Source organism: Phyllobates terribilis, unplaced genomic scaffold, assembly GCF_046119375.1.
Source record: "Phyllobates terribilis strain yellow unplaced genomic scaffold, ASM4611937v1 Scaffold_62__1_contigs__length_8034531, whole genome shotgun sequence".
Taxonomy (NCBI): Eukaryota; Metazoa; Chordata; class Amphibia; order Anura; family Dendrobatidae; genus Phyllobates; species Phyllobates terribilis.
Window position 1 is genome coordinate 4,417,228 of NW_027362822.1, and position 144,179 is coordinate 4,561,406.

Below are 144,179 nucleotides of genomic sequence, written 5' to 3' on the forward strand. Positions count from 1 at the left end.
AGTGTATCTAATCCTATCCTGTGTGATACTATCTGCTGAGCCGTGTATCTAATCCCGCCCTGTGCGATACTGTCTGCTGAGCCGTGTATCTAATCCTCTCCTGTGTGATACTGTCTGCTGAGCTGTGCATCTAATCCTATCCTGTGTGATACTATCTGCTGAGCAGTGTATCTAATCCTATCCTGTGTGATACTGTCTGCTGAGCCGTGTATCTAATCCCGCCCTGTGCGATACTGTCTGCTGAGCCGTGTATCTAATCCTCGCCTGTGTGATAATGTCTGCTGAGCCGTGTATCTAATCCTCTCCTGTGTGATACTGTCTGCTGAGCTGTGTATCTAATCCTGTCCTGTGTGATACAGTCCGCTGAGCTATGTATCTAATCCTCTCCTGTGCGATATTCTCTGCTGAGCCGTGTATCTAATCCTCTCCTGTGTGATACTGTCTGCTGAGCCGTGTATCTAGTCCTCTCCTGTGTGATACTGTCTGCTGAGCTGTGCATCTAATCCTATCCTGTGTGATACTATCTGCTGAGCAGTGTATCTAATCCACTCCTGTGTGATACTGTCTGATGAACTGTGTATCTAATCCTATCCTGTGTGATACTGTCTGCTGAGCCGTGTATCTAATCCCGCCCTGTGCGATACTGTCTGCTGAGCCGTGTATCTAATCCACTCCTGTGTGATACTATCTGCTGAGCTTTGTATCTAATCCTGTGCTGTGTGATACTGTCAGCTGAGTTGTGTATCTAATCCTATCCTGTGTGATACCATCTGCTGAGCTGTGTATCTAATCCTTTCCTGTGTGATACTGTCTGCTGACCTGTGTATCTAATCCTCTCCTGTGTGATACTGTCTGCTGAGCTATGCATCTAATCCTCTCCTGTGTGATACTGTCTGCTGAGCAATGTATCTAATCCTCTCCTGTGTGATACTGTCTGCTGAGCTGTGTATCTAATCCTTTCCTGTGTGATACTGCCTGCTGAGCTGTGTATCTAAGCCTATCCTGTGTGATACTGTCTGCTGAGCCATGTATATAATCCTCTACTGTGTGATACTGTCAGGTGAGCTGTGTATCTAATACTCTCCTGTGTGATACCATCTGCTGAGCCGTGTATCTAAGCCTATCCTGTGTGATACTGTCTGCTGAGCCATGTATTTAATCCTATCCTGTGTGATATTGTCAGCTGAGCTGTGTATCTAATACTCTCCTGTGTGATACCATCTGCTGAGCCGTGTATCTAATCCTATCCTGTGCGATACTGTCTGCTGAGCTGTGTATCAAATCCTCTCCTGTGTGATACTGTCTGCTGTGCTGTGTATCTAATCCTATGCTGTGTGATACTGTCTGCTGAGCTGTGTATCTAATCCTATGCTGTGTGATACTGTCTGCTGAGCTGTATCTCTAATCCTACCCTGTGTGATACTGTCTGCTCAACCGTGTATCTAATCCTCTCCTGTGTGATACCGTCTGCTGAGCAGTGTATCTAATCCTCTCCTGTGTGATACCGGCTGCTGAGCTGTGTATCTAATCCTCTCCTGTGCGATACTGTCTGCTGAGCTGTGTATCTAATCCTCTCCTGTGCGATACTGTCTGCTGAGCCGTGTATCTAATCCTCTCCTGTGTGATACCGTCTGCTGAGCTGTGTATCTAATCCTCTCCTGTGTGATACTGTCAGCTGAGCTGTGTATCTAATCCTCTCCTGTGTGATACTGTCTGCTGAGCTGTGTATCTAATCCTGTCCTGTGTGATACTGTCTGATGAGCTATGTATCTAATCCTCTCCTGTGCGATACTGTCTGCTGAGCTGTGTATCTAATCCTCTCCTGTGTGATACTGTCAGCTGAGCTGTGTATCTAATCCTCTCCTGTGTGATACTGTCTGCTGAGCCGTGTATCTAATCCTGTCCTGTGTGATACTGTCTGATGAGCTATGTATCTAATCCTCTCCTGTGTGATACTGTCTGCTGAGCTGTGTATCTAATCCTGTCCTGTGTGATACTGTCTGATGAGCTATGTATCTAATCCTCTCCTGTGCGATACTGTCTGATGAGCCATGTATCTAATCCTCTCCTGTGTGATACTGTCTGCTGAGCTGTGCATCTAATCCTCTCCTGTGTGATACTATCTGCTGAGCTGTGTATCAAATCCTCTCCTGTGTGATACTGTCTGCTGAGCCGTGTATCTAATCCTACCCTGTGTGATACTGTCTTCTGAACCGTGTATCTAATCCTGCCCTGTGTGATACTGTCTGCTGAGCTGTGTATCTAATCCTATCCTGTGTGATACCATCTGCTGAGCCGTGTAACTAATCCTCTCCTGTGTGATACTGTCTGCTGAGCTGTGTATCTAATCCTATCCTTTGTGATACTGTCTGCTGAGCTGTGTATCTAATCCTCTCCTGTGTGATACTATCTGCTGAGCAGTGTATCTAATCCTCTCCTGTGTGATACTGTCTGCTGAGCCGTGTATCTAATCCTCTACTGTGTGATACTATCTGCTGAGCAGTGTATCTAATCCTATCTTGTGTGATACCATCTGCTGAGCTGTGTATCTAATCCTCTCCTGTGTGATACTGTCTGCTGAGCAGTGTATCTAATCCTATCCTGTGTGATACTGTCTGCTGAGCCGTGTATCTAATCCCGCCCTGTGCGATACTGTCTGCTGAGCCGTGGATCTAATCCACTCCTGTGTGATACTGTCTGCTGAGCTGTGTATCTAATCCCGCCCTGTGCGATACTGTCTGCTGAGCCGTGTATCTAATCCACTCCTGTGTGATACTGTCAGCTGAGTTGTGTATCTAATCCTATCCTGTGTGATACCATCTGCTGAGCTGTGTATCTAATCCTCTCCTGTGTGATACTGTCTGCTGAGCCGTGTATCTAATCCTCTCCTGTGTGATACTGTTTGCTGAGCTCTGTATCTAATCCTTTCCTGTGTGATACTGCCTGCTGAGCTGTGTATCTAAGCCTATCCTGTGTGATACTGTCTGCTGAGCTGTGTATCTAATCCTATCCTGTGTGATACTGTCTGCTGAGCAGTGTATCTAATTCCATCCTGTTTGATACCATCTGCTGATCCGTGTATCTAATCCTCTCCTGTGTGATACCGGCTGCTGAGCTGTGTATCTAATCCTATGCTGTATGATACTGTGTGCTGAGCTGTGTATCTAATCCTACCCTGTGTGATACTGTCTGCTCAACCGTGTATCTAATCCTCTCCTGTGTGACACCGGCTGCTGAGCTGTGTATCCAATCCTCTCCTGTGCGATACTCTCTGCTGAGCTGTGTATCTAATCCTTTCCTGTGTGATACTGTGTGCTGAGCTGTGTATGTGATCCTCTGTGTGATACTGTCTGATGAGCTGTGTATCTAATCCTCTCCTGTGTGATACTGTCTGCTGAGCTGTGTATCTAATCCTCTCCTGTGTGATACTGTCTGATGAACTGTGTATCTAATCCTATCCTGTGTGATACTGTCTGCTGAGCCGTGTATCTAATCCCGCCCTGTGTAATACTGTCTGCTGAGCCGTGTATCTAATCCACCCGTGTGATACCGTCTGCTGAGCTGTGTATCTAATCCTATGCTGTGTGATACTGTCTGCTGAGCTGTGTATCTAATCCTCTCCTGTGTGATACTGTCTGCTGAGCTGTGTATCTAATCCTCTCCTGTGTGATACTGTCAGCTGAGCTGTGTATCTAATCCTCTCCTGTGTGATACTGTCTGCTGAGCTGTGTATCTAATCCTCTCCTGTGTGATACTGTCTGCTGAGCTGTGTATCTAATCCTCTCCTGTGTAATACTATCTGCAGAGCAGTGTATCTAATCCTATCCGGTGTGATACTGTCTGCTGAGCTGTGTATCTAATCCTCTCCTGTGTGATACTGTCTGATGACCTGTGTATCTAATCCACTCCTGTGTGACTCTGTCTGCTGAGCCGTGTATCTAATCCTCTCCTGTGTGATACTGTCTGATGAACTGTGTATCTAATCCTATCTTGTGTGATACCATCTGCTGAGTCGTGTATCTAATCCCGCCATGTGCGATACTGTCTGCTGAGCCGTGTATCTTATCCTATCCTGTGTGATACTGTCTGATGAACTGTGTATCTAATCCTATCTTGTGTGATACCATCTGCTGAGTCGTGTATCTAATCCCGCCATGTGCGATACTGTCTGCTGAGCCGTGTATCTAATCCACTCCTGTGTGATACTGTCTGATGAACTGTGTATCTAATCCTCTCCTGTGTGATACTGTCTGCTGAGCTGTTTATCTAATCCTCTCCTTTGTGATACTGTCTGCTGAGCTGTGTATCTAATCTTGTCCTGTGTGATACCGTCTGCTGAGCTATGCATCTAATCCTGTCCTGTGTGATACCGTCTGCTGAGCAGTGTATCTAATCTTATCCTGTGATACTCTCTGCTGAGCTGTGTATCTAATCCCCTCCTGTGTGATTCTGTCTGCTGAGAAGTGTATCTAATCCTATGCTATGTGATACTGTCTGCTGAGCTGTGTATCTAATCCTATGCTGTGTATCTAATCATCTCCTGTGTGATAATGTCTGCTGAGCCGTGTATCTAATCCTATCCTGTGTGATACTGTCAGCTGAGCTGTGTATCTAATCCTATCCTGTGTAATACCATCTGCTGAGCAGTGTATCTAATCCTATCCTGTGTGATACTGTCTGATGAACTGTGTATCTAATCCTGTCCTATGTGATACTGTCAGCTGAGCTGTGTATCTAATCCTCTCCTGTGTGATACTGTCTGCTGAGCTGTGCATCTAATCCTGTCCTGTGTGATACCGTCTGCTGAGCTATGTATCTAATCCTTTCCTGTGTGATACTGTCTGCTGAGCTGTGTATCTAATCCTATCCGGTGTGATACTGTCTGCTGAGCTGTGTATCTAATCCTCTCCTGTGTGATACTGTCTGCTGAGCGGTGTATCTAATCCTCTCCTGTGTGATACTGTCTGCTGTGTCATATATCTAATCCCGCCCTGTGCGATACTGTCTGCTGAGCCGTGTATCTAATCCACTCCTGTGTGATACTGTCTGATGAACTGTGTATCTAATCCTGTCCTATGTGATACTGTCAGCTGAGCTGTGTATCTAATCCTCTCCTGTGTGATACTGTCTGCTGAGCTGTGCATCTAATCCTGTCCTGTGTGATACCGTCTGCTGAGCTATGTATCTAATCCTTTCCTGTGTGATACTGTCTGCTGAGCTGTGTATCTAATCCTCTCCTGTGCGATACTGTCTGCTGAGCCGTGTATCTAATCCTCTCCTGTGCGATACCGTCTGCTGAGCAGTGTGTCTAATCCTTTCCTGTGCGATACTGTCTGCTGAGCTGTGTATCTAATCCTCTTCTGTGTGATACTGTCTGCTGAGCAGTGTATCTAATCTTATACTGTGTGATACTGTCTCCTGAGCTGTGTATCTAATCCCCTCCTGTGTGATACTGTCTGCTGAGCTGTGTGTCTAATCCTATCCTGTGTGATACTGTCTGCTGAGCCGTGTATCTAATCATCTCCTGTGTGATACTGTCTGCTAAGCCGTGTATCTAATCCTATGCTGTGTGATAGTCTGCTGACTAGTGTATCTAATCTTATACTGTGTGATACTGTCTGCTGAGCTGTGTATCTAATCCCCTCCTGTGTGATACTGTCTGCTGAGCTGTGTATCTCATCCTCTCCTGTGTGATACTGTCTGCTGAGCAGTGTATCTAATCTTATACTGTGTGGTACTGTCTGCTGAGCTGTGTATCTAATCCCCTACTGTGTGATACTGTCTGCTGAGCTGTATATCTAAACCTGTCCTGTGTGATACCGTCTGCTGAGCTGTGTATCTAATCCTATCCTGTGTGATACTGTCTGCTGAGCCGTGTATCTAATCCTCTCCTGTGTGATACTGTCTGCTAAGCCGTGTATCTAATCCTATCCTGTGTGATACTATCTGCAGAGCAGTGTATCTAATCCTATCCTGTGTGATACTGTCTGCTGAGCTGTGTATCTAATCCTCTCCTGTGTGATACTGTCTGCTGAGCCGTGTATCTAATCCTCTCCTGTGTGATACTGTGTGCTGAGCTGTGTATCTAATCCTCTCCTGTGCGTTACTGTCTGCTGAGCTGTGTATCTAATCCTCTCCTGTGTGATACTGTCTGCTGAGCCGTGTATCTAATCCCATCCTGTGTGATACTGTCTGCTGAGCTGTGTATCTAATCATGTAATGTGTGATACTGTCTGCTGAGCCGTGTATCTAATCCACTCCTGTGTGATACTGTCTGATGAACTGTGTATCTAATCCTGTCCTATGTGATACTGTAAGCTGAGCTGTGTATCTAATCCTTTCCTGTGTGATACCATCTGCTGAGCTATGTATCTAATCCTTTCCTGTGTGATACCATCTGCTGAGCTGTGTATCTAATCCTCTCCTGTGTGATACTGTCTGTGGAGCCGTGTATCTAATCCTCTCCTGTGCGATACCGTCTGCTGAGCTGTGTATCTAATCCTCTCCTGTGCGATACTGTCTGCTGAGCTGTGTATCTAATCCTCTCCTGTGTGATACTGTCTGCTGAGCAGTGTATCTAATCTTATACTGTGTGATACTGTCTGCTGAGCTGTGTATCTAATCCTCTCCTGTGTGATACTGTCTGCTGAGCTGTGTATCTAATCCTCTCCTGTGTGATACTGTCTGCTGAGCCGTGTATCTAATCCTATGCTGTGATAATCTGCTGAGCAGTGTATCTAATCTTATACTGTGTGATACTGTCTTCTGAGCTGTGTATCTAATCCCCTCCTGTTTGATACTGTCTGCTGAGCTGTGTATCTAATCCTCTCCTGTGTGATACTGTCTGCTGAGCAGTGTATCTAATCTTATACTGTGTGGTACTGTCTGCTGAGCTGTGTATCTAATCCCCTCCTGTGTGATACTGTCTGCTGAGCCGTGTATCTAATCCTCTCCTGTGTGATACCGTCTGCTGAGCTATGTATCTAATCCTGTCCTGTGTGATACTGTCTGCTGAGCTGTGTATGTATCTAATCCCCTCCTGTGTGATAATGTCTGCTGAGCTGTGTATCTAATCCTCTCCTGTGTGATAATGTCTGCTGAGCTGTGTATCTAATCCTGTCCTGTGTGATACTGTCTGCTGAGCTGTGTATCTAATCTTATCCTGTGTGATACTATCTGCTGAGCCGTGTATCTAATCCTCTCCTGTGTGATACTGTCTGCTGAGTTGTGTATCTAATCCTACCCTGTATGATACTGTCTGCTGAGCCGTGTATCTAATCCTCTCCTGTGTCATACTGTCTGCTGAGCCGTGTATCTAATCCTCTCCTGTGTGATACTGTCTGCTGAGCTATGTATCTAATCCTCTCCTGTGTGATACTGTCTGCTGAGCCGTGTATCTAATCCTCTCCTTTGTCATACTGTCTGCTGAGCCGTGTATCTAATCCTCTTCTGTGTGATACTGTCTGCTGAGCTATGTATCTAATCCTCTCCTGTGTGATACCATCTGCTGAGCCGTGTATCTAATCCTCTCCTGTGTGATACTGTCTGCTGAGCCGTGTATCTAATCCTCTCCTGTGTGATACTGTCTACTGAGCATTGTATCTAATCCTCTCCTGTGTGATACTGTCTGCTGAGCAGTGTTTCTAATCCTCTCCTGTGTGATACGGTGTGCTGAGCCGTGTATCTAATCCTCTCCTGTGTGATACTGTCTGCTGAGCTGTGTATCTAATCTTCTCCTGTGTGATACTGTCTGCTGAGCTGTGTATCTAATCTTCTCCTGTGTGATACTGTCTGCTGAGCTGTGTATCTAATCTTATTCGGTGTGATACTGTCTGCTGAGCTGTGTATCTAATCCTATTCGGTGTGATACTGTCTGCTGAGCTGTGTATCTAATCCTATCCGGTGTGATACTGTCTGCTGAGCTGTGTATCTAATCCTATCCGGTGTGATACTATCTGCTGAGCCGTGTATCTAATCCACTCCTGTGTGATACTGTCTGCTGAGCTGTGTATCTAATCCTACCCTGTATGATACTGTCTGCTGAGCCGTGCATCTAATCCTCTCCTGTGTCATACTGTCTGCTGAACTGTGTATCTAATCCTCTCCTGTGTGATACTGTCTGCTGAGCCGTGTATCTAATCTTCTCCTGTGTGATACTGTCCGCTGAGCTGTGTATCTAATCCTATTCGGTGTGATACTGTCTGGTGAGCTGTGTATCTAATCCTATTCGGTGTGATACTGTCTGCTGAGCTGTGTATCTAATCCTCTCCTGTGTGATACTGTCTGCTGAGCTGTGTATCTAATCCTATCCTGTGTGATACTGTCTGCTGAGCTGTGTATCTAATCCTCTCCTGTGTGATACTGTCTGCTGAGCCGTGTATCTAATCCTATGCTGTGATAATCTGCTGAGCAGTGTATCTAATCTTATACTGTTTGATACTGTCTGCTGAGCTGTGTATCTAATCCTCTCCTGTGTGATACTGTCTGCTGAGGAGTGTATCTAATCTTATACTGTGTGGTACTGTCTGCTGAGCTGTGTATCTAATCCCCTCCTGTGTGATACTGTCTGCTGAGCCGTGTATCTAATCCTCTCCTGTGTGATACCGTCTGCTGAGCTATGTATCTAATCCTGTCCTGTGTGATACTGTCTGCTGAGCTGTGTATGTATCTAATCCCCTCCTGTGTGATAATGTCTGCTGAGCTGTGTATCTAATCCTGTCCTGTGTGATACTGTCTGCTGAGCTGTGTATCTAATCCTCTCCTGTGTGATACTGTCTGCTGAGCTGTGTATCTAATCCTCTCCTGTGTGATACTGTCTGCTGAGCCGTGTATCTAATCTTCTCCTGTGTGATACTGTCTGCTGAGCTGTGTATCTAATCCTATCCAGTGTGATACTGTCTGCTGAGCTGTGTATCTAATCCTATCCGGTGTGATACTGTCTGCTGAGCTGTGTATCTAATTCTACCCTGTATGATACTGTCTGCTGAGCCGTGTATCTAATCCTCTCCTGTGTCATACTGTCTGCTGAGCCGTGTATCTAATCCTCTCCTGTGTGATACTGTCTGCTGAGCTGTGTATCTAATCCTCTCCTGTGTGATACTGTCTGCTGAGCCGTGTATCTAATCCTCTCCTGTGTGATACTGTCTGCTGAGCTGTGTATCTAATCCTCTCCTGTGTGATACTGTCTGCTGAGCCGTGTATCTAATCCTCTCCTGTGTCATACTGTCTGCTGAGCCGTGTATCTAATCCTCTCCTGTGTGATACTCTCTGCTGAGCTATGTATCTAATCCTCTCCTGTGTGATACTGTCTGCTGAGCCGTGTATCTAATCCTCTCCTGTGTCATACTGTCTGCTGAGCCGTGTATCTAATCCTCTCCTGTGTGATACTGTCTGCTGAGCTGTATCTCTAATCCTCTCCTGTGTGATACCATCTGCTGAGCCGTGTATCTAATCCTCTCCTGTGTGATACTGTCTGCTGAGCCGTGTATCTAATCCTCTCCTGTGTGATACTGTCTGCTGAGCCGTGTATCTAATCCTCTCCTGTGTGATACTGTCTACTGAGCATTGTATCTAATCCTATGCTGTGTGATACTGTCTGCTGAGCAGTGTTTCTAATCCTCTCCTGTGTGATACTGTGTGCTGAGCCGTGTATCTAATCCTCTCCTGTGTGATACTGTCTGCTGAGCTGTGTATCTAATCTTCTCCTGTGTGATACTGTCTGCTGAGCTGTGTATCTAATCTTCTCCTGTGTGATACTGTCTGCTGAGCTGTGTATCTAATCCTATTCGGTGTGATACTGTCTGCTGAGCTGTGTATCTAATCCTATTCGGTGTGATACTGTCTGCTGAGCTGTGTATCTAATCCTATCCGGTGTGATACTGTCTGCTGAGCTGTGTATCTAATCCTATCCGGTGTGATACTATCTCCTGAGCCGTGTATCTAATCCACTCCTGTGTGATACTGTCTGCTGAGCTGTGTATCTAATCCTACCCTGTATGATACTGTCTGCTGAGCCGTGTATCTAATCCTCTCCTGTGTCATACTGTCTGCTGAGCCGTGTATCTAATCCTCTCCTGTGTGATACTGTCTGCTGAGCTGTGTATCTAATCCTCTCCTGTGTGATACTGTCTGCTGAGCCGTGTATCTAATCTTCTCCTGTGTGATACTGTCTGCTGAGCTGTGTATCTAATCCTATTCGGTGTGATACTGTCTGCTGAGCTGTGTATCTAATCCTATTCGGTGTGATACTGTCTGCTGAGCTGTGTATCTAATCCTATCCAGTGTGATACTGTCTGCTGAGCTGTGTATCTAATCCTCTCCTGTGTGATACTGTCTGCTGACCTGTGTATCTAATCCTATCTGGTGTGATACTGTCTGCTGAGCTGTGTATCTAATTCTACCCTGTATGATACTGTCTGCTGAGCCGTGTATCTAATCCTCTCCTGTGTCATACTGTCTGCTGAGCCGTGTATCTAATCCTCTCCTGTGTGATACTGTCTGCTGAGCTGTGTATCTAATCCTCTCCTGTGTGATACTGTCTGCTGAGCCGTGTATCTAATCCTCTCCTGTGTGATACTGTCTGCTGAGCTGTGTATCTAATCCTCTCCTGTGTGATACTGTCTGCTGAGCCGTGTATCTAATCCTCTCCTGTGTCATACTGTCTGCTGAGCCGTGTATCTAATCCTCTCCTGTGTGATACTATCTGCTGAGCTGTATCTCTAATCCTCTCCTGTGTGATACCATCTGCTGAGCCGTGTATCTAATCCTCTCCTGTGTGATACTGTCTGCTGAGCCGTGTATCTAATCCTCTCCTGTGTGATACCATCTGCTGAGCCTTGTAACTAATCCTCTCCTGTGTGATACTGTCTGCTGAGCTGTGTATCTAATCTTCTCCTGTGTGATACTGTCTGCTGAGCTGTGTATCTAATCCTATTCGGTGTGATACTGTCTGCTGAGCTGTGTATCTAATCCTATTCGGAGTGATACTGTCTGCTGAGCTGTGTATCTAATCCTATCCGGTGTGATACTGTCTGCTGAGCTGTGTATCTAATCCTATCCGGTGTGATACTGTCTGCTGAGCTGTGTATCTAATCCTATCCGGTGTGATACTGTCTGCTGAGCTGTGTATCTAATCCTATCCTGTGTGATACTGTCTGCTGAGCTGTGTATCTAATCCTCTCCTGTGTGATACTGTCTGCTGAGCAGTGTATCTAATCTTATACTGTGTGATACTGTCTCCTGAGCTGTGTATCTAATCCCCTCCTGTGTGATACTGTCTGCTGAGCTGTGTATCTAATCCTCTCCTGTGTGATACTGTCTGCTGAGCCGTGTATCTAATCCTATGCTGTGTGATAGTCTGCTGAGCAGTGTATCTAATCTTATACTGTGTGATACTGTCTGTTGAGCTGTGTATCTAATCCCCTCCTGTGTGATACTGTCTGCTGAGCTGTGTATCTAATCCTCTCCTGTGTGATACTGTCTGCTGAGCAGTGTATCTAATCTTATACTGTGTGGTACTGTCTGCTGAGCTGTGTATCTAATCCCCTACTGTGTGATACTGTCTGCTGAGCTGTATATCTAATCCTCTCCTGTGTGATACCGTCTGATGAGCTATGTATCTAATCCTCTCCTGTGTGATACTGTCTGCTGAGCTGTGTGTCTAATCCTATCCTGTGTGATACTGTCTGCTGAGCCGTGTATCTAATCCTCTCCTGTGTGATACTGTCTGCTAAGCCGTGTATCTAATCCTATCCTGTGTGATACTATCTGCAGAGCAGTGTATCTAATCCTATCCTGTGTCATACAGTCTGCTGAGCTGTGTATCTAATCCTCTCCTGTGTGATACTGTCTGCTGAGCCGTGTATCTAATCCTCTCCTGTGTGATACTGTGTGCTGAGCTGTGTATCTAATCCTCTCCTGTGCGTTACTGTCTGCTGAGCTGTGTATCTAATCCTCTCCTGTGTGATACTGTCTGCTGAGCCGTGTATCTAATCCCATCCTGTGTGATACTGTCTGCTGAGCTGTGTATCTAATCATGTAATGTGTGATACTGTCTGCTTAGCTGTGTATCTAATCGTCTCCTGTGTGATACTGTCTGATGAACTGTGTATCTAATCCTATCTTTCGTGATACTGTCTGCTGAGCCGTGTATCTAATCCTGTCCTATGTGATACTGTAAGCTGAGCTGTGTATCTAATCCTCTCCTGTGTGATACTGTCTGCTGAGCTGTGCATCTAATCCTATCCTGTGTGATACTGTCTGCTGAGACGTGTATCTAATCCTTTCCTGTGTGATACCATCTGCTGAGCTGTGTATCTAATCCTCTCCTGTGTGATACTGTCTGTGGAGCCGTGTATCTAATCCTTTCCTGTGTGATACCATCTGCTGAGCTATGTATCTAATCCTTTCCTGTGTGATACCGTCTGCTGAGCTGTGTATCTAATTCTCTCCTCTGCGATACTGTCTGCTGAGCTGTGTATCTAATCCTCTCCTGTGTGATACTGTCTGCTGAGCTGTGTATCTAATCCTCTCCTGTGTGATACTGTCTGCTGAGCCGTGTATCTAATCCTATGCTGTGATAATCTGCTGAGCAGTGTATCTAATCTTATACTGTGTGATACTGTCTTCTGAGCTGTGTATCTAATCCCCTCCTGTTTGATACTGTCTGCTGAGCTGTGTATCTAATCCTCTCCTGTGTGATACTGTCTGCTGAGCAGTGTATCTAATCTTATACTGTGTGGTACTGTCTGCTGAGCTGTGTATCTAATCCCCTCCTGTGTGATACTGTCTGCTGAGCCGTGTATCTAATCCTCTCCTGTGTGATACCGTCTGCTGAGCTATGTATCTAATCCTGTCCTGTGTGATACTGTCTGCTGAGCTGTGTATGTATCTAATCCCCTCCTGTGTGATACTGTCTGCTGAGCTGTGTATCTAATCCTCTCCTGTGTGATAATGTCTGCTGAGCTGTGTATCTAATCCTGTCCTGTGTGATACTGTCTGCTGAGCTGTGTATGTATCTAATCCCCTCCTGTGTGATAATGTCTGCTGAGCTGTGTATCTAATCCTCTCCTGTGTGATAATGTCTGCTGAGCTGTGTATCTAATCCTGTCCTGTGTGATACTGTCTGCTGAGCTGTGTATCTAATCCTATCCTGTGTGATACTATCTGCTGAGCCGTGTATCTAATCCTCTCCTGTGTGATACTGTCTGCTGAGTTGTGTATCTAATCCTACCCTGTATGATACTGTCTGCTGAGCCGTGTATCTAATCCTCTCCTGTGTCATACTGTCTGCTGAGCTGTGTATCTAATCCTATGCTGTGTGATACTGTCTGCTGAGCTATGTATCTAATCCTCTCCTGTGTGATACTGTCTGCTGAGCCGTGTATCTAATCCTCTCCTGTGTCATACTGTCTGCTGAGCCGTGTATCTAATCCTCTCCTGTGTCATACTGTCTGCTGAGCTGTATCTCTAATCCTCTCCTGTGTGATACCATCTGCTGAGCCGTGTATCTAATCCTCTCCTGTGTGATACTGTCTGCTGAGCCGTGTATCTAATCCTCTCCTGTGTGATACTGTCTGCTGAGCCGTGTATCTAATCCTCTTCTGTGTGATACTGTCTACTGAGCATTGTATCTAATCCTCTCCTGTGTGATACTGTCTGCTGAGCAGTGTTTCTAATCCTCTCCTGTGTGATACTGTGTGCTGAGCCGTGTATCTAATCCTCTCCTGTGTGATACTGTCTGCTGAGCTGTGTATCTAATCTTCTCCTGTGTGATACTGTCTGCTGAGCTGTGTATCTAATCTTCTCCTGTGTGATTCTGTCTGCTGAGCTGTGTATCTAATCCTATTCGGTGTGATACTGTCTGCTGAGCTGTGTATCTAATCCTATTCGGTGTGATACTGTCTGCTGAGCTGTGTATCTAATCCTATCCGGTGTGATACTGTCTGCTGAGCTGTGTATCTAATCCTATCCGGTGTGATACTATCTGCTGAGCCGTGTATCTAATCCACTCCTGTGTGATACTGTCTGCTGAGCTGTGTATCTAATCCTACCCTGTATGATACTGTCTGCTGAGCCGTGTATCTAATCCTCTCCTGTGTCATACTGTCTGCTGAGCCGTGTATCTAATCCTCTCCTGTGTGATACTGTCTGCTGAGCTGTGTATCTAATCCTCTCCTGTGTGATACTGTCTGCTGAGCCGTGTATCTAATCTTCTCCTGTGTGATACTGTCTGCTGAGCTGTGTATCTAATCCTATTCGGTGTGATACTGTCTGCTGAGCTGTGTATCTAATCCTATTCGGTGTGATAGTGTCTGCTGAGCTGTGTATCTAATCCTATCCAGTGTGATACTGTCTGCTGAGCTGTGTATCTAATCCTATCCGGTGTGATACTGTCTGCTGAGCTGTGTATCTAATCCTACCCTGTATGATACTGTCTGCTGAGCCGTGTATCTAATCCTCTCCTGTGTCATACTGTCTGCTGAGCCGTGTATCTAATCCTCTCCTGTGTGATACTGTCTGCTGAGCTGTGTATCTAATCCTCTCCTGTGTGATACTGTCTGCTGAGCCGTGTATCTAATCCTCTCCTGTGTCATACTGTCTGCTGAGCCGTGTATCTAATCCTCTCCTGTGTGATACTGTCTGCTGAGCTGTATCTCTAATCCTCTCCTGTGTGATACCATCTGCTGAGCCGTGTATCTAATCCTCTCCTGTGTGATACTGTCTGCTGAGCCGTGTATCTAATCCTCTCCTGTGTGATACCATCTGCTGAGCCTTGTAACTAATCCTCTCCTGTGTGATACTGTCTGCTGAGCTGTGTATCTAATCTTCTCCTGTGTGATACTGTCTGCTGAGCTGTGTATCTAATCCTATTCGGTGTGATACTGTCTGCTGAGCTGTGTATCTAATCCTATTCGGTGTGATACTGTCTGCTGAGCTGTGTATCTAATACTATCCGGTGTGATACTGTCTGCTGAGCTGTGTATCTAATCCTATCCGGTGTGATACTGTCTGCTGAGCTGTGTATCTAATCCTATCCGGTGTGATACTGTCTGCTGAGCTGTGTATCTAATCCTATCCTGTGTGATACTGTCTGCTGAGCTGTGTATCTAATCCTCTCCTGTGTGATACTGTCTGCTGAGCAGTGTATCTAATCTTATACTGTGTGATACTGTCTCCTGAGCTGTGTATCTAATCCCCTCCTGTGTGATACTGTCTGCTGAGCTGTGTATCTAATCCTCTCCTGTGTGATACTGTCTGCTGAGCCGTGTATCTAATCCTATGCTGTGTGATAGTCTGCTGAGCAGTGTATCTAATCTTATACTGTGTGATACTGTCTGTTGAGCTGTGTATCTAATCCCCTCCTGTGTGATACTGTCTGCTGAGCTGTGTATCTAATCCTCTCCTGTGTGATACTGTCTGCTGAGCAGTGTATCTAATCTTATACTGTGTGGTACTGTCTGCTGAGCTGTGTATCTAATCCCCTACTGTGTGATACTGTCTGCTGAGCTGTATATCTAAACCTGTCCTGTGTGATACCGTCTGCTGAGCTATGTATCTAATCCTCTCCTGTGTGATACTGTCTGCTGAGCTGTGTGTCTAATCCTATCCTGTGTGATACTGTCTGCTGAGCCGTGTATCTAATCCTCTCCTGTGTGATACTGTCTGCTAAGCCGTGTATCTAATCCTATCCTGTGTGATACTATCTGCAGAGCAGTGTATCTAATCCTATCCTGTGTGATACTGTCTGCTGAGCTGTGTATCTAATCCTCTCCTGTGTGATACTGTCTGCTGAGCCGTGTATCTAATCCTCTCCTGTGTGATACTGTGTGCTGAGCTGTGTATCTAATCCTCTCCTGTGCGTTACTGTCTGCTGAGCTGTGTATCTAATCCTCTCCTGTGTGATACTGTCTGCTGAGCCGTGTATCTAATCCCATCCTGTGTGATACTGTCTGCTGAGCTGTGTATCTAATCATGTAATGTGTGATACTGTCTGCTGAGCTGTGTATCTAATCGTCTCCTGCGTGATACTGTCTGATGAACTGTGTATCTAATCCTATCTTTCGTGATACTGTCTGCTGAGCCGTGTATCTAATCCACTCCTGTGTGATACTGTCTGATGAACTGTGTATCTAATCCTGTCCTATGTGATACTGTAAGCTGAGCTGTGTATCTAATCCTCTCCTGTGTGATACTGTCTGCTGAGCTGTGCATCTAATCCTATCCTGTGTGATACTGTCTGCTGAGACGTGTATCTAATCCTTTCCTGTGTGATACCATCTGCTGAGCTGTGTATCTAATCCTCTCCTGTGTGATACTGTCTGTGGAGCCGTGTATCTAATCCTTTCCTGTGTGATACCATCTGCTGAGCTATGTATCTAATCCTTTCCTGTGTGATACCGTCTGCTGAGCTGTGTATCTAATCCTCTCCTCTGCGATACTGTCTGCTGAGCTGTGTATCTAATCCTCTCCTGTGTGATACTGTCTGCTGACCAGTGTATCTAATCTTATAATGTGTGATACTGTCTGCTGAGCTGTGTATCTAATCCTCTCCTGTGTGATACTGTCTGCTGAGCTGTGTATCTAATCCTCTCCTGTGTGATACTGTCTGCTGAGCCGTGTATCTAATCCTATGCTGTGATAATCTGCTGAGCAGTGTATCTAATCTTATACTGTGTGATACTGTCTTCTGAGCTGTGTATCTAATCCCCTCCTGTTTGATACTGTCTGCTGAGCTGTGTATCTAATCCTCTCCTGTGTGATACTGTCTGCTGAGCTGTGTATCTAATCCTCTCCTGTGTGATACTGTCTGCTGAGCAGTGTATCTAATCTTATACTGTGTGGTACTGTCTGCTGAGCTGTGTATCTAATCCCCTCCTGTGTGATACCGTCTGCTGAGCTATGTATCTAATCCTGTCCTGTGTGATACTGTCTGCTGAGCTGTGTATGTATCTAATCCCCTCCTGTGTGATAATGTCTGCTGAGCTGTGTATCTAATCCTCTCCTGTGTGATAATGTCTGCTGAGCTGTGTATCTAATCCTGTCCTGTGTGATACTGTCTGCTGAGCTGTGTATCTAATCCTATCCTGTGTGATACTATCTGCTGAGCCGTGTATCTAATCCTCTCCTGTGTGATACTGTCTGCTGAGTTGTGTATCTAATCCTACCCTGTATGATACTGTCTGCTGAGCCGTGTATCTAATCCTCTCCTGTGTCATACTGTCTGCTGAGCTGTGTATCTAATCCTATGCTGTGTGATACTGTCTGCTGAGCTATGTATCTAATCCTCTCCTGTGTGATACTGTCTGCTGAGCCGTGTATCTAATCCTCTCCTGTGTCATACTGTCTGCTGAGCCGTGTATCTAATCCTCTCCTGTGTGATACTGTCTACTGAGCATTGTATCTAATCCTCTCCTGTGTGATACTGTCTGCTGAGCAGTGTTTCTAATCCTCTCCTGTGTGATACTGTGTGCTGAGCCGTGTATCTAATCCTCTCCTGTGTGATACTGTCTGCTGAGCTGTGTATCTAATCTTCTCCTGTGTGATACTGTCTGCTGAGCTGTGTATCTAATCTTCTCCTGTTTGATTCTGTCTGCTGAGCTGTGTATCTAATCCTATTCGGTGTGATACCGTCTGCTGAGCTGTGTATCTAATCCTATTCGGTGTGATACTGTCTACTGAGCTGTGTATCTAATCCTATCCGGTGTGATACTGTCTGCTGAGCTGTGTATCTAATCCTATCCGGTGTGATACTATCTGCTGAGCCGTGTATCTAATCCTCTCCTGTGTGATACTGTCTGCTGAGCCGTGTATCTAATCTTCTCCTGTGTGATACTGTCTGCTGAGCTGTGTATCTAATCCTATTCGGTGTGATACTGTCTGCTGAGCTGTGTATCTAATCCTATTCGGTGTGATACTGTCTGCTGAGCTGTGTATCTAATCCTATCCAGTGTGATACTGTCTGCTGAGCTGTGTATCTAATCCTATCCGGTGTGATACTGTCTGCTGAGCTGTGTATCTAATCCTACCCTGTATGATACTGTCTGCTGAGCCGTGTATCTAATCCTCTCCTGTGTCATACTGTCTGCTGAGCCGTGTATCTAATCCTCTCCTGTGTGATACTGTCTGCTGAGCTGTGTATCTAATCCTCTCCTGTGTGATACTGTCTGCTGAGCCGTGTATCTAATCCTCTCCTGTGTCATACTGTCTGCTGAGCCGTGTATCTAATCCTCTCCTGTGTGATACTGTCTGCTGAGCTGTATCTCTAATCCTCTCCTGTGTGATACCATCTGCTGAGCCGTGTATCTAATCCTCTCCTGTGTGATACTGTCTGCTGAGCCGTGTATCTAATCCTCTCCTGTGTGATACTGTCTGCTGAGCATTGTTTCTAATCCTCTCCTGTGTGATACTGTCTGCTGAGCTGTGTATCTAATCTTCTCCTGTGTGATACTGTCTGCTGAGCTGTGTATCTAATCCTATTCGGTGTGATACTGTCTGCTGAGCTGTGTATCTAATCCTATTCGGTGTGATACTGTCTGCTGAGCTGTGTATCTAATCCTATCCGGTGTGATACTGTCTGCTGAGCTGTGTATCTAATCCTATCCGGTGTGATACTGTCTGCTGAGCTGTGCATCTAATCCTATCCGGTGTGATACTGTCTGCTGAGCTGTGTATCTAATCCTACCCTGTGTGATACTGTCTGCTGAGCTGTGTATCTAATCCTATCCGGTGTGATACTGTCTGCTGAGCTGTGTATCTAATCCTATCCTGTGTGATACTGTCTGCTGAGCTGTGTATCTAATCCTATCCTGTGTGATACTGTCTGCTGAGCTGTGTATCTAATCCTATCCGGTGTGATACTGTCTGCTGAGCTGTGTATCTAATCCTCTCCTGTGTGATACTGTCTGCTGAGCAGTGTATCTAATCTTCTCCTGTGTGATACTGTCTGCTGAGCTGTGTATCTAATCTTCTCCTGTGTGATACTGTCTGCTGAGCTGTGTATCTAATCTTCTCCTGTGTGATACTGTCTGCTGAGCTGTGTATCTAATCCTGTCCTGTGTGATACTGTCTGCTGAGCCGTGTATCTATTCCTATCCTGTGTGATACTATCTGCTGAGCCGTGTATCTAATCCTCTCCTGTGTGATACTGTCTGCTGAGCTGTGTATCTAATCCTATCCTGTGTGATACTGTCTGCTGAGCTGTGTATCTAATCCTATCCGGTGTGATACTGTCTGCTGAGCTGTGTATCTAATCCTCTCCTGTGTGATACTGTCTGCTGAGCAGTGTATCTAATCTTCTCCTGTGTGATACTGTCTGCTGAGCTGTGTATCTAATCTTCTCCTGTGTGATAATGTCTGCTGAGCTGTGTATCTAATCCTCTCCTGTGTGATAATGTCTGCTGAGCTGTGTATCTAATCCTGTCCTGTGTGATACTGTCTGCTGAGCTGTGTATCTAATCCTATCCTGTGTGATACTATCTGCTGAGCCGTGTATCTAATCCTCTCCTGTGTGATACTGTCTGCTGAGTTGTGTATCTAATCCTACCCTGTATGATACTGTCTGCTGAGCCGTGTATCTAATCCTCTCCTGTGTCATACTGTCTGCTGAGCTGTGTATCTAATCCTATGCTGTGTGATACTGTCTGCTGAGCTATGTATCTAATCCTCTCCTGTGTGATACTGTCTGCTGAGCCGTGTATCTAATCCTCTCCTGTGTCATACTGTCTGCTGAGCCGTGTATCTAATCCTCTCCTGTGTCATACTGTCTGCTGAGCTGTATCTCTAATCCTCTCCTGTGTGATACCATCTGCTGAGCCGTGTATCTAATCCTCTCCTGTGTGATACTGTCTGCTGAGCCGTGTATCTAATCCTCTCCTGTGTGATACTGTCTGCTGAGCCGTGTATCTAATCCTCTCCTGTGTGATACTGTCTACTGAGCATTGTATCTAATCCTCTCCTGTGTGATACTGTCTGCTGAGCAGTGTTTCTAATCCTCTCCTGTGTGATACTGTGTGCTGAGCCGTGTATCTAATCCTCTCCTGTGTGATACTGTCTGCTGAGCTGTGTATCTAATCTTCTCCTGTGTGATACTGTCTGCTGAGCTGTGTATCTAATCTTCTCCTGTGTGATTTTGTCTGCTGAGCTGTGTATCTAATCCTATTCGGTGTGATACTGTCTGCTGAGCTGTGTATCTAATCCTATTCGGTGTGATACTGTCTGCTGAGCTGTGTATCTAATCCTATCCGGTGTGATACTGTCTGCTGAGCTGTGTATCTAATCCTATCCGGTGTGATACTATCTGCTGAGCCGTGTATCTAATCCACTCCTGTGTGATACTGTCTGCTGAGCTGTGTATCTAATACTCTCCTGTGTCATACTGTCTGCTGAGCCGTGTATCTAATCCTCTCCTGTATGATACTGTCTGCTGAGCCGTGTATCTAATCCTCTCCTGTGTCATACTGTCTGCTGAGCCGTGTATCTAATCCTCTCCTGTGTGATACTGTCGGCTGAGCTGTGTATCTAATCCTCTCCTGTGTGATACTGTCTGCTGAGCCGTGTATCTAATCTTCTCCTGTGTGATACTGTCTGCTGAGCTGTGTATCTAATCCTATTCGGTGTGATACTGTCTGCTGAGCTGTGTATCTAATCCTATTCGGTGTGATACTGTCTGCTGAGCTGTGTATCTAATCCTATCCAGTGTGATACTGTCTGCTGAGCTGTGTATCTAATCCTATCCGGTGTGATACTGTCTGCTGAGCTGTGTATCTAATCCTACCCTGTATGATACTGTCTGCTGAGCCGTGTATCTAATCCTCTCCTGTGTCATACTGTCTGCTGAGCCGTGTATCTAATCCTCTCCTGTGTGATACTGTCTGCTGAGCTGTGTATCTAATCCTCTCCTGTGTGATACTGTCTGCTGAGCCGTGTATCTAATCCTCTCCTGTGTGATACTGTCTGCTGAGCTGTATCTCTAATCCTCTCCTGTGTGATACCATCTGCTGAGCCGTGTATCTAATCCTCTCCTGTGTGATACTGTCTGCTGAGTCGTGTATCTAATCCTCTCCTGTGTGATACCATCTGCTGAGCCTTGTAACTAATCCTCTCCTGTGTGATACTGTCTGCTGAGCTGTGTATCTAATCTTCTCCTGTGTGATACTGTCTGCTGAGCTGTGTATCTAATCCTATTCGGTGTGATACTGTCTGCTGAGCTGTGTATCTAATACTATCCGGTGTGATACTGTCTGCTGAGCTGTGTATCTAATCCTATCCGGTGTGATACTGTCTGCTGAGCTGTGTATCTAATCCTATCCGGTGTGATACTGTCTGCTGAGCTGTGTATCTAATCCTATCCTGTGTGATACTGTCTGCTGAGCTGTGTATCTAATCCTCTCCTGTGTGATACTGTCTGCTGAGCAGTGTATCTAATCTTATACTGTGTGATACTGTCTCCTGAGCTGTGTATCTAATCCCCTCCTGTGTGATACTGTCTGCTGAGCTGTGTATCTAATCCTCTCCTGTGTGATACTGTCTGCTGAGCCGTGTATCTAATCCTATGCTGTGTGATAGTCTGCTGAGCAGTGTATCTAATCTTATACTGTGTGATACTGTCTGTTGAGCTGTGTATCTAATCCCCTCCTGTGTGATACTGTCTGCTGAGCTGTGTATCTAATCCTCTCCTGTGTGATACTGTCTGCTGAGCAGTGTATCTAATCTTATACTGTGTGGTACTGTCTGCTGAGCTGTGTATCTAATCCCCTACTGTGTGATACTGTCTGCTGAGCTGTATATCTAAACCTGTCCTGTGTGATACCGTCTGCTGAGCTATGTATCTAATCCTCTCCTGTGTGATACTGTCTGCTGAGCTGTGTGTCTAATCCTATCCTGTGTGATACTGTCTGCTGAGCCGTGTATCTAATCCTCTCCTGTGTGATACTGTCTGCTAAGCCGTGTATCTAATCCTATCCTGTGTGATACTATCTGCAGAGCAGTGTATCTAATCCTATCCTGTGTGATACTGTCTGCTGAGCTGTGTATCTAATCCTCTCCTGTGTGATACTGTCTGCTGAGCCGTGTATCTAATCCTCTCCTGTGTGATACTGTGTGCTGAGCTGTGTATCTAATCCTCTCCTGTGCGTTACTGTCTGCTGAGCTGTGTATCTAATCCTCTCCTGTGTGATACTGTCTGCTGAGCCGTGTATCTAATCCCATCCTGTGTGATACTGTCTGCTGAGCTGTGTATCTAATCATGTAATGTGTGATACTGTCTGCTGAGCTGTGTATCTAATCGTCTCCTGTGTGATACTGTCTGATGAACTGTGTATCTAATCCTATCTTTCGTGATACTGTCTGCTGAGCCGTGTATCTAATCCACTCCTGTGTGATACTGTCTGATGAACTGTGTATCTAATCCTGTCCTATGTGATACTGTAAGCTGAGCTGTGTATCTAATCCTCTCCTGTGTGATACTGTCTGCTGAGCTGTGCATCTAATCCTATCCTGTGTGATACTGTCTGCTGAGACGTGTATCTAATCCTTTCCTGTGTGATACCATCTGCTGAGCTGTGTATCTAATCGTCTCCTGTGTGATACTGTCTGTGGAGCCGTGTATCTAATCCTTTCCTGTGTGATACCATCTGCTGAGCTATGTATCTAATCCTTTCCTGTGTGATACCGTCTGCTGAGCTGTGTATCTAATCCTCTCCTCTGCGATACTGTCTGCTGAGCTGTGTATCTAATCCTCTCCTGTGTGATACTGTCTGCTGACCAGTGTATCTAATCTTATAATGTGTGATACTGTCTGCTGAGCTGTGTATCTAATCCTCTCCTGTGTGATACTGTCTGCTGAGCTGTGTATCTAATCCTCTCCTGTGTGATACTGTCTGCTGAGCCGTGTATCTAATCCTATGCTGTGATAATCTGCTGAGCAGTGTATCTAATCTTATACTGTGTGATACTGTCTTCTGAGCTGTGTATCTAATCCCCTCCTGTTTGATACTGTCTGCTGAGCTGTGTATCTAATCCTCTCCTGTGTGATACTGTCTGCTGAGCAGTGTATCTAATCTTATACTGTGTGGTACTGTCTGCTGAGCTGTGTATCTAATCCCCTCCTGTGTGATACCGTCTGCTGAGCTATGTATCTAATCCTGTCCTGTGTGATACTGTCTGCTGAGCTGTGTATGTATCTAATCCCCTCCTGTGTGATAATGTCTGCTGAGCTGTGTATCTAATCCTCTCCTGTGTGATAATGTCTGCTGAGCTGTGTATCTAATCCTGTCCTGTGTGATACTGTCTGCTGAGCTGTGTATCTAATCCTATCCTGTGTGATACTATCTGCTGAGCCGTGTATCTAATCATCTCCTGTGTGATACTGTCTGCTGAGTTGTGTATCTAATCCTACCCTGTATGATACTGTCTGCTGAGCCGTGTATCTAATCCTCTCCTGTGTCATACTGTCTGCTGAGCTGTGTATCTAATCCTATGCTGTGTGATACTGTCTGCTGAGCTATGTATCTAATCCTCTCCTGTGTGATACTGTCTGCTGAGCCGTGTATCTAATCCTCTCCTGTGTCATACTGTCTGCTGAGCCGTGTATCTAATCCTCTCCTGTGTCATACTGTCTGCTGAGCTGTATCTCTAATCCTCTCCTGTGTGATACCATCTGCTGAGCCGTGTATCTAATCCTCTCCTGTGTGATACTGTCTGCTGAGCCGTGTATCTAATCCTCTCCTGTGTGATACTGTCTGCTGAGCCGTGTATCTAATCCTCTCCTGTGTGATACTGTCTACTGAGCATTGTATCTAATCCTCTCCTGTGTGATACTGTCTGCTGAGCAGTGTTTCTAATCCTCTCCTGTGTGATACTGTGTGCTGAGCCGTGTATCTAATCCTCTCCTGTGTGATACTGTCTGCTGAGCTGTGTATCTAATCTTCTCCTGTGTGATACTGTCTGCTGAGCTGTGTATCTAATCTTCTCCTGTGTGATTCTGTCTGCTGAGCTGTGTATCTAATCCTATTCGGTGTGATACTGTCTGCTGAGCTGTGTATCTAATCCTATTCGGTGTGATACTGTCTACTGAGCTGTGTATCTAATCCTATCCGGTGTGATACTGTCTGCTGAGCTGTGTATCTAATCCTATCCGGTGTGATACTATCTGCTGAGCCGTGTATCTAATCCACTCCTGTGTGATACTGTCTGCTGAGCTGTGTATCTAATCCTACCCTGTATGATACTGTCTGCTGAGCCGTGTATCTAATCCTCTCCTGTGTCATACTGTCTGCTGAGCTGTGTATCTAATCCTCTCCTGTGTGATACTGTCTGCTGAGCCGTGTATCTAATCTTCTCCTGTGTGATACTGTCTGCTGAGCTGTGTATCTAATCCTATTCGGTGTGATACTGTCTGCTGAGCTGTGTATCTAATCCTATTCGGTGTGATACTGTCTGCTGAGCTGTGTATCTAATCCTATCCAGTGTGATACTGTCTGCTGAGCTGTGTATCTAATCCTATCCGGTGTGATACTGTCTGCTGAGCTGTGTATCTAATCCTACCCTGTATGAAACTGTCTGCTGAGCCGTGTATCTAATCCTCTCCTGTGTCATACTGTCTGCTGAGCCGTGTATCTAATCCTCTCCTGTGTGATACTGTCTGCTGAGCTGTGTATCTAATCCTCTCCTGTGTGATACTGTCTGCTGAGCCGTGTATCTAATCCTCTCCTGTGTCATACTGTCTGCTGAGCCGTGTATCTAATCCTCTCCTGTGTGATACTGTCTGCTGAGCTGTATCTCTAATCCTCTCCTGTGTGATACCATCTGCTGAGCCGTGTATCTAATCCTCTCCTGTGTGATACTGTCTGCTGAGCCGTGTATCTAATCCTCTCCTGTGTGATACCATCTGCTGAGCCTTGTAACTAATCCTCTCCTGTGTGATACTGTCTGCTGAGCTGTGTATCTAATCTTCTCCTGTGTGATACTGTCTGCTGAGCTGTGTATCTAATCCTATTCGGTGTGATACTGTCTGCTGAGCTGTGTATCTAATCCTATTCGGTGTGATACTGTCTGCTGAGCTGTGTATCTAATACTATCCGGTGTGATACTGTCTGCTGAGCTGTGTATCTAATCCTATCCGGTGTGATACTGTCTGCTGAGCTGTGTATCTAATCCTATCCGGTGTGATACTGTCTGCTGAGCTGTGTATCTAATCCTATCCGGTGTGATACTGTCTGCTGAGCTGTGTATCTAATCCTATCCTGTGTGATACTGTCTGCTGAGCTGTGTATCTAATCCTCTCCTGTGTGATACTGTCTGCTGAGCAGTGTATCTAATCTTATACTGTGTGATACTGTCTCCTGAGCTGTGTATCTAATCCCCTCCTGTGTGATACTGTCTGCTGAGCTGTGTATCTAATCCTCTCCTGTGTGATACTGTCTGCTGAGCCGTGTATCTAATCCTATGCTGTGTGATAGTCTGCTGAGCAGTGTATCTAATCTTATACTGTGTGATACTGTCTGTTGAGCTGTGTATCTAATCCCCTCCTGTGTGATACTGTCTGCTGAGCTGTGTATCTAATCCTCTCCTGTGTGATACTGTCTGCTGAGCAGTGTATCTAATCTTATACTGTGTGGTACTGTCTGCTGAGCTGTGTATCTAATCCCCTACTGTGTGATACTGTCTGCTGAGCTGTATATCTAAACCTGTCCTGTGTGATACCGTCTGCTGAGCTATGTATCTAATCCTCTCCTGTGTGATACTGTCTGCTGAGCTGTGTGTCTAATCCTATCCTGTGTGATACTGTCTGCTGAGCCGTGTATCTAATCCTCTCCTGTGTGATACTGTCTGCTAAGCCGTGTATCTAATCCTATCCTGTGTGATACTATCTGCAGAGCAGTGTATCTAATCCTATCCTGTGTGATACTGTCTGCTGAGCTGTGTATCTAATCCTCTCCTGTGTGATACTGTCTGCTGAGCCGTGTATCTAATCCTCTCCTGTGTGATACTGTGTGCTGAGCTGTGTATCTAATCCTCTCCTGTGCGTTACTGTCTGCTGAGCTGTGTATCTAATCCTCTCCTGTGTGATACTGTCTGCTGAGCCGTGTATCTAATCCCATCCTGTGTGATACTGTCTGCGGAGCTGTGTATCTAATCATGTAATGTGTGATACTGTCTGCTGAGCTGTGTATCTAATCGTCTCCTGTGTGATACTGTCTGATGAACTGTGTATCTAATCCTATCTTTCGTGATACTGTCTGCTGAGCCGTGTATCTAATCCACTCCTGTGTGATACTGTCTGATGAACTGTGTATCTAATCCTGTCCTATGTGATACTGTAAGCTGAGCTGTGTATCTAATCCTCTCCTGTGTGATACTGTCTGCTGAGCTGTGCATCTAATCCTATCCTGTGTGATACTGTCTGCTGAGACGTGTATCTAATCCTTTCCTGTGTGATACCATCTGCTGAGCTGTGTATCTAATCCTCTCCTGTGTGATACTGTCTGTGGAGCCGTGTATCTAATCCTTTCCTGTGTGATACCATCTGCTGAGCTATGTATCTAATCCTTTCCTGTGTGATACCGTCTGCTGAGCTGTGTATCTAATCCTCTCCTCTGCGATACTGTCTGCTGAGCTGTGTATCTAATCCTCTCCTGTGTGATACTGTCTGCTGACCAGTGTATCTAATCTTATAATGTGTGATACTGTCTGCTGAGCTGTGTATCTAATCCTCTCCTGTGTGATACTGTCTGCTGAGCTGTGTATCTAATCCTCTCCTGTGTGATACTGTCTGCTGAGCCGTGTATCTAATCCTATGCTGTGATAATCTGCTGAGCAGTGTATCTAATCTTATACTGTGTGATACTGTCTTCTGAGCTGTGTATCTAATCCCCTCCTGTTTGATACTGTCTGCTGAGCTGTGTATCTAATCCTCTCCTGTGTGATACTGTCTGCTGAGCTGTGTATCTAATCCTCTCCTGTGTGATACTGTCTGCTGAGCAGTGTATCTAATCTTATACTGTGTGGTACTGTCTGCTGAGCTGTGTATCTAATCCCCTCCTGTGTGATACCGTCTGCTGAGCTATGTATCTAATCCTGTCCTGTGTGATACTGTCTGCTGAGCTATGTATGTATCTAATCCCCTCCTGTGTGATAATGTCTGCTGAGCTGTGTATCTAATCCTCTCCTGTGTGATAATGTCTGCTGAGCTGTGTATCTAATCCTGTCCTGTGTGATACTGTCTGCTGAGCTGTGTATCTAATCCTATCCTGTGTGATACTATCTGCTGAGCCGTGTATCTAATCCTCTCCTGTGTGATACTGTCTGCTGAGTTGTGTATCTAATCCTACCCTGTATGATACTGTCTGCTGAGCCGTGTATCTAATCCTCTCCTGTGTCATACTGTCTGCTGAGCTGTGTATCTAATCCTATGCTGTGTGATACTGTCTGCTGAGCTATGTATCTAATCCTCTCCTGTGTGATACTGTCTGCTGAGCCGTGTATCTAATCCTCTCCTGTGTCATACTGTCTGCTGAGCCGTGTATCTAATCCTCTCCTGTGTGATACTGTCTACTGAGCATTGTATCTAATCCTCTCCTGTGTGATACTGTCTGCTGAGCAGTGTTTCTAATCCTCTCCTGTGTGATACTGTGTGCTGAGCCGTGTATCTAATCCTCTCCTGTGTGATACTGTCTGCTGAGCTGTGTATCTAATCTTCTCCTGTGTGATACTGTCTGCTGAGCTGTGTATCTAATCTTCTCCTGTTTGATTCTGTCTGCTGAGCTGTGTATCTAATCCTATTCGGTGTGATACTGTCTGCTGAGCTGTGTATCTAATCCTATTCGGTGTGATACTGTCTACTGAGCTGTGTATCTAATCCTATCCGGTGTGATACTGTCTGCTGAGCTGTGTATCTAATCCTATCCGGTGTGATACTATCTGCTGAGCCGTGTATCTAATCCTCTCCTGTGTGATACTGTCTGCTGAGCTGTGTATCTAATCCTCTCCTGTGTGATACTGTCTGCTGAGCCGTGTATCTAATCTTCTCCTGTGTGATACTGTCTGCTGAGCTGTGTATCTAATCCTATTCGGTGTGATACTGTCTGCTGAGCTGTGTATCTAATCCTATCCGGTGTGATACTGTCTGCTGAGCTGTGTATCTAATCCACTCCTGTATGATACTGTCTGCTGAGCCGTGTATCTAATCCTCTCCTGTGTCATACTGTCTGCTGAGCCGTGTATCTAATCCTCTCCTGTGTGATACTGTCTGCTGAGCTGTGTATCTAATCCTCTCCTGTGTGATACTGTCTGCTGAGCCGTGTATCTAATCCTCTCCTGTGTCATACTGTCTGCTGAGCCGTGTATCTAATCCTCTCCTGTGTGATACTGTCTGCTGAGCTGTATCTCTAATCCTCTCCTGTGTGATACCATCTGCTGAGCCGTGTATCTAATCCTCTCCTGTGTGATACTGTCTGCTGAGCCGTGTATCTAATCCTCTCCTGTGTGATACTGTCTGCTGAGCATTGTTTCTAATCCTCTCCTGTGTGATACTGTCTGCTGAGCTGTGTATCTAATCTTCTCCTGTGTGATACTGTCTGCTGAGCTGTGTATCTAATCCTATTCGGTGTGATACTGTCTGCTGAGCTGTGTATCTAATCCTATCCGGTGTGATACTGTCTGCTGAGCTGTGTATCTAATCCTATCCGGTGTGATACTGTCTGCTGAGCTGTGCATCTAATCCTATCCGGTGTGATACTGTCTGCTGAGCTGTGTATCTAATCCTACCCTGTGTGATACTGTCTGCTGAGCTGTGTATCTAATCCTATCCGGTGTGATACTGTCTGCTGAGCTGTGTATCTAATCCTATCCTGTGTGATACTGTCTGCTGAGCTGTGTATCTAATCCTATCCTGTGTGATACTGTCTGCTGAGCTGTGTATCTAATCCTATCCGGTGTGATACTGTCTGCTGAGCTGTGTATCTAATCCTCTCCTGTGTGATACTGTCTGCTGAGCAGTGTATCTAATCTTCTCCTGTGTGATACTGTCTGCTGAGCTGTGTATCTAATCTTCTCCTGTGTGATACTGTCTGCTGAGCTGTGTATCTAATCTTCTCCTGTGTGATACTGTCTGCTGAGCTGTGTATCTAATCCTGTCCTGTGTGATACTGTCTGCTGAGCCGTGTATCTATTCCTATCCTGTGTGATACTATCTGCTGAGCCGTGTATCTAATCCTCTCCTGTGTGATACTGTCTGCTGAGCTGTGTATCTAATCCTATCCTGTGTGATACTGTCTGCTGAGCTGTGTATCTAATCCTATCCGGTGTGATACTGTCTGCTGAGCTGTGTATCTAATCCTCTCCTGTGTGATACTGTCTGCTGAGCAGTGTATCTAATCTTCTCCTGTGTGATACTGTCTGCTGAGCTGTGTATCTAATCTTCTCCTGTGTGATAATGTCTGCTGAGCTGTGTATCTAATCCTCTCCTGTGTGATAATGTCTGCTGAGCTGTGTATCTAATCCTGTCCTGTGTGATACTGTCTGCTGAGCTGTGTATCTAATCCTATCCTGTGTGATACTATCTGCTGAGCCGTGTATCTAATCCTCTCCTGTGTGATACTGTCTGCTGAGTTGTGTATCTAATCCTACCCTGTATGATACTGTCTGCTGAGCCGTGTATCTAATCCTCTCCTGTGTCATACTGTCTGCTGAGCTGTGTATCTAATCCTATGCTGTGTGATACTGTCTGCTGAGCTATGTATCTAATCCTCTCCTGTGTGATACTGTCTGCTGAGCCGTGTATCTAATCCTCTCCTGTGTCATACTGTCTGCTGAGCCGTGTATCTAATCCTCTCCTGTGTCATACTGTCTGCTGAGCTGTATCTCTAATCCTCTCCTGTGTGATACCATCTGCTGAGCCGTGTATCTAATCCTCTCCTGTGTGATACTGTCTGCTGAGCCGTGTATCTAATCCTCTCCTGTGTGATACTGTCTGCTGAGCCGTGTATCTAATCCTCTCCTGTGTGATACTGTCTACTGAGCATTGTATCTAATCCTCTCCTGTGTGATACTGTCTGCTGAGCAGTGTTTCTAATCCTCTCCTGTGTGATACTGTGTGCTGAGCCGTGTATCTAATCCTCTCCTGTGTGATACTGTCTGCTGAGCTGTGTATCTAATCTTCTCCTGTGTGATACTGTCTGCTGAGCTGTGTATCTAATCCTACCCTGTGTGATACTGTCTGCTGAGCCGTGTATCTAATCCTCTCCTGTGTGATACTGTCTACTGAGCATTGTATCTAATCCTCTCCTGTGTGATACTGTCTGCTGAGCTGTGTATCTAATCCTCTCCTGTGTGATACTGTCTGCTGAGCCGTGTATCTAATCCTCTCCTGTGTGATACTGTCTACTGAGCATTGTATCTAATCCTCTCCTGTGTGATACTGTCTGCTGAGCAGTGTTTCTAATCCTCTCCTGTGTGATACTGTGTGCTGAGCCGTGTATCTAATCCTCTCCTGTGTGATACTGTCTGCTGAGCTGTGTATCTAATCTTCTCCTGTGTGATTCTGTCTGCTGAGCTGTGTATCTAATCCTATTCGGTGTGATACTGTCTGCTGAGCTGTGTATCTAATCCTATTCGGTGTGATACTGTCTGCTGAGCTGTGTATCTAATCCTATCCGGTGTGATACTGTCTGCTGAGCTGTGTACCTAATCCTATCCGGTGTGATACTATCTGCTGAGCCGTGTATCTAATCCACTCCTGTGTGATACTGTCTGCTGAGCTGTGTATCTAATCCTATCCTGTGTCATACTGTCTGCTGAGCCGTGTATCTAATCCTCTCCTGTATGATACTGTCTGCTGAGCCGTGTATCTAATCCTCTCCTGTGTCATACTGTCTGCTGAGCCGTGTATCTAATCCTCTCCTGTGTGATACTGTCTGCTGAGCTGTGTATCTAATCCTCTCCTGTGTGATACTGTCTGCTGAGCCGTGCATCTAATCCTCTCCTGTGTCATACTGTCTGCTGAGCCGTGTATCTAATCCTCTCCTGTGTGATACTGTCTGCTGAGCTGTATCTCTAATCCTCTCCTGTGTGATACCATCTGCTGAGCCGTGTATCTAATCCTCTCCTGTGTGATACTGTCTGCTGAGCCGTGTATCTAATCCTCTCCTGTGTGATACCATCTGCTGAGCCTTGTAACTAATCCTCTCCTGTGTGATACTGTCTGCTGAGCTGTGTATCTAATCTTCTCCTGTGTGATACTGTCTGCTGAGCTGTGTATCTAATCCTATTCGGTGTGATACTGTCTGCTGAGCTGTGTATCTAATCCTATTCGGTGTGATACTGTCTGCTGAGCTGTGTATCTAATACTATCCGGTGTGATACTGTCTGCTGAGCTGTGTATCTAATCCTATCCGGTGTGATACTGTCTGCTGAGCTGTGTATCTAATCCTATCCGGTGTGATACTGTCTGCTGAGCTGTGTATCTAATCCTATCCGGTGTGATACTGTCTGCTGAGCTGTGTATCTAATCCTATCCTGTGTGATACTGTCTGCTGAGCTGTGTATCTAATCCTCTCCTGTGTGATACTGTCTGCTGAGCAGTGTATCTAATCTTATACTGTGTGATACTGTCTCCTGAGCTGTGTATCTAATCCCCTCCTGTGTGATACTGTCTGCTGAGCTGTGTATCTAATCCTCTCCTGTGTGATACTGTCTGCTGAGCCGTGTATCTAATCCTATGCTGTGTGATAGTCTGCTGAGCAGTGTATCTAATCTTATACTGTGTGATACTGTCTGTTGAGCTGTGTATCTAATCCTCTCCTGTGTGATACTGTCTGCTGAGCAGTGTATCTAATCTTATACTGTGTGGTACTGTCTGCTGAGCTGTGTATCTAATCCCCTACTGTGTGATACTGTCTGCTGAGCTGTATATCTAAACCTGTCCTGTGTGATACCGTCTGCTGAGCTGTGTATCTAATCCTATCCGGTGTGATACTGTCTGCTGAGCTGTGTATCTAATCCTATCCTGTGTGATACTGTCTGCTGAGCTGTGTATCTAATCCTCTCCTGTGTGATACTGTCTGCTGAGCAGTGTATCTAATCTTATACTGTGTGATACTGTCTCCTGAGCTGTGTATCTAATCCCCTCCTGTGTGATACTGTCTGCTGAGCTGTGTATCTAATCCTCTCCTGTGTGATACTGTCTGCTGAGCCGTGTATCTAATCCTATGCTGTGTGATAGTCTGCTGAGCAGTGTATCTAATCTTATACTGTGTGATACTGTCTGTTGAGCTGTGTATCTAATCCTCTCCTGTGTGATACTGTCTGCTGAGCAGTGTATCTAATCTTATACTGTGTGGTACTGTCTGCTGAGCTGTGTATCTAATCCCCTACTGTGTGATACTGTCTGCTGAGCTGTGTGTCTAATCCTATCCTGTGTGATACTGTCTGCTGAGCCGTGTATCTAATCCTCTCCTGTGTGATACTGTCTGCTAAGCCGTGTATCTAATCCTATCCTGTGTGATACTATCTGCAGAGCAGTGTATCTAATCCTATCCTGTGTGATACTGTCTGCTGAGCTGTGTATCTAATCCTCTCCTGTGTGATACTGTCTGCTGAGCCGTGTATCTAATCCTCTCCTGTGTGATACTGTGTGTTGAGCTGTGTATCTAATCCTCTCCTGTGCGTTACTGTCTGCTGAGCTGTGTATCTAATCCTCTCCTGTGTGATACTGTCTGCTGAGCCGTGTATCTAATCCCATCCTGTGTGATACTGTCTGCTGAGCTGTGTATCTAATCATGTAATGTGTGATACTGTCTGCTGAGCTGTGTATCTAATCGTCTCCTGTGTGATACTGTCTGATGAACTGTGTATCTAATCCTATCTTTCGTGATACTGTCTGCTGAGCCGTGTATCTAATCCACTCCTGTGTGATACTGTCTGATGAACTGTGTATCTAATCCTGTCCTATGTGATACTGTAAGCTGAGCTGTGTATCTAATCCTCTCCTGTGTGATACTGTCTGCTGAGCTGTGCATCTAATCCTATCCTGTGTGATACTGTCTGCTGAGACGTGTATCTAATCCTTTCCTGTGTGATACCATCTGCTGAGCTGTGTATCTAATCCTCTCCTGTGTGATACTGTCTGTGGAGCCGTGTATCTAATCCTTTCCTGTGTGATACCATCTGCTGAGCTATGTATCTAATCCTTTCCTGTGTGATACCGTCTGCTGAGCTGTGTATCTAATCCTCTCCTCTGCGATACTGTCTGCTGAGCTGTGTATCTAATCTTCTCCTGTGTGATACTGTCTGCTGACCAGTGTATCTAATCTTATAATGTGTGATACTGTCTGCTGAGCTGTGTATCTAATCCTCTCCTGTGTGATACTGTCTGCTGAGCTGTGTATCTAATCCTCTCCTGTGTGATACTGTCTGCTGAGCCGTGTATCTAATCCTATGCTGTGATAATCTGCTGAGCAGTGTATCTAATCTTATACTGTGTGATACTGTCTTCTGAGCTGTGTATCTAATCCCCTCCTGTTTGATACTGTCTGCTGAGCTGTGTATCTAATCCTCTCCTGTGTGATACTGTCTGCTGAGCAGTGTATCTAATCTTATACTGTGTGGTACTGTCTGCTGAGCTGTGTATCTAATCCCCTCCTGTGTGATACCGTCTGCTGAGCTATGTATCTAATCCTGTCCTGTGTGATACTGTCTGCTGAGCTGTGTATGTATCTAATCCCCTCCTGTGTGATAATGTCTGCTGAGCTGTGTATCTAATCCTCTCCTGTGTGATAATGTCTGCTGAGCTGTGTATCTAATCCTGTCCTGTGTGATACTGTCTGCTGAGCTGTGTATCTAATCCTATCCTGTGTGATACTATCTGCTGAGCCGTGTATCTAATCATCTCCTGTGTGATACTGTCTGCTGAGTTGTGTATCTAATCCTACCCTGTATGATACTGTCTGCTGAGCCGTGTATCTAATCCTCTCCTGTGTGATACTGTCTGCTGAGCCGTGTATCTAATCCTCTCCTGTGTCATACTGTCTGCTGAGCTGTGTATCTAATCCTATGCTGTGTGATACTGTCTGCTGAGCTATGTATCTAATCCTCTCCTGTGTGATACTGTCTGCTGAGCCGTGTATCTAATCCTCTCCTGTGTCATACTGTCTGCTGAGCCGTGTATCTAATCCTCTCCTGTGTCATACTGTCTGCTGAGCTGTATCTCTAATCCTCTCCTGTGTGATACCATCTGCTGAGCCGTGTATCTAATCCTCTCCTGTGTGATACTGTCTGCTGAGCCGTGTATCTAATCCTCTCCTGTGTGATACTGTCTGCTGAGCCGTGTATCTAATCCTCTCCTGTGTGATACTGTCTACTGAGCATTGTATCTAATCCTCTCCTGTGTGATACTGTCTGCTGAGCAGTGTTTCTAATCCTCTCCTGTGTGATACTGTGTGCTGAGCCGTGTATCTAATCCTCTCCTGTGTGATACTGTCTGCTGAGCTGTGTATCTAATCTTCTCCTGTGTGATACTGTCTGCTGAGCTGTGTATCTAATCTTCTCCTGTGTGATTCTGTCTGCTGAGCTGTGTATCTAATCCTATTCGGTGTGATACTGTCTGCTGAGCTGTGTATCTAATCCTATTCGGTGTGATACTGTCTACTGAGCTGTGTATCTAATCCTATCCGGTGTGATACTGTCTGCTGAGCTGTGTATCTAATCCTATCCGGTGTGATACTATCTGCTGAGCCGTGTATCTAATCCACTCCTGTGTGATACTGTCTGCTGAGCTGTGTATCTAATCCTACCCTGTATGATACTGTCTGCTGAGCCGTGTATCTAATCCTCTCCTGTGTCATACTGTCTGCTGAGCCGTGTATCTAATCCTCTCCTGTGTGATACTGTCTGCTGAGCTGTGTATCTAATCCTCTCCTGTGTGATACTGTCTGCTGAGCCGTGTATCTAATCTTCTCCTGTGTGATACTGTCTGCTGAGCTGTGTATCTAATCCTATTCGGTGTGATACTGTCTGCTGAGCTGTGTATCTAATCTTCTCCTGTGTGATACTGTCTGCTGAGCTGTGTATCTAATCTTCTCCTGTGTGATACTGTCTGCTGAGCTGTGTATCTAATCCACTCCTGTGTGATACCGGCTGCTGAGCTGTGTATCTAATCCTCTCCTGTGCGATACTGTCTGCTGAGCCATGTATCTAATCCTATCCTGTGTGATACTGTCTGCTGAGCTGTGTATCTAATCCTATCCTGTGTGATACTGTCTGCTGAGCTGTGTATCTAATCCTATCCGGTGTGATACTGTCTGCTGAGCTATGTATCTAATCCCCTCCTGTGTGATACTGTCTGCTGAGCTGTGTATCTAATCTTCTCCTGTGTGATACTGTCTGCTGAGCTGTGTATCTAATCCTCTCCTGTGTGATACTGTCTGCTGAGCTGTGTATCTAATCCTATCCGGTGTGATACTGTCTGCTGAGCTGTGTATCTAATCTTTTCCTGTGTGATACTGTCTGCTGAGCCGTGTATCTAATCCTCTCCTGTGTGATACTGTCTGCTGAGCTGTGCATCTAATCCTCTCCTGTGTGATACTGTCTGCTGAGCCGTGTATCTAATCTTCTCCTCTGTGATACTGTCTGCTGAGCTGTGTATCTAATCCTCTCCTGTGTGATACTGTCTGCTGAGCTGTGTATCTAATCTTCTCCTGTGTGATACTGTCTGCTGAGCTGTGTATCTAATCCTCTCCTGTGTGATACCGTCTGCTGAGCTGTGTATCTAATCTTCTCCTGTGTGATACTGTCTGCTGAGCTGTGTATCTAATCTTCTCCTGTGTGATACTGTCTGCTGAGCTGTGTATCTAATCCTCTCCTGTGTGATTCTGTCTGCTGAGCTGTGTATCTAATCTTCTCCTGTGTGATACTGTCTGCTGAGCTGTGTATCTAATCCTCTCCTGTGTGATACTGTCTGCTGAGCCGTGTATCTAATCCTCTCCTGTGTGATACTGTCTGCTGAGCTGTGTATCTAATCCTATCCGGTGTGATACTGTCTGCTGAGCAGTGTATCTAATCCTCTCTCATGTTATGTCTTCATCTTTTAATATTTCTAACGGCACCAGGCAGGGATGCCCGCTTTCCCCTCTCCTTTTTATTCTTACACTAGAACCTTTACTACAAAAGCTCAGAGAGGAGGGGAGGATCGTTGGCATCAAATCAGCTGGTACTGAACATAAAATCGCAGCATACGCAGACGATCTACTGATCATGACCTCTAACCCGAGAATATCTGTCCCAGTTATCCTGACATTACTCAAGGAATACGGTGCACTATCAAATTTTAAGGTGAATCTTAGCAAATCTCAAGTCTTAAATATAAATATCCCAGAACCACAAAAACCACAAATGGCAATCGGGTCCCACTTTACCTGGTCCCCCCCATCAATACGTTTCTTGGGAGTTGAGATTTCTCCAAACCTACAAGAACTTTATAAGTTAAACTTCCCACCGCTATTGCAGAAAATCCAGAAACTTACCCCCAACTGGAATATCTCATACATCTCCTGGTTGGGTAGGAAAAATCTCCTTAAATGTATGATATGGCCAAAAATAACTTATCTAGTGCAAGCCCTTCCAATCCACCTACCTAATTCTTTTTTCATTGACATACGAAAACTCCTCAGCCGTTTTCTGTGGCACAACCAAAAACCCAGACTTCCCTTACAAATATTATCCCTCCCACACTCTGAAGGAGGTATAGATCTGCCAGATCTAAAGATACTTCAACAAGCCACTCATCTCCAAAGAGTCGTGGATGGATCAGGCTCCCACCACAGAAGCAATGGATTAAAGTAGAAGAAACAATCCTTAAATTCCCCCTTAGACAGCTCATCCTCACGCCCTCAAGTAGTACTAGGTATACATCAATTAAAAACCCTTTCACCGCCACTACTTTTAAAATCTGGTCCAATCCCCATATAAGACAAATATGCTCCCCGTTTCCCTCCCCTCTCCTACAAGTTACAGACCTAGTTCTCTCCTTTCTCCAGCCCATAATGCCACAATACACAACTCAATTCGCAACTTGATAACACCACTCCAAAAAATTACAGATAATGGGGTCATGCCCTGCTTGGCAGAACTCAATCAAATGCTAGATACTATCTCTTTTCACCCCTTTATGTACCAGAAATTTATGTCTAACTTAAAACTAGTCTTTAAAACTCCAAATTATATTAGGGAAATGACTGATTTTGAAAAACTTATAGCTGCAAAAAAAAACCAAAAAAGAACGTTATCAGCTCTACAAAAACAATTATGCCTAGCCAGAACCCCTAAGAAACTGCCATATGTAATGAAGTGGGAACAGGATCTGAATAGGCCTTTTACCCCATCTGAAATTAAAAGATGACTACTAGCACCTAAAGTCTCCTCTAGATGTGTTAGAGTACAAGAGAATGGCTATAAAGTTCTCTCCAGGTGGTATATGACTCCATCAAAACTTCAGAAATGTTACAAAGGACTTGATCCTAACTGCTGGAGATGCTCTTCTGATGTGGGCACTATGCTCCACATGTGGTGGAACTGTACATTGATTAAGCCCTTCTGGACAAAAATAATTCAAACTATTAATACAATTTTAAACTTGCAACTCTTGACCTCGCCGGAGATCTGCCTTCTGTTTCTGTTCCTAGATAACTTCCCTAAAATAAAATTAACCCTTCTTAGACAGCTCCTGGCCTCGGCTAAGTTACTTGTGACATCCTTATGGAAATCTGCGAAGACCCCAAATATCTCACTCTGGGAAATGAAGGTTGAACAAGTATACAGGCTAGAAGAATTGGCTAGTTGGGATGAAAAAAGGCATAAACAATTCTCGTTGATATGGCGTCCCTGGCACAAATATATTACAGACCGCACAATACTAACCTAAAATACTTAGATCGCTAGCCCATTCTAATCCCAACTTCCCCCCCCCTCCCATCATCTATATCTTTGTACCCCCCCCCCCCTCCATCTCATCTCCCCATTCATCCCACTTCCCTTTCAACCTTCCCCCCTTCTCCAGGTTTTTTTTTCTTTTTCTCTTCTGAAGTTTTTATTTCCAGGATATCACAATAAACCTTCTTGAATATGATAACATGTTATTTGACCACAATTTTATACTACGACATGTTCAAAAGAATTGAACCTCTCTCTTATATTTTTTCTCTCTTCCGAAACGTGTCAATGTTTGGCTGAAATTTATGCAGTCTGGTCAATTTCTGCTCTTATAATCTATGTGATATCGTTATCTTTGATTTGTTTCATTAACAATGTGACTTTTTTTTGTTCAATTGTTAACCTTCTTTAAAAAAAACCTTAATAAAAAGATGTTTAAAAGAAAAGAATAAGCAGGACAAATAAAGGGTTTATCCAACATGTAAAACTAATTTGGAAGCTACAGTTAGGCTTTTAATAGGACTCTTTCAGCATGACTGTGCAAACCAAGCACAGGAGCTCACTGCCAATCATTTAACTACTGTTTTTCCACTATATGATTAGATATTAAGTGCAAATTGCTTGTTTCTTGGTAATGGCCGCATGCTTTTGCAAAAACTGTGCAGCCATTAACAATAAGTGAACCATTTGTAATTAATTTCTACCAGTACAGCTGAAAAAAGCTGTGATCTTTATGAAATGGGTTGTTAGCAGATGTACCTTGGTCGCACACATGCTATACTCATCAGGTGCTACATGAAACTCAAGCCTAAGGATGGCCGCGACACTCATGGGCCGCTGCATTGTGCTTGCCCCCCAGGCTAAAATTTGCCAGCCAATAATATGTGACTGGTATATCAAATACTGTGATACAGACATCAGATGTTTTACAGTAGATACACTGTCATATATATGACTACCAACATAAGGAGCATGAGTAATCCAAGACTTTATCACTACAGGCAACACCAAAACTATAGATACCACCAAAATGAAACAATAGGCGCTTATTGCCGCTAAAATAAATCTCTATTAAATATTGCAAAAATTAAGACAATCGTACAGAGTATAGCAATGGAGGATCACAAACACATGAGTATCACATTTATAGAGACATAGTAGTCACATATATATATATATATACAGTACAGACCAAAAGTTTGGACACACCTTCTCATTTAAAGCTTTTTCTGTATCTTCATAACTATGAATATTGTACATTCACACTGAAGGCATCAAAACTATGAATTAACCCATGTGGAATTATATACTTAACAAAAAAGTGTGAAACAACTGAAAATATGTCTTATATTCTAGGTTCTTCAAAGTAGCCACCTTTGGCTTTGATGACTGCTTTGCACACTCTTGGCATTCTCTTGATGAGCTTCAAGAGGTAGTCACCGGAAATGGTTTTCACTTCACAGGTGTTTCCTGTCAGGTTTAGTAAGTGGGATTTCTTACCTTATAAATGGGGTTGGGACCATCAGTTGTGTTGTGCAGAAATCAGCTGGATACACAGCTGATAGTCCTACTGAATAGACTGTTAGCTGCTTTTTTCTTACCATAATACAAATTCTAAGTAAAGAAAAACGAGTGGCCATCATTACTTTAAGAAATGAAGGTCTGTCAGTCCGAAAAATTGGGAAAACTTTGAATGTATCCCCAAGTGCAGTTGCAAAACCCATCAAGAAAACAAAGAAACTGGCTCACATGAAGACCGCCCCAGGAAAGGAAGACCAAGAGTCACCTCTGCTTCTGAGGATAAGTTTATCCGAGTCACCAGCCTCAGAAATCGCAGGTTAACAGCAGCTCAGATTAGAGACCAGGTCAATGCCACACAGAGTTCTAGCAGCAGACACATCTCTACAACAACTGTTAAGAGGAGACTTTGTGCAGCAGGCCTTCATGGTAAAATAGCTGCTAGGAAACCACTGCTAAGGACAGACAACAAGCAGAAGAGACTTGTTTGGGATAAGGAACACAAGGAATGGACATTAGACCAGTGGAAATCTGTGCTTTGGTCTGATAAGTCCAAATTTGAGATCTTTGGTTCCAACCACTGTGTTTTTGTGCGACGCAGAAAAGGTGAACGCATGGACTCTACATGCCTGGTTCCCATCGTGAAGCATGGAGGAGGAGGTGTGATGGTGTGGGGGTGCTTTGCTGGTGACACTGTTGGGGATTTATTCTAAATTTAAGGCATACTGAACCAGCATGGCTACCACAACATCTTGCAGCGGCATGCTATTCCATCCGGTTTGCGTTTAGTTGGACCATCATTTATTTTTCAACAGGACAATGACCCCAAACACACCTCCAGGCTGTGTAAGGGCTATTTGACCAAGAAGGAGAGTGATGGGGGGCTACGCCAGATGACCTGGCCTCCACAGTCACCAGACCTGAACCCAATCGAGATGGTTTGGGGTGAGCTGGACCGCAGAGTGAAGGCAAAAGGGCCAACAAGTGCTAAGCATCTCTGGGAACTCCTTCAAGATTGTTGGAAGACCATTTCCGGTGACTCCCTCTTGAAGCTCATCAAGAGAATGCCAAGAGTGTGCAAAGCAGTCATCAAAGCAAAAGGTGGCTACTTTGAAGAACCTAGAATATAAGACATATTTTCAGTTGTTTCACACTTTTTTGTTAAGTATATAATTCCACATGTGTTAATTCATACTTTTGATGCCTTCAGTGTGAATGTACAATTTTCAGAGTCATGAAAATACAGAAAAATCTTTAAATAAACTTTTGGTCTGTACTGTATATATAATATAACACTACAAGCCTCCCTCTGTCTGAAGCCTTTAAAGACTTGGCAAGTGCTACATGTCTGCGCAGTCTGGCTCTAGACAGAAGAACCCATTACGTTACAGGTAAGAGGAGTGTGTATGGCGCCGGAGATTGCGGTATGCGTAGACACTGAACACATACCGCGATCTCCGGCGCCATACTTACCTGACCGGGAGGAGCGTTGCAGCGGTGCTTCTCTTCTCGCCGGAGACCAAGGCAGGAGTGAAGGCGTTGGAATCGGCACATATGCATAGCTCTATCCGGCGCCATTTTACTGAAGACATATTTGCAGTTGTGACACCCCAGGGGTCTGGTTGCCACAGTGATAGAGATATTACGTCTGAGAGCAGGTGGGAGGTCCTTTGGTCAGGGATCCTGTGCATGCCACACCTCCTGCCCAGTCTTGGGAGGGGAAGGACTTCCCCTATATAAACCCGGGGCTGAGGCAGGGTTAGGGAGAAAGAAGACAGAACAAGAGTAGAGAAGAGAAGCAGCATAGCAAGAAACATCAGGAGCTCTGTGGGGAGCAGTGTTACAACGAGTCAGGGGCTGGCAGCTGCAGAGCTCGCCCTGACTGAGAAGATTTCTAACCGGACCCGGAGTCCGAGGCTGTGGGGACTAACTCCTACCCAGCAGCAGAAACCGTCCGGCAGAGGATTTCAGGTCCTCTGGCCCAGAAGCCCGAAGGCACGGTCACACGCGTGGGACCAGCACCGCCATCGTGGAGCGGAAGCCATTAGAAGGCCCCGAGTCACCGGCCATACGGGTGAGCACCACACGGTACACTCAGGGACGTGGGCTACTTATTCCCGCCTCTAGCAAGGTAGCCAGAAGAGTACAGTTAGTTGGGAAGGCCTACAACTCCGCCTGGCCAGGGGAAATCCCATCTGCTCAAGGACTGACCAGGCCCCTATCACTAGCAAGTACTCCGGGAGGGTCTTTCTTTGTCACCAGTAAAGACCCTGAACTACACCGCACCGTCTCTGAGTGGTTCCTGCTACCCCCATCATCCACGTCGGCTGCCCTGAGGCCATACCCCTCCCGTTGGGGGTTATACCATCCACGCTGCACCATCCTTCCACCGGCCTCAGCGGTCTGCCCTGCAGCGGCAGCTCCATAGCTGCATTCAACGGGTGGCGTAGTCACCAACCATCTACTGCTAGTACATCGCCGCTCAGTTTGACTCCCTGGGCACGGACCGGGTCGCCGCCACGAGACTACAACCCTCAAGAGATCCGGCTCCGGGTAAGCTCACGCGTGCGCATCGCAGCGCGACACAGGCCCAGGGGCGCGTCAACTTTGGCGTAGTCGGCAGGATCTCGTGCCCGCAACCACCGGGTACTGCGTGCCTGAAAAGCAAAGACTGTTCAAACTTACCAGTGGTGAAGATTCCCGCTATCCGTGGAGGTTTCCCGCCATCCGGCGCCATCTTCTACCTTCTTCCCGCCATCCGCGAAGTTTTCCCGCCATCCGGCGCCATCTTCGACCTTCTTCCCGCCATCCGTGGAGTTTTCCCGCCATTGGACGCCATCTTGAGGACGCCGCGCGGGAAGAAGAGGGGCGTGGACTCCGAAAGCGCGCGAGAACTGAAGCCCCGCCTCACGTACGGACGTTGCGTAAGGTCCTGGAAGGAGCCCAGTAGACGCCGACGTCACCGGAGCGCGACGGAAGGTCCTCAACCCTGACGATCCACTGCGGAGCCGCGGCCTACGGAACAGGATCATCGCAAGGTAGGCCACGGTCCACTAGGGGGGAGGAAGATGTCGGATACGGAGGAGAGCTTCACTGCCTCAACCCCCGCCAGCGCCACCGCTGCTGCAGTTATGCCCTTCACCATGCCCTATATCCCGGGAGCAGCTTGGCTACCCCAGTACTCAGGGGAGTCACATACCCTGCATGACTTTAGAGAAAAGCTGGATAGCCTCTTCCAGGTGTACCCCCTCACAGAAGAGCAAAAGGTGAGCATCCTGGTGGCCCAACTAACTGGGGCAGCCAAAAGGGAAGTAAAATCCTGGCCACCTGGGAGGAAGACTGTCGCAGGGATACTAACCCGGCTGAAGGACACCTTTGATACCCGCACCTCAGCCGAGATTAAGCTTAGATTCTACGGGTGCAAGCAGCGAGCGCATGAGAGTATAAGGGACTATGCACTAAACCTACAAGAGGCCCTGAGGGCCATAAAGCAGACCGACCCTGATGGGGTGGGAAACGAGGACAGGCTGTTGACTGAACAATTTATAGAGGGTTTATATTGCAATGCCCACCGAACCCAGTTGCGGGCAATGGCCTTACAGGATCCCCATCTAGACTTTGCACAGTTCGAGGACAGAGCCATCCGGGTGCTCCGAGAACCGGCACCGGGTGGCGTTGTGACCCACAGGCGCCCAGCTATCACTTACCACCAGGAGGCGGCGCCCTTGTCGGCAGGGCCTGTGGGAGCTGATGCGCAGGCTTTGGACAATGACCCGGCTCCAGACCTACGCCATCAGGTCCAAGAGCTAGCTAAGAGCGTTGCTGCGCTAACCCGAACTGTGCAGTCTTTACAGGTTTCCACCCCAGGGAAGATCCAGCTGGCATCCGGACCGGAGGACATCCCGTGGCGTCGACCAAGGAGGACCCCACCGGCCAGAGGAAGACCCAGTGACCGATACAGTGAGGACGGACGACCCATCTGCCGCCGCTGCAATCAACCCGGACATATGGAAAGGTACTGTTCTTTAAACGGGCACAACCTGGGGTAGAGGGCCAACCCCCAGGAAAAAGATCACCAGGCCCATCGAACTGGCGCGACAGATATGTGGGAGGACGTCCAGTCTTGCCTGTGGTACTGGATGGCATTCCCATGAGTGCCCTACTGGACACCGGGTCACAGGTCACCACCATCCCGTACATGCTCTTTAAGCAGTACTGGAATGACTCGGATATTACCCGCTACCCTGACGACGACTTGAGTATCATCGCCAGCAATGGCCAGCCCGTGCCACAGATCGGATTTAAAGAGGTGACCATCAAAATCGGTAGAGTCGAACTGGCAGCACAGGGACTGATCATTGTAGACATTGACAAACATGAGAGCCACCCAAAAATAACTCTAGGAACTAATGTAATTGAAAATTGTCTTGCAGAGGTGATTTTCCTTCTACAGCAGGTTGCCAAGAACGCCAGCTCCGGCGAGCAGCGAGTGCTCCAGAAAGAGATCCGGGCACTGATGCGACGGCAACAGGTGGAACTCTCCGGCGGTGAGATTGGTAGCGTAAGAATGTGTGACCCTTTCCCTATTGCCATGCCCCCAAAAAGTGAAATGATGATTTGGTGCCGGGCAGCTATTGGTCTGAGAGGTAGAGATTACCAGGCAATGGTAGAACCAGTTTACTCAGACAGTAGGCCCACCATTTTGACAGCACGGGGGGTGGTCAATGTACGCCATGGGAGGGTGCCCGTTCGCATAATCAATATCGGGGAGAGGGAAGTGTACCTGCCCCGGTATGCCACGCTAGCAAAATTATATACTATCAACCAAAACTCTATACAGTCTGTGGAACCCTTGCCTCCATCTCACCCGGAGGAAGGTAACGGCTCTAAGAAAGTAATGGAGGATTGGTGTCAGCAACTACACTTGGGAACTGACTCCACTCCCTCCCACCAGAAACAGGGAGTCTACCGGGTGGTTCAAGAGTATGAGAGAGTGTTTAGTAAACACCCGTTAGACTTCGGGCGAGTCAAGGGGGTAGAACACCGCATCCCCACGGGAGATCATCCTCCCATAAAAGAGAGGTATCGACCCGTACCCCCTGCACATTACCAACACGCCAAGGGGATGCTTAGAGACATGAAGGAGGCTGGGGTAATCCGGGATAGCTGTAGCCCCTGGGCAGCCCCGCTAGTTTTAGTCAAAAAGAAAGACAACACCATGCGGATGTGTGTAGATTACCGGAAAATCAACCGTATCACACACAAGGATGCGTACCCCTTACCAAGGATAGAGGAGTCATTGGCTGCTTTAAGGTCTGCTAACTTCTTCTCTACCTTGGATCTCACTAGCGGGTACTGGCAGGTTCCTGTAGCAGAGGCGGACCGGGAGAAGACCGCATTCACCACCCCGATGGGACTTAGCGAGTTCACCTGCATGCCGTTCGGACTCTGCAACGCCCCAGGAACCTTCCAACGATTAATGGAGTGCTGTCTGGGCCACAGAAACTTCGAGACGGTCCTGTTGTACCTGGACGATGTCATCGTATACTCCAAAACTTATGAGGACCACCTGAAACACCTGGCGGAGGTGTTCGAAGCTCTGGTGAGTTACGGCCTAAAGGTGAAACCCTCCAAGTGTCACCTCCTGAAACCAAAGGTGCAGTACCTGGGACACGTGGTGAGCGCTGATGGAGTGGCTCCCGACCCCGATAAGATCACCGCAATTAAGGGATGGCCAAGCCCCTCCAGCGTAAAAGAAGTGCGGCAGTTCCTCGGGTTGGTAGGCTACTACCGAAGGTTTATTCCCGGTTTCACCAAAAAGGCAGCGCCTATGCAGGACCTCCTGATAGGCAAGTCCCGGAAGGCCAAGAACCAGAAGCCGCCCTTCAAATGGGAAGAGCTAGAAGAAGAGTCCTTCCGCCAGCTGAAGATGGCCCTCACGGGGGATGAAATCTTGGCGTACCCGGATTATAGCCAGCCCTTCATCCTCTACACCGACGCCAGTAACATCGGGCTAGGAGCCGTACTGTCCCAGATCCAGCAGGGGAAAGAACGAGTAATCGCCTACGCCAGCCGAAAACTGCGACCCACCGAAAGGAACCCCGAGAATTATAGCTCATTTAAGCTAGAGTTCCTGGCCGTGGTATGGGCAGTCACTGAGCGCTTTAAGCATTACCTTGCTTCTTCCCGATTCACTGTGTACACGGATAACAACCCGTTGACACACCTGGACACGGCAAGACTCGGTGCCCTGGAGCAGAGGTGGATGGCCCGTCTGTCCAACTACGAGTTCATAATCAAATACCGGGCAGGGCGCTCCAATACTAACGCGGACGCCCTGTCCAGGATGCCCAACCTGCCGGACGAAGGAGAAGATCCGGAGGGACTGGAGGAAATTGAACTCCCTGCGTTCCACCGTCATGGGACTATCCAGTATTCCCACCGGGTAAGGAGTAAGCAGGCTGCTACGTTGAACCCCTTACCTCACTACAACTGGGCGGAAACGCAAGACAGCGACCCTGCCGTCCGACTGGTGAAGGAGATGCTGACTCGGCCGGAGGCTTGCCTTGAACCAGACGCTCCGGAGGAAGCCAAACAACTATGGGCAGAGAAGAGTCGACTGTTCCTTTACAAAGGGAAGTTGTGCCGCAGAATGGTTAACTCCCGGACGCATGAATTACTCTGGCAAGTAGTGGTGCCACGAAGAGACGCAGCCATGGTGATGGAGGCATACCACGACGGAGCTGGACACTTCGGGTGGAAGAAGCTGGAGTTCCTGCTGCGCGAGCGATTCCACTGGGTAGGCATGAGGGGAACCATTGAGAAGTGGTGCAGAGACTGTGGCCCGTGCAACCTGAGAAGGAAGGACCGCGCCAGCCAGAAGACTCCCCTGCAGTCCATCGTCACCCGGCAACCGTTGGAACTGGTAGCCTTGGATCATGTAAAACTGACCCCAAGCAGAAGTGGCTACGTCTACGCGTTAACCATCGTGGATCATTACTCCCGGTTTCTGGTTGTCGTCCCCGTCAAGGACTTAACGGCTCAAACAGCAGCTAGAGCCTTCCAGCAGCACTTTTGCCGTCCACACGGGTACCCGGACCAAGTGCTGACGGACCAGGGACCTGCCTTTGAAGCGGAGGTCTTCCAGGAATTCTGCAATCTGTATGGCTGCCGGAAGATAAGGACGACACCCTACCATCCGCAGACTAATGGACTTTGTGAAAAAATGAACCAGGTGGTGATGGATCTTCTAAAAACGTTGCCCCTGGAAGAACGCAGTCTGTGGCCTGAAAAGTTGCCCGATCTGGTGGACCTATACAACCACATCCCGGTAGGTTCCACCAACTATACCCCGGCTTACCTAATGAGGGCAAGACCTGGTAAGTTACCTGTTGACCTGGAAATGGGAGTCCTGACACCCGAGGACACTTCACCAGAAACAGACTGGGACACAGAGAGGCAGCAGCAGTACCGGAGAGTACAGGAGAGCGTGAAGCGAAGTCTCTGTCAGGCTAGGGAAAGACAAGAGAAAACTTACAACCAGTATGCTCCCGCTGTTCCCCTGGTACCCGGAGAGCAGGTCTTGAAGAGGAAGAGACGGCTCCACAAGTTGGACGACCAGTGGGAGAAGGACCCGTACACCGTACTGCCCTCAAGCCACGAAAACCCGAAGGTCTGTACCATCAGTAAAGACGGAGGGGAAACCACAGCCATTGTATCCCGGGACCACCTGAAGAAGTGTCCCGAACAACTGAGGAACCCTGAAGAGGAACAAGAAGACCATCGACCCGTAGAGGAAAGGGAAGATATGGTTAGTACCGTGCTCGGGGACTTCCCTCGGTCTTGGACTCAAGTCAATGGTGCAGTTGTGGTACCCGTACTCACCTTCCTCCAACCATCATCCCAAGAACCTACGGAGCAACCGGTAGAGCTGGAAGAACAGCCAGTCCAGGAGGCAGAAGACTCTACACAAGCAGACCCGGAAAATCAACCCTCTGCTTATAGTGAGCCTGCCATACCCCTAGTGAGCCAGAGGGCCCATAGACAGCTGCCCAGTTTACCCTTGACAGCTCCTACACCCTGTAGTTCAGGGCCAGACAGTCAGCTCCGTAGGTCCACTAGGGCCACTAGAGGCCAGCTACCCGCACGTTGGAGGATCTAAATGTTTAAGCTATCTTATAATGTTTACTTGTTTATAGTTGCTTGTGTATAATTTTGTGTTTCTAGTTCTTTTTAGGAGTCCTTGGTGGATTTACCGGGAATCCTTGTACATAGTTGGAGCGTAACCCAGGATGGACTAAAGACTGTTAAGGACTCGGGGCAGGACAGGCCCCTACCTGGTTACGTCTCCCTGTTTTGGTGAAATGGACACCTTGCTTTTCAAAACTGCACCCGGTTGCGGACACGCCGTAACCATCTTATGTGTTTTTCTTATTGTATTGTTATTGTTATACCTTGTTATGTTTTTCTAAAAAAAAAAAAATATATATGTTTAGTCCCGGAGTACTAAATTTCACTAGGGGGGAATGTGACACCCCAGGGGTCTGGTTGCCACAGTGATAGAGATATTACGTCTGAGAGCAGGTGGGAGGTCCTTTGGTCAGGGATCCTGTGCATGCCACACCTCCTGCCCAGTCTTGGGAGGGGAAGGACTTCCCCTATATAAACCCGGGGCTGAGGCAGGGTTAGGGAGAAAGAAGACAGAACAAGAGTAGAGAAGAGAAGCAGCATAGCAAGAAACATCAGGAGCTCTGTGGGGAGCAGTGTTACAACGAGTCAGGGGCTGGCAGCTGCAGAGCTCGCCCTGACTGAGAAGATTTCTAACCGGACCCGGAGTCCGAGGCTGTGGGGACTAACTCCTACCCAGCAGCAGAAACCGTCCGGCAGAGGATTTCAGGTCCTCTGGCCCAGAAGCCCGAAGGCACGGTCACACGCGTGGGACCAGCACCGCCATCGTGGAGCGGAAGCCATTAGAAGGCCCAGAGTCACCGGCCATACGGGTGAGCACCACACGGTACACTCAGGGACGTGGGCTACTTATTCCCGCCTCTAGCAAGGTAGCCAGAAGAGTACAGTTAGTTGGGAAGGCCTACAACTCCGCCTGGCCAGGGGAAATCCCATCTGCTCAAGGACTGACCAGGCCCCTATCACTAGCAAGTACTCCGGGAGGGTCTTTCTTTGTCACCAGTAAAGACCCTGAACTACACCGCACCGTCTCTGAGTGGTTCCTGCTACCCCCATCATCCACGTCGGCTGCCCTGAGGCCATACCCCTCCCGTTGGGGGTTATACCATCCACGCTGCACCATCCTTCCACCGGCCTCAGCGGTCTGCCCTGCAGCGGCAGCTCCATAGCTGCATTCAACGGGTGGCGTAGTCACCAACCATCTACTGCTAGTACATCGCCGCTCAGTTTGACTCCCTGGGCACGGACCGGGTCGCCGCCACGAGACTACAACCCTCAAGAGATCCGGCTCCGGGTAAGCTCACGCGTGCGCATCGCAGCGCGACACAGGCCCAGGGGCGCGTCACAGTGTGTCTTCAGCAAAATGGCGTTGAACAGCACGGTATGGGCACACGCGTACTCTGGCGCCGCACTGCTCCCCGGCAGAACAGGATACAGAAGCGCTGGAGCACAGGGAAGAAAGGTGAGTATGTGTTTATTTTTTTGTATCTGTGCACCGTGAAAGGGATGAGGGGTGCCATACATACCAGCAATGGGGTGTGAAGGGTACCATACATACCAGGAAAGGGGTGTGAGGGGTACAATGCATACCAGGATTTGGGGGCTGACTGAACCATGAAAACCAGGATTGGGGGGTGAGGGGTGCCATACATACCAGGATTGGGGGGTGAGGGGTGTCATATATACCAGGATTGGGGGGTGAGGGGTGCCATACATACCAGGATTTGGGGGGTGACTGAACCATGAAAACCAGGATTGGGGGTGAGGGGTGCCATACATACCAGGATTGGGGGGTGAGTGGTGCCATACATACCAGGAATGGGGGGTGAGGGGTACCATACATACCAGGAAAGGGGTGTGAGGGGACCATGCATACCAGGATTGGGGGATGAGGGGTACAATGCATACCAGGATTTGGGGGGTGACTGAACCATGAAAACCAGGATTGGGGGGTGATGGATGCCATACATACCAGGATTGGGGGGTGAGGGGTGCCATACATACCAGGATTTGGGGGGGTGACTGAACCATGAAAACCAGGATTGGGGGTGAGGGGTGCCATACATACCAGGATTGTGGGGTGAGTGGTGCCATACATACCAGGATTGGGGGGTGAGGGGTACCATGCATACAAGGATAGGAAAGTGGGGTTCTATGCATACCAGAATAGGGATGAGGGGTACCATGCATACCTGGATTGGGGGATGAGGGGACCATGCATACCTGGATTGGGGGATGAGGGGACCATGCATACCAGGATTGGGGGATGAGGGAACCATGCATACCAGGATTGGGGGATGAGGGAACCATGCATACCAGGATTGGGGGATGAGGAGGCCATATGTACCAGGATTGGGGATGAGAGAGTCATGCATACCAGGATTGGGGATGAGAGAGCCATGCATACCAGGATGGGGGATGAGGAGGCCATACATACCAGGGTAACGCTGAGGGGGCCATGTGCAGCATGATGGGGATTAGAGGTGCCATACATACCAGGACAGGGATGAGGGGTGCCATGCATACCACTATACCAGGACAGGGATGAGGGGTGCCATGCATACCACTATACCAGGATAAGGATGAGGGGTGTCATGCATACCGGGACAGGGATGAGGGGTGCCATGCATACCGGGACAGGGATGAGGGGTGCCATGCATACCGGGACAGGGATGAGGGGTGCCATGCATACCGGGACAGGGATGAGGGGTGCCATGCATACCGGGATAGGGATGAGGGGTGCCATGCATACCGGGATAGGGATGAGGGGTGCCATGCATACCAGGATGGGGATGGGGACCACGTATAAAAGGAAGGGGGGGGGGCATATATACCAGGATGGGGGATATTGTCAGAATTGGGGGACATTACCCCTATACCAGTGTCAGCAGAAGACCCCCTCCCCCTTAAAAGTGCATCAGGAACACATTTTTGGCTTAAATTTTTTTATTTTTATTTTCCTCCTCTAAAACCTAGGTGCGTCTTATGGTCCGGTGCATCTTATAGTCCGAAAAATACGGTACTTCTTACATTACATGAGTGATATCTATTGTAAATTCCATAATAGCTCAGAAACCGGCGAATCCTCACAGTGCATGGGGCGTGTCATGGGGGGATTCAAAAGTTTTCATTTTAGACTGTACATTATAGTCCTCCATACAGTAGTATGAGCACCACATAGTCCTCCATACAGTATTATGGGCACTACATAGCACTCCATACAGTATTATGGGCACCACATAGTCCTCTATATAGAATGGGCTCCATACTGAATAATGGACCCCATATAATGTTCCATACAGAATAATAGGCCCCATATAATGCTCTATACAGAATAATGAACCCCATATAATGCTCATTACACCATAATTGACCCCATATATTACTCCATGAAGAATAATGGGCGTCATGTAATATGCCATACAGAATAATGGGCCCCATATAATGCTCCATAGAGAATGGGCCCCATATAATGCTCCATAGAGAATGGGCCCCATATAATGCACCATAGAGAATGGGCCCCATATAATGCACCATAGAGAATGGGCCCCATATAATGCTCCATAAAGAATGGGCCCCATATAATGCTCCATAGAGAATGGGCTCCATACATAAAAAATAAATAATAAAATACTCACCTCTCCTCATACCCTGCTGGCTACAGGTCCTGTCTCTTCAACACTGAGACGTGACAGAGTCAGAAGACGCAGAGGAGACTGGACCTGCGGCCAGCAGGGTATGACGAGAGGTGAGTATTTCAAACACCGTAAAGCACGAGGGGGGGGGGTACACCGGGCCCCCCCAACTCACAGGCCCAATAGCGTTCCAGTGTCCCCAACTGTGAGTGGGGCCCCCCTCTTGTCCAGGGCCCTGGCACTTGCCCTGGTGCAATGGGTGGTTATGCCGGTTCTGGCCCTGTAGCTGGTGCAGGATCAGTCTGGGGCAGGGGTCTGTATAGTAAGGTCTGAAGTGTCTCGATCTCAGGTCCGATGTGATTTGAACATTGATACAGATCGAGAGCCGATGATCTCACACAGCACGACCCCAACCTGCTTGAAGGGTCCATCTGCTACAATAAATCTTTCTGATCCTCAGCAGAGCGACCATAGATAACATTCAGGATCCGGCCCTGGACTTGTCAGGAGGTGAGCAGCGTCCTGCCACTTCCACACTCTACAAAAAGTATAAATCTCCTGTCCTGACCACTATCCGGCCCCACTATCAGTATTTGGTCAGTATATTTTCTCAGGGGTGGGAACCAAAACCAGGTCAGTAACAATCAGAGAAAAGGTATAATAGAAACAAGTCACCAATTCTGCATTTATCACCAACTCCTGGTTTCGTCTCCCACTCCTGTGATAAAATACTGACCGAATACTGACCGAATACTGATAGTGGGGTCGTGGCCTTACAAGAATCAAAGATTTCTGCCCTCTCGTACTGCTCAGCGGCTGAAGCTTCTCTCCGGCAGGCATAAGAACGTGGCCTGTGCCGGCTGTTCTGGGCTGCAGATGCCCAGCTGGCACATGTACACAATGAAAGATACAGGGCCGCCCTGCAGTCTGTAAAGAAGCAGCTGCTTGGCCACCGGCTTAGAGGGCATGTGCCCCTCTGGCCCACCTCGCCCCTGCTCAATATGATACCATCTTTTTCATTACTTGGTGAGGTTAGAAGAAATTTCACTCCAAGACAGTGGATTTTGTACTTTATTCCAGTATATTTATACATAGAAAACATGGCAATGAAAAACAAGTAGATGCACGTGCATAAAAATGTCCCAACATTAATTAACAAAAACCTTTAAGATACAGATAATACTTGTATACAAAAATATTAACACATTCTCAAATTGTATATAAAGTGCACAAAAGTCAATAGCCCTGACATATAGTGTACACAGGGTCCCGTCCCCCCCCATATGGTATACACAAAATACAATGTCATCCAGGAAATAACAAAAAATAACAAATACATTTAATCTATTCTGAAATCCCATGTCTATACAAGATAATAATATGTAAAATTCTACAGTGTCAAAGAAATGAGCTAGAGACTACTACATGGCGATGATGCCTACACACAAGATAATGCCCAGCTAATGCTGCAAATTATACAAATATTACCAGTCACCCAATTAGACACATGAGGTCCGGGCAAGTGATTTTCTACAGTTCATTGACCTCTATGATGACATCTAATATTTTCAATCATTTATAGAGCGGGGTACATTCGGCCTCATTAATAAATCTGCTCACTAGAAAACTAGTTACCCATACTAACCAATTAGAGCTCAGCTAAGGTTGTTTTAACTGACCTGGAAAAGTAAAAGCTGTTCTGTGATTGGCTGGGATAAGTAAAAAGGCTGTTTTAATAAATGATTCCCAATGTACCAAGCCCCGCCATAAATGTTATTGATTACAGTAGGGGCCACAATATCCCATGTGTATAGTCATCACATTCATCTTATTGTCAGCGGTTACCTTGGGACATGTTATATTGAAATGTAAGATGATATCAGTGGGGTCCATGAGGCAGAGCAGTGTGCGGTACGTGTGACATTTCCTAATATCCAGCAATCAATACTGTACCTTGGTCTGGAATGCAAAGTCTGCGTGGACAAGGAAGGGGCTCCCTGATGCCAGCTGTAAAACCCGTCGTTCCACCATCACACGCTCATCACCGTCAGCAAGCAGGGCTCTTTTGACGATGATCTTAACAGCAAAATGTTTGCAGGTAGATGAATCTTCCGCCAGCAGGACCGTTCCATAGCATCCCCGGCCAAGCACTTGATGGAATAATAATCTCCTCTTGATGGTATCAGAGACTGTGCTTTTGGAGCCGGTTGGCCGAACACCGCTGCTTCCTTCAGCTTCTTCAGCCTTCTGCTTTAGATCCATGGGTTTCTGTCCTAATGTAATCCTTCTTCTTTTCTTCTCCTTTTTGTCCCCTGATGAGATGAAGATGGCTCCTCTCTTCTTGGCTCCCATCTTCTGACTTTCTACCTTCTCCTTTTCTTCCACTTCTTCTTTCTTCTGGACTGGTTGTTTTGTCCTGTTGACTGAAGACTTCCTCTCATCATCAGATGTGTCATGGGAAGGTCTTAGTCTCTTCGCTCCTTCTCTCCTCACCACGTTCTCCTCTACTTCTTCTTTCTTCTGGACTGGTGGTTTTGTCCTGTTGACTGAAGACTTCCTCTCATCATCAGATGTGTCATGGGAAGGTCTTAGTCTCTTCACTCCTTCTCTCCTCACCACAATCTCCTCCTCTTTTATATCCATATTATTGCTTTGCTTAGAGTTAGCCGACATCTCCTCCACTGTTGTTGGTCAATTCCAACTGTCACTTCCAACTGTCACTCAGTGCACTTCATATGGAATCATCATGCATGCACCACCACTGGTCATGTGATCAGCATCTGACCAATGATATTTAAGAGATAAATGAACATTAGCTGAGATTAAATATTCAGGTAATATTCAGATATTCTGTGGAACACAAGGTGCCACATTTACTAATAGTAATAGAACTGCACTAAGTCGCCAATTTAATTTACATTGTTACTACAGAGCATCAGATGAATGTAATATAATAAATATTAGCAAGATGTATGATTTGCATCCACTCTACGTATCATAGAAATACAGATGTACTATCTTTTTATATAGAGATGTAGCAGAAGCCATCCTGATTGTTTGCAGCATGCTATGGTGATAGAGAAGCATGCATGACTGTGGCATGGAAATGGTGAGGAGCACCAAAATGGGACATATGATTCATGTAGCCAGGGGCGTAATGTCCCCGGTCGCAGTGGCAGTCACTGCGACCGGGCCCAGGGGGGGTTGGGGCTTGTAAACGCCAGCAGAAATTTCAACAGGATGTGTGTATCGCAGTGCACAGTCGCTTCGGGTCCGTGCGTGACAAATCAGGGGCTGGGGTGTCTGGGGCCCACCAGGGACATTGACTCCAGGGGCCCACCCGGGCCCACCCACCCTTCAGCTATTTGCAAATACCTGTTAGCCATTATACTGGCGGCTCCTGCCCATCACTGTGCGCTCACCAGAACTGCGATGTACAATTACTGTAGTTTGCATTAAAGGGTTTTTATTGGTGAAAACAAGTTCTCAGCGATGCACAGGTTGGGAAGGTGATCACTTATTTATTGGTGGAATCCGCACTGTCAGAAGATTGTGGCACTTTGAGTATTTGGTGAGATTTTTACCTCTGTATTTATAAGACAAAACCAGGAGTGGAGCAATCCGAGGTAATGTTTTATGCATTTCTCACCCACTCCTAGTTTTGTCTTATAAATACAGAGGTGAAAATCTCACCAAATGCCAACTTGCTTTCTCTGGTGAACCTCTGTAACTGCATCTCTGCTGCTGTGTAATAGTCACAGGGCAGGGAGGGGTTAAACATCCAAATATTTAATATCTATTGGAAATAAAGAGGTTTCCCCTTATTGATATCAGATAAAACAAATGACCAACCACAATCCACTCTACCAAGACCAATATTACCAGATAGAAGGCAGAAATACCACCACACCGTGACCAGATCACATATTACCACCACATAGTGCCCAAATAATGCCACATACAATGCACAAATACCGCCACACCATGACCAAAGCACATAATACCACCACATAGTGATCAAATGCTACCAGATACAAGGTATAAATACTGACACACCATGAGACCACATATTACCACCACATAGTGACTGAATAATACCACATACAAGGGACAAATATCGTCATGTCATGACCAAAGCACATAATGCCACCACATAGTGACAAATAATGCTAAAATAATAAAAATGTAAAAAAGCTCAGTATATTGGGTCAGTGTACAGGTTATACAGTGATCACCAGTGACATTATGCACAGGAGCTCTGTATATAGTGTACAGGTTATACAGTCATCACCAGTGACATTATACACAGAAGCTCTGTATATAGTGTCAGTGTACAGGTAATGCAATGATCACCATTGATATTATACACAGGAGCTCTGTATATAGTGTACAGGTAATACAGTGTTCACCAGTGACATTATACACAGGAGCTCTGTATATAGTGTCAGTGTACAGGTAATACAGTGATCACCAGTGACATTATGCACAGGAGCTCTGTATATAGTGTCAGTGTACAGGTAATATAGTGATCACCAGTGACATTATACACAGGAGCTCTGTATATAGTGTCAGTGTGTGTGTGTATAGGTAATACACATACTCACCAGTGATGTCTCTAGGTGAAGTTCTTTATCTGCAGACCGATATATCACATCTTCTATGCAGGACTTATCTCTGCAGAAAATAACATAGTTAGCTATAACTGATCACTTCCAGAGCACAAGCCACACTTTTCCCAAGATTTCTACACTGCATGAAATGACAAAATGCAACATAGTGCCGCACTACACAGTAAAAATAAAACGCAAAATACATTTAGGGACTCCATCTTTAATAAAAAAAAAAATCATGAGAGATCAGAGATTATGGGGCCCAGTCAGGGATCGTACATAGAAATCATGTGGTCCAGTCAGGGGCGTATACAGAAATCATGGGGCCAATCAGGTTAGGGGTGTACATAGAGATCATGGGGCCCAGTCAGCGGCGTACATAGAGATCATGGGGCCCAGTCAGCGGCGTACATAGAGATCATGGGGCCAATCAGGTTAGGGGTGTACATAGAGATCATGAGGCCCAGTCAGTGGCGTACATAGAGATCATGGGGCCCAGTCAGCGGAGTACATAGAGATCATGGGGCCCAGTCAGCGGCGTACATAGAGATCATGGGGCCCAGTCAGCGGCGTACATAGAGATCATGGGGCCCAGTCAGCGGCGTACATAGAGATCATGGGGCCAATCAGGTTAGGGGTGTACATAGAGATCATGAGGCCCAGTCAGCGGCGTACATAGAGATCATGGGGTCCAGTCAGCGGCGTACATAGAGATCATGGGGCCCAGTCAGCGGCATACATAGAGATCATGGGGCCCAGTCAGCGGTGTACATAGAGATCATGGGGCCCAGTCAGCGGCGTACATAGAGATCATGGGGCCCAGTCAGCGGTGTACATAGAGATCATGGGGCCCAGTCAGGGATCGTACATAGAGATCATGGGGCCCCATGAGGTGAGGCTCTCAGCTCCACAGTATGGTGCCCTCAGGGAGCTCCCACAGGGCATCACAGGCCTTAGTATGAAGCAATACTAGAAGACTTGTGGTATTGCTTCATACTAAGGCCTGTGATGCCCTGTGGGAGCTCCTGAGGGCACCATACTGGGGAGGTGAGATCCTCACTTGGCAGTAGTAGGAGCAGCGTCTCCATAGTGTGGCATTCACATCACACTACATGCTGCACTGTACAGGACTCCCAGCCGGCAGCAGGACAGATGAGGAGGTAACTGTCTGGGACCAGCGCCGGACTGGAGTACCTGGGGCCCACCAGGAAAAAATCAATCTTGGGGCCCACAAGCACCATGCAGTTACCATATATAGGAATAACATAAGTCCACAAACTCTTTCAAAATGAATCAACTTTATTAACCAATAAATCTCTGCTGCTGTGTAGTAGTCACAACACAGGGAGAGGTTAAACATCCAAGTATTTAATATGTATTGCAAATAAAGAATGTTCCCATTCTTAATATCCGAAAAAACAAATGACTGACAACAATCCACTATACCTAGACTAATAATACCATATAGAAGAGAGAAATACCGCCACACCATGACCAGAACACATACCACCACATAGTGATCAAATACTACCAAGTACAAGGTATATATACTGCCACACCATGAGAAGACCACATATTACCACAACATAGTGACTGTCTGAATAATACCACATACAAGGGACAAATACCGCCACGCCATGACCATGGCACATAATGGCACCAGATAGTGAATGATAATGAAAATGTAAAAAAACTCTGTATATAGAGTCAGTGTACAGATAATGTAGAGATTATCAGTGACATTATACACAGGAGCTCTGTGTATAGTGTCAGTGTAGAGGTAATACAGTGATCATCAGTGACATTATACACAGGAGCTCTGTATATAGTGTCAGTGTACAGGTAATATAGTGATCACCAGTGACATTATACACAGGAGCTCTGTATATAGAGTCAGTGTACAGATAATGTAGAGATTATCAGTGACATTATACACAGGAGCTCTGTGTATAGTGTCAGTGTAGAGGTAATACAGTGATCACCAGTGACATACACAGAAGCTCTGTATATAGTGTCAGTGTACAGGTAATATAGTGATCACCAGTGACATTATGCATAGGAGCTCTGTATATAGTGTCAGTGTACAGGTAATACAGGGATCATCAGTGACATTATACACAGGAGCTCTGTGTTTGGTGTCAGTGTACAGGTAATACAGTGTTCACCAGTGACATTATACACAGGAGCTCTGTATATAGTGTCAGTGTACAGGTAATACAGTGATCACCAGTGACATTATGCATATGAGCTCTGTATATAGTGTCAGTGTACAGGAAATACAGGGATCACCAGTGACATTATACACAGGAGCTCTGTGTTTGGTGTCAGTGTACAGGTAATACAGTGTTCACCAGTGACATTATACACAGGAGCTCTGTATATAGTGTCAGTGTACAGGTAATAGAGTGATTACCAGTGACATTATGCACAGGAGCTCTGTATATAGTGTCAGTGTGTGTGTATAGGTAATACACATACTCACCAGTGATGTCTCTAGGTGAAGTTCTTTAACTGCAGACCGATATATCACATCTTCTATGCAGGACTTATCGCTGCAGAAAATAACATAGTTAGCTATAACTGATCACTTCCAGAGCACAATCCACACTTTTCCCAAGATTTCTACACTGCATGAAATGACAAAAAAAGAAACATAGCACTGCACTACACAGTAACAGTGCTCCAGTGTCATTCTGTGCCTGCTCATCTGTCAGCAGACATATTTGTCTTCTGGCAAAGATCTAAGAGAGATGAAGACAGAAGACCTATGGATTACGTTGGGAGTGAGGATTTTTCTTTATTAAAGATGGAGTCCCTAAATGTGTTTTATTTTTAATAAAAAAAAAAAAAAATTCTGTCTTTTTTTTTTCTGTTTACTAGAAATTGATGGTGGCTATGTCTAATTTGGCGTGAAACCATGAATTTCGGGCTTAGTACCGGCTGATAAGGCAAAGCTGGCCTGGTACTAACCCTATTATTACCCAGGGTGCCACTCACCACCAGGGCCGCTGGAAGAGCCGGGTAAAGCACCTGGAAATGGTGCCATGATGAATGCGCCATTTTCAGGGTTGGCTGTGGGCTGCGATTTTCAGCGTGGAGGGCCAAGAACGCTTGGGCCTTACCGTGCTGCGAATCCCAGCCCCCAGCTGCCTGGTTTTATCTGGCTGGCGATCAACATATGGCGGGAAAAAAAAACGTTAAGTAAGTTTAAAACAAATATTCGGCTTCTCTGTCTTTTGATCGCCAGCCAAGGTAAAGCCAGGCAGCTGGGGGTGGCAGTACGTAGCTGTCTGCTTTATCTGCGGTGAGAATCAAAAATTCATTTTTAAAATTTTCTTTTCACACTTCTATATGTGACAGACCCAACAGTCAATCGCAGATGCTGTCAAAGAGGATGGGCGTCTGTGATTGGCTGTTTGAGTAATGTACAATCAGCCCATACATTCTAGTATGGTACTATGTATGGGCTGCTTTCAGGTTACTCAAGCAGCCAATCACAGACGCCCATTTTCTGTGTCAGCGTCTGTGATTGGCTGTTGGGACTGTCACACATATAGAAGTGTGAAAATAAATAAATAATAAAACAAAAATGACATAGCGCTCTGCAGAAATTTTGATTCTCAGCGCAGATAGAGGTGGCAGCCCGTAGCTGTCTGCTTTATCTGCCTGGTTTTACCTTGACTGGCGATCAAAAGTCAGGAAAGCCCAATGTTTTTTTTAAATTATTTAAAAAAATAATTAAAAAAAAAAAATGCGTGGGCTCCCGCCATATTTTGATCGGGGGGGCTGGGATTCTCAGCATGGTAAGGCCCAAGCATTCTGGGCCCCCCACGCTGAAAACGGCAGCCTGCAGCCACCCCTGGAATTGGCGCATTCATCGTAGCGCCATTTCCAGGCACTTTATCCGGCTCTTCCAACGGCCCTGGTGGGGGTTGGCACGCTGGGTAATAATGGGGTTAATACCAGCTTTGTATTATCAGCTGGCACTAAGCCTGAAATTCATGGAGTCACGCCAAACTACACATGGCCACCATGAATTTCTAGTAAACAGATAAAAAAAAAAAAAACATTACACAGAATTTTTTTTTAATAAAAATAAAACACAAAACACATGTAGGGACTCCATCTTTAATAAAAAACCAAAATCCTCGCTCTGACGTAATCCACGGATCTTCTGTCTCCAGCTCTGCTACATCTTTGCCATCAGACAAATATCAGAGATGAGCAGGCACAGAATGACACTAGAACCCAGTTGTCAGAGAAGTGCTCAGCTGGCCTCCAGCCGCCGACCATGTTTTCCTGATGATAATCATGCCCATTGTCCAGTAGTATTTACTGCCAGCCTCGGCCAGGGGTCCTCCCAGTCACCCCTCCCCCCTATCCCTTCCTCCCTCCCCGTTTCATACTGACGCGTCGAGATGAGCTGCAGCCGCTGCCTGGAGAGACGCAGGGTCCGCACTCCACAGCGCGCACAGGAAGCAGTCCCAGGGCGATGACGTCATCACACTGAGACTGACCTCCTGTGCACGCGCCGGCAGTGTCGCGCTGCGCAGAGGAGGCAGAGGGCCCATCACTAATCATATCGGCAGTGCTGCGAACCGGGGGGGGGCCCTCTGTTCAGGGGGTAGGGGGCGGGGCCATCGGGACCCGGGGTTTTTCCCGATCCTCCGGTGGGCCAGTCCCCCCTGCAGAGGGGCATATGTATACATGCAGGTCGGCCACATCCCAGTGGTGCAGACACATCCACACTGCACCCTGTATCCTTGTGCACTGCCGTCTGCTGCAGTGGTAGGAGCCGCCTGAATGCATCTTCTTCCTGCCGGAGAGGAGCTTGTGGGCCTGTGCGGTGAGGAGGTGGACGCTGCGCACCTCCTGAGAAGTATATGGCACTCCATGTATCTGTGCACATAGTATACCACTCTAGTATATAGCAGAAAGGAGACATCGACCAGAAGAGTCCAGGCATGTGGGTGATGCACATTATTGTATTGATAACCAGGTGGAAGAGGAGGAAATGCAAAAAAAGGGGGAAAATTAAAAACTATACGCAAAGGGGACGTCGAGACAGGAATTACAATTAACACCAGTGGGAATGGATCATGATTAGAACAGCAAAGGGATAATACAGAGAATCAAGCCACAAATTAATCCAGTATCTAAAAATATATATACATATCATTAGTTAGATATATCTGTACATATGATTGTTTAATTATCATAAACTTTACATAAAGTGCAAGTGTGACGCCTCTACTCTTAAAGCCCGTGTTTTACCCTGGGTGTTGGGTGACTCGGTGTCGGGCCCTGTGATGGAGAAGTGGGATGCAGCCGTGGCCCGGGCCCGACCCGTGCTCAGGGCCGTCACATTAGAAAGAGATGGTGTGGGCTAGGATAATTATCTCTCCCAACTAGTGCAGGAACCAACGAGAGGGAAGGCCGTGTTGGACTTAATATTGACTAATAGGCCTGATAGAATAACAGAGGTACAGATAGGGGGGCACCTAGGTAATAGCGACCATAATATTATCGACTTCAAAATGCCCTTCAGTAGGGTTATCAATAAGGGAACAACAAAAACATTAAACTTTAGGAGGGTGAAGATTGATCAGCTGAAAGAAAGCCTTCAACTTATTGACTGGGACAAAGTTCTTAATCAAAGGAATACGAATAGTAAATGGGAAACCTTCAAAAGAATTCTGAATACTCAGTGCGAGAGGTATATACACCGTATGGGAATAAAAGGGCCAGAAATAAGAGGAAACCAATATGGTTGAACAAGAACGTAAAAGGGGCGTTAAATAGCAAAAAAGAGGCATTCAAGAGATTAAAACAGGAAAACAGTAAGGAGGCACTAATGTGTTACAAGGAAAAAACGAGAACCTGTAAAAAACAAATAAAAATAGTGAAGGAGGAAACAGAGAGACGTATTGCTAGGGAAAGTAGATCAAATCCCAAACTGTTCTTTACGTATATAAATAGTAAAAGGATTAAATCGGATAATATTGGACCGATAAAAAGTGAGGAAGGCAAAATCATAGAGAAAGATGAGGATAAAGCTAATCTATTAAATAATTTTTTTTCGACAACTTTCACAAAGGAAATCGAACTAACAGGAGAAATGAGAAGTGACAAACTTAATCCTCCACTAAGTATGACAAATCTAACCCAAGCTGGGGTACAGAAACGCCTCAGTAACATTAAAATAAACAAATCACCAGAACCTGATGGCATACACCCACGGGTACTAAGGGAACTAAGTAATGTGATAGACAGACCGTTATATCTTATATTTAAGGACTCTGTTGAGACTGGGTCTGTGCCACTTGATTGGCGACAGGCGAATGTAGTGCCAATATTCAAAAAGGGAGCGAAAAGTGACGCCGGAAACTATCGGCCGGTGAGTCTGACGTCCGTTGTGGGCAAAATTTTTGAAAGCTTCATTAAAGAGGCAATTATGGAGCATCTTGATGCTAATAATCTTTTAATCCCGAACCAACATGGATTCATGAGGAATCGCTCCTGCCAAACAAACCTGATTGACTTCTACGAGGAGGTTAGCTCTCGAGTAGATCAGGGGGAACCTGTCACACTGTCACAGAATACTGGAGGTAGGGGCCTAAGCTGACCCTAAGCTGGGGCCCTGACTAATCCCTCATCCTGGAGGTACTGTTAAAGGTACAGAGGTCCAGGCCGCCAGCGTAACCCCTACCTCCTGAGGATCCCTGCACCACAGTAATCTAGTCCTGAGAAGGACCCCGATCACAACAATTGGGAACCAGCGATAATATGCCCACACACAGTATTTAGACGAACGAGACAGTACAAGGGAAAAACCAAAACCACCTTGCATACAACTTCAACAAAACTACAACAGAGGGAACACCAACGGGAAAGGAGATAAATGATAAAGCGAGGAAAGGGAAATAACACTTTCAAATACACTTATCTCAGCAACTCCAAACACCACGATCCGCTCTGTAAGTCTGAATGAAAAGCTTTCACCGACACCTCACAAACAGACCAGCAGGAATATAAAGGAGTCTCACTAACGAAGCATTGATTGCAGCTGGGCGAGGCTGGACCTCAGCTAGCCCAGAGAGAGAGAGAATTAACTCCTTCACTGCCGAGAAAACACAAAGCACCAACAAGTCAGCTGCGAGAAGTCAGGCTGTGTACTCGTGACGATCTTCGTGGCAACACACCCGTGACAGTACCCCCCCTTCTACGAGGGGCCTCCGGACCCTCAGGGCCAGGTTTATCCGGGTGAGTCGTGTGGAAGGCCCGAACTAATCGGTCTGCGTTAATATCCGACGCAGGAACCCACATCCTCTCCTCAGGACCATACCCCTTCCAATGAACCAAGTACTGAAGGGACCGGCGATTAAAGCGTGAATCAATGACCCTCGATACCTGGAACTCCAAGTTACCATTGACAACCACAGGAGGGGGAGGTAAAGGTGACGGTACCACCGGCGCCACATACCTCTTAAGCAATGATCTGTGAAACACGTTGTGAATTTTAAACGTAGGGGGGAGGTCAAGACGGAATGCCACCGGATTAATAACAGAACTGATTCTGTACGGCCCGATGAACCTGGGACCCAGTTTCCAGGAGGGAACCTTGAGTTTAATATTCCTGGTAGACAACCATACCTGATCGTTCACACTTAGGTCCGGACCAGACACTCTCCTCCTATCAGCCATACGTTTGTATCGGTTCCCCATAGTATTCAGATTCTTCAGCACCCCTCTCCATACTGAAGCGAGAGATGAGGAAAATCGTTCCTCCTCCGGAACCCCCGAAGAGCCCCCCCTACTGAAAGTACAAAACTGGGGGTGAAAACCATATGCCCCAAAAAACGGGGACTTACCAGTGGACTCGCTTCGCCTATTATTGAGAGCAAACTCTGCCAGAGGTAGGAAAGAAGACCAGTCCTCCTGGTTCTCTGACACAAAACACCGAAGATATGTCTCCAAGCTCTGGTTCATACGTTCCGTCTGACCATTGGTCTGAGGATGAAAAGCCGACGAGAATGACAAATGCATCCCCCGCCGTGCACAAAACGCCTTCCAGAACTTGGACACAAACTGAGACCCCCGATCAGACACCACCTCGGAGGGTACCCCGTGAAGCCTCACAATCTCCCCAATGAACACCTGCGCAAGAGTTTTAGCATTAGGGAGAGCCGGAAGAGCGATAAAATGTGCCATCTTGCTGAACCTGTCCACTACAACGAGTATGACCGTTTTACCCGAAGACGGAGGGAGGTCCGTAATAAAGTCCATAGACAGATGAGTCCAAGGACGCTCCGGGATCTTCAAAGGTAAGAGGGCCCCAGACGGACGGGTATGTGAGGTCTTAGAGCGCGCACAAACCCCACAGGACGCGACAAAAGTTACCACCTCTTTATGTAAGTTAGGCCACCAAAACCGACGCGAGAGGAGATCCACAGTTGCTTTACTCCCCGGGTGTCCTGCAAAAACTGAGTTATGGTGTGCCTCGATCACCTTTTGTCGCAACTGATCTGGAACGAACAGTCTCCCCGGAGGTCCAACAGGGGCGTCCCCCTGAGCCTCCAATATCTCCTCCTCCAGCTCAGAGCATACTGCCGAAACCACCACCCCCTCCTGAAGAACAGGAATCGGGTCGTCCGTATTCCCGGCCCCAGGGAAACTACGAGATAAGGCATCCGCCTTTACATTTTTAGACCCAGGACGATATGTAACGACGAAATTAAACCTGGTAAAAAACAATGACCACCTAGCTTGTCTGGGATTCAGACGTTTAGCGGACTCCAGATATAGCAGGTTCTTGTGATCGGTGATGACGGTGACCGGATGAACTGCCCCCTCCAAAAAATGGCGCCACTCCTCAAAAGCTAACTTAATGGCCAGGAGTTCCCTATTGCCGACATCGTAATTCCTCTCAGCGGACGACAATTTTTTAGAGAAAAAGGCGCACGGATGCCACTTACCAGGGGACGAACCCTGTGACAATACTGCTCCCACCCCTACCTCGGAAGCGTCTACCTCTACAAAGAATGGCTGAGACGCATCAGGTTGAATGAGTATGGGTGCCGAGGCAAAACATTTTTTCAAGGAGGAGAATGCTTGACAAGCCTTGTCAGACCACCTAGAAAAATCCGTCCCCTTTTTAGTCATGTCTGTGAGAGGCTTAACCACGGACGAGAAATTACGAATGAACTTCCGGTAATAGTTAGCAAACCCCAGGAAACGTTGTAGTGCCTTAAGATTCTCCGGCCGATCCCACTCAAGAACTGCCCGCACTTTCCCAGGGTCCATACGAAAACCGGACGCAGAAACCAGGAAGCCTAAAAACTGGAGTTCCTGTACGGCGAACACACACTTTTCCCACTTGGCATACAGTTTATTATCCCGCAAGATCTGTAACACCTGTCTAACATGCTCCTGATGAGACACCAGATCCGGCGAGTAAATTAAGATATCATCCAGATATATGACAACAAACTGTCCCACCAGGTGGCGAAAAATATCATTAACAAAGTGTTGAAACACCGCCGGGGCATTAGTCAGACCGAATGGCATGACAAGGTTCTCATAATGCCCCTCCGGAGTGTTAAAAGCCGTCTTCCACTCATCCCCCTCCTTCATCCTAATCAAATTGTACGCCCCCCTGAGATCCAACTTAGAGAACCATTTGGCGCCCACGATCTGATTAAAGAGATCGGGAATAAGTGGGAGCGGATACGGATCTCGGACCGTAATCCGATTAAGTTCACGGAAATCCAGGCAAGGGCGTAGGCCTCCATCTTTCTTCTTAACAAAGAAGAACCCCGCGGCCACCGGTGAAGATGAAGGTCTAATATGCCCCTTAGCCAGACTTTCAGAAATATAATCCTTCATGGCCTGCCTCTCAGGACCAGAAAGGTTATACAACCTAGCTTTAGGTAACTTGGCCTCAGGGAGCAGTTTTACAGAACAGTCATACTCGCGATGAGGAGGTAGTTCCTGACACCCATTCTCCGAGAATACATCCTCAAAGTCTGCCAGAAATGGAGGTAAGACCCAAGGAGTAACCGCACCGATGACCGTGTTCATGCAGTTTTTATTACAGAATTTACTCCATTGGCTTATCTCTCTGGTTTGCCAATTAATAACAGGGTTATGCTTAGCTAACCAAGGAAGGCCCAACACTATAGGAGTGGGAAGACCCTCCAACACGTAGCAAGACAACAGTTCTTTATGTATTGCCCCCACTTGAAGTTTTACGCCATGCACAGCTTGCAAAAAACTTCCCTGACCGAGAGGCCTGGCATCGATCGAGAATATGGGGATGGGTTTAGCCAACTCACTCAATCGCATACCTTGAACCCGGGCAAACCGAGCATCAACCAGATTAGCCCCGGCCCCACTATCCAGAAGAACAGATATCCTCTCAGTTCTCGTACCCACCACCACCTCCGCCGGTACGAGAAACTGAGACGAACCTAGGGACGAAATACCTACTCCCAGATTGCCGTCCACCACACAACCTGGGATCAACAGTTTTTTCGACGACTCTTTACTCAGCAAGGGGCGGGATGGACACCCCCCAATAAAATGTCCCTTTTTCCCGCAGAGGAAACACCTTCCTGTCTTATGGCGCACCACCGGTCCCCTTCCCCGAAATGATGTCCCTCCTAATTGCATAGACTCCTCCGGACTGACCAGGGGAACCACCATATGAGGGGACCTTGTAAGAGGTGGAGACATTACAGGGGGTAGAGTTATCCCGCACCTCTCCCGAAGCCGTCTGTCAACGCGAATAGCAAGGGCCATAGCGGCTTCCAGTGACGCGGGAGAGTCATACTGTGCCAACACATCCTGTAATTTGTCGGATAAACCATGACAAAACTGGCTCCTAAGAGCCGGGTCATTCCACTGGGTGTCCGTGGCCCACCTACGGAACTCCGAACAGAATTCCTCCGCCGGACGATCTCCCTGCTGAATCCTACGTAACTTAGACTCAGCAAGGGAGATCCGATCTGGGTCATCATATACGAGTCCCAAAGCAGCGAAAAACCTATCCACTGACTGGAGAACTGGGGAGCTAGGGGGAAGAGAGAACGCCCAAGATTGTGGGTCCCCTTGTAGGAGCGAGATGACAATTCCCACCCTTTGTTCTTCACTGCCCGATGACCGAGGCCGCAGCCGAAAGTACAATTTGCATGCCTCCCGGAAAACAAAAAACTTGTCCCGCCCCCCAGTGAACCTGTCAGGGAGAGCTACTTTAGGTTCTGGTCCGGCTTGCTCCAGAGGATGCAAAACCTTGGACCTAACGTCCGCCAGCCCCATGGACAAACTCTGCAACTGCTGAGCTAGACCGGCTACTGGATCCATGGTAGCTGGAGAAAAACTAAGTTGGTCGGTGAAAATGTCACACTGTCACAGAATACTGGAGGTAGGGGGCCTAAGCTGACCCTAAGCTGGGGCCCTGACTAATCCCTCATCCTGGAGGTACTGTTAAAGGTACAGAGGTCCAGGCCGCCAGCGTAACCCCTACCTCCTGAGGATCCCTGCACCACAGTAATCTAGTCCTGAGAAGGACCCCGATCACAACAATTGGGAACCAGCGATAATATGCCCACACACAGTATTTAGACGAACGAGACAGTACAAGGGAAAAACCAAAACCACCTTGCATACAACTTCAACAAAACTACAACAGAGGGAACACCAACGGGAAAGGAGATAAATGATAAAGCGAGGAAAGGGAAATAACACTTTCAAATACACTTATCTCAGCAACTCCAAACACCACGATCCGCTCTGTAAGTCTGAATGAAAAGCTTTCACCGACACCTCACAAACAGACCAGCAGGAATATAAAGGAGTCTCACTAACGAAGCATTGATTGCAGCTGGGCGAGGCTGGACCTCAGCTAGCCCAGAGAGAGAGAGAATTAACTCCTTCACTGCCGAGAAAACACAAAGCACCAACAAGTCAGCTGCGAGAAGTCAGGCTGTGTACTCGTGACGATCTTCGTGGCAACACACCCGTGACAGAACCAGTGGATGTCGTGTATCTCGACTTCTCAAAAGCTTTCGATAGCGTGCCACATAATAGGTTGGTATACAAAATGAGAATGATGGGGCTGGGGGAAAATGTCTGCAAGTGGGTAGCTAACTGGCTAAAGGATAGAAGGCAGAGGGTGGTTATAAATGGAATATACTCAGATTGGGTAAGCGTCACTAGTGGGGTACCACAGGGGTCTGTACTAGGCCCAATGTTATTTAATATCTTTATTAACGACATAGTCAACGGGATAAATAGTAAAATATCAATATTTGCAGATGACACAAAGTTATGTAAAACAATTAATACAAAAGAGGACAGTGCAGACCTACAGAGGGATTTGGATAAGCTGGGTAGGTGGAGCATTAAATGGCAAATGAGGTTTAACGAGGAGAAATGTAAGGTCATACATATGGGAAGGAAAAATGGAAGTCACCAGTACTCACTGAATGGGAAATCATTGGGGAATTCAGAGATGGAGAAGGACTTGGGCATCTTGATTGATGGCAAACTAAATTGGAGTGCCCAAAGTCAGGCCGCTGCTGTAAGGGCAAACAGGGTAATGGGATGTATCAGAAGAGGTATAGCTGCAAAGGATGAGAACATTGTTCTTCCACTGTACAAAGCACTGGTCAGACCACACTTGGAATACTGTGCTCAGTTATGGGCCCCAATATATAGAAAGGATATAAATGAGCTTGAAAAGGTACAAAGGAGGGCAACAAAATTAATAAAGGGAATGGAGGGACTGCAATACCCAGAGAGGTTGGCAAAACTAGGACTATTCAGCCTGGAAAAGAGAAGGTTGAGGGGGGACATAATAAATGTGTACAAATATGTTAGGGGACAGTATAGAGACCTTGCCAGGGATTTGTTCAAAAGGAGGGATATTACGGTAACAAGAGGGCATTCACTAAGACTGGAAGAGAAAAGGTTTCAGCACCAGCATAGGAAGGGGTTCTTTACGGTAAGAGCAGTGAGAATATGGAATTCACAGAGTGAGGAGACGGTGATGTCAGATTCACTACACCAGTTCAAGCGGGGACTGGATGCATTTCTAGATACCAGGCAGATTTCAGCATATACTTAAAAATAAAATAAAATAGTAAGTTGATACAGGGATTTATTCTGACTGCTGGTTTCAGAGTCAGGAGGGAATTTTTCCTCAGGTGAAGATTGGCCAAATCATTTGGGGTTTTTGCCCTCCTCTGGATCAACTTTACCAATTACAGAACTAACAGGTCGAACTTGATGGACGCAAGTCTTTATTCGGCTTTACTAACTATGTTTACAAACTATGTTACTATGTTTTGGAAGAATGTTCTCTGGTCAGATGAGACAAAAGTCGAGCTTTTTGGGAAAAACCATCAACATAGAGTGTACAGGAAAAAAAAAGAGGCATTCAAAGAAAAGAACATGGTCCCTACAGTCAAACATGGCGGAGGTTCCCTGATGTTTTGGGGTTGCTTTGCTGCCTCTGGCACTGGACTGCTTGACCGTGTGCATGGCATTATGAAGTCTGAAGACTACCAACAAATTTTGCAGCATAATGTAGGGCCCAGTGTGAGAAAGCTGGGTCGCCCTTAGAGGTCATGGGTCTTCCAGCAGGACAATGACCCAAAACACACTTCCAAAAGCACTATAAAATGGTTTTAGAGAAAGCACTGGAGACTTCTAAGGTGGCCAGCAATGAGTCCAGACCTGAATCCCATAGAACACCTGTGGAGAGATCACAAAATGGCAGTTTGGAGAAGGCACCCTTCAAATATCAGGGACCTGGAGCAGTTTGCCAAAGAAGAATGGTCTACGATTCCAGCAGAGCATTGTAAGAAACTCATTGATGGTTACCGGAAGCGGTTGTTCGCAGTTATTTTGGCTAAAGGTTGTGCAACCAAGTATTAGGCTGAGGGTGCCAATACTTTTGTCTGGCCCATTTTTGGAGTTTTGTGTGAAATGATCAAGGTTTTGATTTTTGCTTCATTCTCTTTTGTGTTTTTTCCTTGCAAGCAAATTAAATGAAGAGAATAATACCAAAGAATTTGTGATTGCAATCATTTTCAGGAAGAAACTGAGTATTATCTGTCAGAATTGCAGGGGTGCCAATACTTTTGGCCACCACTGTAATAAGTGAGCTGTCATTTATTCATAAGACGTTCTATTCTTCAGAGCTGAGACTGTAAAATAAAAAGTGAACAATAAAATATCTGATGACTGTTCTGTCACTGTGAGTAAGAAACAGATAATAAAATTAAAGGAAAAATAACTGAGGGGAGAACCCTGCAGGTTTATTGTCCTTCTATAGCTGTATGGTGGCAGGATGGTGACACTGCTGGAGTCCTGGTGAGGATCTGCATGATATTCATTTCTGTTGACTTTTTATTGCCAACATATTCTGCAGTGATGTACATATAGTCCCTGCCCACAATGCGGTACACATGAGGGACAATTTCATATTAAGCCAAGTAACCTATGATGTCAAGGTCTCATATTTACAAGATGCTTATTGGCAATCTGAGCCGGCGAATGGCTCTGTGTCCGTATATTCGCTATATACTGCCCGCAATATCTTGTAGAAAGCTCACAGTGACTAAAATGTATAAATAGTTCTCTTTGGAGAATTTAATTAGATCCATTCATACCTTACCTTATAATGAGGACTTAAAGGGCTTTTATAACTAGGTAAAACAAGCTTAACGGAACTGTCCAGGACTTATATATTAATGACCGATTTTAGGATAAGTCAGCAACAGGGTGGGACTGGGCTGGCGGGGTACCCTTCTGCAGAGGAGAGGGGGAGAAGAGAATGAAAAAATAAAAAAACCTACGGTTTTAAGGGGCACGGGCCCTTTAAAAGCGCAGGCACAGTGTATGTGACGCGCCCCCTGGGCCATATTCTTTTAGGGGGAATATCCGGAGCCGGATCAGATGGGAGTTGTAGTCTTCCGAGTGGCTGTGACCCGGTCCGTGCCCAGGGTGTCAAACTGAGTTGTATGTGGCAGTCCTACAGATGTTATTAAGTTCTTTATTGTCGACTACGCCACCCGTTGTATTGCGGTCACTATGGCCGCCGCTGCAGCAGGGTCCGCTGAGGCTGATGGTGTAGGTGCAGCTTGTGATGGTATAACCCCCAACGGGTGGGGTATAGCCTCAGGGGGTCAGGTGCAGAGGATGGGGGTTGTGGTGGTGCAGCATAGGTGTTAAATGAAGACAGAGTCGGGTTGTGCAGTTTAGGGTGTTTACTCACTGCTGATGTTCCGGTCACTCCAGCTTCAAGTGACCTCCCGAGCCGTGCTGCATCCACCAGGTCCTGGATCCAGCCAACCCCCAAGCGAGTCCGGAGCGTGACCCTGAGCTCTCCTTCTGTCCTTTCTCTGGCCGTCCCCACTATTGATCCACCCAGGTCCAGCTCCCTCGGGCCTTCTGTTGGGAGACCCTTGGCCTTGGGTTCCCTGACCCTCCACGTGGTATGCCTTCGTGGTGGATATGGTGGGTGGCCGTGGCAGACGCTGCCCACGGCCTCCGGTCTCTGGCTGGGGTGTGTTTTTGCCCCCACCAGCTTGGGTTCCGGTACCCTGATGCCGACTCTTCACCCGTGGATTGGATTTGGGTTCTTAGAGTCCTTTCTTCTGTTTCCCCCTCTGGGTCTCTCTTTCTTCTCCTCTCTCACTCTGGCTCAGGCTGCTCTGCTCCTCTGCTTCTTACTTCTCTGCAAAGACTGACTGACTGACTGACTGACCCTGTTCTTTGATGGTGCCCACCTTATATACACCCTCTATGTGTGAGCTCAGGTGACCAGCACCCAATGAGCTCCTATCTTTACCCAGGCTGCTCCCCCTATCTGCCCCTACACTACTTGGGATGTACCACCCCCCTCCCACTCCAGCCAGGAACAGACTCGGTCGTACCTGCACATTTCTAAGTGGGAGTACCGTCGGTCTGCTCCTCGGAAATGGGATGTGTGTAGTGCATGCAGCCTACCGAGCTCAGATCCACACTCCATCCTTACCCGGGAGTGGAATATCACACCTCTGGGTTGAGGTGCAATACCCCTGTAGCAGCCGAATCCTCAGGGTGCTACATTCCCCCCTGGTAAATCACAGCACGTCCTCGGGCTGTAAGACATAAAACAACACCAAAACATACAAATTTTTGCATAACATATAAAACATATAAAACAATATATATATATATATCAATATAAAACATTCTCGTCGCCTCTGGCTCCTCCTCCGGTCACTGTGCAACGTGTGACCGGGTAAAGTGCGACAGTCTCTCTGGAAAACTGGTTTTCCTATAAAACCGGTAGGGGGCGCTTTAGGACGCGCAACTATATACAGGGGATATGGCCGCTCTCAGTCCTCGGCCAGGTATTAGGGAGGGATGACCGCTCTCAGTCCTCGGTCAGTGGGATTAAGGGAAATACGGGTAACAGTTCACACATGCTGGTCCCAACGGGGACTATATTAGCAACAGTAACAGTTTCAGTTTCAGTTTACTGTGCCCCGACGGGCAACTATATACAGCTTCTGCTTCGCTGTCCTTAGCGACGGCGTCCTCCTGCTCTTGCTTTTTTGGTTACCTTTGGCTCTAGTTTCAGACCCGTCCGGGTCCTCTTGTTCTTCCTCCTCACACCGCAGCTCTTCCTCCGTCAGGCGATGCACATGGAGGGCGTAGGGACCTTTGGCACACTTGTGCCGGGTGAAGGTGACCTCGTCCCCGATGTAAAGGTCACGACCTCTGTGTCCCTCCGGTAGGTGGGATTCAACGTCTCTCCTGGTTACGAAGACATCGCCTACGGTGTGGTGGTCTCGGATGAAGCCCCACCCATGCTGCAGGTTAAACTTTATCACAGTCCCGGTGGTGCGGGGACTATGCGCTGCACGGGGGTCTCTCCTGGCCCGGCTCTTCTGCTCCGCGCTCCTTATTTGAGCTTGCTGTTCCCGGACCCGCCTCTCTCTCCGCTCCCTCTCGAAGTCCTCGAGCTGTTGGCGGCAGCACTCAGCACGCTCCGCTGCAGCTGCCCGAGTTTCTTGAGTGAACCCCATGAGATCTTCTCCGGTGGGGTCCCACTCAAACTGCGCTTCCGCTAGCGGGGGCGAGATCCTCTTTATGGGCTTTGGAGCCGGGATGAGGGGTTCATCCAGGGGTCTTGCCCTCTTTTGGAGCTCTTGTTCGTAGTACTCCCTGGGCCAGACAAAGGGCTGCCCGTCCGGCCATGTGTGTTGGGCAAACAGATCTTCTCCCAGATGCGGCACTTTAGGTTTTATGGGCGCGGTGGTGGTGGCGGCGCCCAGGTTGCCCAGGCCTTGCGGCCAGGCCTGGGGCACCTGGAAAGTGAAGGGCACCGTAAGGACGGCGGCGCCCTGGGCTACTTGGCCCTGCGACCAGGCCGGGGGCTCCGCGAAGGTAGGGGGCGCTGTTGGTATTGCGGCGCCCGGGGGTACTAGGCCTTGCGACCAGGCTGGTGGTACTTCCTGCTTGGTCACGCTCGGGGTCGAGGCGTGTGACGTCACAGGGGTCGCGGCTCCCGTTTGAGGCCTAGTCTGCGGCGGTGACGTTGCAGCGACGGGCACGGCAGGATAGACTTCGGGCTCTGCGACGGGGAGCTGGGGCAGGTACGCGGTTTCCCGGTTTGGGGTATAGACGTCCCCTTTACCTGCCTCCACTCGTTCGGCTCCCTTCTCGGCGCCGTCTCCGGCCTTCAGTCCTCCCGCGCCATCCTCAGAGGCGGTCTGTCTCCTCGTCTCGGGTGGCGTGCTCCGCTGACAGGTCTCGGTCTGCTGGGCCATCTCACGGCTCCACTCCGCCAACGTCTCTCGCTGCACCCGGGCCATCCTCCTTGCGAGGCCCTCCAGAGCGGTCTGTGCACACTCCCGGTCTCGGGGGAGCTGTGCTAGGACCTCCACTAGTCCTAGTGGGGTCGTTGTTTCCAGCAGGCTCCTGACCAACGGGTCGGTGCTGCTCTGCTCTCTTACAGTCGTCTCCAGCAGGCTCCTGGCCAGCGGGCCGGTGCTGCTCTGCTCTCCCTCCTCGGTTTCTAGCAGGCTCCTGGCCAACGGGCCGGTGCTGCTCTGCTTTCTCGCCATCTCCGGGTAAGCTCCTCCGATACTCTTCTCCAGGCTTCTTGCCTCCGGGTGCGCTCGCTCCAGACTGCTCCAGGCGGCACCCATCTTTGTTCTCTCCTTTCGTCTCCTCCCCCTTCGAGGGCGGTCCCGGGGCCACTTGGTGACTGTCAGCTCCAGGGGCAGTTCTTTCACGCTGACAGACACCTCTAGCATCACAGTCTCTGTTGGTGGGGGCGGTTTCCACTTTTGGCGCCATCTTCGGTCCTGGCCCACGATGGGAGGTGGCCTCTCGCCACCCTCTGGCACGCCCATAATGGCGTCCGCTCTTCCAAGGCGGGAAACCTTTGGAAATGGCGGGAATCGCTTCGCAGTGGCGGGAAACTCTGCAGATGGCGGGAAAACGCTGTTAATGGCGGACAACCGGCTGGAATCGACTTGTGATGGAGTCTGATGGCGGGGACCCTCCGGAACCGGCAGGAGACTTCTTTTTGAGGTAAACTCGCACTTTTCTTCAGGCACGCAGTACCCGGTTGTTGTGGGCACGTAATCCTGCCGACTACGCCAAAGTTGACGCGCCCCCTGGGCCATATTCTTTTAGGGGGAATATCCGGAGCCGGATCAGATGGGAGTTGTAGTCTTCCGAGTGGCTGTGACCCGGTCCGTGCCCAGGGTGTCAAACTGAGTTGTATGTGGCAGTCCTACAGATGTTATTAAGTTCTTTATTGTCGACTACGCCACCCGTTGTATTGCGGTCACTATGGCCGCCGCTGCAGCAGGGTCCGCTGAGGCTGATGGTGTAGGTGCAGCTTGTGATGGTATAACCCCCAACGGGTGGGGTATAGCCTCAGGGGGTCAGGTGCAGAGGATGGGGGTTGTGGTGGTGCAGCATAGGTGTTAAATGAAGACAGAGTCGGGTTGTGCAGTTTAGGGTGTTTACTCACTGCTGATGTTCCGGTCACTCCAGCTTCAAGTGACCTCCCGAGCCGTGCTGCATCCACCAGGTCCTGGATCCAGCCAACCCCCAAGCGAGTCCGGAGCGTGACCCTGAGCTCTCCTTCTGTCCTTTCTCTGGCCGTCCCCACTATTGATCCACCCAGGTCCAGCTCCCTCGGGCCTTCTGTTGGGAGACCCTTGGCCTTGGGTTCCCTGACCCTCCACGTGGTATGCCTTCGTGGTGGATATGGTGGGTGGCCGTGGCAGACGCTGCCCACGGCCTCCGGTCTCTGGCTGGGGTGTGTTTTTGCCCCCACCAGCTTGGGTTCCGGTACCCTGATGCCGACTCTTCACCCGTGGATTGGATTTGGGTTCTTAGAGTCCTTTCTTCTGTTTCCCCCTCTGGGTCTCTCTTTCTTCTCCTCTCTCACTCTGGCTCAGGCTGCTCTGCTCCTCTGCTTCTTACTTCTCTGCAAAGACTGACTGACTGACTGACTGACCCTGTTCTTTGATGGTGCCCACCTTATATACACCCTCTATGTGTGAGCTCAGGTGACCAGCACCCAATGAGCTCCTATCTTTACCCAGGCTGCTCCCCCTATCTGCCCCTACACTACTTGGGATGTACCACCCCCCTCCCACTCCAGCCAGGAACAGACTCGGTCGTACCTGCACATTTCTAAGTGGGAGTACCGTCGGTCTGCTCCTCGGAAATGGGATGTGTGTAGTGCATGCAGCCTACCGAGCTCAGATCCACACTCCATCCTTACCCGGGAGTGGAATATCACACCTCTGGGTTGAGGTGCAATACCCCTGTAGCAGCCGAATCCTCAGGGTGCTACATTCCCCCCTGGTAAATCACAGCACGTCCTCGGGCTGTAAGACATAAAACAACACCAAAACATACAAATTTTTGCATAACATATAAAACATATAAAACAATATATATATATATATCAATATAAAACATTCTCGTCGCCTCTGGCTCCTCCTCCGGTCACTGTGCAACGTGTGACCGGGTAAAGTGCGACAGTCTCTCTGGAAAACTGGTTTTCCTATAAAACCGGTAGGGGGCGCTTTAGGACGCGCAACTATATACAGGGGATATGGCCGCTCTCAGTCCTCGGCCAGGTATTAGGGAGGGATGACCGCTCTCAGTCCTCGGTCAGTGGGATTAAGGGAAATACGGGTAACAGTTCACACATGCTGGTCCCAACGGGGACTATATTAGCAACAGTAACAGTTTCAGTTTCAGTTTACTGTGCCCCGACGGGCAACTATATACAGCTTCTGCTTCGCTGTCCTTAGCGACGGCGTCCTCCTGCTCTTGCTTTTTTGGTTACCTTTGGCTCTAGTTTCAGACCCGTCCGGGTCCTCTTGTTCTTCCTCCTCACACCGCAGCTCTTCCTCCGTCAGGCGATGCACATGGAGGGCGTAGGGACCTTTGGCACACTTGTGCCGGGTGAAGGTGACCTCGTCCCCGATGTAAAGGTCACGACCTCTGTGTCCCTCCGGTAGGTGGGATTCAACGTCTCTCCTGGTTACGAAGACATCGCCTACGGTGTGGTGGTCTCGGATGAAGCCCCACCCATGCTGCAGGTTAAACTTTATCACAGTCCCGGTGGTGCGGGGACTATGCGCTGCACGGGGGTCTCTCCTGGCCCGGCTCTTCTGCTCCGCGCTCCTTATTTGAGCTTGCTGTTCCCGGACCCGCCTCTCTCTCCGCTCCCTCTCGAAGTCCTCGAGCTGTTGGCGGCAGCACTCAGCACGCTCCGCTGCAGCTGCCCGAGTTTCTTGAGTGAACCCCATGAGATCTTCTCCGGTGGGGTCCCACTCAAACTGCGCTTCCGCTAGCGGGGGCGAGATCCTCTTTATGGGCTTTGGAGCCGGGATGAGGGGTTCATCCAGGGGTCTTGCCCTCTTTTGGAGCTCTTGTTCGTAGTACTCCCTGGGCCAGACAAAGGGCTGCCCGTCCGGCCATGTGTGTTGGGCAAACAGATCTTCTCCCAGATGCGGCACTTTAGGTTTTATGGGCGCGGTGGTGGTGGCGGCGCCCAGGTTGCCCAGGCCTTGCGGCCAGGCCTGGGGCACCTGGAAAGTGAAGGGCACCGTAAGGACGGCGGCGCCCTGGGCTACTTGGCCCTGCGACCAGGCCGGGGGCTCCGCGAAGGTAGGGGGCGCTGTTGGTATTGCGGCGCCCGGGGGTACTAGGCCTTGCGACCAGGCTGGTGGTACTTCCTGCTTGGTCACGCTCGGGGTCGAGGCGTGTGACGTCACAGGGGTCGCGGCTCCCGTTTGAGGCCTAGTCTGCGGCGGTGACGTTGCAGCGACGGGCACGGCAGGATAGACTTCGGGCTCTGCGACGGGGAGCTGGGGCAGGTACGCGGTTTCCCGGTTTGGGGTATAGACGTCCCCTTTACCTGCCTCCACTCGTTCGGCTCCCTTCTCGGCGCCGTCTCCGGCCTTCAGTCCTCCCGCGCCATCCTCAGAGGCGGTCTGTCTCCTCGTCTCGGGTGGCGTGCTCCGCTGACAGGTCTCGGTCTGCTGGGCCATCTCACGGCTCCACTCCGCCAACGTCTCTCGCTGCACCCGGGCCATCCTCCTTGCGAGGCCCTCCAGAGCGGTCTGTGCACACTCCCGGTCTCGGGGGAGCTGTGCTAGGACCTCCACTAGTCCTAGTGGGGTCGTTGTTTCCAGCAGGCTCCTGACCAACGGGTCGGTGCTGCTCTGCTCTCTTACAGTCGTCTCCAGCAGGCTCCTGGCCAGCGGGCCGGTGCTGCTCTGCTCTCCCTCCTCGGTTTCTAGCAGGCTCCTGGCCAACGGGCCGGTGCTGCTCTGCTTTCTCGCCATCTCCGGGTAAGCTCCTCCGATACTCTTCTCCAGGCTTCTTGCCTCCGGGTGCGCTCGCTCCAGACTGCTCCAGGCGGCACCCATCTTTGTTCTCTCCTTTCGTCTCCTCCCCCTTCGAGGGCGGTCCCGGGGCCACTTGGTGACTGTCAGCTCCAGGGGCAGTTTTTTCACGCTGACAGACACCTCTAGCATCACAGTCTCTGTTGGTGGGGGCGGTTTCCACTTTTGGCGCCATCTTCGGTCCTGGCCCACGATGGGAGGTGGCCTCTCGCCACCCTCTGGCACGCCCATAATGGCGTCCGCTCTTCCAAGGCGGGAAACCTTTGGAAATGGCGGGAATCGCTTCGCAGTGGCGGGAAACTCTGCAGATGGCGGGAAAACGCTGTTAATGGCGGACAACCGGCTGGAATCGACTTGTGATGGAGTCCGATGGCGGGGACCCTCCGGAACCGGCAGGAGACTTCTTTTTGAGGTAAACTCGCACTTTTCTTCAGGCACGCAGTACCCGGTTGTTGTGGGCACGTAATCCTGCCGACTACGCCAAAGTTGACGCGCCCCCTGGGCCATATTCTTTTAGGGGGAATATCCGGAGCCGGATCAGATGGGAGTTGTAGTCTTCCGAGTGGCTGTGACCCGGTCCGTGCCCAGGGTGTCAAACTGAGTTGTATGTGGCAGTCCTACAGATGTTATTAAGTTCTTTATTGTCGACTACGCCACCCGTTGTATTGCGGTCACTATGGCCGCCGCTGCAGCAGGGTCCGCTGAGGCTGATGGTGTAGGTGCAGCTTGTGATGGTATAACCCCCAACGGGTGGGGTATAGCCTCAGGGGGTCAGGTGCAGAGGATGGGGGTTGTGGTGGTGCAGCATAGGTGTTAAATGAAGACAGAGTCGGGTTGTGCAGTTTAGGGTGTTTACTCACTGCTGATGTTCCGGTCACTCCAGCTTCAAGTGACCTCCCGAGCCGTGCTGCATCCACCAGGTCCTGGATCCAGCCAACCCCCAAGCGAGTCCGGAGCGTGACCCTGAGCTCTCCTTCTGTCCTTTCTCTGGCCGTCCCCACTATTGATCCACCCAGGTCCAGCTCCCTCGGGCCTTCTGTTGGGAGACCCTTGGCCTTGGGTTCCCTGACCCTCCACGTGGTATGCCTTCGTGGTGGATATGGTGGGTGGCCGTGGCAGACGCTGCCCACGGCCTCCGGTCTCTGGCTGGGGTGTGTTTTTGCCCCCACCAGCTTGGGTTCCGGTACCCTGATGCCGACTCTTCACCCGTGGATTGGATTTGGGTTCTTAGAGTCCTTTCTTCTGTTTCCCCCTCTGGGTCTCTCTTTCTTCTCCTCTCTCACTCTGGCTCAGGCTGCTCTGCTCCTCTGCTTCTTACTTCTCTGCAAAGACTGACTGACTGACTGACTGACCCTGTTCTTTGATGGTGCCCACCTTATATACACCCTCTATGTGTGAGCTCAGGTGACCAGCACCCAATGAGCTCCTATCTTTACCCAGGCTGCTCCCCCTATCTGCCCCTACACTACTTGGGATGTACCACCCCCCTCCCACTCCAGCCAGGAACAGACTCGGTCGTACCTGCACATTTCTAAGTGGGAGTACCGTCGGTCTGCTCCTCGGAAATGGGATGTGTGTAGTGCATGCAGCCTACCGAGCTCAGATCCACACTCCATCCTTACCCGGGAGTGGAATATCACACCTCTGGGTTGAGGTGCAATACCCCTGTAGCAGCCGAATCCTCAGGGTGCTACATATGCAGGGACGCGCGCACGCGGCGTTCATTACCTGAACCGCCGCGACACACGTCCCAGTGAAGCAGCTGACGCTGCGCGTCTCCCTTCCCCGGCCGGCGTACGACGTCATCGTCATGCGCCTGCAGTGAAGGAGGCGCGCAACTCAGCCGCCGGAGAAGGAGGACACCGCACGGGAGAGCAGGAAGGTAAGAGGTGTCTGTGTGTGTGTCTGTGTGTATATGAGTGGATGCAGAATGGGATGGGCCCCTGGCTGGACACACAAGGGGGGGCCCGGCTAGACACACAAGGGGGGACCCTGGCTGGACACACAAGGGGGGGACCGGATGGACACACAAGGGGGGCCTTGCTGGACACACAAGGGGGAGCCCTGGCTGGACACACAAGGGGGAACCCTGGCTGGACACACAAGGGGGAGCCCTGGCTGGACACACAAGGAGAAGCCCTGGCTGGACACACAAGGGGGAGCCCTGACTGGACACACAAGGGGGAGCCCTGGATGGACACACAAGGGGGGAGCTGGATGGACACACAAGGGGGAACCCTGGCTGGACCCACAAGGGGAAGCCCTGACTGGACACACAAGAGGGAACCCTGGCTGGACACACAAGAGGGAACCCTGGCTGGACACACAAGGTGGGGAGCCTGGCTGGACACATGGGAAAGGGTGGGCAGGATGGCTATATGGTGGGGCAGGCTGGACACATGGAGGCCAGGATGGATATGTGAGGGGGATGGATATATGGGGGGCCGGATATATGGGGGGCGGGGCAGGCTGGACACATGATTGCCAGGATGGATATGTGGGGGGCAGGCTGGACACATGGGGGGCTAGGATAGGTATGTGGGGGGGCAGGCTCGATACACGTGGGCTAGGATAAATATATGGAGGGGCCACGCTGGACATATGGGGGCCAGTATGGATATATGGGGGGGTGTCAGGATGGATATATGCAGGGGGGAAGGGCAGGATGGATATATGAGGGGGCAGGCTGGACACATGGAGGCCAGGATGGATATATGGGGGGCAGGCTGGAAACATGGAGGCCAGGATGGATATATTGGGGGGGGGCAGGCTGGACACATGGTGGCCAGGATGGATATGTAGGGGGGGCATGCTGGACACATGGAGGCCAGGATGGATATATGGGGGGGCAGGCTTGACACATGGGGCTTTAGGACAGATATATGGGAGGGGGCAGGCTGGACACATGGAGGCCAGGACAGATATATGGGGGGGCAAGCTGGAAACATGGAGGCCAGGATGGATATGTGGGGGGGCAGGATGGACACATGGAGGCCAGGATGGATATATGGGGGGAACAGGAGGGCCACATGGGGGACTAGGATGGGTATATGGGAGGGGGCAGGCTCGATACACGTGGGCTAGGATAAATATATGGAGGGGTCACATTGGACATATGGGGGCCAGAAGGGATATATGGGGGGTGTCAGGATGGATATATGCAGGGAAGGGGGGGCCAGGATGGATATATGGGGGTGCCAGGCTGAACAAGGGACTTAATTACTGTTTGGTGCCAGATTGAGGAACATACTTTATTAGTTTATGGTGGCCAGTGAGGAACATTATTATTTTAGAGTCCAATTAGAGACATTATTGCTTCTGTAATATAATTTACTTTTTAGGAAATTGTTTTCCATGGGATAGGACAAAAGCGGGCTCCTGTTACTGTGCAGGGCGGCACTATATTGCTTTTTTTCTTCAACTGGTGTAGTGTAGAAGTCGGGGGGTGGAGTGGGAATATTCCCTAGAAGAGATCAGTTATTGATAACTGTGTGTTATTTTCTGCAGAGATGATTCCTGGCTGGAAGAAGTGATGGCCGTCTGTGCCAGATGAAGAAGAAAAGCGAAGATGAAGGACTTCACCTAGAGACGTCACTGGTGAGTCAGTGTATTACATGTGACTCGCCCCCTGGGCCGTGGGGCACTCGGATCCGTGCAATAGGGAGACGATGGGGGTAGTAGTGGCGACCCGGTTCTGTGGCTCAGGGTGGTCAGGCCAATGGTAGTCTGCTATGTTCTGCTGATAATGTCCGACTACGCCACCCGTGGATTGCGGTTATTAGGAACCGCTGCTGCATGCAGACCGCTGGGGCTGATGAGGTGTGCAGCTAGGGTAGTGTGACTCTCCACGGGAAGAGTGCGGCCCCAGGGCAGTATAATGGATGTTGGGAGTGATGGTAGTGGGAGTCCCAGTGCTGATTGTGCTGGAGGAGCAAGGAGCACACAGACAACAGGTTGCAGTCCAGGGTCTTTACTAAACAAGTAAACTGACCCACAAACAGTCCCGGCTAGGAGGGGACCTGGATGTCTGAGAGCAACGGGGAAATTGGCCCTGGTCAGGGTGAGGGTGTAGGCCTACCGTGCTTTCTGCACTCCTTCTGGCTATCTCCTCCTGATAGGGTAACAGCCCACGTTTCTGAGCTTTCCGTGTTTTCTCGCCTGTATGGCCTGCGACGTGGGTTCCTTTCTGCTCCCAGCCTTGTATGGCTTTACTGGTCCCTTCTGTTGTGGCAGGGCCTCCAGGCTTCTTAGGCCAAGGAATATACAGTCCCTTGCGGACTGGTTCTCTGCTGGGGGATGTGGAATCCTTCCAGCCTCAGACACCAAAGTCTGGTAGATTAAGTCTGTTATCTGCCAAGACAGGCTTGCTTCGCCTCTTGTCTCTGGCTTGTGGCTCTCCTCCTGCCACACTTCCTCTTAGGTGCAGTGCAACTGTCTGTCCCTGCTCTGCTGAGACACGTCTCAGTCCTGAGACAGGTCATCTGGGTTCTCTCTAACCCTGCCCCCAGCACCAGCTTTTATAGGGGCAGCCTGCTCCCCCTACTGGCCTGAGACAGGAGGCATTGCATGCTAATGTTCCCCTGACTAGAGAACCTCCCCCCTGCTCTCAGACACAGCTTTAATTACACTTGTGGCATCCAGGCCAGGGTGACACATTCCCCCCTAGTGAAATTTAGTACTCCGGGACTAAACAGTAAACAAAGACAATATGCATAACAATAAAACATTAATAGACAGACGACGCACAAATTGAGTTCTTAAGGTCACAGTGTGGCCTGTGACCGGGTGTCCATATCACCAGCACAACGGGGAGCCTTAACCAGGTGGGGGTCTGTCCTACCCCAAGTCCTTCACAGTCTTAGTTCATTCCTGGGTTAGGCTCTGAACGCAGTCCATACAAGGTCCCGGTTATAAAAAGTCCATAACCTGTGAGTCCTTACGGTAGCTGCAAGAAACTGAAACAGAGTATTACCAAACATGCATGTAACTTTGCAAACAATTCAACATTTGGCAACAGGGTTATTTACAATTTTAGTACACTCTATATTCTCCAGCGAGCGGGTATCTGTCCCTTTGTGCTCCTGGTTGACCTACGTAGCCCACTGTCTGGTGGTGGACTGACTTGGCTTTCCCCACTAGCGTTAGGGGTGCAGCTACCAGCTGGGTGTACAGGTAGGGCAGGCAGCTGTCTGCGGGTCCTTTGGCTTACCGCAGGCATGGCAGGCTCACTGTCAGCAGATTGTTGACTCTCCTGGGCTGCTGGTACAGGCTCTTCTGCCTCTGGAACTGCTTGCTCCTCTTCACCTTCCGGCTCTGGTGTTGGTTGTTGCTGTGCCAGTTGCAGGAAATGCAGGACAGGTACCACTATGGCATCATTTATGCGAGTCCAGGACTGAGGGAACTCTCCGAGAACGGTGCTGATCATTTCTTCTTTGTCCTCTGCGGGTTCAAGGTCACTCTGATCCTCTTCTGCACTACGGAGTTGCTCAGGGCACCTTTTGAGATGGTCTCTGGAGACGACACTAGTGGTTTCTCCTCCGTCCTTGGTGATTACGCACACCTTTGGGTTGTCGTGGTCAGACTGCAGTACGGTGTAGGGTTCCCTTTCCCACTGGTCGTCCAACTTATGTAGCCTTCTTTTTCGCTTTAGGACTTGCTCACCAGGTTCTAGGGGACTAGCAGGGGCGTGTTGATTGAAGAGTCTTTCTTGCTTCTCTCTCACCTGGGCCAGGCTCTTCTCCACACTCTCCTGTACCTTCTTGTACTGCAGTTGCCTTTCCGTATCCCAGTCCGCATCCGGGGAGGTGTCCTCAGGTATTAGGACTCCCATCTCCAGGTCTACGGGCAGCTTTCCTGGTCTAGCTCGCATCAGGTAAGCCGGGGTGCAGTTTGTAGCATTCACCGGGATATTGTTGTATAGGTCTATCAGGTCCGGCAGTTTTTCTGGCCACAGGCTGCGTTCCTCCAGGGGCAACGTCTTCAGGAGATCAATGACTATATTGTTCATCTTCTCACACATCCCGTTGGTTTGGGGGTGGTAAGGCGTTGTACGAATCTTCTTACAGCCATAGAGGTTGCAGAACTCCTGGAAGATTTCAGCCTCGAAAGCTGGACCCTGGTCTGTCAGGACCTGTTCCGGATACCCGTGTGGATGGCAGAAATATTGCTGGAAGGCTCTGGCCGCTGTTTGGGCTGTCAAGTCCTTTACCGGGACCACCACTAGAAAACGGGAATAGTGGTCCACGATTGTCAGGGCATAGATGTATCCTGACCGGCTGGGAGCCAATTTGACATGGTCCAGAGCTACCAGCTCAAGAGGCTGCGTGGTGACGATGGGCCTCAAGGGTGTCTTCTGGCTGGCACGGTCCTTCCTCCTTAGGTGACAAGGGCCACAGTCTCTGCACCATTTTTCTACAGCTCCTCTCATGCCGACCCAAAAGAATCTTCCTCTTAGTAGGAACTCCAGTTTCTTCCAACCGAAGTGTCCCGCTCTGTCATGGTAAGCCCCCAGGACCATAGCTGCATCCCTCCTTGGGACCACGACTTGCCAGGTCAGCTCGTGCGTCCGGTGGTTGACAATCCTTCTGCACAACTTGCCTTCGTAGAGGAACAGCTTGCTCTTCTCCTTCCATAGCTGCTTGGCTTCCTCTGGGGCATCTGGATCTAAGCGGGCGTCTTCCCGGGTCAGCAGATCTTTCACCAGGCGGACTGCAGGGTCACTATCTTGGGTCTCGGCCCAGCTGTGGTGAGGTAGGGGATTCATCATCACAGTTGTTAGATCCTCCTCCTTCACGCGGTGAGAGTGTTGAGCTCTTCTGGGTCTTCGTCACCTTCAGGTAAGTGAGGCATCCTTGATAGGGCGTCCGCGTTGGAGTTGGTTTTGCCTGCCCGGTACTTGATCACGAAGTCATAGTTGGAGAGACGGGCCATCCACCGCTGTTCCAGGGCACCCAGTCTTGCATTGTCCAGGTGTGTCAACGGGTTGTTGTCCGTGTACACGGTGAACTTTGCGGAGGCCAGGTAATGCTTGAAGCGTTCCGTCACGGCCCACACCACCGCCAAGAATTCTAGCTTGAAGGAGCTGTAATTCTCCGGGTTCCTTTCGGTGGGCCTCAGCTTCCGGCTGGCGTATGCGATCACCTGTTATCTGCCCTGTTGGTTTTGGGACAATACGGCTCCCAGTCCCACATTACTGGCATCTGTGTGGAGAATGAAAGGCTGGCCATAATCAGGGTAGGCCAGGATCTCATCCCCTGTGAGGGCCATCTTTAGCTGGTGGAAGGACTCCTCTTCCGGTTTATCCCACTTGAAGGGCGGCTTTTGGCTCCTGGACTTAGACTGTCCGATCAGGAGGTCCTGCATAGGAGCTGCCATCTTGGTGAACCCGGGGATGAATCTTCGGTAGTAGCCTACCAACCCGAGAAACTGTCTCACCTCTTTGATGTTCGAGGGGCTTGGCCAGCTCTTGATTGCCGTGACCTTGTCAGGGTCGGGGGCCACTCCTTCCGCGCTTACCACGTGCCCTAGGTACTGGACCTTTGGTTTCAGCAGGTGACACTTCGATGGTTTCACCTTCAGGCCATAGCCTGCCAGGGCTTCGAACACCTCGGCCAGGTGCTTCAGATGGTCCTCGTAGGTCTTCGAATAGACGATCACGTCGTCCAGGTAAAGGAGGACCGTCTCGAAGTTTCGGTGCCCTAGACAGCATTCCATCAGCCGCTGGAAGGTCCTTGGTGCGTTGCAGAGCCCGAAAGGCATGCAGTTGAATTCGCTCAGTCCCATCGGGGTGGTGAAGGCGGTCTTCTCCTTGTCAGCCTCTGCCACAGGAACCTGCCAGTACCCGCTAGTAAGGTCCAAAGTAGAAAAGAAGTTAGCTGATTTTAGTGCGGCTAAAGACTCCTCTATTCTAGGCAGCGGATATGCGTCTTTGTGAGTGATACGGTTGATTTGTCTATAGTCGACGCACATTCTCATGGTGCCGTCTTTCTTTTTGACCAGAACCAAGGGGGCTGCCCAGGGGCTACAGCTGTCTCTAATAACCCCAGCTTCTTTCATCTCTCTTAGCATGCCCCTTGCGCTCTGATAATGTGCAGGGGGTACAGGTCTGTGCCTCTCTTTTATCGGTGGGTGGCTCCCTGTGGGGATGTGGTGTTCTATCCCCTTTACTCTGCCGAAGTCTAGCGGGTGCTTACTAAAGACTCTCTCGTACTCCTGTACCACCCGGTAGACTCCTTGTTTTTGGTGCAGGGGAGTGGAGTCAGCACCCACGTGGAGTTTCTGGCACCAGTCCTCCTTTTGTTTCTGGGAGCCATTACTCTCCGCCTGTGGAGAGGGAGGCAAAGGTTCCACAGCCCTGATAGCTTTGTGTTCGACCACAAACAGCTTGGCAAGTGTAGCGTACCTGGGTAAGTGTACCTCCCTCTCCCCAATGTTGAGGATGCGGACGGGCACCCTCCCATGACGGACATCAACCACCCCCCGGGCTGTCAAAATGGTGGGCCTGCTGTCTGAGTACACGGGTTCTACCATGTCTTGGTAGTCTCTACCTCTCAACCCGATTGCAGTCCGACAACAGATCATCATTTCACTTTTGGGAGGCATGGAAATGGGGAATGGGTCACTCAGTCTTACGCTACCGATCTCACCACCAGACAGTTCTACCTGCTGCCGTCTCATCAGGGCCTTTATCTCCTTGTTGAGGATTCTCTGTTGGCTGGAACTAGCATTCACTGCCACCTGTTGTAAGATTACAATTACCTCTGAAAGACAATTTTCAATTACGTTAGTACCCACAGTTATTTTAGGGTGACTTTCATGACGGTCAATGTCCACAATAATCACTCCCTGTGCCGGTAGTTCAACTTTACCAATCTTAATGGTCATCTCCTTGAACCCCATCTGCGGCACGGGTAAGCCATTACTGGCGATGATGCTCAAGTTACCGTCTGGATACCGTGTGATATCAGCATCAGTCCAATACTGCTTAAAAAGTACATAAGGGATAGTGGTTACTTGTGACCCAGTATCCAGCAAGGCGCTCATGGGGATACCGTCCAGCACCACGGGTAAAACCGGGCGCCCCCCAACGTACTTATTACGCCAATTGTAATGGCCTGGTGATCTTATGCCTGGGGGTTGGCCCTCTGCCCCAGGTTGGACCCGTTTAAATTACAGTACCTGGAAATGTGTCCGGGCTGGTTGCATCGACGGCAAATGGGCTGTCCATCCTCTGCGTAGCGGTCTGTGGGCCTCCCTCGGAACAACGGGATCCTCCTCTGTCGACGCCATGGGACATTCTCCGGACTTGAAGCCAGCTCGATGGGTCTTGACGGGTCCACTTGCAACGCATGGACGGTCCTGGTCAACGCCGCAACGCTCCTGGTCAGCTCCTGGACTTGGTGGTGCAGATCTTTCGACGGGGCTTGGTTCAGGGCCTGTGCATCAGCCTCCACGGAGTCCATAGAGGAGGGCGCCGCCTCCTGGTGGTAAGTGATAGCAGGGCGCCGGGGATTTATAGCGCTACTGGTTGCAGATTCACGGAGCACCCTTATGGCCCTGTCCTTAAATTGGGCAAAGGTCAGGTCGGGGTTCTGAAAGAACATGAGGCGCAGTTGGGCCCTGTGGGCGCTAGACAGCAGACCTTCTATGAATTGTTCTGTTAGCAGCTTATCCGTTTCCTGCACACTGCCAGGGTCAGTTTGTTGAATAGCCCTCAAGGCTTCCTGCAGATTTAGGGCATAGTCTCTGATGCTGTCCTGTGCCCGCTGCTTACATCCATAGAACCTCATTTTAATCTCAGCGGAGGTACGTGTGTCAAAGGTACCCCGCAGCCAGGCCAGAATACCCTTCACAGTCCTTTTCTCCTCAGTGGGCCATGATTTTACCTCCTGCTGGGCTGCGCCAGTTAACTGCCCTGTTAATATGCTGACCTTCTGTTCCTCTGTCAGGGGGTAAGCGTGGAACAAACTGTATAGCCTTTCCTTGAAGTCAGTTAGGGCATGGGGCTCCCCTGAGTATTTGGGCAGCCAGGCCGCTCCAGGGATGTAGGGCAAGGAAAAGGGCATCACCGCTGCTGCAGCTGCGTTGGTGGTAGTGGGCGCCTCTGTGTCCGTCATCTTCCTCCCCCCCTAGTTACGCGTGGCCTACCTTCCGACGATCCTCTTCTGTAGTCCGCGGCTCCGCTGCTGCTGCTATGGACGAGGACCTGGCGTCGCGTCCTGATGACGTCAGCGTCGCTCTCTCTCCCTTCCAGGACCTTGCGCAGCGTCGGTGCGTGGGGCGGAGCTTCGGATCTCGCGCGGTTTTGACGTCCACGCCCATCTTCTTCCCGCGCGGCGTCCTGAAGATGGCGTCCGATGGCGGGAAGCAGCTGCGGATGGTGGGAAGGCGGCAGAAGACGGCGGGAAACGGTCCAAGATGGCGTCCGATGGCGGGAATCGGCTCCGGATGGCGGGAAACGACTCCGGACGGCGGGAAACTTTGCCACAGGTAAGTTACAAAAGTCTTTTTCAGGCACGCAGTACCCGGTGGTTGCGGGCACGAAATCCTGCCGACTACGCCAAAGCTGACTCGCCCCCTGGGCCACTCGGATCCGGGCAATAGGGAGACGATGGGGGTAGTAGTGGCGACCCGGTTCCGTGGCTCAGGGTGGTCAGGCCAATGGTAGTCTGCTATGTTCTGCTGATAATGTCCGACTACGCCACCCGTGGATTGCGGTTATTAGGAACCGCCACTGCATGCAGACCGCTGGGGCTGATGAGGTGTGCAGCTAGGGTAGTGTGACTCTCCACGGGAAGAGTGCGGTCCCAGGGCAGTATAATGGATGTTGGGAGTGATGGTAGTGGGAGTCCCAGTGCTGATAGTGCTGGAGGAGCAAGGAGCACACAGACAACAGGTTGCAGTCCAGGGTCTTTACTAAACAGGTAAACTGACCCACAAACAGTCCCGGCTAGGAGGGGACCTGGATGTCTGAGAGCAACGGGGAAATTGGCCCTGGTCAGGGTGAGGGTGTAGGCCTACCGTGCTTTCTGCGCTCCTTCTGGCTATCTCCTCCTGATAGGGTAACAGCCCACGTTTCCGAGCTTTCCGTGTTTTCTCGCCTGTATGGCCTGCGACGTGGGTTCCTTTCTGCTCCCAGCCTTGTATGGCTTTACTGGTCCCTTCTGTTGTTGCAGAGCCTCCAGGCTTCTTAGGCCAAGGAATATACAGTCCCTTGCGGACTGGTTCTCTGCTGGGGGATGTGGAATCCTTCCAGCCTCAGACACCAAAGTCTGGTAGATTAAGTCTGTTATCTGCCAAGACAGGCTCTCTTCGCCTCTTGTCTCTGGCTTGTGGCTCTCCTCCTGCCACACTTCCTCTTAGGTGCAGTGCAACTGTCTGTCCCTGCTCTGCTGAGACACGTCTCAGTCCTGAGACAGGTCATCTGGGTTCTCTCTAACTCTGCCCTCAGCACCAGCTTTTATAGGGGCAGCCTGCTCCCCCTACTGGCCTGAGACAGGAGGCATTGCATACTAATGTTCCCCTGACTAGAGAACCTCCCCCCTGCTCTCAGACACAGCTTTAATTACACTTGTGGCATCCAGGCCAGGGTGACACACATGTACACTTACACTACACACGTGGTCAAAACTGTTGGTACCCCTCGTTTAATGAAAGAAAAACCCATAATGGTCACAGAAATAACTTGAATCTGACAAAAGTAATAATAAATTAAAAATCTATGAAAATGAACAAATGAAAGTCAGACATTGCTTTTCTGCTTCCACAGAATAAAAAAAATAAAATAAACTGATGAAACAGGGCTGGACAGAAATGATGGTTCTTCTTAACTTTATATTTTGCTGAACAACCTTTTGAGGCAATCACTGCAATCAAACGACTCCTGTAACTGTCAATGAGACTTCTGCACCTCTCCACAGGTATTTTGGCCACTCCTCATGAGCAAACTGCTCCAGTTGTCTCATGGTTGAAGGTTGCCTTTTCCAGACGTCATGTTTCAGCTCTTTCCAAAGATGCTCAATAGGATTTAGGTCAGGGCTCATAGAAGGTCACTTCAGAATAGTCCAATGTTTTCCTCTTAGCCATTGTTGGGTGTTTTTAGCTGTGTGTTTTGGGTCATAATACTGTTGCAAGACCCATGACCTGCGACTGAGACCACGCTTTCTGACACTGGGCAGCACATTTCTCTCTAGAATCCCTTGATAGTCTTGAGATTTCATTGTACCCTGCACAGATTCAAGACACCCTGTGCCAGATGCGGCAGACCAGCCCCAAAGCATAAAAGAGACTCCTCCATGTTTCACAGTAGGGACAGTGTTCTTATCTTGATATGCTTCATTTTTCCATCTGTGAACATAGATCTGATGTGCCTTGCCAAAAACTTCCATTTTTGTCTCATCTGTCCATAGGGCATTCTCCTAAAAGCTTTGTGACTTGTGAACATGTAGTTTGGCAAATTCCAGTCTGGCTTTTTTATGATTTTTTTTCAACAATGGTGTACTCCTTGGTCGTCTCCCATGAAGTCCACTATAGATCAAACAACGACGGATGGTGCGATCTGACACTGATGTTCCTTGAGCTTGAAGTTCACCTTTAATCTCTTTAGAAGTTTTCCTGGGCTCTTTTGTTACCATTCATATTATTCGTCTCTTTGCGGCCACGTCCAGGGAGGTTGGCTACAGTCCCATGGATCTTAAATTTCTGAATAATATGTGCAACTGTAGTTACAGGAACATCAAGCTGCTTGGAGATGGTCTTATAACCTTTACCTTTAACATGCTTGTCTATAATTTTCTTTCTAATCTCCTGAGACAACTCTTTCCTTTGCTTCCTTTGGTCCATGTTGAGTGTGGTACACACCATGTCACCAAACAGCACAGTGAGTATCTGTAGCCCTATATACAGGCCCACTGACTGATTACAAGATTGTAGACACCTGTGATGCTAATTAGTGGACACAACTTGATTTAACATGTCCCTTTTGTCACATTATTTTCAGGGGTACCATCATTTCTGTCCAGGCCTATTTCAAGAGTTTAATTTTTTTTAAATTCTGTGGAAGCAGGGTTGAAAAGCAATGTCTGTCTTTCATTTGTTCATTTTCATTGATTTTTAATTTATTATTACTTTTGTCAGATTCAAGTTTTTTCTGTGACCATTGTGGGTTTTTCTTTCATTAAACGAGGGGTACCAACAATTTTGACCACGTGTGTATATAGTATATACAGAGCTCCTGTGTATGTCACTGGTGATCACTGTATTACCTATACACTATATACAGAGCTCCTGTCTATAATGTCACTGGTGATCACTGTGTTACCTGTACACTGACACTATATACAGAGCTCCTGTGTATAATGTCGCTGGTGGTAATAACAGTGTTGTTAGTATTGTGGTTTTGTATTCATGATCAGTACTGTAGTATTTGGTCACCTTGGGGTGGTAATATATGGTCTGGTCATAGTTTGGCCATATTTGTTCCTTGTATGTGGTATTATTCAGTCACTATGTAGTGGTAATATGTGATCTAGTCATGGTGTGGCGATATTTGTCCCTTTTGTATGTGGTATTATTGGTGTTGATATAGTGGACTGTGCTGTGTATGGCGGTCATTTTGTTCTCGCTGATCTTAACTAGGAAAAGAATTTTTTCCATTAGGCCACAGCCCCACCATCAGTATTTGGTCAGTATTTTTCTCAGGAGTGGCTGCCGAAACCAGGAATGGTTGATAAATGCAGAATTGGTGACTTGTTTCTATTATACCTTTTCTCTGATTGTTCATCACCTGTTTTGGCTCCCACTCCTGAGAAAAAATACTGACTGGACACTGACCGAATACTGATAGTAGGGCCGTGGCCTTAGCGATTAAATACTTGGACCAGAGCGGCAGAGATGCACTTACAGGGGTTCTCCGGTGAAAACAAGTAATCACCTCTCCACAGGATCAGTGATAATATTGATTGGTGGGGGTCTGACTGCTTGCACACACCGGCAGAATGTGGAGCTTTTCTCCCCATTAGACTGGAGCGGCATGTGAGATGCGACCACTGATCCATTCATTCTCTCAGTGGCTGTGAGCGCTGCTCTTTTTTGCAAGTCTCTAAGAGAATGAATAGAGCTGCGGTCAGACGTCCCACCTGCCGCAGCATTTTAAAATAGGGATAAGTGTTCTGTCAGGGATAAAACTTCCCCATTCTTCCGATAGGTGCGTTTTCCAATGTTCGGACACAAATGCTCAATAAGTGATCACCTATCCTGTAGAGCCCATGGATCGGTGATAACTTGTTTTAACTAGTGTTGAGCGAGTATGTTCTGTCCGAGTATGCTCGGGCCGAGCTCCGAGTATTTACAGCTGCTCGGTGATATGGTTGAATCGCTCCCGTGTGCATGATTTGCAACTGTTTGACAGCTTTAACCCCTTAACGACATGTCACGTATTAGTACGCGCATGTCGTTATCCTCCGGTTCAGTGAGGGCTCCGGCGCTGAGCCCGCACTGAACCAAGCACATGTCAGCTGATTCTTACAGCTGACATGTGCCCGCAACAGGCGCGGGTGGAATTGCTATGAGCGCCATCTAGTGGTCGGTGCTCATAGGACAGGACCATTTCTGCTGCATACAGGGGATCTGCTGGTTCCCTGTATGTAGCAGAGGTGATCGGACAGTTGCTGCTTCAAGTCTCCTATGTAGAGTACAGAAGCAAGCAAAAAGTGAAAAAAAAAGTTTTAAAAAATATGAAAAAAAATAAAAAAAATTAAAAGTTTAAATCACCCCCCTTTCGCCCCATTCAAAATAAAATCATAAAATAAACCCCACATACACATATTTGGCATTGCCGCGTTCAGAATCGCCTGATCTATCAATATAAAAATAGAATTAATGCGATCGGTAAATGGCGTAATGAGAAAAAAATTCTAAACGCCAGAATCACGTTTTTTGGTCACCGTAAAATTGCAATAAAATGCAATAACGGACGATCAAAACATCGGATCTACCCCAAAATAGCATCTATAAAAACTTCAGCTCGGTTCACAAAAAATAAGCCCTCACCCTGCCCCAGATCCCGAAAAATGGAGACGCTACGGGTCTCGGAAAATGGCACCATTTTTTTTTTTTTTTTTTACCAAACTTTGGATTTTTTTTTCATCACTTAAATAAAAAAGAACCTATACATGTTTGGTGTCTTCGAGCTCTTAATGACATGGAGAATAATAATGGAAGGTCAGTTTTAGCATTCAGTGAACGTGGTAAAAAAAAATTAAAAAAAACCTCAGTGGTATTGCACTTTTTTTGCAATTTCACGGCGCTTGGAATTTTTTTCCCGTTTTCCCGTACACGGCATGGTAAAACTAGTAATGGCGTTGAAAAGTACAACTCGTCCCGCAAAAAATAAGCCCTAACATGGCCATATTGACCAAAAAATAAAAACGCTATGGCTCTGGGAACAAGTGGAGCAAAAAGCGAAAATGCAAAAACGGAAAATGCTCCGCGGCTTAAGGGGTTAATACATGTGAGGAATGTCTATTTCTTACACATTCCTCACATGTATTAAAACCGTCAAACAGTCGCAAATCATGCACACGGGAGCGATTCAACCATATCACCGAGCAGCTATAAATACTCGGAGCTCGGCCCGAGCATACTCACCGAAAGGGTTAACAGAACATACTCGCTCAACACTAGTTTTAACCAAAGAAGCCCTTTAATGCAAACATGTCCATCCCAGTTAGAGTGTCGCCCAGTAGATGTGCAGGAGCCGCCAGTCAATGCTCCACTATAACAGCGAGAGCGGATAACAGATATTTGCATCTTGCTGTAGGTGGGCCCCTAGAGTTAATTTCCCCTGTGGGCCCCAGACACCGCAGTCCGACCCTGGTCATCAATATCAGATCAGTGAGGTTCCAACACACGGCCCCCTCACCAATAAGACAGCAGCTGGAAATACTCAGCGTAGAGACCAAACAGCACAGCGCTGTACACTGTGTAGTGGCCGATCTTGGTACTGCAGCTCCTATTGAAATGATTGTGATCTGAGCTGTAGTACCCGAAACCAGCCATTGCACAGTGTGCGGAGCTGTGCTATTCCAGCTCTTAACACTGTGTACATCATCTTGCAGAAGTAGCTGATGTCTGGGGATTTCAGGTATCAGACCCCCACTAATCACTGTATGAGTTCTGCTCTACTCCTTTATTAAAGGGGTGGTCTTGTGTTCCTCTCATCAGAAGCTGAAGATTTACAGTTCTGGCCGGTGGCTTGGCTGAGCCGCTTGTCTGAATTGTGCCCTCTTGCATTCTGCGGGCAGAGGCGGCTTTGCCTCTGCAGAATGGGACAGGCACAGGGGCACTGAAGTCCACCAGTCTGCAAGTGAGCGCTTCTTGCCAAGGAGACCGGCCACTTCTCAGGTGGTCAGTAACCATAGCAATGAGCTGTACACTGCAGAATTAAAAATCTTTTCCTTCTTGAGAACAGAGAAGATTTTGAATAAGAAGGAAATTGCAAAGTTTCTTGTTTTTACAAGCTCTTTGCAATCTTAGCCTTTTAATACATTCATTTTATTTAGTTATATATTTATTTTACTCTCTTATATAGCGCCGTTAGATTTCGTAGCACCTTACAGACATTATCATCACTGTCCCCATTGGGGCTCACAATATGAATTCACTATCAGTATGTCTTTGGAGTGTGGGAGGAAACCGGAGAACCCGGAGGAAACCCACACAAACACGGGGAGAACATACAAACTCCTTGCAGATGTTGTCCTTGCTATTATATGAACCCAGCCCCACAGCGTTAATCATTGACCCACCATGTTGCCCACATTCCTCGGCTTTTTTAAGATTTTCTGCAATGAATAAGGACACTGAAGAAAATCTAGATTGATCAACATTTCCTATCACAAATGCAGTTGCTGCAAAACTTGTCCATAGTCCTGTTCCCAGCTGAAAATTGGATACAATTGTATCTTGTGTAGACAATGCTCTGTGAGCTAAATAGCCGGGATCCACTGCTACAAGGCAGGAAACAGATTCTGCTGATGGGTTCTGCTCCCAGAGCATTATTCAGCCCGGACATCTCAGCTCAGAGCAAAACCAGCTATAAGGCTGTGTGCACACCTAGCAGATTTGATGCAGATTTACATGCGTTTTTTCTGCTAGAGAGAAGCGTTTTCACATGCATTTTTTCAAGCACTTTTCCAAGCAATTTTGAGCATCACTTGGAAAAGTGCTTGACAAGTTGATCACACAATATAAATCCATGCAACCGACATGGATCTATAATGTGTGAACAACTTAGATGCTTTAAATGCAGCATCTATAGTAAAAAAAAGAATCAAAACGTTAATAAATAAAAAAAAACAACGGTATATTCACCTCTCCGGCGGCCCCCGGTCTGCTCTCCGGTCTCCTCCGGTCTGCTGTCTGTACTGTCAGGACCTGCGGTGACGTCATTTAGTCAGGTGATGGTCGCATGACCGCTGACGTCGGCATCAGGTGATGGTCGCGTGACCATCAGCTGACTAAATGACGTCACCGCAGGTCCTGACCGTACACTGCGGGAGGCTGAAGAGAGAAGACGTGGCCGGGAGCAGACCGGAGAGCAGACCGGGGGCCGCCGGAGAGGTGAATATACAGGTTTTGTTTGTTTTTAACTTTTTTATTTCTTTTTTTCACCGCGTGGTAGCCGGGATGAAGAGGAGTTGTAGTCTCGTCTTCCTCCCAGATACCACACGCATTGCGAATAAGCTTCAGCGTAATCGCAGTAGAAATGGTCATGCTGCGTTTTGCAAAGTAATGCGAATTCGGCGCGCAAATTAGCGCATCATGTGCACAGCACATCCGAATTCACATGGCTTTGCATGGCAGACTGTTCTACAAACGTTTTCGCGGCCGTAAAAATGCCGCAAAAATGCTACAAAAACGCTACGTGGGCACATGGCCTAAGGCTGTGTGCCCACAATGCGTTTTTTAAGCGTTTCGGCATGGCAAAAACGCTGCAGAAACGCTTAAAAACGCATGTTAGAAGGTCTGCCATGTTCCCCAATGATAGTCCGCATGTGCTGTGCACATGCTGCGGAAATTTCCACTGCGGATTATCATTGCGGAAAAAAACGCAGCACTACCAATTATTTCGCGTAAGCGCTGCTTTTTCGCCGCCATTGACTTGCATTGGAACAAATGGATTCCGCTTCACTAGATAAGCACATGCGGAATACATGCGTTCAATGTGCGGATGGTACCCGCGTGTGGAGGATGGGAGACTCTCTTCTGGAGCCGGGTACCATAGAACCTGTCAAAAAAAAGAATAAAATATAAAATAAATGTTATATTTACCTTCTGACGGCCCCCGCTGCGCTCGTCCTCCCATGCCGGCAGCTCGCGATGGACTGAAGGACCTGCGCTGACGTCATAGTCATGTGACAGCAGGTCCTTCAGTGTACCGCGATCTGCCGGCAGCCAGGACGGAGCGAAGCAAGACTGCGGGGTCCATCGGAAGTTAAGTAGAGATTTATAGATGGTGGCCTGATTCTAACGCATCGGGTATTCTAGAATATGTATGCGGCAGACCGGGCGCAATCAGCAGAGCGGTGTTTAAATTTGGCGCCAAAATCGCTGATTGGTCGCGGCCAACAACCGCGACCAATCAGCAAAGCGGTGTTGAAATTTGGCGGCTATATCGCTGATTGGTCACGGCCGGCAGTCGCGACTAATCAGCAGGGCGGGGTTTAAATTTTGCGCCAATAATGCTGATTGGTCGCGGCCAGCGAACATGACCAATCAGCAGAGCGGGGTTTAAATTTTGCGCCAATAATGCTGATTGGTTGCAGCCGCCGGTCGCGACCAATCAGCAAAGCGGTGTTTAAATTTGGCGCCAATAGTGGTGACTGGTCACGACCACGACCATTCAGCAGAGCGGTGTTTAAATTTGGCGGCAATAATGCTGATTAGTCGCGGCCGGCAATTTGGTGCCAACAATACTGATTAGTCGCGGCCGGCAACCGCGACCAATCAGCAGAGCGGGGTTTAAATTTGGCGCCAATAATGCTGATTGGTCGCAATCGCCGCCCACGACCAATCAGCAGAGCGGTGTTTAAATTTGGCGCCAAAATCGCTGATTGGTCGCGGCTGGCCACCGCGACCAATCAGCAGAGCGGTGTTTAAATTTGGCGCCAATACTGCTGATTGGTCGCGGCCGGCAACCGCGACCAATCAGCATAGCGGGGTTTAAATTTGGCGCCAATACTGCTGATTGGTCGCGGACGGCGACCGCGACCAATCAGCAGAGCGGTGTTTAAATTTTGCGCCAATATTGCTGATTGGTCGAGGACGGCGACCGCGACTAATCAGCAGAGCGGTGTTTAAATTTGGCGCCAATACTGCTGATTGATCCCGGCCAGCGACCGCGATCAATCAGCAGAGCGGTGTTTAAATTTGGCGCCAGTAATGCTGATTAGTCGCGGCCGGCATCCGCGACCAACTAGCGGAGCGGGTTTAAATTTGGCGCCAAAATCGCTGATTGGTCTCGTCTGGCGTCCGCGACCAATCAGCACAGCAGTGTTTAAATGTGGCGGCAAGATCGGTGATTGGTCGCGGCCGCTATTTAAATGTGGCGCCCAAATCGGTGATTGGTCACGGGCAGCGGCCGCGACCAATCAGCAGAGCGGTGTTTAACTTTAGCGCCAAGATCACTGATTGGTCGCGTGTGGAGAGCGAGACCAATCAGCGAATCGTATTGGTGAGGACCGGGGAGCGGAATCGTATTAGTGAGGACCGGGGAGCGCCGCTGCCTGTGCGGCTACTTCCGCTGCGAGAAGCCGGGAGATGAGCGACTGCTCGCAGCTGAAGTATCCGGACCCGCAGCGCCGCTCCCCGGTCCTCCCTTGACACCCTAGCCGCTGATTTCCCCACAGTATCCGCATGGTGTTACAAAGGTCCGGACATTTGTGTTAAAAATCGGTGATTGGTCGCTGGCGCTGCCCGCGACCAATCACCGATTTGGGCGCCAAATTTAAATATCGGCCGCGACCAATCACCGATCTTGGCTCCACATTTAAACACCGCTGTGCTGATTGGTCGCCGACGCTTGGCGCGACCAATCACCGATTTTGGCGCCACATTTAAATAGCGTCCGCGACCAATCAGTACAGCGGTGTTTAAATGTGGAGCCAAGATCGGTGATTGGTCGCGGCCGATATTTAAATTTGGCGCCCAAATCGGTGATTGGTCGCGGGCAGCGTCCGCGACCAATCAGCACAGTAGTGTTTAACTTTTGCGGCAAGATCAGTGATTGGTTGCGGGCCAAGACCGCGACCAATCACCGATTTGTGCGGCACATTTAAATAGCGGCTGCGACCAATTGGATGTCAGCGCCGCTCCCCGGTCCTCCCTTCACACCCTAGCCGCTGATGTCCCCCACAGTATCCGCATGGTGTTACAAAGGTCCGGACAATTGTGTTAAAAATCGCTGATTGGTCGCCGACGCTGGGCGCGACCAATCACCGATTTTGGCGCCAAAGTTAAATATCGGCCGCGACCAATCACCGATCTTGGCTCCACATTTAAACACCGCTGTACTGATTGGTCGCGGACGCTATTTAAATGTGGCGCCAAAATCGGTGATTGGTCGCGCCAATCAGCGATTTTTAACACAAATGTCCGGACCTTTGTAACACCATGCAGATACTGTGGGGACATCAGCGGCTAGGGTGTGAAGGGAGGACCGGGGAGCGGCGCTGACATCCATGCGGCTAGGGGGTGAAGGGAGGACCGGGGAGCGGCGCTGACATCCAATTGGTCGCGGCCGCTATTTAAATGTGCCGCACAAATCGGTGATTGGTCGCGGTCTTGGCCCGCGACCAATCACTGATCTTGCCGCAAAAGTTAAACACTACTGTACTGATTGGTCGCGGACGCTGCCCGCGACCAATCACCAATTTGGGCGCCAAATTTAAATATCGGCCGCGACCAATCACCGATCTTGGCTACACGATCTTGGCTCCCGGCTGCATCTCCGTCCCGCAGATGGGTCCGGCGGTCGATGTCCTTCTGCTGGTACCGGCCGGGAGATGAGCGCCTCGCGGCGCTCATCTCCCGGCTGCATCGCCGCTGAGCTCCTTCCCGCAGATGAGCCGCTAACGGCCGCCATCTTTTTTCAGAAATCCCGCGGCGCTGATTGGCCGCTGCCGGACCAATGAGCGACGCGGGATTTCCAGCACAGACGGACAAACAGACAGACAGACAGATGGGAAAAGACAATTATACAGTAGATTTTTTTATTTTTAACCAGTCTTTGGGGTCACACTATATAAATCCATGCCGTTTTCATGGATTTCTATAGTGTGACCAAATTGACAAGCACTTTCCAAGTGATGCTAAAATCGCTTGTAAAGCGCTTGTCAACCCGCATGTGGAAATGCATGTGAAGAGCGCTTCACTTCTGCATGTCCCTGGCAGGAAAAACGCATGTACAATCCGCATGTACAATCCGCATGTACAATCCGCATATACAATCCGCATGTACAATCCGCATGTACAATCCGCATGTACAATCCGCATATACAATCCGCATGTACAATCCGCATGTACAATCCGCATGTACAATCCGCATGTACAATCTGCATGTACAATCCGCATGTACAATCCGCATATACAATCCGCATGTACAATCCGCATGTACAATCCCCATGTACAATCCGCATGTACAATCCGCATATACAATCCGCATGTACAATCCGCATGTACAATCCGCGTGTACAATCCGCATGTACAATCCGCATGTACAATCCGCATGTACAATCCGCATGTACAATCCGCATGCGTTTTTTCTGCCAGGGAGATGCAGAAACGCTCAGGAAAAATCCGGAGCTTTTGTGCATCGTGGGCACATAGCCTAAGTCTCTGCATTTGTCTGCTTACACATCTGTACATTTCTGAACACATTCAGGAAAAATTGCAGTACATTTGTTAAAATTGGGCATATAGCATACTATAGGTGCTTCTCACAAAATTAGAATATCATCAAAAAGTTAATTTATTTCAGTTCTTCAATACAAAAAGTAAAACTCATATTATATAGAGTCATTACAGACAGAGTGATCTATTTCAAGTGTTTATTTCTGTTAATGCTATTATCTCAGTAAATTAGAATACTTTATAACACCAGCTTGAAAAATGTTTTTAAAATCTGAAATGTTGTCCTACTGAAATATATGTTCAGTAAATGCCCTCAATACTTGGCCAGGCTCCTTTTGCATCAATTACTGCATCAATGCGGCAATGTGGCATGGAGGCGATCAGCCTGTGACACTGCTGAGGTGTTATGGAAGCCCAGGTGGCTTTGATAGAAGCCTTCAGCTCGTCTGCATTGTTGGGTCTGGTGTCTCTCATCTTTCTCTTGACAATACCCCATAGATTCTCTATAATAGATTCTCTATGGGGTTAAGGTCAGGTGAGTTTGCTGCCAATCAAGCACAGTGATACTGTTGTGTAAACCAGGTATTGGTACTTTTGGCCGTGTGGACAGGGGCCAAGTCCTGCTGGAAAATGACATTTCCATCTCCATAAAGCTTGTCGGCAGAGGGAAGCATGAAGTGCTCTACAATGTCCTGGCAGACGGGTGCGCTGACTTTGGTCTTGATAAAACACAGTGGACCTACACCAGCAGATGACATGGCTCCCCAAACCATCACCGATTGTGGAAACTTCACACGAGACCTCCAGCAGCTTGGATTGTGGCCTCTCCACTCTTCCTCCAGACTCTGGGACCTTGATTTCCAAATTAAATGCAAAATTTACTTTCATCGGAAAACAACACCTTGGACCACTGAGCAACAGTCCAGGTGTTTTTCTCCTTGGCCCAGGTAAGATGCTTCTGGCGTTGTCTATTGGTGATGAGTGGCTCGACACAAGGAATGTGACACTTGTAGCCCATGTCCTGGATACGTCTGTGTGTGGTGGCTCTTGAAGCAATGACTCCAGCAGCAGTCCACTCCTTGTGAATCTTCCCCAAATGTTTGAATGTCCTTTCCTTAACAATCTTTTCAAGGCTGCGGTTATCCCGGTTGCTTGTGCACCTCTTCCTACCACACTTTTTCTTTCCACTCAACTTTCCATAAATATGCTTGGATACAGCACTCTGTTAACAGCCAGCTTCTTTAGCAATGACCTTTTGTGGTTTACACTCCTTGTGGAGTGTGTCAATGACTGCCTTCTGGACATCTGTCAAGTCAGCAGTCTTCCCCATGATTGTGGAGCCTACTGAAACAGACAAAGGGACCTTTTTAAATGCGTAAGAAGCCTTTGCAGGTGATTTTTGTTAATTATTCTAATTTACTGAGATAATGACTTTGTGTTTTCATTGGCTGTAAGCCATCATTATCAACATTAACAGAAATAAACACTTGAAATAGATCACTCTGTAATGACTCTGTATAATATATGAGTTTCACTTTTTGGATTGAAGAACTGAAATAAATTAACTTTTTGATGATATTCTAATTTTGTGAGAAGCACCTGTATGTTTGATGCATCTCATTAGCTAAGCTCAACCTCTTCCTTGCTTCACCTCAATTTGAGCCATAAATTGTGATATTTCATTTTGGTGCATTTTATGACTCCTTTTTGTCACACTTTTCTCATAACTATTTTTTTTATAACTGAGGGAAAATAACAAAATCTTATTTGTTGTACTCAAGTTTTCACAGAAACATCTGATAAAGTGTTGACTTATTTTTCTGGGTTAAACTCTTCCTTTTGGCCCTCTATATATTTGAGTTTGACAGCCCTGATGTAGATGGATGATGATGTGGCAAGAAGGGGCAGAGGGGCAGAGCCTCCTGGCTCTCAGCTTCGCTCTCCACTGCTCACAGGAGACAGCAGTTACTTCACAAATGTAACTGATAGAAAAGATGTCACGTAAGAGGGGGTCAGGGGAGCGATGTGCTGCAGGAGGGGGAAGATTAGCCAGGGGAGTGGTGTGCTGCAGGGAGAGGAGGATTATGCAGGGGAGTGATGTAATGCAGGAGGGGGAGGCTTAGGCAGGGAAGTGATGTGCTGCAGGAAGAGGTGGCTTATGCAGGGGAGTGATGTAATGCAATAGGAGAGGATTAGGCAGGGAGCGATATGCTGCAGGAAGTGCAGGATTTGGCAGAGGGCGATGTGGTGCAAGAGGGGATTTGGCAGTGGGTGATGTGGTGCAGGAAGGGGGAGATTTAGAAAGGGCACAATGTGCTGCAAGGAGGGGAGGATTAGACGGGAGCAATGTGCCGCAAGAGGGGGAGGTTTAGACAGGGGAGTGATGTGCTGCAGGAGTGGGAGAATTAAGCGGTGAGAAATATGCTGCAGGACGGGGAGGGTTAGGCAGGGGAGCAATGTGCTGCAGGTGGAAGGAGAATCTGTGACTACAGCCCAGTGTTTAAGGTTTATTGGAGCCTGTCTTTTATATATTTTATTGTTTTTTTTTCTGACAAAACTGCATAACATCTGACATGAAGTCCGCTTAGCAGTCACTGTCCCTGTAGATTGTTACTGTCCAGGTTCACCGCGGTCTCTTTTTGTTTTTAGTGCCAATCTGACAGCAGTGAAGGTTCCGCTGATAATGGCGGTCGGGTTCCGAATAGAATGTTCATGTCTGTTCTCATTGTAGTAACATCACGGAATATGCTAATTTCTTCTGACCACACCCGATGACTGAATAAAGGCGCCTCACCCACTTGTCTATGTCATCACTTTGTGGTGTCACAATGATCTAAGGGGATAAAAAAACGCTCCTGGCAGCTTTACAGTCATTCGTCCCTTCGTGTTAAAGGAGCAGGATGATAGAGCCGCACCATGCCAGCCAGAAGAAAAGAAAGTGGAGCCCTTCAAGATGATGAAGCAAGAAAGCAGACTGTGGAAGGCCATCCAGGACCAAGAGCATCATGAGGGCCTGGTAACGTATACTACACAACTGTTCTGTATATGCTCATGCCATGTAAACCTATGGTGGCCGATTCATCAAGGCTGGTGGATTTCTATACCAGCATTCATGAAGCGCCTATTGGAGGAACGTGCACCAAATTCATTAAAAAGACTAAACCTCTTAATGAACTTGACTCATCCTTAAAGGGGTTGTTCCCTTTCAATAAATGAATGTCCCTAGCTGTAGGTCATTTAATTAAAAAAAAGAGGTTCCACCATCTCAGAGCTGCAGCAGCTCAGTGCGCTCAGCTGGGCAGTCCGTCTGATTACATTTGTTGGCTGCGGCAGTATTGAGGTGATGTCAGTGCCATACACAATCCCAGGAATGGGTCAGGACAGCACAGTTTGATTCTTTATACCTGCAGCCAGGGTCATTCATTTATTGAAATATCCCCTTAAAGCTGACGTACTACACCTCAAGAAATGTACTCCAGTCAAAAGATGGAGTCAATTTCAGTCCTAGTTTACACCACTTTTCCAGCCTAATTTGTAATAAGTTTTCAGGTAAAGCTAAGCCACAAGCGGTCCAGATAAGCTCTGTTCACTATTTAAGAAGTTAAAAGAGTGGGTGTAAAAAGGTCAGAGTATTTAAATGTAAGTTGCGCAGGAATTTACTGAGATTCAAACAGTTGTGCAACACATTTCCGGTGAAAACTGCTTGATGAAAAATGTTCCTTGAATAATATAACATTTCAGGTTAGTGGTACTAGATTTTATTATGGGACGTTGATCCAGGGAACTAGTCTGATTGCCATATGTGGAGTCGGGAAGGAATTTTTCCCCTAAAATGGGGCAATTAGCATCTGCCTCATGGGGTTTTTGCCTTCCTCTGGATCAACACATTAGCTTTTAGGTTGAACTTGATGGACTTGTGTCTTTCAACCTTAAAACTATGAAACTGTCCCTGTATTGAGGTTCAAGGGTGAAGCCCAGGGTTCATTTGGAACCATCAGAAATGGTGTGTTTTGCGCCCAGTCTGTCCAAGGAAGCCTGTTTGAGCCAACGGCCTCAGAAATATCCTAACATTTCAGAAAGTAGCAATAGTTAGGGTGGCTGAACCATTCTAGCCTTAAGTTTGCCCCTCCAGTCAGCATCTACTATGTAGATGCAATCAAGGCCATGTAATAAGTCTTTATCGCTGTACAGGGCTGTAAGAGTGAAGGCCAGAGTTCCTTTGGAACCTGTAGGATAGACTGGCTTTTGCCAAGTCTTTCCAAAGAAGCTTTTTTGAGCCATAGGCCTCAGACAGGTCCTAACAAGAAAGTGGCATTAGATAGGTTTTTCTTTAGTTAGGATTGATTCAACTACTCAAGCCTCAAGCGCACTCCTCCGGCCAGCAGCTACTCTGTAGATGCAACCCTGGGCCTATGGTAAGTATCTATCCCTGTACAGGGGTGTAATGGTAAAAACCTGGGTTCCCTTGGAATCTGCAGAATGGAGTAGCTTGCGCCAAGTCTGTCCGAGGAAGTCTGTTTGAGCCAACAGCCTTAAACAGATCCCAGTATTTAGGAAAAAAAAAAGCTTCAGTTAGAGTTGAATCAACCACTATAGCCTCAAGCTCGCTCCTCCGGCCAGCAGCTACTCTGTAGATGCAGCCCTGGGCCTATGGTAAGTATCTATCCATGTACAGGCGTGTAATGGTAAAGGCCAGGGTTCCCTTGGGATCTGCAGAATGGAGTAGCTTGCGCCAAGTCTGTCCGAGAAAGCCTTTTTGAGCTGATGGATTTAAACAAATTTCAACATTTAGGAAAAAAGCATTAATCTATTTCAGTTAGAGTTAATTCAATTACTCTAGCATAAAGATCCTAATTCACTTTGTCTAAAGGAAGTTAGTTGGCAAATTTTTATTGTGTGAGCAATGAGGTTATGGAACTCTCTACCACATGAACTTGAAATACTTAATTTTCTAAAAAAAATTCAAGGAGGGCATATGTGTGCCTTTCTTGAATAATATAAAATTGCAGGTTATCCGTACTAGATTTTGTTATGGGACGTTGATCCAGGGAACTAGTCTGATTGCCATATGTGGAGTCGGGAAGGAATTTTTCCTCTAATATGGGGCAATTAGCATCTGCCTCATGGGGTTTTTGCCTTCCTCTGGATCAACACATTAGCTTTTAGGTTGAACTTGATGGACTTGTGTCTTTCAACCTTAAAACTATGAAACTGTCCATGTATTGAGGTTCAAGGGTGAAGCCCAGGGTTCATTTGGAAACATCAGAAATGGTGTGTTTTGCGCCCAGTCTGTCCAAGGAAGCCTGTTTGAGCCAACGGCCTCAGAAATATCCTAACATTTAAGAAAGTAGCAATAGTTAGGGTTGGCTGAACCATTCTAGCCTTAAGTTTGCCCCTCCAGTCAGTATCTACTATGTAGATGCAATCAAGGCCCTGCAATAAGTCTTTATCGCTGTACAGAGCTGAAAGAGTGAAGGCCAGAGTTCCTTTGGAACCTGTAGGATAGACTGGCTTTTGCCAAGTCTTTCCAAAGAAGCTTTTTTGAGCCATAGGCCTCAGACAGGTCCTAACAAGAAAGTGGCATTAGATAGGTTTTTCTTTAGTTAGGATTGATTCAACTACTCAAGCCTCAAGCGCACTCCTCCGGCCAGCAGCTACTCTGTAGATGCAACCCTGGGCCTATGGTAAGTATCTATCCCTGTACAGGGGTGTAATGGTAAAAACCAGGGTTCCCTTGGGATCTGCAGAATGGAGTAGCTTGCGCCAAGTCTGTCCGAGGAAGTCTGTTTGAGCCAACAGCCTTAAACAGATCCCAGTATTTAGGAAAAAAAAGCTTTAGTTAGAGTTGAATCAACCACTATAGCCTCAAGCTCGCTCCTCCGGCCAGCAGCTACTCTGTAGATGCAGCCCTGGGCCTATGGTAAGTATCTATCCCTGTACAGGGGTGTAATGGTAAAGGCCAGGGTTCCCTTGGGATCTGCAGAATGGAGTAGCTTGCGCCAAGTCTGTCCGAGAAAGCCTTTTTGAGCTGATGGATTTAAACAAATTTCAACATTTAGGAAAAAAGCATTAATCTATTTCAGTTAGAGTTAATTCAATTACTCTAGCATAAAGATCCTAATTCACTTTGTCTAAAGGAAGTTAGTTGGCAAATTTTTTTTGTGTGAGCAATGAGGTTATGAAACTCTCTACCACATGAAATTGAAATACTTAATTTTCTAAAAAAAATTCAAGGAGGGCATGTGTGTGCCTTTCTTGAATAATATAAAATTGCAGGTTATCCGTACTAGATTTTGTTATGGGACGTTGATCCAGGGAACTAGTCTGATTGCCATATGTGGAGTCGGGAAGGAATTTTTCCCCTAATATGGGGCAATTAGCATCTGCCTCATGGGGTTTTTGCCTTCCTCTGGATCAACACATTAGCTTTTAGGTTGAACTTGATGGACTTGTGTCTTTCAACCTTAAAACTATGAAACGGTCCCTGTATAGAGGTTCAAGGGTGAAGCCCAGGGTTCATTTGGAAACATCAGAAATGGTGTGTTTTGCGCCCAGTCTGTCCAAGGAAGCCTGTTTGAGCCAACGGCCTCAGAAATATCTTAACATTTAAGAAAGTAGCAATAGTTAGGGTTGGCTGAACCATTCTAGCCTTAAGTTTGCCCCTCCAGTCAGCATCTACTATGTAGATGTAATCAAGGCCCTGTAATAAGTCTTTATCGCTGTACAGGGCTGTAAGAGTGAAGGCCAGAGTTCCTCTGGAACCTGTAGGATAGACTGGCTTTTGCCAAGTCTTTCCAAAGAAGCTTTTTTGAGCCATAGGCCTCAGACAGGTCCTAACAAGAAAGTGGCATTAGATAGGTTTTTCTTTAGTTAGGATTGATTCAACTACTCAAGCCTCAAGCGCACTCCTCCGGCCAGCAGCTACTCTGTAGATGCAACCCTGGGCCTATGGTAAGTATCTATCCCTGTACAGGTGTGTAATGGTAAAAACCAGGGTTCCCTTGGGATCTGCAGAATGGAGTAGCTTGCGCCAAGTCTGTCCGAGGAAGTCTGTTTGAGCCAACAGCCTTAAACAGATCCCTGTATTTAGGAAAAAAAAGCTTTAGTTAGAGTTGAATCAACCACTATAGCCTCAAGCTCGCTCCTCCGGCCAGCAGCTACTCTGTAGATGCAGCCCTGGGCCTATGGTAAGTATCTATCCCTGTACAGGGGTGTAATGGTAAAGGCCAGGGTTCCCTTGGGATCTGCAGAATGGAGTAGCTTGCGCCAAGTCTGTCCGAGAAAGCCTTTTTGAGCTGATGGATTTAAACAAATTTCAACATTTAGGAAAAAAGCATTAATCTATTTCAGTTAGAGTTAATTCAATTACTCTAGCATAAAGATCCTAATTCACTTTGTCTAAAGGAAGTTAGTTGGCAAATTTTTATTGTGTGAGCAATGAGGTTATGAAACTCTCTACCACATGAAATTGAAATACTTAATTTTCTAAAAAAAATTCAAGGAGGGCATGTGTGTGCCTTTCTTAAATAATATAAAATTGCAGGTTATCCGTACTAGATTTTGTTATGGGACGTTGATCCAGGGAACTAGTCTGATTGCCATATGTGGAGTCGGGAAGGAATTTTTCCCCTAATATGGGGCAATTAGCATCTGCCTCATGGGGTTTTTGCCTTCCTCTGGATCAACACATTAGCTTTTAGGTTGAACTTGACAGACTTGTGTCTTTCAACCTTAAAACTATGAAACGGTCCCTGTATAGAGGTTCAAGGGTGAAGCCCAGGGTTCATTTGGAAACATCAGAAATGGTGTGTTTTGCGCCAAGTCTGTCCAAGGAAGCCTGTTTGAGCCAATGGCCTCAGAAATATCCTAACATTTAAGAAAGTAGCAATAGTTAGGGTTGGCTGAACCATTCTAACTTTAAGTTTGCCCCTCCAGTCAGCATCTACTATGTAGATGCAATCAAGGCCCTGTAATAAGTCTTTATCACTGTACAGGGCTGTAAGAGTGAAGGCCAGAGTTCCTTTGGAACCTGTAGGATAGACTGGCTTTTGCCAAGTCTTTCCAAAGAATCTTTTTTGAGCCATAGGCCTCAGACAGGTCCTAACAAGAAAGTGTCATTAGATAGGTTTTTCTTTAGTTAGGATTGATTCAACTACTCAAGCCTCAAGCGCACTCCTCCGGGCAGCAGCTACTCTGTAGATGCAACCCTGGGCCTATGGTAAGTATCTATCCCTGTACAGGTGTGTAATGGTAAAAACCAGGGTTCCCTTGGGATCTGCAGAATGGAGTAGCTTGCGCCAAGTCTGTCCGAGGAAGTCTGTTTGAGCCAACAGCCTTAAACAGATCCCAGTATTTAGGAAAAAAAAGCTTTAGTTAGAGTTGAATCAACCACTATAGCCTCAAGCTCGCTCCTCCGGCCAGCAGCTACTCTGTAGATGCAGCCCTGGGCCTATGGTAAGTATCTATCCCTGTACAGGGGTGTAATGGTAAAGGCCAGGGTTCCCTTGGGATCTGCAGAATGGAGTAGCTTGCGCCAAGTCTGTCCGAGAAAGCCTTTTTGAGCTGATGGATTTAAACAAATTTCAACATTTAGGAAAAAAGCATTAATCTATTTCAGTTAGAGTTAATTCAATTACTCTAGCATAAAGATCCTAATTCACTTTGTCTAAAGGAAGTTAGTTGGCAAATTTTTATTGTGTGAGCAATGAGGTTATGAAACTCTCTACCACATGAAATTGAAATACTTAATTTTCTAAAAAAAATTCAAGGAGGGCATGTGTGTGCCTTTCTTGAATAATATAAAATTGCAGGTTATCCGTACTAGATTTTGTTATGGGACGTTGATCCAGGGAACTAGTCTAATTGCCATATGTGGAGTCGGGAAGGAATTTTTCCCCTAATATGGGGCAATTAGCATCTGCCTCATGGGGTTTTTGCCTTCCTCTGGATCAACACATTAGCTTTTAGGTTGAACTTGATGGACTTGTGTCTTTCAACCTTAAAACTATGAAACGGTCCCTGTATAGAGGTTCAAGGGTGAAGCCCAGGGTTCATTTGGAAACATCAGAAATGGTGTGTTTTGCGCCAAGTCTGTCCAAGGAAGCCTGTTTGAGCCAACGGCCTCAGAAATATCCTAACATTTAGGAAAGTAGCAATAGTTAGGGTTGGCTGAACCATTCTAACCTTAAGTTTGCCCCTCCAGTCAGCATCTACTATGTAGATGCAATCAAGGCCCTGTAATAAGTCTTTATCACTGTACAGGGATGTAAGAGTGAAGGTCAGAGTTCCTTTGGAACCTGTAGGATAGACTGGCTTTTGCCAAGTTTTTCCAAAGAAGCTTTTTTGAGCCATAGGCCTCAGACAGGTCCTAACAAGAAAGTGTCATTAGATAGGTTTTTCTTTAGTTAGGATTGACTCAACTACTCAAGCCTCAAGCACACTCCTCCGGCCAGCAGCTACTCTGTAGATGCAACCCTGGGCCTATGGTAAGTATCTATCCCTGTACAGGGGTGTAATGGTAAAAATAAGGGTTCCCTTGGGATCTGCAGAATGGAGTAGCTTGCGCCAAGTCTGTCCGAGGAAGTCTGTTTGAGCCAACAGCCTTAAACAGATCCCAGTATTTAGGAAAAAAAAGCTTTAGTTAGAGTTGAATCAACCACTATAGCCTCAAGCTCGCTCCTCCGGCCAGCAGCTACTCTGTAGATGCAACCCTGGGCCTATGGTAAGTATCTATCCCTGTACAGGGGTGTAATGGTAAAGGCCAGGGTTCCCTTGGGATCTGCAGAATGGAGTAGCTTGCGCCAAGTCTGTCCGAGGAAGTCTTTTTGAGCCAATGGCCTTAGACAGAACCCATCATTTAGTAATAAAAAAGCTTTAGTTAGAGTTATAGCCTCAAGCTCGCTCCTCTGGCCAGCAGCTACTCTGTAGATGCAACCCTGAGCATGTGGTAAGTCTCCATTCCTGTAAAGGGGTGTAATGGTAAAGATCAGGGTTCCTTTTGACCTGCTTATGCCAAGTCTGTCAAAGGAAGCCTTTTTGAGCTGATGGCTCTAAACAGATCCTAATGTTTAGGAAAAAAGCTTATGTGTATTTCAGTTAGATTAAAAGTAAAGCCAACAAAAGAGAATTTAACTTTCCCCAAAAAATCAATTATTAATATAGCATTTACCTGCCCAGATCTCAGAACTAATGCACTATTAGGATGTAGCAATCCCATATAATTTTGTGTGCAGTTTTAATACTATGTAATCACCCCCCTCCATTAATTGGTAATATGTGAGTGGTTGTCGCATCAGTATTTTGCACCTGTATTGCTGTCATCGTTATTATATGGTATGATTAGTACTGAGACCTAGGCAGGTAAACACTGTTGCCCTTTTTTCCTGTGTTAATTCTTGAATTTTGGTGGGAATTTAAATTTGTCTTTGCTTTTAATGTTAGTGTAGGGACTCGCAAGTATGAGGACCCTTGACGCGGGTTGCGAGCTTGTGTATTTTGGCCAAAATATTTACTAATACCTCATATATATCATATATATTTTTTGCACGTTATTTTTATTCAGGGTGCAGCCAGACCCATCAATGTTGGCCTTGTAAACTAGGGTGTCTGTCTTCATGGGGTGTACTTAAAAAGTGCTGGGCAGCCCGCCTAATCTAATAGTTTGGGCTTCACTAATAGGCTGTAAGCCAGACATTGTGCACTACCTATGTGTGACCAGTGCCCTATACAAGGCTTATTTGTGTGCAGTTTTAATACTAAGCAATCACCCCCTCCATGAATTGGTAGGTTGTGAGTGGTTGTCTCATCAATATTTTGCACCTGTGTTGCTGACTTCTTCATTATATGGGTTTGCTGCATCCTTGTAATTATTGTTGCTGTATTTGCGGTGTTAATTCTTGAATTTTGGTGGGAACTTTAATTCCTTGTTTTTGTGACTTTGCTTTTAATGTTAGTGTAGGGACTCGCAAGTATGAGGACCCTTGAGCAGGTTGCGAGCTTGTATATTTTGGCCAAAATATCGACCAATACCTCATATATATCATATATATTTTTTACATGCTATTTTTATTCAGGGTGCAGCCAAGCCCATCTACAGGTGCATCTCACAAAATTAGAATATCACCATAAAAGTTAATTTATTTCAGTTCTTCAATACAAAACGTGAAACTCATATATTATATAGAGCCATTACAAACAGAGTGATCTATTTCACGTGTTTATTTCTGTTAATGTTGATGATTATGGCTTACAGCCAATGAAAACTCAAAAGTCATTATTTCAATTAATTAGAATACCTTATAACAACAGCTTGAAAAATGTTTTCAAAATCCAAAATGTTATCCTACTGAAAAGTATGTTCAATAAATGCCCTCAATACTTGGTCGGGGATCCTTTTACATCAATTACTGCATCAATGCGGCAATGTGGCATGGAGGGATCAGCCTGTGGCACTGCTGAGGGGTTATGGAAGCCCAGGTGGCTTTGATAGAAGCCTTCAGCTCGTCTGCATTGTTGGGTCTGGTGTCTCTCATTTTCCTCTTGACAATACCCCATAGATTCTTTATGGGGTTAAGGTCAGGTGAGTTTGCTGCCAATCAAGCACAGTGATACTGTTGTTTTAAACCAGGTATTAGTACTTTTGTCAGTGTGGACAGGGGCCAAGTCCTGCTGGAAAATGAAATGTCCATCTCCAAAAAGCTTGGCGTAGCTAAGGTTTTGGTTCAGGGGGCCGAAACTTCTGAGTGGGCCTCTAACCAGGTAACCCTGATTCCAACTATAGCGGCGCACCCAGATAGTTGATGTAGGAAAACCTCAGCAGATGACCGCGCTGTTACTAAAAATAATCTCTATACAAAGACCAGCACTGATATTACCGCCATATGGTGACATATATTGATAGATGCCAGTCCTGCAGAACATATAAGAGATCACAGCTCAGTTATATATAGTACCTTACAGCTGACGTTCTTTCTGATTAAATTGTTCACTTTTCCCGTCTTTTCCATCTGGCCCAGACCGACACGACAACTTCTCCAGCCAGGACTCAGAGTCTCAGGTCTGCAGAGATCACAACAAAGACACATTTGACTCCTTACATTTCAGGCACTGACCACATCTATCCCCAACCTGCACAAACTTCTCATCCTGCTGATACCCCAATACTGAGCCTCTGCTGCAAAATGTGTCCCTATTACTGCACCTACTGTGTGCCCTCTAGATGGTAAAACAAACCTCTAAAATAAAGTAATGCCGTGTGCAAGTGTCCTAGAAAACAGTGCCCACATTGTGCCCCCTAGAAAGTAATAGTGCCCCTTCGACAGTCACGATAACCTGAGTTCCCCTATAACAATAAGTGCCCACCTAAGATTTAATAATGTCCTGAGTCTCCCCCCATGTAGAGCTCCGCTCTAACCAGTATGATGTTCTCCTATTCACTATATAATTCCCCCTCACTGTATAGTACCCCCACACAGTATACTGACCCCTTAGTAGCCCCCAAGCTGATGGCTCCCACACTGTATGATGGCCTCCACACCATACAAAGATCCCACATTATCTCCCACACTGTATGATGGCCCCCACACTGTTCAAAGAACCCACATTATCTCCCACACTGTATAAATAGAGTACATATAGTATAATGCACCAGATAGTCCTCAATATAGTATAATGCACTCCCCATAGTCCTTCGTATAGTATAATGCGCCCCCATAGGCAGAGTCTGTAGTATAATGTGCCCCCCTCCTCATAGGCAGAGTCTGTGATATAATGCCCCCCCCATCTCATAGGCAGCATCTGTAGTATAATGCCCCACCTATAGGCAGAGTCTGTAGTAAAATGCACCCCCCATAGGCAGAGTCTGTAGTATAATGCTCCCCCTCTTATAGGTAGAGTCTGTAGTACAATGTCCCCCCATAGGCAGAGTCTGTAGTCTACTGCTCTCCCCTGCTCATAAACAGAGTCTGTAGTATAATGCCCCCCATAGGCAGAGTCTGTAGTAGAATGCCCCCCCATAGACAGTGGCTTTAGTATAATGCTCCCCCCCTCCCCATAGACAGTCTGTAGTATAATGCCCCCCCTCCCCATAGGCAGAGTCTTTAGTATAATGCCCCCCCTCTCTGTGGGCAGAGTCTTTAGGATAATGCTCCCCCATAGGTAGAGTCTGTAGTATAATGCACCTCCCCCTTCCCATAGGCAGAGTCTGTAATATAATGCCGCCCCCCACCCGGCAAAAAATAAATAAACAGTACTCATCTCTCCTCCTGGTTCCCTCGCTGCTCAGAGCACCCAGCACGCACACATCTTCAGCACAGCGGGCTGGGCGCCAAGTGATGATGTCAGAGACGTCAGTCACAGAAGGGACTAATGGGAGAGAGATCCGCGCTCCCTCTCTCATCAGTAAACTTGCGGCGGTGGCGGGCAGTGGGGCCCGATGCTGACACCAGGGGCATGCTAGATACAGTTACACTGGCGTAGCCCTGGATGGGCCCCCTAAGAGCGAGGGGCCCGGGGCCACCGCCCCCTTTACCCCCCTGGTAGCTTGATACTGTGGCAGAGGGAAGCATGAAGTGCTCTAAAATTTCCTGGTAGACGGCTGCGCTGACTTTTGTGTTGAAAAAACACAGTGGACCTACACCAGCAGATGACACGGCTCCCCAAACCATCACTGATTGTGGAAACTTCACACTAGACCTCAAGCAGATTGGATTGTGGCCTCTCCACTCTTCTTCCAGACTCTGGGACCTTGATTTCAAATGAAAATTGGAACTCTGGACATCTGTCAAGCCAGCAGTCTTCATCATGATTGTCATGATTGTGGAGCCTACTAAAACAGACTAAGGGACCTTTTTAAATGCTTAGGAAGTCTTTGCAGGTGTTTTTTGTTAATTATTTTAATTTACTGAGTTAATGACTTTTGTGTTTTCATTGGCTATAAGCCATAATCATCAACATTAACAGAAATAAACACTTGAAATAGATCACTGTGTTTGTAATGACTCTATATAATATATGAGGTTCACTTTTTGCATTGAAGAACTGAAATAAATTAACTTTTTGATGATATTCTAATTTTGTGAGATGCACCTATATGTTATGGCCTTGTAAATTAGAGTGTCTATCTTCATGGGGTGCACTTAAATAGTGCTGGGCAGCCCGTGTTCTTGCCTCAGCAGCGAATTTAGCTATCCAGGGAATCTAGTCACTTTATGTGTATATCAGTTCTGACATTATGTTGCTTGCATTTGAATCCTGTCTCTTTTTTATTGTTTGATAACTGCACTGTCTGCTAGTGATTTAATGTATTTGCTCTAGTTTCAATTTGCAATGCATTATGGGAAAGTTCCAAGAGCATTGTGAGACAGTTCTTGTTGCATTGTGGTCCTGTTCTTGTCACAGTTTGGGCAGCGACCATTATTTCCTCGTCTCTTCTGATGGAGAAGTTCCCTTATCACTCATCTTGTAAAGTGGCACAGAGCGGTAGTCGTGACTGAACGTCGGTCTGATTTCGCTCTGGCACTTTACAGACAATGGGTGTCCCAGTCCCAGTGTGCTCTAGGGTGTGGGGTGCAGCACACTCTCTTGTAGGCCGCAGGCCTCCACTGCCTTCAGGCTTCTGTCCTCAGAAGCCGCCGCACACAATTTAGGGAACACGAAGTTCTTTGTAACAGTCAAACATATACTTGACAGTTCAAGTTCATCAGGTGGGTACAGATGGGATAAGGCACAGCAATTCACATTATCCTCCTTCTTAGCATAACTCCTCTTCAGCCCTGTTGCTAGCTCATCCTGTATTTCTCGTCCACCTCTGCAGTGCACCCGGGACTGGCCTTCAACTTCCATCTATGCAGGTCCCTGTCCATCTTCCTTTGTACTTCAGAGCACACAAAGTGTCCGGCAGCTCCTATGCCAGACCTTAGGCTCTGGACGTGACTGGAGCGACTGCTCTGGATCCCAGTAATGCCTCCCACTGCCTGGAACATTGAGTACTATATACAGTGGGTACGGACAGCATTCAGACCCCTTTACATCTTTCACTCTTTGTTTCATTGCAGCCATTTGGTAAATTCTAAAAAGTTCTTTTTTTTTTCTCATTAAAGTCCACTGTGCACCCCATCTTGACTGAAAAAAAAACAGAAATGTAGAAATTTTTGCAAATTTATTAAAAAAGGAAAACTGAAATATCACATGGTCATAAGTATTCAGACCCTTTGCTCATATTTAAGTCACATGCTGTCCATTTCTTGTGATCCTCCTTGAGATGGTTCTACTCTTTCATTGGAGTCCAGCTGTGTTTAATTAAACTGATAGGACTTGATTTGGAAAAGCACACACCTGTCTATATAAGACCTCACAGCTCACAGTGCATGTCAGACCAAATGAGAATCATGAGCTCAAAGGAACTGCCTGTTACGATGTTAGTAGATACCCTGAAGTCCAATGGCGTGGGCCAAAAGCAGAGACTGAGACAAGAGTAGTGTGAAAGTCTATTTTAAACTCAAGTGCAAAAGATCACAGCAAACAGTTTATGAAGGTAAGTTCATTCCAAACAATACTTCTTAGAACCTAATCTGTAAGGCACGGCCTTCATTACTATTAGGGTATGTAAACGTTAACGATAGTCCAAGTTTACTTAGGTACAGTAATATGCAAACAGAAATAAGGATAGTAAGCAGACGTAGGCATTCCTCAGTTGATTGTGGACTCACGTAGTGCAGAAGAGAAGACAAACTGGAATATGGATCTGGATATTGAAGAATGCAGGAGGTGCAGCGGAGGAAACAGCGATGTCTTAAGCAGAGCTGGAGCCGGGTATTTAAACACAGAGCAAGATGGTGACTATACCAGAGGTGTAGAGATCCAGGAGAAGTTTTCTTCAGGAAGACAAAAGTTCAGAGATCCCAGCGTGAGTGAACAACAGCCAGTGGTTCCTTTCAGCAGAAGTCCCCTTAGCAGAGGATTCAGGCAGCAATCCTTTCAGCGGATGACTAGGAGTAAACACAAGGTCAGCAAGACTCTATTCAGAGGGCTAGCAAAGGTGAGTAGAAAGCTAAAAGCACACAATACTCAGGCAAGGCATGATTGCAACACATACAGTTTAAGTAGGTCCACAGGCAGGAAACACATGACCCCAGTGAGGCAATGGAAGCCATCTTGGCTAAGGGAAAAACTACTGGCAAAGTAAAATTAAACCTGGCATCCTGACACTGCCCAAGGAGCTTAGAAACAGAATTGTGGCAAGGCACAGATCTGGCCAAGTTTACAAAAGAATTTCTGCATTAGTCAAGGGTCCTAAGAACACAGTGGCCTCCATAATCCTTAAGTGGAAGAAGTTTGGGACCACCAGAAGTCTTCCTAGACCTGGCCGTCCAGCTAAACTGAGCAATCGTGGGAGAAAAGCCTTGGTGAGAGAGGTAAAGATGAACCCCAAGATCACTGTGGCTCAGCTCCAAAGATGCAGTAGGGAGATGGGAGAAAGTTGCATAAAGTCAACTATCACTGCAGCCCTCCACAAGTCGAGCCTTTATGGCAGAGTGGCCCAACGGAAGCCTCTCCTCAGTGCAAGACATATGAAAGCCTGCACAGAGTTTGCTTAAAAACACATGAAGGACTCCCAGTCTATGAGAAATAAGATTCTTTGGTCTGATGAGACTAAGATAGAACTTTTTGGTGATAATTCTAAGGGGTCACCTGCCCAATACAATCCCAACAGTGAAACATGGTGGTGGCAGCATCATGGGGGTGTTTTTCAGCTGCAGGGACAGGACGACTGGTTGGAATTGAAAGAAACATGAATGCGGCCAAGTACACAGATATCCTGGATGAAAACCTCTTCCAGAGTGCTCTGGACCTCAGACTTGGCCGAAGGTTCACCTTCCAACAAGACAATGACCCTATGCACACAGTTAAAATAACAAAGGAGTGGCTTCAGAACAACTCTGTGACCATTCTAGACTGGCCCAGCCAGAGCCCTGACCTAAACCCAATTGAACATCTCTGGAGAGACCTGAAAATGGCTGTCCACCAACGTTCACCATCCAACCTGACAGAACTGGAGAGGATCTGCAAGGAAGAATGGCAGAGGAACCCCAAATCCAGGTGTGAAAAACTTGTTGCATCATTCCCAAGAAGACTCATGGATGCACTAGCTCAAAAGGGGGCTTCTACTCAATACTGGTCATTTGGTCTTACATGCACTGTGAGCTGTGAGGTCTTATATAGACAGGTGTGTGCCTTTCCAAATCAAGTCCTATCAGTTTAATTAAACACAGCTGGACTCCAATGAAAGAGTAGAACCATCTCAAGGAGGATCACAAGGAAATGGACAGCATGTGACTTAAATATGAGCAAAGGGTCTGAATACTTATGACCATGTGATATTTCAGTTTTCCTTTTTTAATAAATTTGCAAAAATTTCTACATTTCTGTTTTTTTCAGTCAAGATGGGGTGCAGAGTGTACTTTAATGAGAAAAAAATGAACTTTTTAGAATTTACCAAATGGCTGCAATGAAACAAAGAGTGAAAAATTTAAAGGGGTCTGAATGCTTTCCGTACCCACTGTACTTCAATAAAACTCACCCTATAGATACCCTAGCCTGAACCTGCATGTCAACGGAGATGGGCATCCTACATATAGATGACAATGGCACCCTTGCTGAACGGCAGCTGCCCCTAGACCCTAAAAGTCCCTTATTCGTACTTACATAGACCAAAGATCTGACAGTCTACCAGAAACTGGTACAGATATCACATCAAACAATCAATCCTCAGTGTGTACTAAATGATTAAAGTGACAACAGTGAATAAAGTGACAATGTGCAAATTTATAAAAACACCCAAGAACGTTCCTAATATCTTTGGACCTCCAAGCCAAAGGATACATTCGGGCATCCAAACAAAGGCTACAATCAGCCCTGTTCAACACCCTAGATGCTGATTACCTGCCTTATAGTGGAGGGTGACACCCTAGTTAATGTTGACACTGTGGCGCCCCCGCTCCACGGCGGCTATCCCTGGATAACCCTAGCCAGCCCTGGAATTAATCACCCATAGAGGTATCAATGACATAAATGATCACAAGACTAAACAATAAAAAGAACTTATCTTGATAAAGTGCAATACTGATGCGGATCATCTTTATGCCGCATGTCCCGATTTTAAAGAGATTTAATAAAATTTGTATTTTAGGGTTTATGTTATACTTATGTCTTATGGTATCCTAAGCTTATCTTATGCTATACTCACATTATGCATTAACACTTCACATGCTGTTACATCACCATTATACATTACATAAGACACATATCACTTTTAGATATAAAACCGCAAGACAGTATTCACATGAGGTGTTTGTTGTCTTCAGGGGCAGGAACAGGGTAAGACAGTCCACATCCCTACAGTTTTGTATCTTGGGCTCTGTGCACACAGCCTGCTCCAAGCTTAGCCGGTAAGAGCCCTATCTATGTGGTACAATATGTAACATACCTGGCGGCGTCCTTGCATGGTGGTCCATCTCCCACTGTGCAAGAGGGCGCACTTGATCTCCTGTCCAGAATGTCTCTCTGGCTTCCCTCCATGCTGTCTGTTTGTGTCTGTTTCTGCTGCTTAAGGGCGGCGCCCGATCTCTTCCTGCCTTTTGTACCTGCTGTGGGTCACACCCCTTGTGCGTCCTCAGCCTATTGCTGTCTGTCACTTGGTATATAGCTCAGCAGCTCCCTTCTATCCCCGCCTGAGCATAGTGTTTCCTTCAGTGTGTGCTTGCACTCTGAAGGTGCCAGGTCCCGTCTCTTGTCTCCTGCTTTTTGTATCAGTTCCCGTGTCTGAACTGAGTCCTGTATTTCTCCTGCTTTGCGGTTTCAGTTCCCGTGTCTGAACTGAGTCCTGTATGTCTCCTGCTTTGCGGTATCAGCTCCCGTGTCTGAACTGAGTCCTGTATGTCTCCTGCTTTGCGGTATCAGCTCCCGTGTCTGAACTGACTCCTTTCTGCGTTCTCTTGTCTGTCCTGTCTGAACACGCTCCTAGCCTGTTCCTCTCGCCTTCTAGTGGCCGATTTCCTAGACCCGCTCCTGTGTCTGGTCTGTCCTGTCTGAACACGCTCCTTGCCTGTTCGTTCCGCCTCTCTGGGGGCCGTATTCCCAGACCCGCTCCTGTATCCCTCTGCAGTGTCGGTCTCCTCCGTACACTCAGTTCCAGTCTGAACTCTCTCCTGTCCTTTACCTGTTTTGCCTCTATGTCCGTTCCCTTCCTTTTTCTGCAGAGTCTGAACTCGTACCTAACTCCTGCTTGTTGTCTCTGCAAGTACTGTGTGAGTATCTGGCTCTGTCTTTCCCTTCCTGTCTGTTCCGTGTGAACAGAGCCCTGTCCTCCCTGCTCAGCCTTGTCTGCACTCTAGCTGTGCTTGCCTGTAACCCTCTGCCTGTATTGTTCCTGAGTCCCGGTGTGTACTGGGTCCTATCCCGCCTGTGTTCCTACCTGCTAGTGCCTCCCTGTCTGCACTCTAGCTGTGCTTGCCTTTACCCCCCTGCCTGCATACCCGCCTGCCTGCATACCAGTCGTGCCTGCCTATACCCTCCAGTCTGTGTGCCAGCCTACCAGCCTGTTCCTGTATTTCCCTGTGTGGGTCAACAGCCGTGTCCGGGGTCTGTCCTGGAGTAGCACCTGGTCCCTCTGCTCGGTTCCTCCTTGGTGCACTGGCGTCGTATGCCGTCGTGCGACCCTGGTCGGATCGGGTGAATACTTAGTCACGCCCCTCCAGGCATTCACTCTCCGGCACGGTCCAGTGGAATCACTACCAATCACACGCACACGCCGCTTAGCCTGGGCGTGTGCATAACAGCATGCTCAGGCCATGGTTCCCGTTGAGCCCCACGGCCTTCGCTCTTTGAGAAGTTTTTCCAGCGAATACATGCATTAAAATAAATAAATAAATTTTTTTCCCCCCTTTAGCTGAGTTCCAGGCGAATTACGCACCCGTCCAGATGGATCTATCAGCCCTCGTTCCTGCGGATCCGCCACGTTACTATGGGGATCCAAGACAGTGTCGTGCATTTGTGGAGCAATGCATGCTACACTTTAAGGCCTACCCTCTCTATTTTCCTTCTGATTGGGCTAAAGTGGCCTTTATGATTGACTACCTAGCGGGTGATGCCTTGAAATGGGTCACCCCCCTATGGGAAGCATGGGATCCTGTCATCCTTGACCTGCAGGCCTTCCTGGTGGCCTTTCGTATGGTCTTCGAGGACCCTAACTCTGAAGCCCCTGCTGAAGCTTCACTTCCCAATATCCCGGAGCAGCCCCGACGGGTAATGTGTGTGGGTAGCGGAGAGGTGGTGGAGCTGGAGGTGGAGAAAGAGTCCTGGGAAGCTGAGACCACTCCCTATAGGAGAGTGGTGGAGCACGTTGCCCAGATGCAAGAGAGGATTGCCCATGTGATGCCCATTGTGAGGGAGCACCTCCTTAAGGCACAAAAGGCACAGTCCAGGGTGTATAATAGGTCGGCCAAGGTGAGATCGTTCAACCCAGGAGATCGAGTGCTTGTGCTAGTCCCACAGTGGAGACAAGTTCATGGCCAAGTGGCAGGGCCCCTATGAGGTGGTAGAGAAAGTGGGGGAAGTCAACTTTAAGATCCACCAACCAGGGAAGAGGAAGCCCTACCAAATTTACCATGTTAACTTGATTAAGCCATGGCAAGATAGAGAGCCTGCGGAAGCTCCCTGTTTAATGGCTGAGGCCGATGTGAAAGAGGTCAAGGTGGCAGAGTCACTGTCACATGCCCAAAAGCAACAGTGCAAAGAGTTGTTACAGTGAAATAAAGACATGTTTTCGGAGTTGCCAGGACTCACTCAGGTCATAGAGCATGAGGTTCTCACAGAGCCTCATGTTCGCGTCAATCTAAAACCATACCGGATCCCCGAAGCCCGCAGAGAGGTGATCTCTAAAGAAGTAAGGCGGATGCTAAACCTGGGAGTCATTGAAGAGTCCAAAAGTGGATGGTCCAGTCCTATAGTCTTAGTGCCGAAACCAGATGGGGAATGGTGGTTTTGCAACGACTATAGGAAGCTGAACGAGGTCTCAAAGTTCGACGCCTACCCAATGCCTAGGGTAGATGAGCTTATCGAAAGGCTAGAACCCGCTCGGTACATCACCACTCTGGACCTCACCAAAGGATATTGGCAAATTCCCCTGTCCAAAGAGGCTAAGGAGAAGACAGCCTTCTCAACGCCAATACGTCAGGATGCCGTTTGGGTTGAAGGGAGCTCCGGCCACCTTCCAGAGAGCCATGGACCGGATCTTAGCACCCCACAAACAGTATGCAGCGGCCTACCTAGATGCCATCGTCATATTTAGCCAGGACTGGGAAAGTCATCTGGACAAAGTTCAAGCCATACTTGATGCCCTAAGGAAGGCGGGCTTTACTATCAACCCGAAGAAATGTGCCATGGGGATGGAGGAAGCCAAGTACCTAGGGTACGTGGTTGGTAGAGGGGAAATAAAACCACAAATAAATAAGGTCGAGGCGATCTTGAACTGGCCACAGCCCCTCTCGAAGAAGCAGGTCATGGCGTTTCTAGGCATTGTGGGCTACTATCGAAGATTTGTCCCTAACTTTGCCCTGATAGCAGCCCCACTGATGGATCTTCTGAAAGGGATGAAGTCAGCTATGGCCAAGTGGTCCCCGGAAGCAGAAGCGACCTGCCAGGAATTGAAACTGGTCCTCTGTAAACAACCAGTCTTGGTGGCACCCAGCTTCTCCAAGGAGTTTGTGGTCCAGATGGATGCATCGGATGTCGGGCTGGGAGCAGTCTTGTCCCAGGAGATTAACGGAGAAGAACACCCTGTAAAATACCTCAGTCTGAAGCTCTCCGCTTGTGAGAAGGACTACTCCATTGTAGAAAAAGAATGTTTGGCCATTAAGTGGGCGTTAAACACTCTGAGGTATTACCTATTAGGTAGAAGGTTCAGGTTAGTGTCAGACCATGCCCCATTGAGGTGGATGCGAGAAAAGAAGGGAAACAATGCCAGAGTGACTAGGTGGTTCCTGGCTCTACAAGATTTTAGTTTCCGGGTAGAGCATAGGCCTGGGAAACAACATGGGAATGCCGCTGCCTTGTCAAGGGTTTATTGTATGGTGACAGAAGGTGCCAAGCCCTACGGCTTTGGACAGAGGGGGGGTGTATGTAAGGTTGCTGCCGGACAGATCGTGGACAGGAGGTATGTGTCCTCGAAGTGCCATGCTTCGGTGATGTAGGATCCGGAGAAGCAGGCTCCAGCACACATAGTGCTGAGAGGAATTTAATGGGTCCGGATTACAGGGCCGGGTTTTATGAGCAGCTGAAAGAGCACCTGTGGCACCTAACAGGTGTTGGCAATAACTAAATCACACTTGCAGCCAGTTAACATGGATTAAAGTTGACTCAACTTCTGTCCTGTGTCCTTGTGTGTACCACATTGAGCATGGAGAAAAGAAAGAAGACCAAAGAACTGTTTGCGGACTTGTGAAACCAAATTGTGAGGAAGCATGAGCAATCTGAAGGCTACAAGTCCGTCTCCAAAGACCTGAATGTTCCTGTGTCTTCCGTACGCAGTGTCATCAAGAAGTTTAAAGCCCATGGCACTGTGGCTAACCTCCCTACATGTGGACGGAAAAGAAAAATTGACGAGAGATTTCAACGCAAGATTGTGCGGATGGTGGATAAAGAACCTCGACTAACATCCAAACAAGTTCAAGCTGCCCTGCAGTCCGAGGCTACAACAGTGTCAACCCGTACTATCCGTCGGCGTCTGAATGAAAAGGGACTGTATGGTAGGATACCCAGGAAGACCCCACTTCTTACCCCGAGACATAAAAAAGCCAGGCTGGAGTTTGCCAAAACTTACCTGATAAAGCCTAAAACTGGAAGTGCATTGAGGTGAAGGTGAAGAGGTATTGGGAATCCTGCAGAAAATACCTGTGTGAATTGCGTGAAGAGGTATTGGGAATCCTGCAGAAAATACCTGTGTGAATTGCGTGAAGAGGTATTGGGAATCCTGCAGAAAATACCTGTGTGAATTGCGGTGAGTGCTGCATTGTGACCTGCTGAGTGCTTTTCTACCTGTTTAGATTTATTGGGCTTTTTAAAATCTATTTTCTCACTACAGTTTTAGTTTCTTAGTTTACTACCTGTGTATTTAAGGGTTAACTACATTGCACTAAAATCCTGAGGTGTAGATTTACTCACAAGGGGTTAATTAAGGGGAAGGGGTCATAATTAAGGGTTTATAAGGGGCAGCTGGTTGGGCATAAAGTCCTTTGGAAGTGCATTGAGGTGAAGGGTACATTGCTGGAAAAGGAAAAAAAAAAAAAAAAAACACTTTAAATCTCTTAGTTTGCGAGTGTGAACGAGCTGCGTGTGTCCGGAGCGTAAGTGCGAACGAAAGTAAGTGTGTGACTTGTTTTTCAGTGAAGAGTAGTGTTGAGCGATACCTTCCGATATCAGGAAATATCGTATCGGATTGGATCGGGCCGATACCCAAAAAGTATCGGATATCGCCGATTCCGATACCGGAAACCAATGCAAGTCAATGGGACACAAATATCGGAATGAAAATAAACCCTTTCTTTCCTTGTAGGTTAATTCTACATGAAGTAAAACAACTAAGAATAATGTAGAATGACATGAAAAGCCGGCAATTCATCAGCGGCATTCACCGGTACCCGACAATTTACAACAGAAAGAATAGAGCTTCACACATAGATTAGATAGATAGAAACATGTCAGTCACATATATATGAAGTACAGTGACAGTGTTGCTTACTGTACTTGTCATTTAGTGTAAAGGATTTATTAAAAAAAATATTAGTGTTTTCGTGCACCGTCTCTTTAAAAAAGCCGGCCGGCAATTCAGCAGCGGTACCCGACAATTTATAACAGACAGAATAGAGCTTCACACATAGATTAGATAGATAGAAACATGTCAGTCACATATATATGAAGTACAGTGACAGTGTTGCTTACTGTACTTGTCATTTAGTGTAAAGGATTTATTTAAAAAAATAATAGTGTTTTCATGCACCGTCTCTTTAAGAAAGCCGGCCGGCAATTCAGCATCTGTACCCGACAATTTAGAATAGAAAGAATAGAGAATCATACATAGATTAGATAGATAGAAACATGTCAGTCACATATATATGAAGTACAGTGACAGTGTTGCTTACTGTACTTGTCATTTAGTGTTAAAATAAAGGATTTATTTAAAAAAAATTGGCGTGGGGTTCCCCTTAATTTTAGTCTCTAGCGGAGGTTAAGCAGACGGCTGGGGCAAATGTTTGAAGCCTGGGAAGTGGGTAATACCCACGGAGCTTCCCAGGCTACTAATATCAGCCCCCAGCTGAATACCTAGCCTTTACTAGCTATTAAAATGGGGGGACCCCCCCAAAAAATGACGTGGGGTCCCCCCTAATTTAATAGCTAGCAAAGGCTAGGCAGACAGCTGGGGGCTGATTTTAATAGCCCAGGAAGGGTGCCATGAATATTGGCCCCCTCCCAGGCTAGAAACACCAGCCGTCAGCCACCCCAGAAATGGCGCATCCATAGGATGCGCCAATTCTGGCACTTAGCCTCGCTCTTCCCACTGCCCTGTAGCGGTGGCAGTGGGGTAATAGGGTTGGGGTTGATGTCAGCTTATAATGCCAGCTGACATCAAGCCCAGGTTAGTAATGGAGAGGCGTCTATAAGACACCCCCATTACTAACCCCATAGTCAAAGTTAAAAGAAAACACAAACACCCAGAATAAAGTCCTTTAATTGAAATAAAGACACAATTCTTTATTGTTCTAAATTAAACCATACTTACCATCACGCCCATTCCAGCTGAAGCCAACGATCTCCTGCAATAAAAGTAAAATAATAAAGCAACATCATCCTTACCTTTCCATGGTTCCCACGACAGCTTCAGCTCTGCTACATCGAGATGACAGGCTGGACCGCAGCAGAACGCCGCCATCCAGCCTGTCATCCCGCAGACACTGAGAAGCGCAGGCATGCTTGCGCTCCTCAGTGTCTCTCTGTGACGTCATCCAGATGAGCCGAGTTCATGTCCAATGAACTCAGCTCACCTCATGCACGTCACTGACAGCGTGGGAAAATTCTCCTGCACTCAGCGCTTCAGCGTGAGAATTCTCCCACGGTGTCAGTGACATACATGAGGTGAGGTCATGTCCAATGAACTCAGCTCACCTCATGCACGTCACTGACAGCGTGGGAAAATTCTCACGCTGAAGCGCTGAGTGCAGGAGAATTCTCCCACGCTGTCAGTGACGTGCATGAGGTGAGCCGAGTTCATTGGACATGACCTCGGCTCATCTTTATGCCGTCACAGAGAGACACTGAGGAGCGCAAGCAAGCCTGCGCTTCTCAGTGTCTGCGGGATGACAGGCTGGATGGAAGCGTTCTGCTGCGGTCCAGCCTGTCATCTCGATGTAGCAGAGCTGAAGCTGTCGTGGGAACCATGGAAAGGTAAGGATGAGGTTGCTTTATTATTTTTCTTTTATTGCAGGAGATCGTTGGCTTCAGCTGGAATGGGCGTGATGGTAAGTAGAGTTTAATTTAGAACAATAAAGAATTGTGTGTTTATTTCAATTAAAGGACTTTTTTCTGGGTGTTGTGTTTTTTTTAAATACTTTACTAGAAATTCATGGTGGTCATGTCTAATATTGGCGTGACCCCATGAATTTCGGGCTTAGGGCCAGCTGATAATGCCAAGCTGGCCTTAACCCCTTTATTACCCAGTGAGCCACCACACCAGGGCCCTGGATGAGTTGGGTACAGCGCCAGAAGATGGCGCTTCTATGAACGCCCCATTTTCCGGGGTGGCTGCGGACTGCAATTTGCAGCGGGTGGGGCCCAGAAAGCTTGGGCCTCCCTGTGCTGCGGATTCCAGCCCCCAGCTGCCTAGTTGTACCTGGCTGGACACAAATATAGGGCGAAGCCCCACATCAATTTTTTTTTAATTATTTCATGAATTTCCTGAAATAATTAAAAAAAATTGACGTGGGGCTTCGCACTATATTTGTGTCCAGCCAGGTACAGCAGGCAGGAACGGGCTGCGCCCAACCACCAGCTGCCTATTTGTACCTGGCCGGACACAACAATATAGGGAAGCCCTTTTTTTCTTTATTATTTCATGAATTTCATGAAATAATTAAAAAAAAAAATACGTGGGGCTTCTCCCTATTTGTGTGTCCAGCCAGGTACAACTAGGCAGCTGGGGGATGGAATCTGCAGCGCAGGGAGGCCCAAGCTTTCTGCCCCCCCCCCCGGTGCAAATTGCAGACCGCAGCCACCCCGGAAAATGGCGCGTTCATAGAAGCTGGATGCTGTACCTGGCTGGCATACAAAAATATGGCAAAGCCCACGTCAAAATTTTTGGGAAAAATTAATTAAAAAATAAATAATAATTTAGGGACTGCATCTTTATTAACTCCTCAAATGTCATTTAGTGTTAAAATAAAGGATTTATTTAAAAAAAAATTGGCGTGGGATCCCCCATAATTTTAGGCTCTAGCGGAGGTTAAGCAGACGGCTGGGGCAGATGTTTGAAGCCTGGGAAGTGGGTAATACCCACGGAGCTTCCCAGACTACTAATATCAGCCCCCAGCTGAATACCTAGCCTTTACTAGCTATTAAAATGGGGGACCCCCCCAAAAAATGACGTGGGGTACCCCCTATTTAATAGCTAGCAAAGGCTAGGCAGACAGCTGGGGGCTGATATTAATAGCCCAGGAAGGGTGCCATGAATATTGGCCCCTCCCAGGCTAGAAACACAAGCCGTCAGCCGCCCCAGAAATGGCGCATCCATAGGATGCGCCAACTCTGGCACTTAGCCTCGCTCTTCCACGCTGCCCTGGTGCGGTGGCAGGGGGTAATAGGGTTGGGGTTCATGTCAGCGCCAGCTGCCATGAAGCCCAGGTTAGTAATGATGGGCGTCTATAAGACACCCCCATTACTAACCTACAAAGTGTTAAAAAGAAAAAACACACTACACCCAGAAAAAAATAATTTATTTGAAATAAAACACACAATTTTATTTAATTCTTAGTTTACAAAAAAAAAATAGTTACCTTTCCACGTTCCTGCGCTGATCTCCCATGCACAGCTGTCACATCTGGAGATGGTGACAGCTGTGCATGGCTACTGTAAGCTCACACTGCCGGGAACATGTCCGCTCCCGGCAGCGGGAGCCACTGACTGAGGTCACCGGAGTGCATTCAGGCAGCGCAGCTCCGGAGACCTCCTTTACGGCACTGCTGTACCGTGGGAATTTCTCACGATACAGCAGGGCCGTAAAGGAGCTAACCGGAGCAGCGCTGCCTGAACTCCGGCGAACCCGCTTATGCAATGACGGGGCTGCTTTACGGCCCCGTCATTCTAGCGGCGGCGGCGGTTCAGAGCGGTCACATTCTATGTGGCTGCTCTAAACTGGAGATCATCGTGGGACACTCGTGGACTACTACGGAGGGGTAAGGATAAGGTTGTGGTTTATTATTTTATATTTTATTACAGGAGATCGATGGCTTCGGGGAATTAGGTGTCTAGGTGAGTATAGGTGTAGTTTTTTATTTTTTTACTTTATTTTAGGTGGCGATCGGCGGGGACAGGTAATGTATGAACTAATTTATTGTAGGCAAGCACTGGCCACCAATGACATGTATTTAAAATTTATTGGGGACACAGTAGGGCAATTTAAATAGCAGGATCAGGCTGATGGGAACTACTGCTCCCATCGAGCTGATCCTGCTGGCACGAGTGGACGGGGGACAGACATAGGCCGATGGGAGTAGTAGTGTCACATCGGCCTATGTCTGCCTGCACGCACACACCCGCAGACATCGCACAGACACCGCACACACTCTCAGACATCGCACAGACACCGCACACACCCGCAGGCATCGCACAGACACCGCACACACTCGCAGACATCGCACAGACACCACACACACTCGCAGACATCGCACAGACACCGCAGACATCGCACAGACACCGCGCACACCCGCACACATCGCACAGACATCGCACACACCCGCAGACACCGCACACACCCGCAGACATCGCGCAGACACACGCACAGACACACCGCACACACTCGCAGACACACGCACAGACACACACACACACCAATCATGACGGGCTGATCGTCTGGGAGGTGACGCTATGCGGCCAGCCAATCACTGTAATGCCCACAAACAACATGGCTGCGGCATTACAGCAGTGACTGGCTGGCAATCCCTGCATGTTCATTGGCTCTGTAAAGAGCGCCAAACATGCAGGGCGGAGACCCGAGCTCCCGCCCGAGTAACCCGGAAATGCTCGGTGCTCGCCGAACATCCCGAGTAGCGTGATGCTCGGGCAAGTACCGAACAGTGTCGAGCATGTTCGCTCAACACTAGTGGTAATCTAACCTAGTCCTCCCCATAGTTTAGGAGGCGTATGGGCACCCTCCCATTGCGTACATCCACTACCCCTCTAGCAGTCAAGAGTGTAGGCCTATGTTCCGAGCTAAGCGGCTCTACTACCGCCTGGTAGCTCCGTCCTTTAAGACCTATTGCTGCTCTACACCATATCAGCATTTGACTCATAGGGGGTATCACAATGGGTACCGGGTCTGTCACCCGTACATTACCAATTTCACCGCCTGTTAGCTTTACCTGTTGCTGGTACATAAGGGCTCGGATCTCTTTCTGCAGCGCCCTTCTCTGCCCTGGTCTGGCAGTGTCAGCTATCTGTTGGAGCAAGAACACAACTTCTCCCATACAGTTCCTAACAATATTAGTGCCAAGTACCATATACAAGTTGGTATCATTAGGATTAGTCTCTACTACAATTAGTCCCTGGTCCTGCAGTTCCACTCTTCCCACCTTTATTGCCACATCCTTAACCCCGACTAGGTTAAGGGGGAGGCCATTTGAGGCATAAACGGAAAGGTTTGGAGCTGGTGGGCTTAGGTCATCCATGGACCAGAACCTTTTGTAGAGGACGTCAGGCATGATGGTTACCTGAGATCGTGGGTCCAGCAGAGCGGATGTCGCAATGCCGTCCAGCACAACGGACAGGAAAGGTCTTCCTCCCACGAACCTGCTGTACCAGTCTGTTGGGCCTGGGGAGTCTACTCCTGGGTGTCGGCCCTTGGCCCCAGGGTTTTCTCGTTTAAAGGACAGCTCTGGATGGTGTGACCTGACTTGTGGCAGCAGTGGCAGACAGGGTCCTTCGGTGGACGGCGTTGGTCGCTGATCCTCCCAGGGGGTGGCGTTGTCCTCTTCCTCCTTCTCATCCAGGGGACATCTTCAGGGCTGTCGGCTAGCAGGATCCTTCTTTCCTCCTCGGGCTCCGTCCGCAGCTGCAGGGTTCTCAGTACAGTGGTCAGGGTTTTGCTCAACTGACGCACTTCAGAGCGCAGGCTGTCCAGCTCACTAGGGGACGTTGCTTGCACCTTGGCTTCAGCAGCCACTGGGGAAAAGGTGGACGCTGCAGGCACTGGGGTGGCCCCACCCTGGTAACATTGGATAGTAGTTGTTTCCAGGGGCTGCAGTCCTTTTGTAGCCATGTCCTTAAGGATGTCAAAGGTGGCATCTGGATGATCCAGGGACCACCAAAGCACAGTCCTGCTCTCTTCTTGAGACCTCAGTCCCCGTATAAACTGTTCCTTCAGCATTTTATTTTCATTATTGATGCTGGTTGGACTAACCTGTTTCAGAGCTCGCAGGGACCCTTGTAAACGCCAGGCATAGTCCGGATCTCAGTCCTCCGGTTGCTGAGAGCAGTTGTAGAACCTCATCCGGAGGTCTGTCTCAGTACGATTCTCAAAGACAGTCTGTAACTTTTTAAAGATTGCGGACACTGACTCTTGGTCTGCGGCCGACCAGGTTTCTACTTCTTGCTCCGCAGCAACAGTTAATTGTCCTAATACCACAGCGGTTCTTTGCTTGCCTGCCATAGAGTACATATCCAGTATACCGCATATTTTCCACTTAAATCCAGACAGGGTATCTGGTTTGCCGCTGTACTGGGGGAGCCACTTCGTTCCGGGGATGTACGGTAGGGCCATGGGTATGACAGGGGTTACAGGCCCTGCTGGTGGAGCGGCTGCTTCGGCCTGCTCGGCGTCGGGCGCAAGTTGAGCATCAGAGCGGTTAACCGGTATTTCGGCGTTGTGCTGTTCTTCGGACATTCTGGCGCCCCCCTAGTTAACCGTGGCCTACCTTCTCTTCTTTTCTTCCGGTAGGCCGCAGCTCCACAGGTGACGTTCTTCTTCAGGACCTTGCGTCCTACGTCAGAGCGTTCACCGGCGCTCCTTCCAGGACCTGCCGCTTCCTGGTTTGACGTCGAGGCGTGGGGCGAGTCCGGGGCTTCGCGCGCTTTAGCAGGTACACCTCTCAGTTTCCCGCGTTTACGCCCTTCTTTCCGCTCGGCGGCCCAACAATGGCGGCAATCTTTGCCACAGTTAAATATACAGTTTTTGATTAAAGGCGCACAGTACCCGGTGGCAACGGACACAACACTCCGTCGTTGCAGCGGGCACGGGATCCTGTTCGTGACGCCAGGAAGAGATGACGCGCCCAAGGGATGGGGACTCGGCGCCCGGGCCTTGCTGTTAGTTTTGGGGGATGCCGAGGTGGCCGACTCCCAGGGCCGTACCCTGGGGTCACTCTTAAAAAAAAAAACAAGGAATTGGGAGAAAGGTGTATGGGAAAAGGGGAAAGTACGTGACGCCACCTGTGGTGTCTGGTGAGACTCACCAGAGCTGTTACAGTCCTCTGAGGCTGGTGGTCGGGCAGCTTAGTTGGTTCTGCTCCCCACAGGTGGAGCGGGGCCTCAGGGCAGTGTAGGAGAAGGGATGCAGGACAGAGGGGACCCAGCCGGGTGAAAGGAAGAATAGGCACACACACGACAGTTCACTTCAGTACCTTTACTGGTGGTGTTTTCAGGCATGATCCGGGGTACTGTAGGGTGAAGGGTGCATTTCAGGACTCTCCCCAGTGAGCGGGTGTGGAGCCTCCTGTTTCTTGCCTTTTCCTAGTAAGTTTATGACCTGCCTGAAGCTAGGCCTAACTTGGTCTCTGTCTTGCACCTGCTGACCTGGTGGTAGGGCCTTCTGTTGGAGTTCACACTCCCTGGTTTCTTGGGCCTCAGTGACTCCTGACCCTGGTTTTACGGTCAGCTTTTGGTATTCCTGGGACATGTAGTTCGCCAGGGATCCCGGTTGTTTCTGCTTGTCCTAGAGATCCTTGCAGACACGGACCCGGTGTCCGGTAAATGCTTGTGGGGTAAGCTGGTTAAGCTCCTCTGCCCCCTATGTAGCTCGCTTACTCCACTTGCCTTCGGCCTGCTCGGGGCCCTCACTAGGCTTCACACTGGCAGTAGGCCTCGCTACTCTTCACCGCTCTTATGGCGTCGGCACGCCTTGGGCTCACTACCTGAGCTCAATGAGTCTGGACTGTGCTCCACTGCAGGATGGCTACTGCAGGAGCTCCTCTCAACAGGCTTCCTTCTACAGACTGGATCCTCACAGACTGGGACTAGCTCTGTCCCAGAGGAAACTGTTCTCCAGACTGACTGCCTAGCTCCACCTTGCCTTTTTATATCCCTAACGGGCTCCCTCTGGTGGTCTGAGGTGGAAGGTGGAGGTGTGTGTATGCTATGAGGGCCTCTTATGGAGGAATCTGTTCATGCGCCCCTCTAGGATCTGTGGCAGCAATGCACAGCAGGTCGCCACATTTGTATTCAGCCCCCTGTAGTTTACTACCCCTAAATAAAATCCTGAATGACCAATGAAGTCACATAATGAGTAAACTGAGTCCACCTGCGTACAATTTATTGTCAGTATAACTACAGCTGTTCTGTGAAAATCTCAGAGGTTTATTTGAGAACATTAGGAATCAAACAGCATCATGAAAACCAAGGAATACACCGGGCAGGTCAGAGATAAAGCTATGGAGAAGAGTAAAGCAGGGTTAGGTTATAAAAAAAATAGCCCAAGCTCTGAACAACTCACGGAGCACAGTTCAATCGATAATAAAAAAAACGTAAGTAGTATGGTACAACTGCAAACCTACCAAGACATGGCCGTCCACCTAAACTGACAGTCCTTGTATGGAGAGAACTAATTAGAGAAGCAGCCAAAAGGCCCATGGTCACTCTGGAGGAGCTGCAAATCCTCAGCTCAGGTGGGAGAATCTGTCCACAGGACAACTACTAGTCCAGAAATCTGGTCTTTATGGAAGAGTGGCAAAAATAAAGCGTTTTTTGAAAGCAAGCCATAAAAATTCTGTATGGAGGAATATGTGGTGCCCATTATTCTGTATGGAGGACTATATGGGGTCCATTATTATGTATGGAGGAATATGTGGTGCCCATAATAATGTATGGAGGACTATGTGAGGCCCATTATTCTGTATGGAGGACTATATGGGGTCCATTATTCTGTATGGAGGACTATGTGGGGCCCATTATACTGTATACCGGTTGACCCGCGATTTTGTCCAAGTTTTTCATTTTGGCCCTCTGAGTTTGAGTTTGGCATCCCTGGTTTAAGTCAAAGGATATCAGAAGAACAATAAGGGTTCACACTGTTTAAAAAAAAAAATTTGTGCTCAGGAGGAAAATAGTCCATTAATATCTTAACTAAACCTCCGGCACTAATAAGTGAAAAAACAACTGTATATCATTTCAAGAATTTTTTTTTTAATGCCAAAGAGTGACTGTAACAAGATAATAACCACCGGAACGTTTTGTTTCGGCTAATTGCCTTTATCAAGGTTATCTGTGTCAATGAAAAATATGAATACTACATTTAATATGGTCACACAAATAATAGAGCCATACATATTACATACATATATTTTTTTCCAAACATACATAAAGCTCATATGCAAGGTTGCCAAGTAGTGGGTCACTTATTTTGAGCATAGGCGGTCATATTCAAGCGCAAATTGTACCTATAATATAAAAATAATCAGTAAGAAATCATCCAATGCCATATAATCAAAAAAAGGGGAACTGGCAAACTTAGAATTCCAAAGGTATTCATTTCAGAACAAAGCAGGAGGTAGAATACTTGGAGAAATAGTGAAATATATGAAAAGTCATAAATATGCCCCAAAGGTAAAAAGAAACTGGAGTCCTCAGAGTGCGTATCAGAGAGTATCAAACTGAGTATATAGCTGTGCAACTTACTTATTTGAATCCAGGAGTATCACCAGGGTGCGTCCATGTGGCATAACTAACAGTCAGTGTGCCGGTGTATGCACATGGGAAATGTGTCCCATTTTATATGCGCCAGAACAGAAAGAGGTAAGTATGAATGGTGATGGCTGATAGATGTTACCTGGAGCTGTCATCAAAGCAAAAGATGGCTACTTTGAAGAAGCTAGAATATAAGACATATTTTCAGTTGTTTCACACTTTTTGTTAAGTATATAATTCCACATGTGTTGATTCATAGTTTTGATGCCTTCGCTGTGAATGTACAGTTTTCATAGTCCTGAAAATACAGAAAAATCTTTAAATGAGAAGAGGTGTCCAAACTTTTGGTCTGTGCTCTATATATCCATCTAAACTAACAGTCCTTCTGAGGACTAATCCAGCTGCATATAATCAGTGCTAGGCAGGAGTTAGGCAGGCAGGCAGTGTATGTGGCAGACTGCAGAGCATATAGCGCAAGAGGGTCCCTTGAACATCCTGTCTGCTGCTGCTGTAATAATTACAGATATTTGTAGACATTGCCCCAGATATCAGGGGCCAGGGCAATTTTTTTTTTATCTTAATCCTGGTTATTTGCTTAAAAAGCAATCCAGAGTACACTATTTTTCTGCTCCATTTGCTTATTAGCACTGCAGAATACAGCCAGATCTGTTCCATATTTCAGCGATAAAAATCCAGAAATTTGAACTGAACATGGAAAATATCGGCCTCCTTTTCCATTCTGTTGCAGTGTTTCGGTCAAGATATTCACAGTAGGTGTCTGTGAAGAATAGTATTAGTAAATTACAGGCCTGCTATTTAAAACTGTGGTTTTCTGTCAGACATATCATCTATAACAGTGTTCCAAAATCAGCCATTTCTTCCATTTTCATTTCATTGCAGTATGTCGGTCAAGCTATTCACACTAGGTCTCTGTGTAGAATAATATTAGTAAATTACAGGCCTACTATTTAAAACTGTGGTTTTCTGTCAGACATATCATCTATAACAGTGTTCCAAAATCAGCCATTTCTTCCATTTTCATTTCATTGCAGTGTGTCGGTCAAGCTATTCACACTAGGTCTCTGTGTAGAATAATATTAGTAAATTACAGGCCTGCTATTTAAAACCGTGGTTCTTTATCAGACGTATCACATATAACTGCGTTTCTAAATCAGCCATTTCTCGTGAACGTGGAAAATATTGTCCTCCATTTAAAATGGGCAAGGTGCGTGGCAAGGGACGGGGAAGTGGACGTGATAGTGATGGTGCATGCACAGGCCGAGGACGTGGCCGTGGGAAGCTGAAATTGTGCCACAACAAACACCCACATCTTGTCGCTCCACCTTCCTGTCCCAATTGCTAAGGGACCCCAGTACACCACTATTGAACCCAGAGCAGTGTCAAAAGGTTGTTGGTTGGATAGCAGATAATGCTTCCAGTCACTTTGCCACCACCACCATCCTGTCTTCCACACAGTCAAGTCTCAGTAGCTGTGAGTCTGGAATGCATATTCCTCATCCTGATCCTCCTTCCTTCCTCCATGCCAAATGGATCCCACACTTGGACACTCAGAAGAGTTGTTCACTTTTCCATTTGCAGATTGGGGCCTATCGCTTGGCCAGCTTCAAGCGAGTCAAGAGGAGAACGGGTGTAGTGATACCCAAATATTGGAGCAGCCACGTTCAAACACAGGCAATGGTGGGAAAGTGCAATTACTGTCGCAAGAGGTGGATGATGATGAAACACAATTGCCAGAAAGTCAGGAGGAGGACCAGGGTGCGGAAGTGGAAGACGAGGTGGTTGATGATATAGTAACTGACCCAATCTGGCAGGGGGACATACAGAGCGAGGACAGCAGCACACAGGGGGGAGGGAGGAGTAGCACCACAACAGGCAGAAAGAAGCAGTGTGGTGGCCGCAGACACAAGGCGGGAGGGAACTCCTCGTAACGCCAGCATGACGGAAGTTGCCAGTACAACTGTTAGGTCTTCCTGAGTTTGGTTGTTTTTTAAAGACTCTGCAGATAACTCCAAAAAGGCCATTTGCACCACCTGCCAGGCCAGCATCAACAGGGGTAGCAAAACTAGCAGTCTGACCACCACCAGCATGATCAGGCACATGACAGCAAAGCACACGACTAAGTGGGCCGAACCCCAGGGTCCAGAAACAGTGTCTGCGGGTGACACCACTGCTTCTTCCGCTGTTGTGCGTGCACGCCAATCCCCTGTCCATGACGCATGCAATGATGCCTCCCGCCCTGCACGTGTAGGTACACACTCTCAACTAGCCCATCAGCAAGCATGTCCACTTCCTTGTCCCAGTGCAGCGTTCAGTTGTCCCTACCCCAGTCCATGGAATGCAAGCACAAATACGCAGCGTACGCCCCATAGGCCATACTGCTAAATTCACACATTTCATGAATGCTTACTTTAGAAATGTTGCCTTTTAGGCTCATGGAGATGGAAGCTTTCCACAACCTGATGGTGGCGGCCGTCCCTTGGTACTCGGTCCCCAGACGCCGGTATTTCTCCTGGTGTGCCGTCCCTGCATTACATGAGCATGTGTCCCACAACATTAGCTGTGCCCTCAGTAACGCAGTTACTGGGAAAGTTCCCCTAACCAAGAAAACTTGGACAAGTGCTTGTGGGCAGGGATGGTACATCTCGCTGACAGTACACTGGGTTAATATATTGGAAGCTGGGACCCAGTTGGCCCTTTGGATGGAACACATCTTCCCGACGCGAGGATTGCGGGCCCTGGATCAATCAGGGTTGCCCCCACATTCTACAGCTCCTGCACCACCTCATCCTCCCCCTCTTCAGCCTCCATCTCCGAAATTACCATATCAGTCGCAAGCTGGAAGCACTGCAGTACTGCCTCGGCCAAGCAGCAACAGGCTGTGCTGAATCTGTTATGCTTAGGTGACAAACCGCACAACGCTGAAGAGTTTTGGACAGCTCTGAAAGAGCAGGCAGATCTGTGGCTGACACCGCTGGCCCTACAGCCAGGCATGGTCGTGTGTGACACTGGGCGGAACCTGGTGGCAGCTCTGAGGCGAGGCGAGCTCACACACGTACCATGCTTGGCCTATGTGCTTAATCTCGTGGTTCAGCGGTTTCTCAAAACTTACCCAAATATGCCGGATCTGCTTTTTAAAATGCGTCGCCCATGTGCCAGTTTTAGAAAGTCAGCTACAGCTTCCGCCGCCCTTGCCGTACTTCAGCAGCGTTTGCAGCTTCCAGCTTACCTACTGATCTGTGATGTCCCCACATGTTGGAAGTCTACATTGCAGATGTTGGGAAGTATTTGTGAGCAGACGAGGGCAGTTGTTGACTACCAGCATCAACAAGGCCGTTGGTTTTCAGTTCAGACTCCACACATAAGACCTCAGGAGTGGACATGGATGTCAGACATATGTACCATCCTCCAAAACTTTGAGGACTCCACCAAGATGGTGAGCGGCGATGACTCCATAATTAGCGTCACCATCCCGATTCTCTGTCTTCTGAAACGTTCTCTGCTCACAATTAAAGAGGATGCATTGCAGGCAGAGCACGATGAGATGGAGCAAGGAACCATACAGGGTGATTCCATACAGCGCAACCTCATCTCATTCCAACATGGATTAGGTGACAATGAGGAAGACGAGGAGGAGGAGGAAGAACAGGAGCTAGTTTCCTGCACTATAGATGGTACTACCTGCACAACTGTCAAACTGTCTGTTCAGCGTGAATGGCCTGAGGACAGGGCAGAGGAGGAGGATGAGGAGGAGAGCATGGTCAGTCGTCCTCTTGGTGAGGACACGGAAGTCTTGCCTGTTAGCAATCTGGCACACATGGCTGAGTTTATGCTACGCTGCCTTTCCCGTGATCCTTGCGTTGTCCAAATTTTGAGTGACAGTCCTTACTGGTTGGTGCCACTTCTAGACCCACGCTACAAGGAGAACTTTCTGTCTCTTATTCCCTTGCAGGACAGACCTAATAAAATGGTGCAGTACGAGAAGGCTCTTGTTGCGGAATTATTTAAAAAATTCCCATCTGAAAACGCTGGCGGCAGAGGTCACAGTTCGTTGGACAACCAAGGAGTACAAGCGAGAGAGACACAAATTCAATCCAGCAGAGGCAGGGGAACACTGTCAAAGTTCTGGGACAGTTTTCCCAGACCCTCCCATCTCATAGGTCCTGAGGCGCGGGGTACTCTCCCAAAGAGGGAAAAGTTTCGGAAGATGGTGAGGGAGTACCTTGCCGACCGTGCCAACGTAGTCCTTGATTCTTCTGTGCCTTATAATTATTGGGTATCCAAGCTGGACACGTGGCATGAACTGGCTCTCTACACCTTGAAGGTCCTGGCCTGCCCTGCCGCTGTCAACTGAAAATGCTGACAGGCTGACTCTTTTAAAAATGATCAAAGGCTGGTTTGGGCCAGACTTCTCAACATCACTGAATGATAGCAGCGTAACATAAACTCAAATACAGTGTGTTTTTTTGGGAGGTCTAACTGTATTCCCATGCACCTCTGTCTTCACACCCAGACATGGGTATACGCTTCCTGATTTTGTCTATTTGCTCTTGTCCTCCTCCTTCTCCTCATCCTTCACATTCTCCTCCATATCACTACCATATCTACCATATCACCATATCTACGTCTCTTGCAAGGGGCATTGGAGTGCCTCCAAATTTTTGGCAGCCGTTGCATTCACTGCATAGGCAAACAGTATGGGAGACCCACTTCCTAATAATGGGAACATTGTTTTCAGGAGGCCCTCCAACCTCTGCATCTCTTGCAAGGGGCATTGGAGTGCCTCGTAATTTTTGGCAGCCATTGCATTCACTGCATAGGCAAATAGTATTGGAGACCCACTCCTTTTTAATGGGAACATGTCGTACTCATTACTGTAGCCCAGCTCCATATGTCTTTAAATTGTTAATAGGGTTTTTCCTAAATTTTGGCAGCCGTTGGACTCACTGCATACCCTATAACTGGATAGGAGACCGTCTCCTTTCTAATGGGAACATGTCGTTACTGTGCCCAGCTCTATGTGTCTTTAAATTGTTAGTGTGGCTTTTCCTAAATTTTAGCAGCTGTTGGACTCACTGCATACCCTATAACTGTATAGCAGATCCTTATCCTTTCTAATGGGAACATGTCATTACTGTGGCCCAGCTCTATGTGTCTTTAAATTGTTAGTGGGGTTTTTCCCAAATTTTGGCAGCCCTTGCAGTCACAGCATGGGCATTACCACTATAGGAGACCCACTCCTTTATAATGGGAACATTTTTTTTACTGAGACCCTCCTGTATGTCTCTTCAAACGGGTATTGGGTTGTGTCCAAATTTTTGGCAGTCCTTGCAGTCACTGCATACGCAATAACAGTATAGGAGACCCACTCTTTAATAATGGGAACAACAAAGCATAGCCGACTGCTGGCCCTTTAAGAATAGTAAGGCAGTAAAAATAGTGTTTGTGACTTTCACAAACCCTCCTTCATAAATGAAACAGGATATGTCTGATGATGTTTCATACACCACATTGCCAGATAAGGTTGTAAAATGTTAAAATGCCATTTCCTGGTGAATGTATTTGTCACGGTTGAAAGCAATGCAAAAGTGCAAAAATGCATCAAAAATGCTATGTGTGAACATAGCCCAAGGTGTGATGGAGCATTTTTATTTTTGGTTATTTATTTTGCCTTATATACAAGTCATTACTCTGGAAAGGATGTTCCTTAACATATTTCCCAGGAAAATCCATTTTGGTTTAGTTTTTGTATGTTTTATTGTGAGTCCGTAAAAGTAGCGTAATACCTCTGACAACATTGTTGACATCATTGACCTGGGAGCCTGAGATGCTTCCAGGAGTCTTCCCCATGCTGTTCTCATGTCGTTTGAGTACTGTTCCCATCGATTTGGGCAATTTTTAGGCCCTCTGCAGACCGACGGGGGGGGGGGGGGCGCCGGAAAAATGCTCGAGTTTCCCATAGACTTACATTGGGCTCGTTACTTGGACCGAGCACCCGAGTATTCCAATTTGCTCGACTCGAGCAACGAGCACCCGAGCATTTTAGTGCTCACTCGTCACTAGTTTTTAGCTAAACCATTTTTATTTCCATTCGACTTTTTGATCGTGTTTTGTTCCACTCTTTGTTTGGCGGTAAGATGAAAAAGAATATTTTTTTTTTTACAGTGTCCGCTGAAGGCGTTAACTAGTGTGACCATTTTATAGGCCGTGGACGTGATCATAACAAATATGTGGACCTTTTTGGTTTATTTTAGTTTTCATATGAATATACCCATTTATTGATATAACATTATTTTCATTTTTTTCTGTTTATTTTTTGATTAGTTTTTTTTTTAAATATTTTTTCACATTCTTTTTTTTACTTTTTCATTTAGTCCCTCTATGGGACTAGCTTTTATTAGTATAGTCACTGTTATAAAGCATTGCAATGAATTCTACCTGTCAGTGTTACAGTGATAGAAGCCTCTGAGACCATGCTCCTAGCTCGATCTAAGCAGGCCACAGTCACTGGGATACCTGGAGGCACGGATTGTCATGACAACAGGATCACTGACTAAGGGCGTAAGCCAGAAACGCGTCGAGATTGCATCTCCGCTATCATGGACTTTTGTATATTTTAATATTTTGCACCAATAAAGTGAGAATTATTTTTTATTGAAGACTTTTCCCACTTTCTCCTTATGTACACTGGCCGAGAGTCACGGCATTGTGGGTCTGAGCCCAGAAGATATGAGCAGCAGGATGGATTAAATGCATGGTCAGGCATATATTGTTTTTTTCTAAAGAATTGTCAAATCAGTCAGTAAGGATTTAGGGCCCTTTTACATGGCGATATTTTGCATCAGTATTTGTTAACAGACGCCAGGAGTGGATCCAAAACACAGAAGAGGTGAGAGTGATTCAGTTATTATTTTTCTCTGTGTTTGTTCCTCTCTGGTTTTTAGCTTACAAATACTAATGTAAATTACTGCCCAAAATACTCACTGTGTGAATGAGGCGAGGAAGCTGCTTGTAATACTGTAATATAAGTCCTTATTCTGAGGATGAGCGCTCACTTGCAGGTGCTGTGCTGTAATGCTTATCTTCTCTGCTCCATCATACTCCCCAGAGCAGGGGCAACCCCTGGGGCTAAACTGCGGCCGGCAGATGTCAGACGTATCACTCAGTGATATGTGATGGAGCCCGACTCCCAAACAAAATGAATCAGACAGAAGCATACAAAATAAATACACAAAGCATTGCAATTAGGTGTCAAACGTTCTCAACTTTATTTAAATTTACATGACACCGAACCATCACCTATCAGGATAAAGAAGACTCTGTGTAGCCTCTGTTCCTATAGACCATCTTGCTTGCAGCCTCCTCCATCCATTGAAGACAACGGAAATTACAGGAATAGATGAGTAATCTGCTTATACTGCTGTAAAACAATTCTTTTATCCAATGATGAGAGCATGCGTCCAGGAGTTGTGCTGTAATGTTAGTCTCCTCTTCACCATCATCATCAGAGCAGGGGCGACCCCTGGGGAAAAATGCGCTTACTGGGTTCTGTGCTGCTGGCAGATGTCCAGCCGTATGTGATAGACCCCGACCCCCAAACAAAGTTAATCAGACAGAAGCACACAAAATAAATACACGAAGCATTGTAATTAGGTGTCAAATGGTCAAAATTTTATTTAAATTTAGATGATACCAAAAATAGCACAACCCCCGACTCACGAAGAGTCACCCCCCAGCACTCAGGAGAGGAAAACCCCCTGTGGATGAAACCTCTAGGGAACCATGGCTGGAGGGCTGCCCATCCCTTGGGCTTAGAGAGTTAGTGCCAATATATAACAGATGTAACTGCAGAATTTTACAATTTGTACATTTTACCAGATTTATAGAGAACAACATGAATACAGACTATAAATATGATAAACCGGATGTGGGAGAGATCTGGCTGCGATATCTGTCACCACATTGATTCATGGAGCGAATTTGGCTGATCTGATTGGCCAGGTGGATGTATAATTTCTCCCTTACACATCCAGGTCCACCTCTCAAAAAATTGGACATTTGGTTACAGTTCGCTATGCCTAATCCCTAATAGGATAAATAATCCCTCCCAATTTATCACCCATTAAAGTCATAGATCAGTCCATGAACTCCCAAAGGAGAGCTGCTCTATATAGAGGGTAACAGAAGGGGATCCTGGTCTAGGGACCCCCCTTTGTTACCTTCCCATGCCCTAGGGGTGTCTAAAGCAGACAACCCCTTTCCCTGCTAGAACCTCCAAATTACACCAAGGTCGGCACATTACGTGGGATGGTCAAGCTCAAGGTCCTCAGGCGCATCAGTAATGGCACTAATCGTGGTAGCGCGGCATTCTTTTATGGAATCTTCTTTATGACACTTGTTTATGACCTCATAACAGTTGTCATGGTGACTACAGGGTCTATTACTGATGCAGGGCACAAGTATTAACCCTTTCATCATTGGTAATTTGCTTTTGTTACAGAGGCAGATAACTGCACTTGTTACCAAGCAGGGGCCTTATCATTATGGCTTCCCTTAGGCACCATAAGAAATACAGATTACAAATTAAATGTGCAAGTTTGTCATGAGTGTTTTGCACTTTCTAGATCCAGAGTCTGGGTTTATAACTAGCACTTTACAAAGAAAAAAAAAAAGAGGAAATTACTTGTAAAATAATATTATTGGAAATTGCATTTCAAGCATTTTCCTAATGTGCATTCTACATAGTTACATAGGTTGAAAAAAGTAGGGGGCGACATTAACAGCTTGGGGCCCAAGTGCAAGAAATGTGTCCGAGCCCCCACCTTTTTATGGCGACAAAGCTACAGATATATATTGTAAGGCAGCACTAGTCATCATAATGGGGGATACTCGCTGCACCGGGTCAATTAATGCACACCAGCAATGTCTTTCCGGTATTTCACAATGCTGCAGTTTATTGCACTTCATAAACCACAGTTCACACATATAATGTCCACGAGCCCAAGTGGCAGACCGGCCCACTTGGCCCAGGTTACAGTCAAGGTCCATACAAGAGCAAATGTTGTTCCTATCTTCAAAAAGGGGAAGAAGGTGGACCCAGGGAACTATAGGCCGGTGAGTCTGACTTCTATACCAGGAAAGATCTTTGAACAAATTATTAAACAACATGTATGTAAGTACCTGGATAAGAATGAAGTGATTAACCAGAGTCAGCATGGGTTTGTAACTAACAAGTCATGTCAGACTAACTTAATTTCCTTCTATGACAGAATCACTGACTGGGTGGATCAGGGAAATGCTGTAGATATAGTATATCTTGACTTCAGCAAAGCATTTGACAAAGTATCTCACACCATCCTTATTGAAAAAAATGACCAAGTATGCAATGGACCAGGCAACTGTTAGGTGGATTCATAACTGGCTTAGTGATCGGACTCAAAGAGTGGTTGTAAATGGCTTCACATCCAGCTGGATGAATGTCTCAAGTGGGGTACCACAGGGCTCCATCCTGGGACCTGTATTGTTCAACATCTTTATCAATGATTTAGATGAAGGAATTGAGGGTAAACTGATTAAATTTGCTGATGACACAAAGCTAGGAGGGATAGCTAATACTAGAGAAGAGAGAGAGGATTCAAAAAGACCTAAATAAACTGGAGCAGTGGGCAGCAACCAACAGAATGATTTTTAACAGGGAAAAATGCAAAGTACTACATCTGGGCAATAAAAATGAAAAAAGCATATACAGAATGGGAGGAATAGAGCTAAGCAACAGTACATGTGAAAAAGACTTAGGTATACTAATAGATCATACACTGAACATGAGTCAACAGTGTGATGCAGCAGCAAAAAAGGCAAATACAATTCTGGGATGTATTAACAGAAGCATACAGTCTAGATCACGTGAAGTCATTATCGGTCTTTACTCCTCTTTGGTCAGACCTCATCTGGAATACTGTGTACAGTTTTGGGCACCACATTTTAAAAAAGACATAGACAAACTGGAGCAAGTTCAGAGAAGAGCGACCAGAATGGTGACTGGTCTGCAAACCCTGTCCTATGAGGAACGGTTGCAGGATTTGGGAATGTTTAGCTTGCAAAAAAGAAGACTGAGAGGAGACTTAATAGCTGTCTACAAATATGTCAAGGGCTGTCACATTGTAGAAGGATCATCTTTATTCTCATTTGCACAAGGAAAGACTAGAAGCAATGGGATGAAACTAAATGGGAGGAGACACAGATTAGATATTAGAAAAAACTTTTTGACAGTTAGGGTGATTAATGAGTGGAACAGGCTGCCACGAGAGGTGGTGAGTTCCCCTTCAATGGACGTCTTCAAACAGAGGCTGGACAGACATCTGTCTGAGATGATCTAGTGAATCCTGCTTTGAGCAGGGGGTTGGACCAGATGACCCAGGAGGTCCCCTCCAACTCTACCATTCTATGATTCTATGATTCTATGAAGTGTCCATATAACAAAGTGTATTACCTTTGACGGGTTTAGTTGCTGCTGCAGTCCTTTTAATCCGCCACCACTGTGGCTTTGCGGCTTCCCAGGTGGGGGTCTCTAGCCGTCGTCCCTCGAAGGCTACTGGTATGTCTTCACTCACATCCAGCCTGCGCCTTTCAGGACTCTTCCGCAAGCCTCTGCCTTCCAAGGCCACTGGCATCTACACAAGATCCAGCCTCGACCTTTCAGGCTGCCAGGCGTCTCTGTATCACGGTGTCCCACACACATGGGGAACAGGCCTCACTCCCAACACACCGAACACACCTGTCTCCCATCAAGCAGGGTTTATATATCCATCCCGTGCACACACACACACACACTGACAGGACCTTGCTGATGTCCCAGTCATGTGATCAGACAGACATTCTGTGCGCGCAGGACCTGTGCTATGTCACAGTCATGTGACCAGTCACCTGAGGGGGAACGTACATGGTCAGGTAAAACACATCCTGGACCATTACCGTAATGCCAGCAAGTCGCTGCATTACATATCCCCCCCCTCTGTTCAAACTTGTGGGGCTGAACACATAATATACACAATGACATTATAACCCCCAGTTCACATAGAGACCATGTACTTTACAATTGTGCTACTCAGCTACTGGAACATTAGTCAACGACATTAGCCCATTCCTTAGGGACCTACCATTTGTCACTGTCACTGACTTCGTTAGGTCACCTTTCCGGGTCGTAACCTTGTCAGAGCTCCACCACT